The following is a 144,179-nucleotide window of genomic DNA, read 5'->3' as shown; positions in this document are numbered from 1 at the left end:
ATTCGGCAGTTGGTTAGTACAAGAGATTCCTTGCTAGAGGAAGTTGTGAAATCTGAAATGTGATGTGGAAGGGAAGATTAGGTATATAGAGGGAAGAGTTAGGGAAATTAGGTAGTTCACTCTAAGTAATAGAGTGGATGTCATGGAGAACAGCCATTGGATTCGTTTTCTCAAGCTTCTTATGGCCACTGTTGAAGACAGTATTATCAAATGGGGAAGGAGAAGATAACTCCATGGCAAAGGGAGGACCTAGCAATAGGTATTGAGTATGGAACAAACTATCTTCACCCGTAACCCTGGCTTTCCCTATAAGATCAGACTACAAAATAAAAGCTGAGCCAATACTATGAGCCCCATGTGGGACATGGACTGCATCCAACCTTATAACTGGGGTAGCTTATATCTACCCCAGTGTTTAGTACAATGCCTGTAAAATAGTAAGTACTTCATTCATTCATTCATTCAATCGTATTTATTGAGTGCTTACTTTGTGCAGAGCACTGTACTAAGCTCTTGGGAAGTAGAAGTTGGCAACATGTAGAGACGGTCCCTACCCAACAGTGGGCTCACAATCTAGAAGGGGGAGACAGAGAACAAAACAAAACATATTAACAAATTAAAATAAGTAGAATAAATATGTACAAGGAAAATACGTAAATAAATACAGTAATAAATACGTACAAACATATATACATATATACAGGCGCTGTGGGGAAGGGAAGGAGGTAAGGTGGGGGGATGGAGAGGGAGAGGAGGGGAGAGGAAGGAGGGGGCTCAGTCTGGGAAGGCCTCCTGGAGGAGGTGAGCTCTCAGTAGGGCCTTGAAGGGAGGAATAGAGCTAGCTTGGCGGATGGGGGGAGGGAGGGCATTCCAGGCCAGGGGGATAACGTGGGGCGGGGGGTCGACGGGGACAGGCGAGAACGAGGCACGGTGAGGAGGTTAGCGGCAGAGGAGCCAAGGGTGCGGGCTGAGCTGTAGAAGGGGAGAAGGGAGGTGAGGTGGGAGGGGGCGAGGTGATGGAGAGCCTTGAAGCCGAAAGTGAGGAGTTTCTGCCTGATGCGTAGGTTGATTGGTAGCCACTGGAGATTTTTGAGGAGGGGAGTAACATGCCCAGAGCATTTCTGGACAAAGACAATCCGGGCAGCCATGTGAAGTATGGATTGAAGTGGGGAGAGACACGAGGATGGGAGATCGGAGAGGAGGCTGATACAGTAATCCAGATGGGATAGGATGAGAGCTTGAACAAGCAGGGTAGCGGTTTGGATGGAGAGGAAAGGGCGGATCTTGGCAATGTTGTGGAGGTGAGACCGGCAGGTTTTGGTGACGGCTTGGATGTGAGGGGTGAACGAGAGAACGGAGTCGAGGATGACACCAAGATTGCAGGCTTGTGAGATGGGAAGGATGGTAGTGCCATCAACAGATATGGGAAAGTCAGGGAGAGGGCAGGGTTTGGGAGGGAAGACAAGGAGTTCAGTCTTGGACAGGTTGAGTTTTAGGTGCCTGGCAGACATCCAGATGGAGATGTCCTGAAGGTAGGAGGAGAAGCGAGCCTGGAGGGAGGGGGAGAGTGCAGGGGCAGAGTGTAGATTTGGGTGTCATCAGCGTAGAGATGATAGTTGAAGCCGTGGGAGCGAATGAAGTCACCAAGGGAGTGAGTGTAAATCGAGAACAGAAGGGGACCAAGAACTGAACCTTGAGGAACCCCTACAGTAAGGGGGAGGGGGAGGGGGAGGGGGAGGAGGAGCCTGCAGTAGAGACTGAGAATGAACGACCGGAGAGATAGGAGGAGAACCAGGAGAGGACGGAGTCTGTGAAGTCAAGGTTGGATAGCATGTTGAGGAGAAGGGGGTGGTCCACAGTGTCGAAGGCAGCTGAGAGGTCGAGGAGGATTAGGATAGAGTATGAGCCGTTGGATTTGGCAAGTAGGAGGTCTTTGGTGACCTTTGAGAGGGCGGTTTCCGTGGAATGTAGGGATGTGTGGAATTTGTGGAATGTACTTAATAAATGCCATTTAAAAAAAAACAAGCAAAGCAACATGATCTAGTGGATACAGCACCAGCCTGGGAGTCAGAGGGACCTATGTTGTAATCCCAGCTCTGCCACCTGTCTGCTGTGTGACCTTGGATAAATCACTTCACTTCTCTGTGGCTCAGTTACCTCATCTGTAAAATTAGGACTGAGACTATGAGCCTCAAATGGGACAGGGACCGTGTCCAACCCAATTTGCTCATATCTACCCCAGCACTTAGTATAGTGCTTGGCACATGGTAAGTGCAGAAGAAATACCACAATTATTAGCAACAACAGTGAGGAGATTCAGATGTTCATTTTGTCCCTGTTTTGGAGTTTTTTCCCCACCAAAGTAGTCACTAATATGCATGATATCATCTAGATAAACCTCATACTCTATTAACACTGACTTCTAATATTGGAGGACTTTTGCTGCAATAACCTGAATAGAGCAGATTTAAGACCGCTTCTCTACCCAGAGCATACAGAACTCCTCACTCTTGGCTTCAAGGCTGTCCATCACCTCTCCCCCTCCTACCTCACCTCCCTTTTCTCCCTTTACAGCCCAGCCCACACCCTCCACTCCTCTGCCACTAACCTCCTCACTGGGCCTCGTTCTCGCCTGTCCTGCCATCGACCCCTGGCCCACGTCCTTCCCCTGGCCTGGAATACCCTCTCTCCACACATCCGCCAAACTAGCTCTCTTCCTCCCTTCAAAGCCCTACTGAGAGCTCATCTCCAGGAGGCCTTCCTAGACTGAACCCCCTTTTTCCTCTCCTGGTCCCCATCCCCCCGACCTACCACCTTCCCCTTCCCACAACACTTGTATATATTTGTACAGATTTATTACTCTATTTATTTTACTTGTACATATTTACTACTCTATTTATTTTGTTAATGATGTGCATATAGTTGTAATTCTATTTTTTCTGATGGTTTTGACACCTGTCTACGTATTTTTCTTTGTTGTCTGCCTCCCTCTTCTAGACTGTGAGCCCGTCTTTGGGTAGGGACCATCTCTATATGTTGCCAACTTGTAGTCCCAAAGTGCTTAGTACAGTGCTCTGCACACAGAAAGCGCTCAATAAATATGATTGAATGAATGAATGAATAATGGAGAAAAGAAGTCTGGCCAGGATCCAAATGGGAGCTCTACAGAAAACTTGGAGAACGGGACTGAAAGTGAAACCCTTGATCAGGGAAGTAGTGAAAGAGAAGAGAGGAAGGTTGTCTGTATCCTGAGAACGTGCTAAATTTTCCCTTTGAATATTGAATGCCAACAGTCACCATTCTCCCAAGTAGCAGAATGCAGAACCATGCATTACTGGACTAAACGGAGGGTGTGCAAGTTTGAGGAAACTCATGCTGCCTAGGACCTTAACAAGAAGTAGACTGAATGGAAAGGGTAATAGAGAGAGGAAGAAGAATTGAGGGAAAGGACAGAAAGAATTGGGCTGAAAATCATGCTGGTCTCCTTCTCCGCTGAATAGCCAGCTTGGCCTAGTTGAAAGAGCATGGACCTGGGAGTCAGAGGACCTGGGTTCTAATCACAGCTCTACCACAGGTCTGCTGTATAGCACTGAACAACCTCATCCAGAATATGGGAATTAAGACTTTTAGCCCTATTTGGGACACAGGCTCTGTCCAACACAATTACCTTGTACATGCTCCAGCACTTAGCCCAGTCCCTGGAAAATAGTAAGTGCTTAACAAATGCCACTAAAAAAAGGAAAATGGCAAAGAAGGCCCAGGAGAAAAATCACACAGCCACGATAATTACTATAACTTATTTTTTTATACCGCAAATGGAGGCACAAAGAATTTCAGTGACTTTCCCTGGGTCACATAGAAGGCGAGCACCAGAGCCACTTCAATACCTTCAATATTAACTTTAGCTTTATTCATTGTCAGCCTGTCTTTGAAGGTAGTCCAAGACGACAGATAAAATGATGGGAAGCTTTTTTTTAGCGCTTGAAGTCACGGCTTTGAGTCATTTCAGTAAGATTTTAGGTAGATCCAGGACTCTGGGAAAGAATGTAAAATATGAACACGCTACTGTGAGTGAGGTGCAGTAAATCCTAATGCTAATCATGCAATCTGTGGTATAGCTTCAAATCAGTGTCCAAAACTGAATTTGGCCAAACGCCACAAAAGAGCAGGCTTGTTGTGCTCTGGGGTGTCCCACTGTGATCAATAATGTTGGTTATTTCCAGGATCCAGTCTTCAGGGCCCCAAAATGAAACATGAAAGCACCTGCATTTTCCAGAAGAGCAGTATTCCGAATCAGAGAACTGAATGAATGCTTTCCATTCAGATTTTTGTGTTTCAAGCATTGGGAATGAATGTGTCTTTTCCAGGATAAGGCGACCCTTTAATTCTTGTCTCCAGGTAGATGGAGTGGAATCTTTGAACTTGGGACCACTGGGTTTCTCCTTCTTCTTGTGCTTGAACTCACGCTGGCTCCTTCTTCCTTCTGGTAGTGAGGCAATAAAGTGGGGTGTGTACGTAGTTGGCATTGTCTCCGTGGAGAGGCCATGAGGTCTGGTGGATAGAGCAAGGGCCTAGGAGTCAGAAGAACCTGGGTTCTAATCGGTATCTACAATGTGTCTACTTGTGACCTTGGACAAGTCACTTAACTTCTCTGTGCCTCAGTTACCTCATCTATAAAATGGTGGTTTATACTGTGAACCCCACTTGGGACAAGGACTGTGTAAAACCTGATTTGCTTCTAGTTGTTCAATCATATTAATTGAGGGCTTAATGTGTGTACAGCACTGTATTAATCTCTTGGATAGTACTATACAGCAATAAAGAGAGACAATCCTTGCCCACAACAGGCTTACAGTCTGGGTTTGGAGGGGTGGGGAGGGAGAGAAAGACATCAAAGTAAGTAAACAGGCAACAATATAAATAGATTATAAAATATAAATTAATAGAATATTTATAGAATATATATATATTATTATATTATATTTATATTATATATATATACCTAAGTGCTGTGGAAGAGGGTGAAGACCAAAGGGAGTGAGTCAAGGTGGAATGGAAGGGAGGGGAAGCTGAGGAAAAGCGGGCTTGGTCTGGGAAGACCTCTTGGAGGAGGTATACCTTTATTAGGGTTTAGGAGGGAGGAAGAATTATTGTTTGGTGGATTTGAGGATGGAGGGCACAGAGGTATGACGTGGGCCAGGGGCTGGCAGCAACACAGGCGAGATCAAGGAATAGCGAAAAGGTTAGCACCAGAGGAGTAGAGTGTGGGGGCTGAGATGTAGATGGAGAGAAGGGAGGTGAGGTAAGAAGGGACAAAGTGATGGAGAACTTTGAAGCCAATAGTGAGGAGTTTTGTTTAATATGGAGGTTGATAGGCAACCACTGGAGAGCTTTGATTAGGTGGGGTGACATGCCCTGAACTTTTCTGTAGAAAGTTAAGCCGGGCAGCGGAGTGGGTAGAGGTAGGAGGTTGGGAGGTCAGAAAGGAGGCTGATGCAGTAATCCAGTTGAGGTAGGATGAGTGATTGTACTACCATGGTAATGTTACTTACCCCAGTACCCAGTACTCCTAAGCCGGGCACAAAATCTGATGACAGTAAAGAAAGCCTCAATATTGACAAAGGAGTCAGGTATAATTTTTTCTTCTGAAATGTTTTATTCAGAGTACACTGTTAAACTACAGTGCCTCAAAGACAAATGTTAAAGAGAATTAATGACTGACCAAAAGTAGGTACCAAATTGCAGTGTCACCTCACCAAGCATTTCCAGTAGGCCTGAATGCTTTTTTATGGCATTTGTTAAATGCTTATTATGTGTCAGGCACTGTTATAAGTGCCGGGGTAAATACAAGTTTAGTATGTTGGAAAGAGACACTGAGCCCACGGGGCTCACAGGCTATGTTAGACGGATGAGTATTTAATCCCCATTTTCCAGTTGAGGTAAGAGAGCCATACAGCAGTTAAGTGACTTGCCCAGGGTTGCATATTGTGCTCTTCATTTTAAGTGGGTCTCTGAAAAGCACCTTGTATCTGCCTAATCGTTCTACCGGTGAAGTTGAAAGTAGAAGGGGCTTTCAAAAATTTTAGTCATTAGAGTAATCCTTAAGAGATTTTTCCCTCTGGGATCAAGCCCTTGGGAAAATACTCAGGATTGAGGAAAGCGTACATCTGATAAGATTTCTCAGAAGGCAGGTTTCCGGGAATACTTACTTCTTATCTCCGTTTCAGTTTGGTTGACACATCCTGAAATCTTCTGTATTGTTGGGTTTAATTTCCCCATCTGTTCAGGGAACAAATATCTATTTAATGGGAAAGGATGGGAGAAGTTTCTTCCTTGAAACTTCACCTCCTCTAGTTTTCTTTTCTATTAGTTTCAGGTGCCTTCAAAACCATGGGTTTCTTGCTTCTACTCAGTGCAACAAAACCCCTGGTAATCATATTCTGATGATAAGAAGCAACATGGCGTAGTGGATAGAACAGGGGCCTGGAAGACAGAAGGTCTTTATCTATTTTGTTAATGATGTGCATTTAGCTTTAATTCTATTTTTTTCTGACGACCTGACACCTGTCCACATGCTTTGTTTTGTTGTCTGTCTCCTCTTTCTAGACTGTGAGCCCGTTTCTGGGTAGGAATCGTCACTATATGTTGCCAACTTGTACTTCTCAAGCGCTTAGTACAGTGCTCTGCGCACAGTAAACGCTCAGTAAATATGATTGAATGAATGAACGAATGGGTTGTAATCCTGGCTCAGCCACTTGTCTGCTATGTGACCTTAGGCAACTCACTTCACTTCTCTGTGCCTTATTTCCTTATCATCATCATCATCATCAATCGTATTTATTGAGCGCTTACTATGTGCAGAGCACTGTACTAAGCGCTTGGGAAGTACAAATTGGCAACATATAGAGACAGTCCCTACCCAACAATGGGCTCACAGTCTAAAAGGGGGAGACAGAGAACAAAACCAAACATAGTAACAAAATAAAATAAATAGAATAGATATGTACAAGTACAATAAATAAATAAATAAATAAATAAATAAATAAATAAATAGAGTAATAAATATGTACAAACATATATACATATATACAGGTGCTGTGGGGAAGGGAAGGAGGTAAGATGGGGGGATGGAGAGGGGGACGAGGGGGAGAGGAAGGAAGGGGATCAGCCTGGGAAGGCCTCCTGGAGGAGGTGAGCTCTCAGCAGGGCCTTGAAGGGAGGAAGAGAGCTAGCTTGGCGGGTAGGCAGAGGGAGGGCATTCCAGCCCCGGGGGAGGACGTGGGCCGGGGGTCGATGGCGGGACAGGCGAGAACGAGGTACGGTGAGGAGATTGACGGCAGAGGATTGGTGGGTGTGGGGTGGGCTGTAGAAGGAGAGAAGGGAGGTGAGGTAGGAGGGGGCAAGGTGATGGAGAGCCTTGAAGCCCAGGGTGAAGAGTTTTTGCCTGATGCATAGGTTGATTGGTAGCCACTGGAGATTTTTGAGGAGTTGAGTAACATGCCCAGAGTGTTTCTGGACAAAGACGATCCGGGCAGTGGCGTCAAAAAATACTTTTTGATTGATTGATTGACTGTATTGCTATTACCTCTTCAGTCTGTCTGATTTAAAAAGTTAGGTAGCAGTAAGATCATCAAGCACATGCATCTGACCAGAAGCAAGAAAACACTGAAACTTTTAAATGAATTCTAGTTCGTTTTTTGTGTGTGTCTTCTTCAGCAATAAATAAATGGGATTCAAACTCAAAAACTGAGAACTGTTATTAACGTTAAGGTATTTAAATAGTAAAATCATTTTGAAAGTAAGAGATGTGTGAATACCATCCTTCTATCAAATTTTCTTTAGAGTCAACACTGGAATCTGCATTGGTTCTCATATCAATCAATAGTATTTACTGAGTGTTTACTGTCCTAAGCACTTGGGAGAGTGCCAGGTTGGTAAACATGTTCCCTGCCCACAGTGAGCTAACGTGCTACTAGAAATCTATAATTAGAACTACCCAGTGAAGAAGGCTATGCATAAAATCTGCTTACCTGTCCACCCTGGCATTGCATCATTTCCTAACCATTTGATAGGCTAGGAAACCTAGGTTTTCTAGGTTAGGAAACCATAGCTAAGAATTTATTGTTTCAAAAAACCCCACCAAATACCTCCTGGTGCTGAATTGCTACCCTGGAGAATTATCCACAGAATCCCTTTAACATCTCTAGTGAAAAGGACCGCAAAATTTACTTACTCCTATTAATCCTTCTGGATTCTTTGGTCTCAGCCCCATCACCTTGCCTGACAAATCCATTCTTACACCTGGACTTTCAGTTATTTCTCTCCCCACTTTAGTGTAGGAGTAATAATGGGAATCCATGTACCTACCACAGCATCTCAATCTAATCTGAGTTTCTAATTATATGAAAAGCATATAACATAGAAGCAGCGTTGCCTAGTGGGTAGAGAACAGGCCTGGAAGTCAGAAGGATCTGGCTGCTAATCTCAGCTTCACTACCTGTCTGCTGAATGACCTGGGGCAATCACTTAACTTCTCTGTGGCTCAGTTACCTCATCTGTAAAATGGGGATTAAGGCTGTGAGCCTCATGAGGGATGGGGACGGTGTTCTACTTGATTAACCTGTATCTAATCAAGTTCTTAGTACAGTGCCTGGCACATACTGAAAGCTTAACAAATACTATAAAAAGCCCCATGGCTCAGTGGAAAAAGCCCAGACGTGGGAGTCAGAGGTCATGGGTTCTAATCCCAACTCTGCCACTTCTCAGCTGTGTGACTTTGGGCAAGTCACTTCACTTCTATGGACCTCAGTTACCCCACCTGTAAAATGGGGATGAAGCCTGTCAGCCCTACTTGGGACACCCTGATTACCTTGTAACCTCCTCAGTGCTTAGAACAGTGATTTGCACATAGTAATCGCTTAATAAATACCATCATTATTATTATTAATAATAATTTGAGGCAATTGGGACAAAATGTCAGTCCATTTTAATCTAAAAGTATCAGCTTTTCAAATTTCCTCGACTTGGTCAGCTGTGATCAATTGACCTATTAATCCATAAATATCGCAAATGCACTGTAACAAGGAAAATGTTAAATAAAATAGCAGTTACAAAAATGCAAAGACATTTTCACCTCATATTTTTTCCTCAACTGTCATATTTCCCATACAAAGGATTGTACTCTCCCAAGCTCTTAGTACAGTGTCCTGCACACAGAAGCACTCAGTAAATACCCTTGATAGGTAAGGTAATTATTTTCATCCCTTTCCATTAAACCTCAGTCTGGCAAAAAGTAGAGAAGAGTAGGACGTTTCTTGTTACTTGTTTTTGCTCAATATAAGTCCACAATGATAGGGCATGCCACATTGTCATTTCCATGATATATTTGCATCAGGCAAAGGAGTCCAAGCTGTAGAGCAGGAAGTAATATTGTTTCATCTCAGGATAATCTGTTCCCTAATTAATAACGAGATCACATGGATCTAGGCAGGGAGGAATTCTGGGTAGAGGTGGTAGAGATTTTGTGGATCGCAGTTTCCCTAGGGCATTTTTCCAACCACCTTGCCATACTTACCTGGAAATGGGATGACACATTTTTGTATTAGCCAAAAGTTGGAGGCCGCATTTGGGGACCACATAGAATCTTCTAGAACACCCTCCTCCAAAGGACTTACTCCATCTCAAATCTCACTGTGGCAAACCTATTGAGAGAATGAAATATTTTCACAATATCTGGGCACATCCATATAGTGTCATTTGTATATTCATTTGAACATTCAGAGAATTATCATGGCCTAATGGATTGAGCACAGGCCTGGGAGTCAGAAGGACCTGGATTCGATTCCTAGCTCTGCCATTTGTCAAAGCCGGATGACTTTGGGCAAATCACTTCACTTTCTCTGTTCCTCAGTTACCACATCTGTGAAAGAGGGATTAAGATTGTGAGCCCTATCCAACCAGAACTTAGTACCGTACCTGGCACGTAGTGAGTGCTTAACAAATGCCATAAAAACAACCCAAAAAACACAAAATTCAATATATTTACATTCAATTTATTTCTTTTGAACCTCCATCTCCTCCATCAGAGTGTTAGCTCCTCGTGGACAGTAACTTTGCCTTGTGCTTCTGGTATGCTTTCCCAAGGGCTTAGTACAGTGCATTGTCCTCAGTAGATTCTTAATAAATACCATTATTACTCCTTCTAAGAATAATTATAACAACAATAATAATAATAGTAATAATTGTGACATTCATCAAGCACTTACTACATATCAGGCACAGTATTAAGTGTTGGAGTAACTATAAGATACTGTAAATATCTTATATGTAAATATAAGATAATCAGGTCGGACACAGTCCCTGTCCTACATGGGGATCACAGCCTAAGTAGGAGGGAGTACAGGCACTGAATCCCCATTTTACAGGTGAAGATACTGAGGCACAGAGACATTAAGTGATTTGACCTGGCTCATAGAGCAGGCAAGTGGCACAGCCAGGATTAGAACCCATGTTCTCTGATTTCCAGGCCCATATTCTTCCCACTAGATCATGCTGCATTTCCAAGTGAGACTGAGAGCAGTCAACTTTCATCCTAATCTAAATATCTATAGTAACTATAGATACAAAACCATATACTTAGACTAGTATAGTATACTATAGTATGCTAGTATTGAATACTATAGTATACAATATAGCATACTAGTGAAGTATAGTAAATCCATAGTAACTGACCAACTCTTTATGTAGTTATAAGACACGATCCTACTAAAGGAGGCCCACACAGCTTCTGGAGCAGTTTTGAGAGCATTATATGAGCCATAGTTAAATGGAAAAAGGTAGTCCTGAACACAGAGATCCTGAAACACAATCAGCAACAGAGCTCATCATCAGGAAAATCATTTATTGAGTGAATATTCTGCAGATAGTGCTGACGTAGACACATGGGGATGTGGCAAAAGTGACTAAGCACTGGCCCAACCTTAAGGAGTTCACAATCTGGCAGAGAAAGCCAGAATAAAAATAACAGTGCCATATTATAAATTCAACTGTAATCAATGCAAGACACACGTTTCACCTAGTGAAGCCCTTCAGTGGAACACTTTGAGACTATCCCCTTTTCTCAACAAGCATTTCTATTATTGCAGTCCAGTGCATGGTAGAGAATCCCAATTTAAAAAACTTTATGAGCTTTCTGCCCCGGCAGGGAGTTAGGGTTTGAGTAAGAGAACTAACATTCAAGAAGACAGTAGGTTAAGGCAGGTATCTGCACCAGTTCTATTGTGAAACATATTGCTTTATCAATGAGTAAGCCTTTTGAAATGGGGTTTGCTGGGGAAGATAATTTTCTCAGCAGTAAATCATTTCTGAACGTGAAGACAATTAATTTAGGTAACATTCTTCCTCCTGAGCAGAAAATTCAGTCATTCAGTCGTGTTTACTGAGCATTACCTGTGTGCAGAGCACTGTACTAAGTGCTTGGGAGAGTACAACATAACAATATGGTCCAATCATACCACTTTAGCACCAAAGTAGAATTTCCCCAAGTGAATGAGAATCACAGAGAATATAACACACACCAATCAATCAATCAATCAATCGTATTTATTGAGTGCTTACTGTGTGCAGAGCACTGTACTAAGCGCTTGGGAAGTACAAGTTGGCAACATATAGAGAAAGTCCCTACCCAACAGTGGGCTCACAGTCTAAAAGGGGGAGACAGAGAACAATACCAAACATACTAACAAAATAAAATAAATAGAATAGATATGTACAAGAAAAATAAATAAATAAATAGAGTAATAAATATGTACAAACATATATACATATAGACAGGTGCCGTGGGGAAGGGAAGGAGGTAAGATGAGGGGGATGGAGAGGGGAACGAGGGGGAGAGGAAGGAAGGTGCTCAGTCTGGGAAGGCCTCCTGGAGGAGGTGAGCTCTCATTAGGGCCTTGAAGGGAGGAAGGGAGCTAGCTTGGTGGATGGGCAGAGGGAGGGCATTCCAGGCCCGGGGGATGACGTGGGCCGGGGGTCGACGGCGGGACAGGCAAGAACGAGACACGGTGAGGAGATTAGCGGCAGAGGAGTGGAGGGTGCGGGCTGGGATGTAGAAGGAGAGAAGGGAGGTGAGGTAGGAGGGGGCGAGGTGATGGAGAGCCTTGAAGCCCAGGGTGAGGAGTTTCTGTCTGATGCGTGGATTGATTGATAGCCACTGGAGATTTTTGAGGAGGGGAGTAACATGCCCAGAGCGTTTCTGGACAAAGACAATCCGGGCAGCAGCATGAAGTATGGATTGAAGAGGGGAGAGACACGAGGATGGGAGATCAGAGAGAAGGCTGATGCAGTAGTCCAGACGGGATAGGATGAGAGCTTGAACGAGCATAGTAGCGGTTTGGATGGAGAGGAAAGGGTGGATCTTGGCATTGTTGTGGAGCTTAGACCAGCAGGTTTTGGTGACAGCTTGGATGTGAGGGGTGAATGAGAGAGCAGAGTCGAGGATGACACCAAGGTTGTGGGCCTGTGAGACAGGAAGAATGGTAGTGCCGTCAACAGAGATAGGAAAGTCAGGGAGAGGGCGGGGTTTGGGAGGGAAGACATGGAGTTCAGTCTTGGACATGTTGAGTTTTAGGTGGTGGGCAGACATCGAGATGGAGATGTCCTGAAGGCAGGAGGAGATGCGAGCCTGGGGAGAGGGGGAGAGAGCAGGGGCAGAGATGTAGATCTGGGTGTCATTAGTGTAGAGATAATAGTTGAAGCCGTGGGAGGTCACCAAGGGAGTGAGTTTAGATCGAAGACAGAAGGGGACCAAGCACTGAACCTTGGGGAACCCCCACAGTTAGGGGATAATAGTCCAAGAGATTAATCACATTCCCCAAGTCAATCAATAGATGGTATTTATTCATTCATTCAATCGTATTTATTGAGTGCTTACTGTGTGCAGTGCACTGTATTAAGCCCTTGAGAGAGTACAATAAAGTTGATAGACATGTTCACCACCCACAAAGAGCCTACGGTCTAAAGAGGGAGGCAAATCCACTTTCACTTCCCATTAAGGATGCATAAAAAGCAAATCAGTCATATATGGAATACACGGAGTCTTGGGACCTTGTTTCCACTGAGTATTGTCAATTCAGCATGCTGGACATTGAAGGGATGGTTCATCTTGTTAATTAGGTTCAATCAGAATTCGCTTTCTCTTCCTCGGAGTGGACTCCCAGTGAAGGAATGTCGCTAATTAAGTTTCCCTTCTGAAGACACCTTTCTACACCATATCTTTCTCATGGCATTTTTCATCTCTGTGTTTCTCAGTGAGTAAATTAAAGGATTGAACATGGGCGGGATGATTGTGTAAAAGAGGGAAAACACTTTTTCCTCAGAGTAGCTGGAGGGGGGCCGCAGGTAGGTGAATGAAACGCATGAAGAATAAGATGACCACTGCGATGTGAGAACCGCAGGTGGAGAGGGCTTTGCTGTACCCTTCCGCTGAAAGGGTTTTTGGGGAAAACAACGTGATCAGATAGGAAACCAACAAGATGATGAAAGTGACCAAGGGCACCATCCCCGAATTTGCCACGAGCAGGGTGCCCACAAGGTAGGTATCCACGCAGGCGACTTTCAGCAAGGGAGAAATTTCACAGAAGTAGTGGTCACCCTCGTTAAGACCACAGAAGGGCAACTGGAAAACAAAGAACAATCAGGGAAATGTGTGGAAGGAACCACCCACCCAGGAAACCAAGATCAGGAGTTTGCATTTTTTCCTACTCATGATGACCACATAGTGTAGAGGTCTGCAGTTGGCCACATCTCAGTCAAAGGCCACTGCCGTAAGAATGAAGACCTCGATGCACGTAAAGACGGGCGTGCTTAAGAGTTGCAACGTGCCATTGCCGAAAGTAATGACTTTTGTTTGAGCGAGTAAGTCCTGGATCAGTATGGGGGTAACGGTAGAAGTATAGCACACGTTTATAGAAGACAAGTGTGCCAGGAAATAATACATATGTTCTAATTCCAGCTCTGCCACTTGTCAGCTGTGTGATTTTGGACAAGTCACTTAACTTCTCTGTGCCTTATTTACCTCATGGCTAAAATAGGGATTAAGATTGTGAGTCTCACCCAGACAACCTGATCCACCTTGTATCCCCCGAGCGCTTAGAGCAGTGCTTTGCACATAGGAAGCGCTTAGCAAATACCATCATGATGATGATGGTATGTTGGTTGATAAGATGGCTGCATCTAATGGTGATGAGAATGAGAAGATTGCCCATTAAGAGTATAATGTAACAGAATTAAAAAGCACAAAGCAAAATATCTGAACGTTATGATCTTGCGAAAGTCCCAAGGGAATGAATTCTGTGATGTTTTTCTTATTTCCCATTCAGTTTTTTCAGGTGGTGAAAACATGCCAAGAGCTCTGTGCCTGAAATGATTAAAAAAAAGTTTATTGAGATTTAACTATATTGATCCAAGAGCCCAGCCTCTCCAAACATTAATTTGGCTGATCAGTAAAAAGAGTTGAAGGGCTCTGAAATACAAACTCCAGATTCTGTTTCCCTCGGGAGTTGCCTCTACCCTTCCCAAAATCCATATTCATTAGGGTTGTTGGAGGAAACCTGAAAAAAAAGTGATGAAACTGAAGAACTGTGGGTCCAGAGTTGCCTTGAGAAAAGGTTTAATTTATTTTGAACATCTCCATCCAGGTAAATATTCACAATTGTGCCTCCCCTTTCCCAGGTAGTGGATCTGGAAAGATTATCTCTCTGACAGAGGTGATCAGTGTAGTCGATCTGAATTGTAAAAGCTCTGTTTTCAACCAAAGTCTTATTAAACCTTGATTATTATGGTATTTTCCATTGGGGCCATCTTGCAATTAAGAAATTTAGATACATAGAATTAATATGAAGAGAGAGGGGCAGAAAGACGGAGAGGGGTGCACATCTTTCGACTTGTCTAAGTTTTTACAACTGACAGAAGATAGTAGATGCTTCCTAATTTTGATTCGGCTGAATGCCCTTGATTTCTTCCATTGCTATTTCAATTCAGGTTTCTTCCATCTTCTCCAAGAAAAGCACTGTGCTAACTACCACCTACGCTCCCTCCCCCGTGCGTCCCTGCTCCCAGTCTGATCTGTGCACCAGGATACAAGTGACTCTTGCATTCTCTCAGATCCCTCCATCACTCCTCGGAAAAACACATGGCAACCGCCACCTTCCCTACCTCCACCGAGCATCCTTACTCTCAGCATTATCTCCTCGCACCAGGATGGGGATAAAAGCTACCCCTGCTCGCATCCGATTCCTCCATTGCCACAGAGAAAATCTTCCAGGGTATCTGTGCCTTTCCCTTCCACCATCCAGGATCCCAACTCCCGGCATATTCCATACACACCAGGCCATGGATAAAAGTTGCTCCCTCCATCGTCTCCGAGACTTGGACATTATTTTGTTTATCCTTTTATGTTTTGTTTTAATGTATCTTAACTCCTGGTGTTTCTGTCTCCAATCCATTCTCCCCATTTAAACTGTTAACAATAATAATAATTATAATAATGTTGGTATTTGTTAAACACTTACTGTGTGCCAAACAATCTTTTAAGCACTGGGGTAGATACAAGGTAATCAGGTTGTCCCACGTGGAGCTCACAGTCTTCATCCCCATTTTACAGATGAAGTAACTGAGGTACAGATAAATTAAGTGACTTGCCCAAGGTCACACAGCTGACAAGTGGCAGAGCAAGGATTAGAACCCACAACCTCTGACTTCCAAGCCTGGGATCTGTGAGGCCCACAAGGGACAGGCAGTATGTCCAATTTCCACCTATGTATTCTTTCCCTGCCCTCAGTTCAGTGCTTTGCACACAATAAGCACTTAATAAATATTTTAATCTACTAGAATTCTTTAGAGTGTTTCTCAGGGGTTGGATGTCGCAGTTTCCACATTGGATGATGTTATTGGGAGGAATCAAACTCAGGTGCTATACAGGGAAATTATAAAATATTTTTTCACATACAACACCCACCTACAAAAACTAGATATAGAAAAAGATAGCCAGCCAGTGCTAAGCTTATCCCCCTAGTTACAACCCAGAAATGATTGGAGGGGAGCACAGAACAACCTACTTCAAATTGCAACCTCCCCGGATCACCTCAAGGAACAGGGGGGAGGTCACCACTGTGAAAAAATTGAGAACACAATGCACCTCAACTGAGAAAAAAATGCCTTCTAATGTGGCGCAGCTTGGTCTAGTGGATAAAGCACAGTCCTGGAACTCAGTTGACCCTAGTTCAAATTCTGGCTCTATCACTTGTCTATTCTATGGCCTTGGGCAAGTCACTTAACTGCTCTGTGCCTCAGTTTCTTCATCTTTAAAATGGGAATTCAATGCCTGTTCACCCTCCTACCAAAACTGGAGTCTTATGGGATAGAGTGACTATGTTTGACATGATGATTTAGTATCTACCCCATCATATAGAATAGTGCTTGACACATGGAAGCTCACTATGGGATGAGAATGTATTTATTTATTGTTATATCGAACTCTCCCAAATATCTACAATTCTATTTATCTACTTTGATGCTATTGATGCCTGTCTACTTGTTTTGTATTGTTGTCTGTCTCCCCCACCGTTGTGGGAAAGGGATTGTTGCAAAATTGTACTTTCCAAACGCTTAGTACAGAGCTCTGCACACATTATGTGCTATTCAATAATATTTATCTATTTTGATGTTATTGATGTTATTCTTTTGTTGTCTGTCTCCCCCTTCTAGACTGTGAGCCCATGGTAGGGTAGGGATTGTCACTGTTGCCAACTTGTACTTTCCAAGCGCTTAGTATAGTACTCTGCACACAGTAAACGCTCAATACATATGATTGAATGAATAAATGTGAATGAATTAATTAATGAATGAATATAGTACAGTGCTTCGTATACAGTAAGCACTCAATAAATATGATTGAATGAATGAATAGCAAGCAGTTCCAGGGCTTAGAACAGTGCTTGGCACATAGTCAGTGCTTAACAAATACCATCATTATTATTAACAAATACCATAATAACAATCAAGAGTGGGGAGGGAAATACCTGATACTGGAAGACTACTATTGAATCCAGACAAATCGAGGTGAAGTATCAGAACTGAGGAAAGAGGGAAAGAGGTAAAAGGCAAGAATGAGTGCTAAGAGTAAGGGAATGGATGAAAGTGGAGAATTTGAGAAATGAATAAACATCAAGAAAAGGAGAGTAACTGACAGTATCCAAAGTGCTGGGAAGCAGAGTGACTTAGTGGAAGAAGCTCAGGCCTGCCACGTGACCTTGGGCAAGTCACTTAATTTCTGTTACCTCAACTGTAAAATGGGGGTTAAATCCTACTCCCTCCTACTTAGACTGTGAGTCCCATCTGGGACAGGGACTGTGCCCAACTTGATTACTTAGCCCAGCACTTAGTACAATGCTTGGCACATAATAAATACTTAACAAGTACTATTTTTAAAAAGGGTGCTTTTTTTTCAATTCATCTGCCCACTCAGCTGCTGGTGTTGGAAAGGAATCAGAGTAAGATCCCAGGAGACCAGGTGTCTGGAAAGAGAGCAACTAGAAAAATGGATAACTAGAAGGTCTAGGGTTATAACAGCAAACACTAGAGCGAAAGCAGAAGGAGGGAAATATATGGAGGAGAAAGATGGGTATGTGAAAAAGCAGGAAAGACAAGTGAAAGTACTAAATACTGCAAAAACATGGGAGAAATAAGTTGAGAAGAAAGGAAAATGACTTGAAAAAAGAGAGAAGCAGAGGAAAAACTTTATTCAGATATACCTGAAAACAATGAAAGAATACTTGCAAAAAGTCCCCTTGACTTTGTGGAAGAACTTTGGAAGAAGCCGGTTGTGGGCAGAGATTGTCTCTATTGCTGTATTGTACTTTCCAAGTGCTTAGTACAGTGCTCTGCACACAGTAAGCATTCAGTAAATATGATTGAATGAATGAATGAATGAGTTTCCCAAGTATTTGGGAAGAATGAAAAAATGTTGGAATCAAACGAGACACACATTAAAAGCAGTTGAATAACAATGACCAAAGAATAAACTTCTGCCCAGAAATCAGAATGTGTTTTTAAAGGTAGGAAAATGTAAAAAGTAAAAGATAAAAAGAGGGGAAAGGCCACTAGGAGAAAAACATGAAGAAGAACACGGAGAACAAACAGGGTGAGAAAAGAGTATCATTTGTGTAACCCAACCATAGAATGACAGTGTGTGTGTGTGTGCCATAGAATGACTCTGTGTGTGTGTGTGTGTGTGTGTGTGTGTGTGTGTGTGTACACTCACATTTAGGTTCATATTCCATTTTAGAATACCATCAATATTCCCATCCCTAAATGTTTAGAAGAGTACACAAGAGTACACTCAAGCGTTGGCTGTGTAGAGACAAATAATAGTGGAAACTGAGGTAGTGGAGAAGCAATAACATACTCATTCATTCATTCATTCAATCGTATTTATTGAGCGCTTAGTGTGTGCAGAGCACTGTACTAAGCGCTTGGGAAGTACGAGTTGGCAACATAAAGAGACGGTCCCTACCCAACAGTGGGCTCATAGTCTAGAAGGGGGAGACAGAGAACAAAAGAAATCCAAACATATTAAGAAAATAAAATAAATAGAATAAACATATACAAATAAAATAAATAGAGTAATAAATACGTACAAACATATATACATATATACAGGTGCTGTGGGGAGGGGAAGGAGGAATGGCAGGTGGGATGGGGAGAGGGAGGAAAGAGGAAGGGGAGGAAAGAGGAAAAGGGGGAGGGAGAGGAAGGAGGGGCTCAGTCTGGGAAGGCCTCCTGGAGGAGGTGAGCTCTCAGTAGGGCCTTGAAGGGAGGAAGAGAGCTAGCTTGGCGGATGTGGACAGGGAGGGCATTCCAGGCCAGGGGGATGATGTGGGCTGGGGGTCGATGGCGGGATAGGTGAGAATGAGGCGCAGTGAGGAGATTAGCTGCAGAGGAGTGGAGGGTGTGGGCTGGGCTGTAGAAGGAGAGAAGGGAGTTGAGATAGGAGGGGGAGAGGTGATGGAGAGCCTTGAGAGCAATGAGAATCAGTGTGGCCTAGTGGACCGAGCACGAGTCTGGGAGTCAGAAGAACTTGGGTACTAAACCCGGTTCTGCCACTTGTTGCTGTGCGACCTTGGGAGAGTCACGTCACTTCTCTGTACCTTTGTGACATGATCTGTAAAATGGGAATTAAGACTTGTGAGCCCCATGTGGAACGGGGACGATGTTCAACCTGATTACCTAGTATTACCTAGTATTTACCCCGGTTCATAGCACAGTGACTGGCACACGGTAAGGGCTTAAAAAATACCATAAAAAAGAAGAATGAAGAAGAGAAAATATTTGGAAGAGGAGGAAGAGAAAGAGGAAGAGGAAGAAGAAGAGGTCCCCTACAAGAATTTCCAAGGCTAGAAAAGCCTGTAAATTGAAAATTCTTTTTGAACTAAACTAGAATGACATAGAAAAGGAGAGAGATAACATATTTCCAAAATTCACTTTAGATGAAAAAATTCCAGTGATGTAGAGTACACAGACTTTTTAATTTTTTTCCTAGGGACAAATATTCTAGAAAGCTTGATTTCCGCGCCCCAGGCTGGGTAGTAAGGCTGGTGTGGGAAAGGGGATAAGGTTCTCCTACAGTGATGATTCTAAATTCTGCACCTGTCAGCTCTGAACAGGTATTTAGGGACGGTCGTGGTAGGACAATTCTTTAAGCATCCACTTCCTCCTTCCTTGTCATCATCCACATGACCAGCAATACCTGAACATTGGGTCTGAGCAGCTGTGCTGGAAAGTTCATTACAGGACCCTGTCAGTTGTGGCTGTTCATAAAGAGAGGCCATGGGGCACATAAAAATATTGCAACATCTGAACACACCCTGGTGTGTTTGGGGGGTGAATGAATATAATACCTTTGTCCCACGGGCCAAAGTCTTGAAAGTCCTGTTCTGTCCTTGTAAAATTCCTTTAATGAATGGTCCCCCACTAGTCAAATATTAATATTCTTTTCCTTGAAATGCAGCCACTGAGGGCAGGAAAGGTGTCTGCTCATTGTTGTATTGAACTCTCCCAAGCGCTTGGTTCAATGCTCTGAACACAGTAAGCACTCAATAAATACAATAGACTGACTGACTGACAGATCCATCTTACTCTAGAGCCAGCCAAGGTGCCCGTCGCTTCTAAAGTGCAGCAATAAACTCTTAGAAGCCAAAATTTCCTGAGTCTTCTGAGTCAATCTTCCTAATCCTCCTGAGCTCAGGAAGAAAAGAAAAGCTGTTAAGTGGCACCAATATCTCTGCTGAACCAGTCCAAAAAATCCTACGGAAAATACTTAAAGGCATCTGAAGACTCAAGGGAACCAGCCTCCAAGGGACGTCATACCTGTCCAGCTATGAACTCTAGCGGATGTTCAAATGAACAAGTTCTAATGAACTTGGTATCTGTTTCATCATCTGATGAAGAAAGCTTACTTATTTTTCTTTACAGTTGTTTCCTTCTTAATTCAGATAACCAAATCTCAACTACTTTACATACTAAGAAATGCAGAAAAGCCAATTGAAATAATAATGGTATTTGTTAATCACGTACTATGTGCAAAACACTGTCCTAAGCTCTGGGGGGATACAAGGTGATCAAGTTGTCCCACGTGGAGCACACAGTCTGAATCCCCATTTTACAGATGAGGGAACTGAGGCACAGAGAAGTTAAGTGATTTGCCCAAAGTCACACAGCTGACAAGTGGTGGAGCCGGGATTAGAACCCAAAATCTCTGACTTCCGAGCCCGTGCTCTTTCCACTGAGCCACGCTGCTTCAGCATGATGAGTTCTATTCCTCATCTCCTCCGACTCACCCTCCCACTCTCTTTCTCTTTTTCTTAATGGTATGAGTTAATTGCTCACTATGTGCCAGACACTGTACAAAACACTGGGGTAGGTAAAATATCATCAAGTAGGACACTGTCCATGTCCTACATGGGGCTCACAGTCTTAATCCCCATTTTATAGGTGAGGTAATTGAGGCACAGATAAATGAAATGACTTGCCTAAGATCACACAGCAGACAATTGGAGGAGTCAGGATTAGAACACAGGCCTGTGTTCTTTCAACTAGGCACACTTCTTCTCTTCTTTCTTCTCTGTTCTAGCTCCCTTCTTTTTTACACTACCTATATTGTTGCTGCTTCCTACTAATCATTTCCTTCCTCTTGTCTCATCTCAGCCTCCCCTCAAGTCCTCTTGATCTAGTGCTCCCGTAAACTCTTTGAAGAGGTTCGGGTTTGTCCTGAGGGAGCCAAACATCTCATTCACTGAACTAAAATCAGGTGCTCGGTGGCCAGGTTAACTTGAGAGATCTGATGGGTTTGAATTGTGAAACCCCTGAATTCAGGGTCCAATTCCCATCCGTGGATTTTCTCCCAGACTTTAATACAGTGGCCCACACAGTGAGTGCTTAATAAATGCTGTTACTGCTACTGTAAAAAATTCTTTTGATTTCAAATGTTAGGGAGAGTCAGTATCTTCTTGCAAAAGTATCTGTTAGGGTCTTAGTTCCTTGATAATGTTGTGTTGTTGATGACCGTGGCAGGATTCCATCATAGAACGCCCAATAAAGGCAGAGGACATGCTTTCACATTGGTTAATCTCTATATACAAGTCCCCATATGCATGTGGCTAGTTAATTAGTGAAGCTTGAAACTTTTCTGGCCGTTTGTGGACAGCCATGGGCCTAGATTGTAATCGGTTTGGAGTTTAAAGCAAAAAAGAACCATCCTTTCAACCTTAACCTAAACATTAGTTATAATCTAAACCTGGGACTGGTCACACAGTGTATAGAGATAGAGAAAAAGAGAGAGGGAGGAAAAGGGGAAGGGAGAGAGAGAAAAAAAGAGAGGGAAAAAGGGAGAGAGAGAGAAAGAGAAAATGTATTGGTTCAAAGGCAGCACTCTCACCTATTATATTGCTACACTGTACTTTCCGAAGCTTTTATTACAGTGCTCTGCACATAATAAAGGGCTCAATAAGTGTGATGAATTGATTGCTGGGGTCAGAAAATATTTACATACATATATTTATTTTAGGGAAATAGTAAAGAATAAATTATCTGCTTCCAATTCTGCTCTATCACCCTGAGAGATTAATATAGTCCCCTTTTCTTAGCAATAGGAAGTTGGATAATAACAATAATGTTAATGATAATAATATTCATTCAGTGATTAGTAGGTGTCCAGTACTTTGTTAAGTGCGGGGGTAAAGACAAAATAATCAGATGGACATAGTCCCTGTTCTAGGCAGGGATCACAGCCTAGAGGGTTGGGAAATAGGTTTCTGATTCAGCTTTTCGGATGAGGAAACTGAGGCAAAGAACAGTTAAGCAACTTGTGGACAGTCACACCTGGGCCTCCTAACTCTGAATCCTGTGCTTCTTTCCATTTGGCTACACAATTAGATTAATGGGTTCCAGTCATGATACCTTCCACGTAATGACTACTTCCTTTCATCCAGTGAGGGGGGAAAAATCATTCAGTCTTATGAATATTAACGGCAAAACAGACACAGAAAGCAAGAATTAGTCCTCTAACAATTTCCTTCAATATTAGTTTCCATAATGAATTCACGCTGGGTTTTGCAAGCTTAAGCATATTAAAAATAATAATTAATTACAGTATTTGTTAAGCACATACTCTGTGCAAGGCACTGTACCAAGCTCTGGATACTAGTCTCTTAACTTTATGGAGCCAGTGTCAGAAGTGTGAGGGTGGAATTATGGTAAATGCAGGCAGGGCTGATGCAACAAATGCAGAGCAAATGAATTTTTCAGGTCTGAATATTTTTGAAAGTAATTTGCAAAGGTAACTTACTGTCCCACTGAGAGGAACCATTATGCCACAAGCACGTTGAAATGAATCACACAAAACACCTGGTTTTATATTTTAATTACTAAATGATGACTGTTCTAGGAGCCATTACACATGCAAATGACTATCATGGAAAATTGTTCTCAAGAAAGACATGAAGAGCTCCATGATCTTGAAGATTTCAGAAGAGGGGAAGCCTTGGCAGAAGTACACCATAGAAATGTTCATAGCCATCTGATGTTACCTCTGCCACAAACAGAGCAGGCATGCTGATGATCATTTGATCTACACGATATCAAGGATCATGTCTACCAACTCTGTGGTATTTTACTATCCCAGGCACTTAGTACAGTGCTCTGCACACTGAAGGCACTCAATAAATACCACTGATTGATTGGTACAAGAAGGGGGTCTGGAAGTACAACCTGTGGGTATGCTAATGTGGAATAATGTGTGCGGAAAACACATGCTAATGCTAATTCATTCATTCAAGAGTATTTATTGAGCGATTACTGTATGCAGAGCACTGTACTAAATGCTTGGGAAGTACAAATGGACAACATATAGAGATGGTCCCTACCCAACAACGGGCTCACAGTCTAGAAGGGGGAGACAGACAACAAAACAAAACAAGCAGATAGGTGTCAATACCATCAGAATAAATGGAATTATAGCTATATACACATCATTAATAAAATAAATACGGTTAATATGTACAAATGAAATAGAGTAATAAATGTGTACAAATATATACAAGTGCTGTGGGGAGGGGAAGGGAGTAGGGCAAAGGTGGGTGGTGACGGGGAGGAGAGAAGGAGGAGGAGAGGAGAGCTAATTCAAAATGCTATGCTAAAGTGTACAGAAAACAAGAAATGGAAGTCAATTTTATGCACTTATTTTCTTTCTGTTAACACTTTCGTACACCACACCTTTCTCATGGCATTTTTCATGTCGGTGTATCTCACTGTGTAGATGAAGGGGTTGAACATGGGGGCGACGATGGTGTAAAAGAGGCAAACACTTTATCTTCGCTGACGGAATCGCCCAAGGGAATATGTCAAGATGAGGGGCAAGAAAAACATGAGTACCACAGTGATGTGTGAACCACAGGTAGAGAGAGCTTTGTGCTGACCCTCTGTGGAGTGTTTTCTCAGAAAAGATAAAATAAGATAGGAAATGATCAAGGCAAAAAAAGTTAGTAGGGACAGAACACCCGTGCTGGCAATGATTGAGACGTTGACAAAATAGGTCTCGGTACAGACGAGCTTCAGCAGAGGAAGCACATCACAGAAATAGTGATCAATCTGATTGGGGCTACAGAAAGGTAGCTGCACCAAGATGAAAATCTGCACAATCGAATGCACAAATGACCCTACAAAAGAGGCCAAGACCAACGTTTGGCAAGTCTGCCGGCTCATAACCATTAGGTAGTGGAGAGGATTGCAGATGGTGACGTAGCGATCGTAAGCCATGGCCACTAGGATGAATATCTTTTCATCGCTGAAGAAGTGAGCACCAAAGAGTTGGACCATGCAGGAGTTGTAGGAGATGGTTTTTCTTTCCACCAATAGACCCGCGATCATTTTAGGAGCAACTGTGGAGGTGAGGCAGAGGTCCATGGTGGACAAGGAACTGAGGAAAACACATAGGCTGCTGACTAAGATGGCTGTTTCTGATGGTGGTGAGGATAAGAAGGTTGCCCAGTAAGATGGCTAAATAACAGAGTAAGAACAGCACGAAACAAGTTACCTTCCCCTTTTGGTTTGGGAGCAGACCCCCGAAGACAAACTCTGTGATGTTGTTTGAATTCTCCATCAGGTCGGCCAATGTGATGAATGTACAGCAGATGGATATTTACCTGAATCAGCCAAATTGAGAAATATCAAGCATTACTAATTTCGAAGCACTAGCTCAGAACACAGGTCCTCATTCTGAATAGGAATGGAGGGACTGTTGTACTATTAAGAATACATTAAAATATAATAATAATGATGATTATGATGATTATGAAGGGAGTGAGAAAGGCACTAGGAAGTTTCCAGTGCTATACTAAACATTAGGTAGACACAAGGTAATCAAATCAGACACAGCCTAGATTTGAGCAAGTTCCTTAGCTTCTCGGTGCCTCAATTTCTTCATCTGCACAATGGGGATAAAATATCTGTACCCCCTTCCTGTTAGACTGTAGGCCTCCAGGGGATGTTTTATCCTATTGTACAGATGAAGAAACAGAGACACTGAGAAATTAAGGAACTCACCCACAACAGTCAAATAGCACAACTAGGACTAAAAGCCAGAGTCCTGGGCTCTTTCTACTAATTAATACCTCATCCCTTAATATTTTCTGAGATCACTGTTCTAAGTGAAAGCATACTGGAAAGGTCATTGGATCCCCCACAATTCACTATTTAGAAATTTACTGTAAGCAGTTTAAGATATAAATGGAGTCTATGACGTTTCTCAACCCCACTATCATTAAGTATTTTCAGGATGCATTTTTTCACCAGTTTTTACAAGTTCAACATTACTTGGTAGTTATACAGAGTTTCTCCTAGTATTTTCAAATACGAGGAGATCTGAGGTGCAGGTTGGATGCCAGGACCGAAAAGAAAGAGAGTTAAAGAGAGATGCATAAGCAGTCATAAAGACAGAAAAATAGGGACAGAGATAAAGGAGGCAGGGCAGGAGAGAGCTGTCTGATAAACTTAGATTCATCTTCAGAAGAGTCCTATTAGCAAGACTTTTCAGGTAGAGCCTTACATTAATATATTAAAAAACAACATCTTTAACAAGTGAAGAGCTGCGGGTAGAACATTCCGGAGAAGTGATCTGGGAAACGGAGTGAAGTAATGGACTGGAGGAAAGAGAGAAAGGCAGCTGGGAGATGAGTGAGGAGGGCTGGTATAGTTGTTATGTCAGGATAGGAAAAGTGCCTAGACCAGTGTGGTGGCCATTTGGGTGAAGGGGAAGGTGCCGGTTCTGGGAATGTTGTAGTAGTAAGACCAAAAGCAACTGGCAACAGCCTGAATATTGGGGTTGAAAGAGAGGGAGGAGTTGAAGATATTGCTTATGTGGCATTATTCTCACGAAGAGAATTCATCCAAAAAATGATTTCAGCTACTCCCTGATCGCCCCAAGCTATCTCTGTAGCCCTGACCTCCCACACCCTATCCAACCCCCATCTCTTCCTGCCTCCACATCATGTACATTTGTCAAAGTCTAAAATTGAATTTCTCAGCTTCCCTTCTAATCCTCTTCTCTTCCATTCTGTCCATCTACAATCAATCAAATAATCAGATGTATTTACTGAACACTCACTATGGGTGAAAAAAACTGTACTAAATGTTTAGGAGAAAACAATAGATTTGGTGAACAGGGAAACAGTCAGGGAAACACATTAAAATAAAGTACAGGTAGAGGATGCAAGGGTATATGCATCAGCCCATCACACCCCACCTCGTCTTCCTATCCTCTCTACCCAATCTTGATGACCAGATTACTGCTCTCAACTCCCACCCTCTCCACTCAACTCAACTCACTGGCTCCCCTTTCCCTTTGCCACTCTCGTACCACTAACCCACAGCTTTGGATCCCTCCCACTGTCCACCTCCTTTGCTCTTATGCTCGAGCTGCTGAACGCTGCTGGCGAGAGTATAAACACCAAGCCAACCTCATTCACTTCAAGTTAATACTTTCCTGCCTTAACTCTTCCCTCTCTTCTGCCAAGCAAAACTATTTCTTCTCCCTTATTAACACCCATGCCCATCATCCCCGTCAGATCTTCCGTAAATTTAACTGCCTTCTCAGACACTTGTTCCTCCCCCTCGCCCATCCTTCACCCCCAACGATATGGCCTCCTACTTCATTAGTATAATTATCTCCATCAGGTCTAAGCTCCCCAAAGTCACCCCTCCTCCTTCTCCATCCCCCCCAGCTCTCAACCCTCTCTGCTACTCTCCCATCCTTCCCAGCAGTATTTTCAGATGAGATCTCCTCCCTCCTCTCAAGTGCTACTCCATCCACGTGTGCTTCAGACCCCATTCCCTCTCATCTTATCAAATCTCTCGCCCCTTCCCTCCTCCCCTCCTTAACTTCCATCTTCAACTGCTAACACTCCACTGGTTCCTTTGCCTCTGCCTTCAAACAGGCTCACGTCTCCCCCCCCCTAAAAAAACCCTCTCTTGACCCCACCTCCCCTTCTCGTTGTCGCCCTATCTCCCTCCTACCCTTCCTTTCCAAAATCCTAGAATGAGTCGTCTACACCCACTGGCTCGATTTTCTCAATGCCAACTCTCTCCTTGACCCCCTCTAATCTGGTTTCCGTTCCCTACACTCCACCGAAACAGCCCTCTCAAAGGACAGCAACGACCTCCGTCTTGACAAATCCAATGGCTCCTACTCCATCAATCGTATTTATTGAGCGCTTACTATGTGCAGAGCACTGTATTAAGCGCTTGGGAAGTACAAATTGGCAACATATAGAGACAGTCCCTACCCAACAGTGGGCTCACAGTCTAAAAGGAGGAGACAGAGAGCAAAACCAAATATACTAACAAAATAAAATAAATAGAATAGATATGTACAAGTAAAATAAATAAATAAATAAATAAATAGAGTAATAAATATATACGAACATATATACATATATACAGGTGCTGTGGGGAAGGGAAGGAGGTAAGATGGGGGGATGGAGAGGGGGACGAGGGAGAGAGGAAGGTAGGGGCTCAGTCTGGGAAGGCCTCCTGTAGGAGGTGAGCTCTCAGTAGGGCCTGCTCTCAGTAGGGCCTGTCCAATCCTCCTCGACCACTCAGCTGCCTTCGACACTGTGGACCAACCCCTGCTCCTTAACACACTATCCAACCTTGGCTTCACAGACTCTGTCATCTCCTGGTTACCCTCTTATCTCTCCGGCCATTCATTCTCAGTCTCCTTTGCGGCTCCTCCTCCCCCTCCCATCCCCTGCTTGTAGGGGTTCCTCAAAGGCCAGTTCTTGATCCCCTTCTGTTTTCTATATGCAGTCACTCCCTTGGTGAACTCATTTGCTCCCAAGGCTTCATCTATCACCTCTACGCTGATGGCACCCAAATCTACATCTCTGCCCCTGCTCTCTCTCCCTCCCTCCAGGCTCGTATCTCCTCCTGCCTTCGGGACATCTCCATCTGGATGTCTGCCCTCCATCTAAAACTCAATATATCCAAGACTGAACTCCTTATCTTCCCTTCCAAACCCTGCCCTCTCCCTGACTTTCCCATCACTGTAGATGGCGCTACCATCCTTCCCGTCTCACAAGCCCGCAACCTTGGTGTCATCCTCAACACCGCTCTCTCATTCACCCCACACATACAATCCATCACGATAATCTGCCGGTCTCACCTCTTCAACATCGGCAAGGTCTGCCCTTTCCTCTCCATCCAAACCGCTACCTTGCTGGTTCAATCTCTCATCCTATCCCATCTGGATAGGCTTCCTCTCTGATCTCCCGTCCTCCTGTCTCTCCATTCTTCAGTCTATACTTCACTCTGCTGTCTGGATTATTTTTGTGCAGAAACGCTCTGGGCATGTCACTACCCATTTCAAAAATCTCCAGTGGCTGCCTGTCAACCTAGGAATCAAGCAAAAACTCCTCACTCTCGGCTTCAAGGCTCTCCATCACCTTGCCCCCTCCTACCTCACCTCCCTTCTCTCCTTCAACAGCCCAACAAGCACCCTCCGCTCCTCTGCCACTAACCTCCTCATGGTACCGCATTCTCGCCTGCCCCGCTGTCGACTCCCGGCCCACGTTCTTCTCCTGGCATGGAATGCCCTCCCTCCACACATCCGCCAAGCTAGCTCTCTTCCTCCCGTCAAAGCCCTACTGAGTGCTCACCTCCTCCAGGAGGCCTTCCCAAACTGAGTCCCCTTTTTCCTCTACTCCTCCCCATCCCCCCCCGACGTACCTCCTTCCCCTCCCCACAGCTCTTGTATATATTTGTACAGATTTATTACGCTATTCATTTTACTTGTACATATTTACTATTCTATTTATTTTGTTAATGATGTGCATATAGCTTTAATTCTATTTGTTTTGACGATATTAACACCTGTCTACATGTTTTGTTTTGTTGTCTGTCTCCCCCTTCTAACATGTGAACCCGTTGTTGTGTAGGGACCGTCTCTACATTTTGCCGACTTGTACTTCCCAAGCGCTTAGTACAGTGCTCTGCACACAGTAAGCGCTCAATAAATACAATTGAATGAATATGAGGATATGTGCAATAAGTGTGGGGGTGAGTGTCGGGTGAGGATCAAAGTGCTTAAATCTCCATTGTCAGCATTACCCTCATCCCAGTATCTGAAAGTAACATCCTTGGTGCCTTCTTGAGTTTCAGTCCATATGCCACGTTGTTTCCTAGGTCGTCTTCCTCTTTACTGTAAGCTCAGTGAAGACGGGGAACATGTCTACCAACTTGCTTTCATTGTATGCTCGCCAACACCTAGTATAGTGCTCTGCACACAGTAAGTGCTCAATAAATATCATTGATTGAGTGATTGATCTTCGTGAAACTAAGTACCTTTCCCCTCTCCTCAAAACCCTCCAATGTTTGCCCACTTTTCCCTGCATCAGACAATAAACTGCTACCATTGGTGTTCTCCATTTTACATATTGGCCCTTCTTACTTGCTGAACTCCAGGTTTTTTTTTTTTGTTTCGTTTTGTTTTTTATGGTATTTGTTAAGTACTTACTATATGCCATGTATTGCACTAAGTATGGGAGAGATAAAAGCTACTCAGGTTGGACACAGTCCATGTCCCACATAGGACTCACAGTCTTAATCCCCATTTTACAGAAGAGGTTACTGAAACACAGGGAAGTGAAGTCACGTTCCCAAGGTCATAAAGCAGACAAGTGGTGGAGCTAGGATTTTAAGCCAGTTTTTTACACTCCCAGGTCCGCACTCTATCCACACAGCTACGTTGCTTATCAGTTCATACTATTCCTTGCCTAGAATCCTCTCCCTTTTCCAGTCTATCAATCAATCGCAATTATTGAAAACTCCTATATCTCGCTCTCCCTTCCCACAGCTTGAAACTTCTTTCCTCCACAAACTCATCAGAACTCAACAATCTACATGTTAGTAGCCTGCCTAAAATCCCACCTTCTCCAAAAAGCCTTCCCCAAATTTTTTACCAACTCCCTGAGTGGCATAAACCTCACAGCCAACTCCAACACTAGTGTATTAATTTCTAAACCAACCTCAGTATGTTATAAATCTTCTAACCCATCTTTAGCATTTTAATGCGATATTCAAATATTTTGTTTTGATTCCCCACTTTGTAAATATTATTATGCCTGTTTCCCTTATAGAGGTGGGAGTTCCTGTAGACAAGGAATGTGTCTGCTGCTCCTGTCATACGTAAAGTGCTTAGCACTGTACATTATTCTCAGCAGGATATCCATAAAAAGCATTACTACTACCACTACTACTGCTACTACTACTACTCCTAAATGAGACACAGATATTTCAGAAAACTTACGGTTTTTGAATCCACCAACTCCAAGACATTTAATTGGTTTCTCCAACTCTTTCCTGAAGGCAGGTTAAATCTTCTATTTCAGCATGAAAAACAACACCAGAAACGTAGTCTGGACTTGACAGCCATACTCACCACAGACAAACATTTACATAATTTGATCTCAACAACTGTCCCTTTAATTTGTTCAGTCAATCAGTATGTATTTATTGGGCACTTACCGTGTGCACAGCACTATACTGATCTCTTGGTATAGTACAATAATTGGCTCTCAGATTTGATTTCCAGGCATTCCTGGTTGAGAGGAAGATTTAAGAGGAGAGCAAAGGTTTGAGCCTTTTGAGCTGATGTTTGTCTGCACTTTTCTCTTCACTCCTGAAACAGCAATGGCTGTTCGTAACAGCAGTCAGTAGGAGCAGAGCCCACAAACTTTGGAGTTTCTGTGAAAGCCTGTGCTTAATGGATAGAGAGGGATATTTAGAGAGGAATATTTAAATTCCCTTAAGGGATCTTGAGAGTTATGCCTGAGGGTATTTCACACCTATTTCTTCAGAAAAGTTGGATAAAGCATTCTTTATAGAATGCTTTATCCAACCATGAATCTCCATTCCCCACCCCCCCCACACACGTGCCCTACCTCCTTCCCCTCCCCACAGCACTTGTACATAGTTGTACAGATTTATTACTCTATTTATTTTACTTGTACATATTTACTACTCTATTTCATTAATGATGTACATATAGCTATAATTCTATTTATTCTGATGGTTTTGACACCTGTCTACATGTTTTGTTTTGTCTGTCTTCCCCTTCTAGACTGTGAGCCCGCTGTAGGGTAGGACCCATCTTTATACGTTGCCCCCTTGTACTTCCCCAGCGCTTATTCCAGTGCTCTGCATGCAGAAAGCGATCAATATACATTGCTGAATGAATGAATGAATCATTTAGATGCTGTATAGAACTAATCTTTGATTCACTGGGGATTTTAACACAGCTTTTCAGCCTTCCTTACTCATGCTTACAGTCCACTTCACATGCACAGTAGTGGCAACAGTATTAAAATTCTTACCGTGTACTCTACTACTGTTCAGTACTGTACTAGGCCTTGGGAAAGGTGGGAATTAGACAAGGTTCCTGTCCCTTCCAGGGCTTATAAAGCACCAATTGTATACATCATGCTATTTCATTAAATTTTCAAAGACATTCCTTGATTAAAACAATTTTATAACAATAATAATAGTAACTGTGAGATTTGTTTAAACACTTACTATGTGCCAAACACTGTGGTAGGCACTTGGGTAGATTCAAGGTAATCATTCTCCTGAGGTGTTTTCAACTTCAATACAAATCTCGGTAAGGATAGTTTAGAATGCAATGAGATATATTAGTGATTATTAATTTTAAAATTAATAAGGGAAACGTTCTCTTAGAAAGAGTCTTTCTGGGCAATAATACCATTTCAAAGATGAGAAAATGGAATTACAGAGAGGTTGAACGTCTTACTCAAGGTGAAACAACGGAGGACTGTTCAATTTGGAATTAGTATGCAGGTTTCTGGCCCCAGAGGTCTTGTGGTCACTATGCTCAGTATTTGTTCTATAAAAGAATGGCTTGTTAATCTCGAACCTCACGTCAGTGGGTGCTCCCTCATTCTAGTACTCTATCACTGGTATTTTGTGAGTGCTTCCTCTGTGAAAAATACTGTCCTAAGTGCTTGGAAGAATACAATAGAGAAGCAGTGTGGCTTAGTGGAAAGAGCACAGCCTTGGGAGTCAGAGGTTGTTGGTTCTAATACCGCCTCTGCCAACTGTCAGCTGTGTGACTTTGGGCAAGTCACTTAACTTCTTTGTACCTCAGTTACCTTATCTGTAAAATGGGGTTTGAGACTGTGAGCCCCACATGCGACAACCTTATTACCTTGTATCTACTCTAGCACTTAGAACAGAGCTTGGCACATAGTAAGCGCTTAACAAATGCCATTATTATTATTATTAATATTATTACTACTGGGCATGATCCCTGCCCTTACGTTGCTGACAATTTAGTGGAGGAGACTAAAATAAATCATGGTAGGGGGAAGCAATGTAGTGTGTTGGGTTTTTTACTGTTCAAAATTATCATGATTTGAGTGGAGCACCGAGTGGGTTTTAATAACCTGTTGAGTGCCCCATACAGGGAATTAAATGCAATAAGAAAGTTGCCATGTCAATTTAATTCAACCTCTCCTTCCATTGGAGGTCAAACTTCTCTGACATTCCAGCTCAGATAGGAAGGGGTCGGGGTTTGAGTGGTAGTAGCAGCTGCACTCTCACCTACCTTGCATAATCATCTATATACATGGATCAATAATGTCATATTTATTGAGCATTTACTGGGTGAAGGGCACTGTACTAAGCACTGGGGAAGAAAAAATATAACAGATTTATAAACACATTCCAGGCCCACTGTGAGGTTACAATCTCGGTCAGCAATGAATCCTTCTTCCCTCCTCCACCCTGTACCCTCAGCTCTATGCTCAAAGAAGTGCCAGCCTGACCCCTCTCATCACCACCATCATCATGATCACCACTTAGCGTCTTCTGTACCAATTGTTTTAGAGCATACAATAAAAGTAAGAGGCAAGGCCCCTCTCCTCAAGGAAATTACATACTATAGAGGTAGAGGAGAAAATACAAAGTAATCAATTAATCAGTCAACCAGTGAGCAGAGCAATACAGAGCACTGTTCCAGGGAACTGGGAGAGTATGGTGAAGTTTTTGTTTCGTTTAATTTAGTTTTAGTACTACTTGTTATGCACTTGCTATGTGTCATGCACCATTCTAAGCACTGGGGTTGATACAAGTGAATCAGGTGAAGTACAGTCCCTGATCCACATGGGATTCACAGTCTAGTAAGAGGGAGAACAGGTATTGAATCGCCATTTTGCAGTTGATGATACTGAGGCACAGAGAAGTTAAGTAACTGAGCCAAGGACACACAGCAGGAAAGTGGTGGAGCCAGGATTAGAATTTGGGCCCTCTGGCTCCCAGACCTGTGACATTGCCAAGCTGCTTCCTACCATGAGAGGCATGATCCCCTTTCTCAGTGATCTTTTGAACTAAAAGTTAAGACTGATATAAACTCACTTACAGATATGAGGAAGACAAAAATGGAAAGATAGATATGAAGATGAGTAACTGCTTCAAAGCTAAAGGACATAATTCAGCATTTATAGAGGCAGTTACTGCTTGTGTGTGCATATGTGTGGATGCAAATGTTGGAAGTATAGAACTTAAGGTGAGGAAATTTAACTGAGGAAATTGCCCAGTATAAAATAGCTAGAAGAGAACATGACTTCAGAAGGACATAAATATCTTACTTTGCTTAGGGGTCAAACTCTGGCCTGGAGGACAAGCCCATATATTTGAGGAGGGAGAACATGGAAAGGAAGTATAGAGCAATGAACTGCAGAGCTAAGCCTGTGCTATGCCCTTTATTAAGCCTCTCCAGTGATGATTCAATGATAGCATTTCATGCTAACATTCAGTGGGTTGGGCATGGTTTTTTAAAAAATCAAAAACATCAGCCCTTGACTGTTGTTGCTGCTTGCTTTCTCTATAGTTACTTTAAACTGATCCAGACCTCTCTGACTGCTACATATCAAAATAATTGACTGATAGATTCTCAGATATGCCCCCACTGCATCACACTGGTCAATCAATAGCAAGTATTGAGCACCTGTGTGAAGAGCACTGCACCAAATGCCTGGGAGAATGCAACAGAGATAGAATACATGATGCACTTTGGGTAGGACAAATCTCCTACAGTTCTACCACAAGAATGCTGTCAGAAGCCTGGGAACCCAGGAATTTCCAAAACCTGTTCGGGGAAAAACTCTATTTTGCTTCAGAAATAACACATGAAGTCTGGACATTTTTTAAAATTCGTATTCTGAGACGGTAAGGAATAATATCAAATATTGTCAGGAGCGAGAATCAGATGGAGCAAGTGAGAAGAAGGATAGGCAAAAAAAGAAGGCTGCTGATGAGGGAGAGGAAAAATTAAGTGACCTGTGCTTCCTATTGTTTCTTCTTTCTCCCAGCTTTCCATTCTAATAAATTGGAAACCTTAGGAAGATTACGTGACAAAGCTAGCCACCAGAGAGTCCGTTGGACCACTGCTGTCAACTGAGGGCTAGTTCTCTTGGCATGACCCTGGGTTACCGTTCTGGCAACTCCAGATATGATTCAGTCTCTAGACAGGAGAGCAGGTCCCCTAAGAGGCCCATTGTTTATTTGAGTGGCTACAAGCTGCGATGGGAAGATCTCCTTTTGGTACGGTGCCTTACCAGTTTAGGGAACCCGGCAATGGCCCTCGCTGGGACAATAAAGCAATGGTTAAAACCATTAAAATTCCTTTGAAAACATAAAACTTGTGACCTGCAGATTGTAGGGCATGGATAGGATTTCTTCTTTGGTGCTTACTCTCTGTCAGGGACTGTATTATGCTCTGGGGTAGATACAAACTAATCTGGTTGGACACAGTCCATGTCCTTCATGGGGCTCACATCTTAATCCCCATTTTACAGAAGAGGTAACTGAGGCCCAGAGAATAATAATAATACAATAATAATAATAATAATAATAATAATAATAATAATTGCATTTGTTAAGCATTTACTATGTGTGAAGCACTGTTTAAAGCGCTGGGGGGAATACAAGGTGATCAGGTTGTCCCCTTTGGGGTCACAGTCTTAATCCCCATTTTACAGATGAGGTAACTGAGGGTGCAGAGAAGTTAAGTGACTTGACCAACGTCACACAGCTGACAAATGGCAGAGCCAAGATTAGAACTCATGACCTCTGACTCCCAAGCCTGGGCTCTTTCTACTGGGCAATGCTGCTTCTCAAAGAAGCAAAGAAGTTAAGTGACTTGCCCAAGATCCCACAGCATACAAGTGACAGATTCAGAATTCGAAGGGCATGTCCTCCTAATTTACAACCTGGTGCTGTAGACATTAGACCATGCTGCTTTGGTGTGACCAAAGAGATTAGGGGAGGCTGAAGGACATTCTTGACTGTGAGCCCGTTGTGGGTAGGGATTGTCTCTCTTTGTTGCTTAATTGTACTTCCCAAGAGCTTAGGGCAGTGCTCTGCACACAGTAAGTGCTCAATAAATATGATGGATTGAATCAATGGGAACATGCGATGGGAGTCACAAGCAAGAAAACCTTTATTTCCCCCCAGGATATACCCTCCTGCACCACACCTTTCTGATGGCACTTTTCATCTCTGTGTTTCTCAGTGTGTAAATGAGAGGGTTGAACATGGGAACATTTATGGTGTAAAACACAGCTAGTACTTTGTCCACCATGAAGGTGGTGGCTGGACATATTCATTCATTCATTCAATCACATTTATTGAGCGTTTACTGTGTGCAGAGCACTGTACTAAGCGCTTGGGAAGTACAGGTTAGCAACATATAGAGACGGTCCCTACCTAACAGCGGGCTCACAGTTTAGAAGGGGAAGACAGACAGCAAAACAAAGCATATTAACAAAATAAAATAAATAGAATAAATATGTATGTCAAATAAATAAATAGAGCTATAAATATGTATAAACATTTATACATATATACAGGTTGTGTATATATATATACATATATATATATATATATATATATGTTGCCAACTTGTACTTCCCAAGTGCTTAGTACAGTGCTCTGCACACAGTAAGCGCTCAATAAATACGATTGATGATGATGATGATGATGATACAGGTGCTGTGGGGAAGGGAAGGAGGTAAGACAGGGGGATGGGAGGGGGAGGAGGGGGAGAGGAAGGAGGGCCTGGGAAGGCCTCCTGGAGGAGGTGAGCTCTCAGTAGGGCTTTGAAGGGAGGAAGAGAGCTAGCTTGGTGGATGTGCGGAGGGAGGGCATTCCAGGCCAGGGGGAGGACTTGGGCCACGGGTCAACGGCAGGACAGGCAAGAACGAGGCACAGTGAGGAGGTTAGTGGCAGAGGAGCGGAGGGTGCAGGCTGGGCTGTAGAAGGAAAGAATGGAGGTGAGGTAGGAGGGGCGAGATGATGGAGAGCCTTGAAGCCGAGGGTGAGGAGTTTTTGTCTGCTGTAGATGTAGACATATGTAGATGAAGATGCAGGGCCCAGAGAATAAGACCACCACAGTGATATGGGAACCGCTGGTGGACAGGGCTTTGAGCTGACTGTGAGGGGAGCATATTCTTAGGGAAATTAATATGGCTATGTAAGAAATAAGCAACACCACAAAGGTGAACATGGCGATCATTCCTGTGTTGGCCAACTCCAACAGGTTTACAACAGAGGGGTCGGTGCAGGCGAGTTTCAGCAGAGGTTCACATCACAAAAATAGTGATCGATCTGATTGGGCCCACAGAAAGGCAAATGGAGGGTGAGGATTGACTGAGCCATCGAATGCACAAATGTCACAACAAAGGGGAGAAGCAGCATGCTGCTACACTCCCGCTGGTTCATGACAACCGTACATTGCAGTGGCTTGCAGATGGCCACGAAACAATCATAAGCCATCCACACCAGGATGAAGATCTCAACATCGCCAAAGAAGTGAGAAGCAAAAATACTGGGTTATACAACTGGGGAAGGAAATGGTCCTCCTCTCCATCATTAAGTCAGCGACGAGTTTAGGTGAGATGGTGGACGTATAGCAGAGATCCTCAAGGGACATGTAACTGAGGAAGAAATACATCGGCTGATTGATTAGGTGGCTGAACTAGCTAGTGAGGAGAATGAGCAGATTTCCCATCACGATGCCAATGAAAAGGAGCAGAAATAGCTTGAAACAGACAACCCGCACCATAGGATTTGGGGAAAGTCCCAAGAGAATATATTCTGAACTATTGTTCTGATTTACCGTGAAGTCAGGAAAGGCTCTTCCTGGAATTTGTGACTTTGCCTGAAATGATAAAATATTGAAACATAGCCGATAAGACAAAACATCCATATCTTCACTTTAGCTCTCTAGAGTTCTCTCACATGAACCAGGCCTGATCATACATTTTTACTCTTGAAGTCTGCCCTTTTATTTGTGATTTTTAGTCGGTATCGAAGACATTGATATGCATGATTTTCTTCAGTCAGACAAGCAGCTTTTGAAGGAGTTTGAAGTAGAAATCAAGGAGCAGAATTTCAGAGATAAGCAGGATTGCTTCATCAGTTCATTGAAGACACTGATAAGAAGAAAGAACTGATGTCTCTAGGCTCAAGACCCCAGGTTTCAGTTCTATACTATTAGTGCTGAATACAGTGCCTAGCACTCTGTAAGTGCTCAGTAAAAGCCGTTGAATGAAACAGAAGAATCCAGACAGGTATTCAGCCACAGATGGGGAAATGGACTGCTCAAACACTACATTTTGTCAGGCTATCTAGACTAAATGAAACAGGTTCCCTAAATTCTAAGCCAAATGCTCAGTTATTTCATCATAACCAGGACTCCATAAAATGAAATTCAAGGGGAACAGTTAAACATTCAGGGACTTTCTACCTTTTCTTACTGTGTGAACACTGGGCAGATAGAAAAACAATTAGCCTTGGGAAAGTATATTGTACGCTGTTACCGAAGACATATTAGCCAAACTCAGGTCCTTTTGACATGGTATTAGTCTCTTTGCATATGTAGCATTAGGTGGAGTTTCAGGACTTTATTAGCCAGAGGCTGTAGAATCTAGACTGTAAGCCCTGTACAAAGAGCTTGGGAGAGTACAGTACAACAGAAAACAAGGAAGGCCTGTATTCTACTTTTTTTTCCTGGCTTTAGGGTGGAATTTAAAAGTGCCTAAATCTAGATGTCAAAGAGAAAATGCGATTTTAAAATCCATGAAGAATATTTATTGACTGCCTACCTCATGCAGAACACTGTACTATGCACTTGATAGAGTATGATAAAGTTCATTCACATGACCCTGCCCTCAAGGAGTTTATAATCTAATAAATAATTATGGTACATGTTAAGGGCTAACTCTGTACAAAGCCTGTTCTAAGCACCTCTGTACCAAGCCTGTTTTAAGCACTGGGGTAGATACAAGTTAACCAGGTTGGACACAGTCCCTGTCCCAGCATTGGGATCATACTCTTAATCCTCATTTTTTACAGATAGGGTAGAGGAGGCACAGAGAAATTAAGTAACTTGCCCAAGGTCACACAGCATACTTGTGGTAGAACTGGGATTAGAAACCAGGTCCTTCTGACTCCCAAGCCCATGCTCTATCCACTAAGCCACACTACTTCTTCATCTAGAAGGGTTAGACAGACACTAAAATAATTTACAAATAAAGTATAGGCAGTAGGAAGGAGGAAAAGGAGATTTGTGCATGAGTTCACAATTAATTAAATGATGTTTATAAACTATGAATATAAGGCGAGAAGCAGTGTTACCTTGAAAAAGGAACACTGGCCTGGGAGTCAGAGGACCTCGGTTCTAATCCTCCTTGGCCACTTTTCTGCTGTCTGGCCTTGGGCAAGTCTTTTTACTCCTCTGTGCCACAGTTCCCTCATCTTACTTCCTTCTCCTACTTTGACTGTGACACCCAAGTTGTACTTGATGATCTTGTATCTACTCCAGCATTTTGTCCAATGCTTGGCTCATAGTAAGTGCTTAACAAATACCACAATTATTATTTAATCATTATTATATGCTTCAGGCAATGTTTAGGCAATGCAGAATTTTAAGTTATTTATTCATTTTACTATCTGTCTTCCCCTCTATATTGTAAGCTCGTTATGGACAGGGAATGTGTCTGTTAATTCTGTTGTATTATTCTCTCCCAAGCACTTAGTACAGTGCCCTGCATATAGTAAGTGTTCAGTAAATACCATTGATTTATTGATTGATTGTAGAAGTGTTGAAGTGGCAGTAGAGGAGGCTATAATATGGAGAGATTAAAAATAAATTGACAAAGCCTCTTGTAAAAGGTGTGATTTTGGAAGGGCTTTGGGGTTGGGGAGAGCTGCATTCTGTTGAATTTGAAGAAGGAGAGATTTCCAGGCAAAGGGAAGAGCATGGTCAAGACGTCAGAAGTGGGATAATAATGAGGTATAATGACCGGTTTAATTTGAGAGGAATGAAGAGTGTGAGCTGGAGTGTAGAGGGAGAAGAGAGTGGATCAGTTCATTCATTCATTCATTCAATCGTATTTATTGAGCACTTACTGTGTGTAGAGTACTGTAATAAGCGCTTGGGAAGTACAAGTTGGCAACATATAGAGACGGTCCCTACCCAACAAGAATAAATAGAAGTAAAGCTAGATGCACATCAGTAACAAAATAAATAGAATAGTAAATATGTACAAGTAAAATAGAATAATAAATCTGTACAAACAAATACAGGTGCAGAGGGGAGGGGAAGGAGGTAGGGCAGGAGCGATGGGGAGGAGGAGAGGAAAGAGGGGACTCAGTCTAGGAAGGTCTCCTGGAGGAGGTGAGTTCTCAGTAGGGCTTTGAAGGGAGGAAGAGAGCGAGCTTGGCGGATGTGTGGAGGTCAGAAGCACAGATGGCTGGAGTAGCTCACTCCTCCCCCTTCTCCATCTCCCCACTGTCAACCTTCTCTGCTACTCTCCCATCCTTCCCAGCAGTATCTTCATTTGAGCTCTCCTCCCTCCTCTCAACTGCTACTACATCCACCTGTGCTTTAGACCCCATCCCCTCCCATCTTCTGAAATCTCTCACTCCGTCCCTCCTCCCCTCCTTAACTTCCATCTTCAACTGCTCACTCTCCACTGGCTCTCTCCCCTCTGCCTTCAAACATGCCCACGTCTCCCCCATCCTAAAAAAACCCCTCTCTTGACCCCACCTCCCCTTCTAGTTATCGACTTATCTCCCTCCCACCCTTCCTTTCCAAACTACTAGAACGAGTCGTCTACAACCGCTGGCTCGAATTTCTCAATGCCGACTCTCTCCTCGACCCCCTCCAATCTGGCTTCCGTCCCCTACAGTCCACCGAAACTGCCCTCTTAAAGGTCACCAATGACCTCCTGCTTGCAAAATCCAATGGCTCCTACTGTATCTTAATCCTCCTCGACTTCTCAGCTGCCTTCGACACTGTGGACCACCCCGTGCTCCTCAACACGCTGTCCAACCTTGGCTTCACAGACTCCGTACTCTCCTGGTTCTCCTCTAATCTCTCCGGCCCTTCATTCTCAGTCTCTTTTGCGGGCTCCTCCTCCCCGTCCCATGACTTTACTACAGGGGTTCCTCAAGGGTCAGTTCTTGGTACCCTTCTGTTCTCTATCTAGACTCACTCCCTTGGTGAACTCATTCACTCCAACGGCTTCAACTGTCATCTCTACACTGATGACACCCAAATCTACATCTCTGCCCCTGCTCTCTCTCCCTCCCTTCAGGTTCGTATCTCCTCCTGCCTTCAGGACATCTCCATCTGGATGTCTGCCCTCCATCTAAAACTCAATATGTCCAAGCCTGAACTTCTTATCTTCCCTCCCAAACCCTGCCCTCTCTTTGACTTTCCCATCACTGTAGACAGCACTACCATACTGCCCATCTCACGAGCCCGCAACCCTGGTGTCATCCTCTACACCCGCTTTCTCGGTCACCCCACACATCCAATACGTCACAAATACCTGCCGGTCTCACCTCCACAACATCGTCAAGAATTGCCCATTCATCTCCATCCAAACCGCTACCCTGCTGGTTCAATCTCTCATCTTATCCCGACTGGGTTACTGTGGCAGCCTCCTCTCTGATCTCCCATCCTCCTGTCTCTCCCCACTTTAGTCTATACTTCACGCTGCTGCCCAGATCATCTTTGTGCAGAAACGCTCTGGGCATGTTACTCCCCTCCTCAAAAATCTCCAGTGGTTGCCTGTCAACCTCCAGCCCGTTGTGGGTAGGGACCGTCTCTATATGTTGCCGACTTGTACTTCTCAAGCCCTTAGTACGGTGCTCTGTGCTCAATAAATATAAGCGCTCAATAAATACGATTGAATGAACGATTGAATGAATATTCTTCCCTTAAGAGGATTCCAATTACCACTAGCATGTACTGAAAACAGTCTTTTAATCGATGTGTATAATGAGAAGGAAGACTTATACACCTACAGGAATTGATATTCATTGTTCTGACAATTCAGAATACATGAAAACCTTCAAGTATGGTTCTTTGAGAAGAGATTAAGCCACAATGAGGTTTCTTAAAGCATCTGAAGAAGCCGCGGATTCCTTCTTTCTGTCACTGAAAAAATCAACAACATAATTCTCAGAAAGTGATTCACTTCTGTCCTGAAGTAATTATTTGTCCCCATAACATCTTCATGGCATTTTTCACCTCCACATTTCTCATGGTGTAGATCAAGGAGTTAAGCATGGGAGTAATGAAAACATAGAATACGGTCACTGCTTTATCCATGGAGAAGGTGAAGACAGGCCTTATGTAGGTGAAGATACAGGGAACGAAGAACCGCGTGAAGACCATGATGTGAGAGCCACAGGTGGAGAGGGCTTTGTGCCTTCCCTCTGAACTATTACTTTTTAGGGAATTCAAGATGACAACGTAGACGATTACCAACATGAGGAAACAGAGAGTGTAGATCAGGCCGCCGTTGGCAGCCACTGAGAGGTCCACTACATAGGTGTCTGTGCAGGTGAGTTCCAACACAGGGTACATGTGACAGAGAAAATAATAATTGACATTGGGACCCCAGAAGGGCAGCCGGATTAGGAAGAGAATCTGAATTATTGAATGAAAGAAGCCCACTACCCAGGCCACCCCCACCATTAGGATATACACCTGCTGGTTCATGATGATCAGATAGTGCAGAGGTTTGCAGATGGCCATGTAACGGTCATAGGCCATCACAATGAGAAGGATGGCCTCTGTCAATCAATCAATCGTATTTATTGAACACGTACTGTGTACAGAGCACTGTACTAAGCGCTTGGGAAGTACAAGTTGGCAACATATAGAGACAGTCCCTACCCAACAGTGGGCTCACAGTCCCTCCAAAGAAGTGTAATACAAAGAGCTGGACCATGCAGCCATCATAAGAGATGGCTTTCCTGGCAGACAGGCTGTCCACAATAATTTTGGGAGTACTGGAATAGGAGAATTTATTTATTTTATTATTTATTAGAATAACAATAGAATAATTCTAGACTGTGAGCCCGCTGTTGGGTTAGGGACCGTCTCTATATGTTGCCAACTTGTACTTACCAAGCGCTTAGTACAGTGCTCTGCACACAGTAAGCACTCAATCAATCAATCAATACGATTGAATGAATGAATGAATGAGTAGATGGCATCTATGAAAGATAAGTATGAGAGGAAATAATACACAGGGGAGCTGAGATTTTGGCTGGCCTTGATGGTTATGACCATAAGCACGTTTCCCAAAAGAGTTACCAGGTAGATGATTAGGAACAAAACAAAAGTTTCTGCAACTCTGTAATCCGGGTAAATCCCAGGAGAATGAATTTGGTCACATTGTTGCTTTTTCCATCGATTTAGTGTTGGTGATGAACATACCAGTGAGCTTGCATGACGGAGAACTGGTTTACCTGAAAAGATAAAGATAATTGAATTTCTTTAGTACTGTTTTTTTTACCGTGGAACCCAAGATACTTTATTTCTACTACCTAATATTTCACTCATTCTTAAAACACCTCGGTCGCATTCAACAAAAAGAAAATCAAGCCAAGTAACTTGTATTATACCCGACCATCAGCCAAGGGTTATAAATCAATCAATGGTATTCACTGAGTGCTTACTGTGTGCAGAGTGCTGTACTAAGTGCTTAGACATGCTGAATCCAGTATTCTATCCGCTTAGTTCAGAGCTTGTCAACCAGCATGGCTAGTACCATTGGTAGCATTTCACTTGGATTTTCACCCTTTATTCACCCCTCCCTTAGCCCCATAGAATTTATGTATCTACCTGCAATTTATTTATTTATAATTGAGCTCACTGTGAGCAGGGAACATGTCTACCAACTCTGTCGTATTGTATTTTTCTAAGCACTTAGTAGAGTGCTCGAGCAGCAGTGTGGCCTACTGGAAAGAGCACGGGCTTGGGAGTTAGAGGTCATGGGTTCTAATCCCAGCTCTGCCACTTGTCAGCTGTGTGACCCTGGGCAAGTCACTTATGTCCTCTGTGCCTCAGTTCCCCCATCTGGAAAATGGGGATGAAGACAGTGAGCCCCATGTGGGACATGTGGGACAACCTGATTACCTTGTACCTACCCCAGAGCTTAGAACAGTGCTTGGCGCAAATTAAGCACATAACAAATAGCATCATCATCAGTGCTCTGCACACAGTAAGTGCTCAATAAATGTGATCGATTGACTGATGGATTTTACAGCACGCTGGAGCTCCTGACAGCAGCCATTTTGCTTTACTGAGGAATGATCATAATGATAATAATAATAATAATGGCATTTGTAAAGCACTTACTATGTGCCAAGCACTGTTCTAAGCACTGCAGCAGATACAAGGTGATCAGGTTGTCCCAAGTTGGGTTCTCAGTCTTAATCCCCATTTTACAAATGAGGTACTGAGGCACAGAGAAGAGAAGTGCATTGCCCATAATCACGTGGCTGAGAAGTGGCAGGGCTGGGATTAGAACCCACGACTTCTGACTCCCAAGCCCGTGCTCTTTCCACTAAGCCACGAATAGGCTTGTCGAATTGTTTTCTTTAGAAAACTGTTGTCTCTTTTTAGTAGACAAAGCGTACTTACTCTTAGGTTAAATTTATTCCCTCCTCTCACTGTGAATGCATCTTGCGGCACATGTTAGGACAACTAAACGTTCCTCTTTCAGTCTACCCTGCTTCTGTGATTCCACTTGAGAGAGACTCCCTTATGGGTAATTGGTTCTATTGGTTAGAGGAAGCAAATAGCCACAAATATTCCTGAAAACGTTCATAATCCTTAAAACTACAATCCCTCTGCTTTTTTTATTCTCAAAATGAGGAGTTTAATAATTGAATTAACATATTGGATTCTCTTTCTTGTCCTATTATCAATCAACCATTCAATCAATGGTATTTATTGAATGCCTGGAGTGCTGTATTCAATGCCTGGGAGAATACAATACAATAGAGATTGTAAACTCATTGTGAGCAGGGAATGTGACTGTCATATTGCTATGTTCTACTCTCCCAAGCACTTAGTATAGTACTCTGCACATACTAAATAAATGTATGTGCTCAATAAATGTGATTAACTGACTAGAGTAGGTAGACCTGATCCCTGCCCACAAGTAGTTTACAAAATGGAGGGGGAGGTAGACATTAAAATAAAGGATAGATGATTATACCCATAAGTGCTGTGGGACAGGGATGAATGTCAAAGTGTTGAAAGGGTAGAGACCCAAGCGCAGGTAATGCAGAAGAGAGGAAAAATTGGAGAAGTGGGGGCATAGTTAGGAAAAGACTCATGGAGGAGACCTGATTTTAGAAGGGATTTGAAGATGGGGCGAGTAGTCCTCTCAGAAAAAAGGACAGTCTCAACAAGAAATATACCTGGGAGGTAACTCCTTTCCTTCCAGGCATAAGTTTCTACTCAATCCCGTCTTGGGCTTCTGCTTCCCAGACGAAAACTTGGAAATGTGTGGTACTCTTCTTTTAAAGCATTGCCCTTGCCCCTCTCCACTTCCTGTTCTCCCTCTTTAACAAATAATTCTCAACTTCTTAGATTCCTTGTATCCTATACCCTGCAACCTTTCTCTCAAACGTTCAATGCCTACCCACTCTTCACACCAATCAATCAGTTACTCATTCATTCAATCGTACTTATTGAGTGCTTACTGTGTGCAGAGCACTGTACTAAGCACTCACTCAATCAATCCATGTATTGAATGTCTATTGTCCTGGTACTCCTGGTTCTCCTCCTACCTCCCTGGCCGCTCAGTCTCAGTCCCTTTCACAGGCTCCTCCTCTGTCTCACATCCTTTAACTGTGGGGGTACCTCAGGGTTCAGTTCTGGGTCCCCTACTATTGTCCATCTACACCCACTCCCACTCATTTGCTTCCATGGCTCCAACTACCTACCATCTCTATGCGAAAGTTTCCCAGATCTACATCTCCAACCCAGATCTCTCTCCTCTGCAGTCTCATATTTATTTTTGCCTTCAAGACATCTCTACTTAGATGTACCACCGACACCTCAAATGTAACATGTCCTAAACAGCACTATCTTATTTTCCCACCCAAACTCTGTCCTCCCCATGATTTTCCCATCACTGTACACAACACTACCATCCTTCCTGCCTCTCAAGCTCATAACCTTGGTGTTATCCTCGACCCAACTCTCTCATTCAACTCACATATTCAATCTGTCACTAAATCCTGTCCGTCCAACCTTTACAACATCGCTAAAATCTGCCTTTTCCTCTCCATCCAAACTGTTACCACATTAATCCAAGTACTGTCCTATCCCATCTTGATCACTGTATTCACCTTCTTTCTAACCTCCCTGCCTCCCATTTCTCTCCACTCTAATCCATAATTCATTCTGTTGCCCAGACTACTTTTCTGCAAAAAAAATAACTCCATGATTCCCCACTGTTCAAGAACTTCCACATCAAATAAGAACTCCTTACCATCAGCTTTAAAGCACTTAATCACCTTGCCCCCTCCTACCTTACCTGGGGAAGCAGCATGGCTCAGTGGAAAGAGCCCGAGCTTTGGAGTCAGAGGTAATGGGTTCAAATCCCGGCTCCACCACCTGTCAGCTGTGTGACTTTGGGCAAGTCACTTAACTTCTCTGGACCTCAGTTACCTCATCTGTAAAATGAGGATTAAGACTGTGAGCCCAATGTGGGACAACCTGATCACCTTGTAACCTCCCCAGCGCTTAGAACAGTGCTTTGCATATAGTAAGCGCTTAATAAATGCCATTATTATTATTATTATTACCTCATTACTTCCTACTCTAACCCAGCCCAGATAATTCTCCCCTCTCGTGCCAACCTACTCACTGTACCTTGATCTCGTCTATCTTGTTGCCAACCTCTTGCCCATATTCTGCCTCTATCCTGGTTGCTCTTCCTCTTCATATTCAACAGACAATCACTATCCCCACCTTCAAAGCCTCGTTGAAGGCACATCTCCAAGAGGATTATCCTGAATAAGCCCTGATTTCCTCCTTTACCACTCCCTTCTGTGTCACCTTTGCATTTGGATTTGCATCACTCCCTCAGATTCACAGCATTTATGTTAATAACTGTAATTTATTTATTTGTATCTACCCCAGCGCTTAGAACAGAGCTTGGCACATAGTAAGCACTTAACAAATATCATCATTATTATTATTATATTGTCTGTCTCTCCCTCTAGCCTGTAAACTCATTGTGGGTAGGGAACATATCTATTAACTCTGCTATACTGCACTCTCCCAAGGGCTTAGTATAGTACTCTACACACCTCAAACACTTAATGAATGTGGTTGATTGGTTGATTTTACTGAGTGCTTGGGAAAGGAAAAATATGGGCAATATTTCTGAAAGGCCAAATATAAATACAGTGAAAAAGGCATTTTTGAGCACCTGTATCCATCTGAGATTTCCAATACAAACACATAACTATTCCCTGGAGTCCTTTCAAAAGTTGGATTTGGAACAAATAAGGTTAATTCCTAATTTTATTCACAGTTTTATGGGGCTTATTGGTGCCCTAAATAAGTGGTTTTCCAATTGGCTGCCTTGATATAAGCACATGAAGGAGAAACAGACATTCATATGGACTTTACAGTCTCCAGACACCATCGTCATTATAGGAAAATGCTGGTCAATAAGAGTTAGAATAAAATTCCTTTCAATGAGATGAAAAAAAGTAATTGAAGTCATGATGAGCCAGAATGGAAGAGATATATTTGTTAAACGTGTAATATCAAAGTGGATAATTTCCTATGATGTTTGTAGTATTGTCCCCCAACCTCAATAGCTCATTTGCTAAACAACTTTAGCTAGTAGCAGGCAAGATATTCCCTCTCAGAGACATACTCATGGATTGACATCTGCATCAGTCACTCTCCACTCCTATCCATATTTCATTCTGAGCCCAGCATTTATTTTTTTATTATATTTGTTATGTGCTTACTATGTGCCAGGCACTATACTAAGTGCTGGGATAGGTACATGCTAATGAGGTTGGACACAATTCATGTCCCAAAGAGGGCTCACAGTCTTAATCCCCTTTTTACAGATGAGGTAATTGAGGCACAAAGAAGTGAAGTGACTTGCCCAAGGTCACATAGCAAGCTAAAGGCAGGGCAGGAATTAGAACTCAGGTCCATCTGACTCCCAGACCCGTGCTCTATCCATTAGGCCACACTGGTTCTCTAAAATGTTGATCTTTTTAATGTGTTGTTCTGCCACATCTCTCCACTCCTCAAAAACCTCCAATGGTTTTTCAGTCCTCTCCACATTAAGTAGGGACTCCTAATCACTGGCTTTAAAACACTCAATAAACTCTGTCCTTCCTACTTATCCACTCTCTTTCCTCACTGCACCCAACGAGCACTCTTCGCTCCTCCCAGACGGTGCTGCATTCTTTTGTCTTCTGCTAAGGATCACTTTCTCATGTTTTTTTCTTTCTGCCTGGAACTCCCTTCCACTGCAAATCCTACAGAACCTCCTCCCTCACATCCTCCAACTCCTCAATTTCAAAGTGTTACTGAAATAATATCTCTGATAAGGAGATCTACTCTGATTAATTATTTCCTCTCTTCAGGCTATGTTTCTTTCAATTGCCATCTCAGCACTTCGGTGCCATCGGAGTATCTACAAACCAAGCTTCCATAACACTTATGTCCATATCTTATATAATAAATTCTTCAAGAATTAATTCATGTAGACCTCCCCTGTTGCTCTTTCCTCCTCTCTCTACATTGTTTTAGTATCTATTTTCCTTGCTAAAACGCAAGCTCCTTAAGGGCAAAGACCATGTCTGTTAATTACACTGTACTCTCCCAAGTGCTTAGTACAGTGCTCTGCTCACAGTATGTGTTTAGTAAATTGATCAATTTATATAATCCTGATTGCTCCAAGATAAAAGCAAAGTGTGACTTCTTTTGCTTGGGAGGAGTGATTAAAGACCCATCCAAATGCTCACTTTCTGTGCCTTTGTAGATGTGGATTTCTTCCTCTGTTCCCTGTTCACGCAACTCCAGCAACGTCTTGCTCCAGTTACAATCTCCTTGAGGTAGAACAGACACAAGCCTAACACGGTTAACAAGGAACTGGTGGCTACTCCAGTCCAGCCACAACCATGTTTCTCAGCTTCGTTTTCTTACCCCTAACAACGATACAAAATCCTAGAATCAATCAATCAATCAATCGTATTTATTGAGCGCTTACTATGTGCAGAGCACTGTACTAAGCGCTTGGGAAGTACAAATTGGCAACACATAGAGACAGTCCCTACCCAACAGTGGGCTCACAGTCTAAAAGGGGGAGACAGAGAACAGAACCAAACATACCAACAAAATAAAATAAATAGGATAGAAATGTACAAGTAAAATAAATAAATAAATAAATAAATAGAGTAATAAATATGTACAACCATATATACATATATACAGGTGCTGTGGGGAAGGGAAGGAGGTAAGATGGGGGGATGGAGAGGGGGGCGAGGGGGAGAGGAAGGAAGGGGCTCAGTCTGGGAAGGCCTCCAGAAACTAGAAAAGCACCAGGTCTGAGATTTCATAACATCCCAGGTGGCTTCTGGATAACCCCAAACTTAATCTGAGATCTGTTTTCTTCGAGTAAAGTGTGGATTTAGAGCAGCAATGAGTTTTAGTCCAATTTCCTTTGATTGCCAATCTTTCTCTGCAATATTAGCTCAAGATCCTCCTCTCAGAACATCTGGATCCTTTATGAAGGAGGACTTCTAAGTGCACTAAAAACTTGGTGACTTCTCCAGGTCAGTCAGAAAGAATATAGTTTGCCCAGACTGTGACAAACGTCTCTACCTGACTCAATTTGTCCATCCTCGCTTTAGGTCTGCCCTGAAGCAGAGTCATTAGGTTCACTGTTTCTCTTCTCACATTTAAACTGGATTCTGCAGATATTCAGGAACCTCATGTCATTCTGTCTAATCAGCCTCATGGGAGTATGACCAGTCTCCCCTAGCGGAAGGTTTGCCCAAGATTATGCCAAACTGAATTTTGCTTTAGAAAAATGAATATAGATGCAAGGAAGGAAAAACACATTTTCGGTGGATTTTGATCCCCAAAGAGAAATCATTTCTGTTCCCCTTATGATCAACATCAAATTGCCAGTCATCAAAATCTTGCAATCAAATATCCACTGGTGATTTAGAGGAGATAGCTGAGAAAAAGTTTCAGATAATTTTGGAGGGAAATTTTCCAGCTCATTTGTCTGTGTATTTCAAGCAACAGAGATTTTTCACTTGCTTGCCTGCCTTGCACCTCTGATTTCACACATTTGTCAAGTGAAGACAGCATCAGTGGGCACTTCAGGTTGATAACATTGTTAATAGACAAAATTAATCAATGCTATTTATTGAGCACTTCCTCTGAGCAGAGCACTGTACTAAGTGCTCGGTAGAGTAAAATATAACAGAGTTGGTAGACACATTCACTGCCTACAACAAGCTTACAATCTAGAGGACAAAAGAATTGAATCTGACAAATAGAATGCTCCCCTAGGAAAATAGCCAGTATTACATCTTGGCAACAGGAAGCAAAATTATCAGTTCAGAAAATAAAAACAAAGATGAAGAGAGCACATCCTCTATTAAAACTAATCCATCCCAGGTTGATTTAACATTTGGTCTTATTATGCATGGTAAATCCACTTGGCTTTACTGAATGTTCTATTTTGTTCTCTAACAGATTTCTCTTTAAATTCAGGCAAAAGTTGGGTTTGCACTCCAACCTTGCCTTCCTGCTTGCCTGATTGGCAAACCTTTCTGTTGGACAGCTTAGTCCAGATTCACCAGTCCTATTCATGGATGCTCCCTGTTCTATTCCCAAACCTACCCAACCCTTGGCTTGCAGTGACCACATTTTGTGGGGAACGAATATTTTACACCCACAGAGAACCTTTCCTCAAGGGCATTACATGGATTTAGCCAAAAATAATGCATTAATTCTGACAGAATGCATTGATGAAAATATTGTTCACAAATGCCAGCTCATCTACACTGAAGGTCTATGTAGATAACATCCACTTAAGAATGGGAAGCAGTCAGCAGTAGAGATGGTGTCCCATTAAAATGGTCTTTCAAAACACACAAGACCCCAGGTCACTTGAGATCTTCCTGAAGTCTTCATTCTCCTATTACTAATGTCAACTTTCTCACTGTACCTCTATCTCATCTATCTCGCAATCGACCTCTCACCCACATCTCGCCTCTGGCTTGGAATGCCCTTCCTCTTCATGTCCAAAAGGCAATTACTCTTCCCCTCTTTGAAGTCTTATTGAAATTACATTTCTTCCAAAAGGCCTTCTCTGACTATTCCCTCCTTTCCTCATCCACTCCATTTTGCATTACCTTGACTTGCTCCCTTTATTCTTTCTCCCTCCCAGCCCCACAAAACTTACATACACATCTATAATTTTATTTATATTAATGTCTGTCTCCCCCTGTAGACTTTAAGCTTATTGTGCGCAGGGAATGTGTCTGTTGTAATGTTATATTTTACTCTCCCAAGCGCTAAGTTAAGAGCTCTGCACACAGTAGGCAATCGATAAATATGATTTCCTGACTGGCTGAAACCACGTCCCATATGCTCTACTATGTCTTGGTGAAAAGTGGTAAGAAGCTGTAGAGTTTGTTTTTTTCTTTTGTTTTGTAATGTTTTATTTTTTCAATGGTATTTTTTAGTGCTTACTGTATGGCAGGCATTCATTAATTCATTCAATTATATTTATTGAGTGCTTACTGTGTCTAAAGCACTATACTAGACTAAGCACGCGGGAGAGTATAGTAAAACAACAAGCAGAGACATTCCTTACCCACAAAGAGCTCATAGTCCAGATGGGGAGACAGACATTAATAGAAATAAATAAATAGGTATATAAATAAATAAATGAATAACAGTATATAGAGGCACTGTAATAAGTGCTGGGGTAAGTACAAGCTAATCAGGTTGGATACAGTCCACGTCCCACATGGGGCTCACAGACATGATCCACATTTTATAAATGAGTTAACTGAGACACAGAAAAGTGACTTACCCAAGGATCCAAAGCAGACAAGTGGCAAAGCCAGGTTTAGAACCCAAGCCCTCCCAGCTTGCTTCAGATTGCATTCTAGAACTGAGAAATCTTCCAAAGGATTCGTCAACTCGTTAGCAAGTTGTAAATCACCCCCTTTAACAAGATGGAGGTCAATTAGATAGGGGAACCCAGGTACATCCATAATCCAATCAAATACCTCTTAGGCAAATAGCACCACCCCTCACCCCCTTCTCTGTCTGTCACATACTTGCTGCTGGTCAAAGAGTTAATATCATTTCAACATATTCCACCACTTGTCTGCTGCTTTGGGACAGTCACTTCACTTCTCTGAGCCTCAGTTACCTCATCTGTAAAATGGGGATTGAGACTGTGAACCATACATGGGAAAGGGATAGCATCCAACCTGATTTGCATATGTACTTAGTACAGTGCCTGGCCACATAGTAAGCCCTTAACAAATATCACCATTATCATTATCATTACTATTTCGTATGTATCCTGCTGAGGATGCCATGGAGGCCATACCTTCTTGGGGACTCGGTAGTGAGTACAAGGAACTGACAAGTATGACCTGGCACCAGGATCAGCAGGAAGGGAGAATTGCTCTTCTGAGATATTAATCATAATAATGGCATTTATGAAGCACTTCCTACGTGAAAAGCACTGTTCTAAGTGCAGGGGAGGTTACAAGGTGATCAGGTTATCCCACGGGGGGCTCACAGTCTTAATCCCCATTTTACAGATGAGGTAACTGAGGCAAAGAGAAGTGAAGAGACTTGCTCAGTTAAACAGTAGACAATTGGCAGTGCCGGGATTTGAACCCATGACCTCTGACTCCAAAGCCCGGGTTCTTTCCAGAAAGTCACGGGATATGCTACAAATAACTAGAGGGAGCATGTACAGCAGGATCTAAAATTTGGAGACCCATTTGTAAGCAAATTTTGAAATCGAAGTTTACAAGTAAAGTTTGATTCGTCCTCTCTTGCTTGAAAGAACATCTCAACTCTTCCTTCTATCCCTCTCCATCTCTATAGGAGGTTTGCATTTCGTTACTTCAGAGAATTGATTGGCCACTCACAACCAGCAGGTCCTGGCTGCTTGCTGGCCAAAGTAAGGCCTCTCGAAGCATTGAAAAATCAATGAGGTAAAAGGCTAAGTCTGGGGCATTTTGGGGGCGCTAAGGACAGCTGGAGCATATCACCACAGCCCTAACCCTGCGTATATATTTCCCAGCCCAAACCATTCCCCCATGAGAATTTAAGCATCTCAGCATCTCTGAATCCAGGTTTAGGGGCAGGGAAGGTGTTCTCCACTACTCCCTTGTGACAGCTACCGAACATGGAGAAGACTTGACTTCGTTGACTTGACTCTTGGATCACCCATTCTCTCTGCCAACAATCAATCAATCAAACAATCGTATTTATTGAGTGGTTACTGTGTGCAGGGCACTGTTCTAAGCACTTGGGAGAGTGTAATACAAGAGAATTAGCAGGCACATTCCGTGCCCATAATGAGCTTAGAGTCTAGATGGGGAGACTGACATTAATATGAACATGAAACTTGGGAGAGAAGGGTGACTGTGCTTGTCTGCATGTATGATCTAGTTATTTCAGTGTCCAGCATCCTCTTGATCAATAGTGGGGAAATTTCTCCTCAAAAAATCAATAGAAAATCTATTTTAATACATTTCTCCAAATACCAATAAATTAATTTGGTACTGAGACATTTATGGACGATAACAGTCACTTTCCTGAACCATACCTCTTCCATGAAACTTTTCACTTCTGAATTTCTCAGAATATATGTTTAGGGGTTTAGCATGGGGCTTATAATCGAATAAAATACTGCTGTCACTCATTGATGGGCAGGGTGGATGTAGGTTACAAAGACACACAAAGATAAAATGTACAAAAAATAAGATAACAGTGGTGTGGGTAGTACAAGTGAAAGAGCTTTGCATCTCCCCTCAGACCCGAGAGATTTCAAGGAAGCTAAAATGACAGAATGAGAGACAAGAAGTAGTGCAAAGATTAAGATTCACTGTAGTGACAACTAAAAGACCAAATATGTGGGTGAGCCCCAAGTTGGACAAGGACTGTGCCCAATCTGTTTTGCTTCTACCCACCCCAGCATGTAATACAGTGTCTGGCACAAAGTAAGAGCTTAATAAATACCATAATTATTACTATTATCTATCTAGGTGGTCTGTTCGTTGCCTCCCTTTTCTGGTCCAGCCTGCAGATAGAGGCTCCTCATTGCTGGGAATTTCTAGACTGAGTAGGAAGACTTGGGGGACTTCCCAGCAGCAGCTGTCAATCACCTGGGGTGGCCCTGCCATTCCGAATGCCAGAGATTGGAAGGATCTCTATTCTATCAAAAGCTCTCAAGGGAAGTGCACCATTCAATGAACACCTTTTGTGAACTTCAGTGAGGACGGGGCCGTCTCGAGTTTGGTCCGAGAGGTCAGAATGACCCACCTGACCCAGTTACGATTAATCCCTGACCCACAGCCTTGGGAGACGTGGCTGTTCCTCCACAAAACCCATGCAAGGCACACTTCCCAGGAAGGATCCTCTCCTCAGAGCGCACCGCCATAGACTCCCGGGACTCCGTTCCCGAGAGGCTCGCCCACCCGCCATCACACTGCGTGGCCCCCGCTACTCCCGGAAGGATCCTCTCCTCAGAGCGTCCCCATAGACGCCCGGGACTCCGTTCCCGAGAGGCCCGCCAGCCCGCCATCACACCGCGTGGCCCCCGCTACTTCCGGAAGGATCCTCTTCTCAGGGCGTCTCCATAGACGCCCGGGACTCCGTTCCCGAGAGGCCCACCCGCCATCACACCGTGTGGGCCCCGCTGCTGCCGGAAGGATCCTCTCCTCAGAGCGCCGCCACAGACGCCCGGGACTCCGTTCCCGAGAGGCCAGCCCGCCATCACACCACGCGGCCTTGCTGCTCCTAGAAGGATCCTCTCCTCAGAGCGCGCCGCCATAGAAGCCTGGGGCTCCGTTCCCGAGAGGCCCGCCCGCCCGCCATCACACCGCGAGGCCCCCACTGCTCCCGGAAGGATCCTCTCCTCAGAGCGCCAGAGAGGCCCTCCATAGACGCCCAGGACTCCGTTCCCGAGAGGCCCACCCGCCATCACACCGTGTGGGCCCCGCTGCTGCCGGAAGGATCCTCTCCTCAGAGCGCCGCCACAGACGCTCGGGACTCCGTTCCCGAGAGGCCAGCCCGCCATCACACCACGCGGCCTTGCTGCTCCTAGAAGGATCCTCTCCTCAGAGCGCGCCGCCATAGAAGCCTGGGGCTCCGTTCCCGAGAGGCCCGCCCGCCCGCCATCACACCGCGAGGCCCCCACTGCTCCCGGAAGGATCCTCTCCTCAGAGCGCCAGAGAGGCCCTCCATAGACGCCCAGGACTCCGTTCCCGGGAGGCCCGCCCGCCAACACAGCGCGTGGCCCCCGCTGCTCCCGGAATGATCCTCTCCTCAGAGCGCCACCACAGACGCCCGGGATTCCATTCCCTAGAGGCCCGCCCTCCATCACACCGCGTGGCCCCCACTGCACCAGGAATGATCCTCTCCTCAGAGCGCCGCCATAGACGCCCCCTGCTTCCACCCCCACCCACTTAAGCGACCTTCCTTATAGTGCCCCCCAACCCCTTTTCCCGGTCCCGTCCTGACTGACTCCCCCCACACCACCCCGGGAAAAAGGCCCTTGTTATCACCAAGTTACATTAACGACAACCTCATTCGCACCTACTCAGCCTTCCTGTCCCGCCATCGACCACCGGCCCACGTCCTCCCCCGGGCCTGGAATGCCCTCCTTCTGCCCATCCGCCAAGCTAGCTCTCTTCCTCCCTTCAAGGCCTTACTGAGAGCTCATCTCCTCCAGGAGGCCTTCCCAGACTGAGCCCCTTCCTTCCTCTCCCCTTCATCCCCCCTCCAACCCCCGCATCTTACCTCCTTCCCTTCCCCACAGCACCTGTATATATGTATATATGTTTGTACGTATTTATTACTCTATTTATTTTACTTGTACCTATCTATTCTATTTATTTTATTTTGTTAGTATGTTTGGTTTTGTTCTCTGTCTCCCCCTTCTAGACTGTGATCCCACTGTTGGGTGGGGACTGTCTCTATATGTTGCCAGCTTGGACTTCCCAAGCGCTTAGTACAGTACTCTGCACACAGTAAGCACTCAATGAATACGATTGATTGATTGATTGATTGATTGATGAACCGCTGGCAGATGTTTTGTCCACAGTAGGACTTCACCTTACTGATGTTTTCATCCCCAAGAGTCTCTTCAGAATCTGAACCCCAGTTAGGCTCACATGGAAGATGATAAATTCATTGGGGGACTGCAGCAATCCTCTCTGAATTCACAGAATAGACATAGCATCAGGGACAGTCCAGTCAAATGATGCAACCTTTTAGGTTGTTATTGTTCAAAACACATCCACAGCATGCTGAGCCTCTAATTCCCTTCCCCCATGATGGGAGTTAATGTCAGAGTCTACATAATAACCAGTGCCACTTTCAAGAAAGTAACTAAGAACCTGTTATAAGACAAGGCTTGTAATGAAAAGAACCAATTAGTCAAGGACACAGGTATTTTCCCAAAGAGCTAGCCAAATTCACGTAAGGCTTAAGCCTCAAGCCTACTGTTTTTGGCATAAAGACCCTACCAGAAAGGGGGGGTAGGAAATTCTACAGAGACTCAGATCCCTAAGTATTACAATAGGTCTCCACACTCCTGTAGAGGCAACTTTAAATGTCATTCTGTAACCCAAAGAATAATCTGAGTAAGAGCAATCTGAGAGTGGGGCTGGAGGGAGAGCTATTAACTCCAATTTTTTCCTCTTTTGTGGTTATAGATTTGAAAAGGGAATGTTCAAAATGTACTCCCTAGTCTATTCATTGTCCTGTCTCCTTAATGAGCAAAGAGGTCTGGTGAACAGGATGTGAATTTCTACCACCAAATGCATTTCCCCGAGAAGATTTATGAAAATGAATTGCTGACTGCTGACTTTGTGGCTAGACAATCTGAATTTTCTGCTTTAAAGCCCTATTTTGTCTTTTATCTGTAAAGGACTTTACCATGTGAAGAGGTAAGCGGGCAGATAGGATAAAGCCTCACTCCTTCAGACCTTTTCAGCATCAACAAATCTGACTGGTGTAAGTTTTCCAGCCTTCCTGATTGTTACTTTGCATTCACATTAAAAAAGCACATTTTCATCATTACTCTTTAATATTTTTGGTGGTGTCTACAAATAGATTCTCTTCGTATAGCTCAGAAAGTATTCGAGTATATTTCTAGGTCTTATTTACATCCACTTGATACTGTCTTGAAATGATTCTTTTAAAAACATATTGCAACTGGGAGCAGTGTCGCCTAATGGAAAGAGTATGGGATTGAGAGTCATAGGACCTGAGTTTTAACCTAACTCTGCCACTTGTCTTCTGGGTGAACTTGAGCAAGTCACTTCACTTCTGTGTCCCTCAGAGTCCTCATCTGTAAAATGGCAATTCCCTCCTTGTTCTGCCTTGCCCTTAGACTGTGGCATTCAGCATGTACCTGATCTCTTCCACTCTGATATTCCACCATTGTTTATCTTCCTAACCTAGCCTAAACTATAAATCCTTTGGCAGGATTTTGTAGACAAATATTTTGTTTTGATTATCAGGAGCTCGGAGGTGTTGATGCATTTCCTATTTTGTGGTCGGTAGTCGTTAAACCGCTGCCATTTTTATCAACCAAGATCATGGGTTCTAATCCTGGCTCTGCCACTTGTCTTCTGTGTGATCTTGGGCAAGTCACTTCACTTCTCTGGGCCTTAGTTAGCTCATCTGTAAAATGAGTATTGAGACTGTGAGCCTCAGCTTGGACAGGGGCTGTCCAACGCGATTCGCTTGCATCCACCCCAGCATTAGTGTAGCGCCTAGCACAGAGTAATGCTTAACAAATACCACTATTGTTATTATTGTTGTTATTATTAGTAGTAGTATTAATCTTGGTGATGTCACTTTGCTGAGCCCACCAGCTTGATAGCTTCCTAAATCCATTCCCATGTACTCACTGTCCACATCGAGACCTATCCGAGTTTCCTTGTTCCAGGAGGGCTACTGTGCATTTGCCACCAAGGACCTAGGAAGCAGTGTGGCCTAGTGGATAGAGCGTGGGCTGGGAATCAGAAGGACTGGGATTCTAATCCTAGCTGTGCCACCTGTCTGCTGTGGGACCTTGGGCAAGGCATTTAACGTCTCTGTGCCTCAGTTACCTCACCTGTAAAATGGGAAGTAAGACTGTGAGCCCCATGTGGGAGAGGGCCTGAGTCCAGCCTGATCAGCTTGTATCTACCCCGGCACTTAGTACGGTGCTGGCACATGGTAAGTATTTAAAAATACCTTACACAAAGGACTACCAATCAATCAATCATAGTTATTGAGCACTTACTGTGTGCAAGGCACTGTACTAACCACTTGGGAGTGTGTAGTATAACAATAAGCAGACACAATTCCTGCCTACAGCCACTATTCAAGTCGTTTCCCAGAGCTTGATTGTTTTTGAAAGTTTGGATACCACCTTCCAATATTTTGTTTGTACCAATATCCATGCAGTAAAAATTATAGCAAAGACTTTAAGCTTGGCCCTACCACCAGTAGAAGTTGGAGAGGTAGCAATTACCACTCCTATCAATGGGAAGAGACTCTCCTATTGTTTTATATTACATTTTTGGTTTATTGAGTATTTCATGTTTCTACGTGAGTTCCTGGGTTACCTACAATCTGTTTCCTTGGCAGAACTGTCATTTCTTCTTTTTCTGGAAAATATATGTGCACTGATCCCATAAGGAAGAGGAAGAAACCTAGGGCTGCCATAAGAGGAGAAATAATCGCAGAACAGCATCAGGAGAATAGAAAAGGCTGTAGGTCTCTTGTCTGATAAGCATTTGGTTTATCATCCTCTGCCCAGTAGGATTTTAGAAAGTTCTGAACCATCAGCCTAATGCACTTCCCTTCTTAAGGGGAATGTGAATGTGATTATCAGTTGGCATTTTTGAGACTAGAATAGTCATAATTACTGAGCTACTTGTCTATTGAAAAGTGCTTGAAAATCAAACAGAGTGTACTCCAGGGATGACTACATCAAAAAGGCTCTGAAGATATTGACTGTGTTGCCAACTCCATCACTGACCATTTAGGTCACCTCTGGGTAAGTTCATTCATTCATTCAATCATTATTTATTGAGTGCATACTGTGCTTACTGTGTACCGAGCACTGTACTAAGCACTTGGGAGAGTACAATAAGTAGACACTCCCTGCCCACATTGAGTTTACAGTCTATATGGAGAGACAGATATTAATATAAATAAATGAATTACAGAAATGTATATAAGTGCAATGGGGATGGGTGGGGTGGATGGTTAAAGGGATCAAGTCAGGGTGATGCAGAAGAGAGAGGGAGAATAGAAAAGGGGGGCTTCGTCAGGGAAGGCCCCTTAGAGGAGACTTCAATAAGTCTTTGAAGCGAGGAGAGTAATTGTCCATCGGCTTTGAGGAGTTAAGTTACGTTAACCTGATCTGCTTCACTTTCCCACTGTATGAACTGAGTACAGTAAATACTTTCACATCTTGCCCTGGGGTTCGGAGAAAATTGACAAGATGCTAGACATGTCATCATCATCATCATCACAAATTGTATATATTGAGCGCTTGCTATGTGCAGAGCACTGTACTAAGCACTTGGGAAGTACAAATTGGCAACATATAGAGACAGTCCCTACCCAACAGTGGGCTCACAGTCTAAAAGGGGGAGACAGAGAACAAAACCAAACATACTAACAAAATAAAATAAATAGAATAGATATGTACAAGTAAAATAAATAAATAAATAAATAGAGTAATAAATATGTACAAACATATATACATATATACAGGTGCTGCGGGGAAGGGAAGGAGGTAAGATGGGGGGATGGAGAGGGGGACGAGGAGGAGAGGAAAGAAGGGGCTCAGTCTGGGAAGGCCTCCTGGAGGAGGTGAGCTCTCAGCAGGGCCTTGAAGGGAGGAAGAGAGCTAGCTTGGCGGATGGGAAGAGGGAGGGCATTCCAGGCCCGGGGGATGACGTGGGCCGGGGGGTCGATGGCGGGACAGGCGAGAACGAGGTATGGTGAGGAGATTAGCGGCGGAGGAGTGGAGGGTGTGGGCTGGGCTATAGAAGGAGAGAAGGGAGGCGAGGTAGGAGGGGGCGAGTTGAAGGAGAGCCTCGAAGCTCAGGGTGAGGAGTTTCTGCCTGATGCGCAGATTGATTGGTAGCCACTGGAGATTTTTGAGGAGGGGAGTAATATGCCCAGAGTGTTTCTGGACAAAGATAATCCGGGCAGCAGCATGAAGTATGGACTGAAGTGGAGAGAGACACGAGGATGGGAGATCAGAGAGAAGGCTGGTGCAGTAGTCCAGACGGGATAGGATGAGAGCTTGAATGAGCAGGGTAGCAGTTTGGATGCAGAGGAAAGGGAGGATCTTGGCAATGTTGCGGAGCTGAGACCGGCAGGTTTTGGTGACGGCTTGGATGTGAGGGGTGAATGAGAGACCGGAGTCAAGGATGACACCAAGGTTGCGGGCTTGTGAGATGGGAAGGGTGGTAGTGCCGTCAACAGAGATGGGAAAGTCAGGGAGAGGGCAGGGTTTGGGAGGTAAGACATGGAGTTCAGTCTTGGACACGTTGAGTTTTAGGTGGAGGGCAGACATCCAGATGGAGATGTCCTGAAGGCAGGAGGAGATGCGAGCCTGGAGAGAGGGGGAGAGAGCAGGGGCGGATATGTAGATCTGGGTGTCATCAGCGTATAGATGATAGTTGAAGCCGTGGGAGCGAATGAGGTCACCAAGGGAGTGAGTGTAGATTGAGAACAGAAGGGGACCAAGCACTGAACCTTGGGGAACCCCCACAGTAAGAGGATGGGAGGGGGAGGAGGAGCCTGCAAAAGAGACTGAGAATGAACGACCGGAGAGATAAGAGGAGAACCAGGAGAGGACAGAGTCTGTGAAGCCAAGGTCGGATAGCGTGTTGAGGAGAAGGGGGTGGTCCACAGTTTCTAAGGCAGCAGAGAGGTCGAGGAGGATTAGGATAGAGTAGGAGCCGTTGGATTTGCAAGCAGGAGGTCATTGGTGACCTTTGAGTGGGCAGTTTCCGTGGAATGTAGGGGACGGAAGCCAGACTGGAGGGGGTCGATGAGAGAGTTGGTGTTGAGGAATTCGAGGCAGCGCGTTTAGACAACTCGTTCAAGGAGTTTGGAAAGGAATGGTAGGAGGGACATGCGGCGATAACTAGAAGGTGAGGTGGGGTCAAGAGAGGGTTCTTTTAGGATTGGGGAGACATGGGCATGTTTGAAGGCAGAGGGGAAGGAACCAGTGGAGAGTGAGTGGTTGAAGATGGAAGTTAAGGAGGGGAGAAGAGATGGAGAGAGAGATTTCATGAGATGAGAGGGAATGGGATCAGAAGCACAGGTGGCCGGAGTAGCACTTGAGAGGAGGGTGGAGAGCTCCTCTGAGGATACAGCTGGGAAGGATGGGAGAGTAGCAGAAAGTGTTCAGTGCCGGGGGGTTGGAGAAGCGCGGGGAGTGACTTTGCGGAGGTCGGACCTGATGGATTTCATTTTGTTAATGGAGTAGGAGGCCAGATCGTTGGGAGTGAGGGAAGGAGGAGGGGGAGGAACCGGGGGCCTGAGAAGGGAGCTGAATATACGGAAGAGCTGGCTGGGATGATGGGCATGAGTGTCAATAAGGGAGGAGAAATAGTTTTGTCTGGCAGAGGAGAGGGCTGAGTTAAGGCAGGAAAGGATAAACTTGAAGTGAACGAGGTTGGAATGGTGTTTAGACTTTCGCGAGCAGCGTTCAGCAGCTCGAGCATAAGAGCGAAGGAGGCAGACAGTGGCAGTGATCCAGGGCTGTGGATTAGTGGTACGAGAGCGTCGAAGGGAAAGGGGAGCGAGTGAGTATAGCTGAGTAGAAAGGGTAGAGTTGATCATCAAGACTTGGTAGAGAGGAGAGGTAGGCGAGGTGGGGTGTGAGGCACTCAGAAAGATGGATGGGGTCAGGAGAGTGGGGATCTCTGTGAAGGAGTAATAGGGATTTACAAGGGAAAGGAGTGTGAGTGAGGAGGCAGGTGAGAAGATTATGATCACAGAGAGGGATTTCAGAGTTGGTGAGGGTGGACACAGTGCAGCGATAGGAGATGATGAAGTCAAGAGTATGACCAAGTTGGTGAGTGGGTGAGGTGGGGTGGAGCAAGAGGTTGGCAGGGTCGAGGAGAGATAGAATGTCGGGCGACAGAGGAGTCATCAGGGATATCCATGTGGATGTTGAAGTCTCCGAGGATCTGAGTGGGCATGTAAAAGGAGAGAAGGAAGGTGAGGAAGGGGTCAAAATATTTTAAGAAGTTGGAGGTGGGGTCGGGGGGCAGTAGATGATGGCTACAAGAATCAGGAGGGGGGTGGTAGAGGCGAATAATGTGGGCTTCAAAGGAAGGGAAGGAAAGGGAAGGGGGAGGAGGGATAGTGTGAAAGTGACATTGGGGGGCGAGAAAGAAACTGACACCTCCTCCTTTTCCGGTGAGTCTGGGGGAGTGGGAGAAGAAGAAGCCTCCACTGGAGAGAGCACCAGAAGAGACCGTGTCGTCCGGAGACAAGCATGTTTCAATTGGGGCGAGGAGGAGTAGACAGCTGGAAAGGAATAGGTCCAGGATGAAAGGGATCTTACTTAAAACGGAGCGGGGGTTCCAGAAGCCACACTTGGCAGCAGCTGTTGAGGAAGGGGAGGGAGCGACTAGGGGGGAGGGTTTGGATTGGGATGAGTTGGCGGGGGCCTAGGCGGGGAGAGTGGGAAGAGGGGTGGCGATGGGAAAGGAGAACTGGAATGGGCTGGGGGCGGGGAGAAGGGGAGGGAGGGGGCTGGGAGGGAGGAGTGGCAGACTGGCGCTGGTACAGAGGGATCCTTAGTAGGGGGTGAGGGGGAGTGGTCTTGGTTGGGGAGAGGGAGGGAAAAAGCTGGGTGGGAGAGGGGAAGGGGCAGATGAGGAATGGGAATGGCAGGTGAGAGTCACTTTTCCTTCCAAGAAAACATAAAGATAATGAACATACTCACTATTGACATCTCAAATTTATATCAGCTACTTGTCCATTGAGCATTATATTAGTCTGTCCTGCTGTATTCTAGCTCAAATGCTCCATTGATGCCTAATTGAGGGAGTCAAAATTGCCTCTGACCCCCGGTGGGCACTCCTTTCATCAAAAAGCAATAACGATAATTGTTTAATATGTGTCAAGAACTGTTCTAAGCACTAGAGATGATACAAGATAGTCAGGACAGACAAAGTCCTTTATCCTACACAGCATTCTCAATCTAAGTCGGACAGAGAACAGGTATTTAATCTCCATTTTACAAATGAGATAACTGAGGCACAGAAAAATTAAATGACTTGCCCAAGGTCACACAGCAGGCACGTGGCAGGGCTGAAATTAGAGCCCAGGTCCTCTGACTCCCATGCCGGTGCTCTTCCAGTGATTAGAATCGGGTCTGGCACATAGTAAGCACCTAACAAATACCATAATTTTTATAATTATTATTTCCACAAGGCCAAGCTGCCCCTCAGTGTATGCTAATCTTGCTTGATGAGCCCCATGGGGGACAAGGACTGTGTCCAACGCTATTACCTTGTATCTACCCCAGCTCTTAGAACAGTGCTTGGCACAAAGTAGGCATTTTACAAATACTATTATTATTATTATCAATATTATTATTATCCTTGCACAAAATGCATGAAAGAAGACTACAGTTTATCAAGGCTGAACCAAAATCTCTTCAACTGAAGGTAAGGTCCTCGTGGTCTGGGAACATTTCTACCAACTCTGTTATTGAAAAGCAGTGTGGCTCAGGGGAAAGAGCCCAGGCCTGGGGGTCAGAGGTCATGGGTTCTAATCCCAGCTCTGCCACTTGTCTGCTGCGTGACCTTGGGCAAGTCACTTAACCTCTCTGTGCCTTACTTCCCTCATCTGTAAAATGGGGGTTAAGGCTGTGAGCCCCATGTGGGACGACCTGATTACCTTGTATCTACCCAAGCACTTAGTCCAGTGCTTTGCACTCAGTAAGTGCTCAATGAATATGATTGAAGGGCACGGAGCAGCTGTTGCTCAGATCCGGTGCTCGCTGCTAAGGTTGTAGAGCAAGTAGAACAGTGAGATAGGGCAGACTCCAAATCCTTATCCTCTCTAGCCTCCAGCCTTACATTTAACAATGCCCAGTCTGGAGGATAATAATAGCAATTGTGGTATTTGTTTATTCATTCATTCATGCAATCATATTTATTAAGCTGTCACTGTGTGCAAAGAACTGTACTAAGCACTTGGGAAGTACACAGTCCCTGTCCCTCATGAGGCTCCGAATCTTAATTCCCATTTTACAGCTGAGGCAAAAGAGGCAAAAAGAAGTGAAATGACTTGCCCAGAGTCACACAGCAGACATGGGTCAGAGCTGGCATTAGAACCCAGGTCCTTCTGATGCCCCAGTACCTGGTGGTACCCTATGCTTTTTACTCTTTCCCAAGAAATCTCATCATTAAGCTCTCCAAATATCAGATTGCATCCCAGGGATTTGTGAGGTGGAGGTTGTCCAACCCTGATCATGGGGTCACTCTTTACTGGAGAGTCAATGTTGAGGGGGGCCAGGTTCTCCTAGGCCAAATGATGGGGAAGATGGAGGAATTGAAAAACAGCATGGCCTAAAGGATACAGCACAGGCCTGGGAATCAGAAGGAACTGGGTTCTAATCCTTCCCCACCACGTGTCTTCTGTATGACCTTGAGTAAGACACTTCACTTCTCTGGGCCTCAACAGTAAAATGGGGATTAAGATTGTGAGTCCCATGTGGGACAGGGACTGTGTCTAACCTGATTAGCTTGTATCTACCCCAATGCTTTAGTACAGTGCCTGATACATAGTAAATGCTTAACAAACACCATAAAAATTACCTGCTTGACCTGACCAGATTAACTTGTATCTACCCCAGCGTTTAGAACAGTGCTTGACACATAGTAAGCGCTTAACATCATAATTATTATTAATTATTGATTCACTTCCCAAAGCTTGCACAGCCAGAGGAATTCAAGGCCTGCATTTCCGGCTTGGATATGATAGATCCAGGAAAGATCCATCCATGCATGGAACCACTCAATCGATGCTATTTATTGAGAACTTACCATGTACAGAGCACCATACTAAGCACTTGAGAGAGTACAATACAAACGAATTAGCAGACAAGTTCCTGGTCCATAACAAACTTACAGTCAAGAATGAAATCAACAGTCTAACTCTCACGTGTATTTTTCCCCAGTGCTTAGTACAGAGCTCTACACACAGTAGTCGTTTCATAAATACTATTGCTATTACTACTACTATTACTCCTCCTACTACTATGTTGCCGACTTGCACTTCCCAAGTGCTTAGTACAGTGCTCTGCACACAGTAAGCACTCAATAAATATGATTGAATGCATGAATGAATGAACAGTGAAATTGCTCACTCTTCCACTTTACTGAGGCAGTGCATACACTCTTGGGCCCTTTTCTCTCAGCAGCTGTCTCCCCAGCATGCCTCCTGTTCCATGTATACAATAATAATAATAACAATACTATTAATAATAGTGATATGCTTAACCCCTTACTACATGTCAAGCACTGTACAAGATATACAATAAATCAATCAGTCAATCGCATTTATTGAGCACTTACTGTGTGCAGAGTACCGTACTAAGCGCTTGGGAAGTACAAGTGGGCAACATATAGAGACAGTTCCTACCCAACAGTGGGCTCACAGTCTAGAAGGGAGAGACAGAGAACAAAATCAAACATACTAACAAAATAAAATAAATAGAATAGATATGTACAAGTAAAACAAATAAATAAATAAGGCATATATACATATATACAGGTGCTGTGGGGAAGGGAAGGAGGTAATATGGGGGGATGGAAAGGGGGACGAGGGGGAGAGGAAGGAAGGGGCTCAGTCTGGGAAGGCCTCCTGGAAGAGGTGAGCTCTCAGCAGGGCCTTGAAGGGAGGAAGAGAGCTAGTTTGGCGGATGGGCAGAGGGAGGGCATTCCAGGCCCAGGGAATGACGTGGGCCGGGGGTCGATGGCGGGACAGGCGAGAACGAGGTACGGTGAGGAGATTAGCGGCAGAGGAGTGGAGGGTGCGGGGTGGGCTGGAGAAGGAGAGAAGGGAGGTGAGGTAGGAGGTGGCGAGGTGATGGAGAGCCTTGAAGCCCAGGGTGAGGAGTTTCTGCCTGATGCGCAGATTGATTGGTAGCCACTGGAGATTTTTGAGAAGGGGAGTAACATGCCCAGAGCGTTTCTGGACAAAGACAATCCGGGCAGCAGCATGAAGTATGGATTGAAGTGGGGAGAGACACGAGGATGGGAGATCAGAGAGAAGGCTGGTGCAGTAGTCCAGACGGGATTGGATGAGAGCTTGGACGAGCAGGGTAGCGGTATGGATGGAGAGGAAAGGGCGGATCTTGGCAATGTTGCGGAGCTGAGACCGGCAGGTTTTGGTGACGGCTTGGATGTGGGGGTGAATGAGAGAGCGGAGTCGAGGATGACACCAAGGTTGCGGGCTTGTGAGATGGGAAGGATGGTGGTGCCGTCAACAGTGATGGGAAAGTCAGGGAGAGGGCAGGGTTTGGGAGGGAAGACAAGGAGATCAATCAGTCTGTGGTATTTATTGAGCACTTACATTTGCAGAACACTTATGGGGATAACAAAGAAGTTAAATGACTTGCCCGAAGTCACACAGCAGGCAAATCGGGGAGCTGGTATTAGAATCCAGCTCTCAACTCACAGGCCCATGCTTCTCCCATTAGGTCACATTGCTGTCTACCAGACACTGAGCTCTTCCCAAGTGCTAACAAACAGGGTGCACCTCTTGGGCCCCTCGGTAATCACTTTCGGGGAAATAACTCTGAAGCAGGGTGAGTCAGTGGCTGGCCTTCCTTCTCCCTTGTGCCCTCTGCAAATACAGCCTAACCTGTTTCTTCTCCCTCTGAGATCTACACTGGCCCACACCAGTAAGACACCCAGGTGAGTGGGCTAGTGTAGATTTTAGAGGGACAAGCATCTGTCAGCCAATTAGCCACGCTAACACACACGTTCCCTCAGGCAAATATGCATTTTCCAACTCATGTCATGCAGCCCCCCCACACACAAACACTAACAAAGACATAGAAATTCAGAAACTGATTTTTGTCAAGTGATGGCCGGGAGTAGTTATCCTTACCTGTACCATGGTGATTGCCATTGACTAGGAATTCCTACCCCAGAGCCTTTTCATGGGGATGGAAGAGAAAATCTGGACAAACAGATAATTCTTCACAGTCACACCACACCATCAGTGATTCTGAATCCATCTGCTCATTTATTCACTTATGTCTTTGATTTAGACCTATTATCTTGCTCTTGGTGGTGGAAAATCCATTAATTCATATCTAATCTCTCTTCCATTTTGCACTAAACTCTTTAAGAATGGGGACGACGACTTTTACATCTTTGGTAGGGTCCCCAAACATCTAGTAAATACACAGGTCTGCATTCAGTAATTAAGTTGCGACTGCATCCATGAGAGAGAATCTCTTGAACATTTTGTCCCAGGAGTGAACCTTTTCTGGCCCCTTTCTATTCATTTGAACATTGCTCAAGCACCAATGGCCAAGGGTGAAGAGGTGGATCTGAACTGCCAACTGATCATGGGTGTGAGATTTTTACCATAGTGGCGGTGGTTTGTACTGAGTCATCTACAGTCTCTCCCCTCTGACAAGCATTGTGAAATGACTGGTAGGCAGGACAGGTGCAGTATGTACACCCTAAATGGAACGACTCAGTTAAAACTTTTGACACCAATTAATTAATTCATTCAGTCATATTTATTGAGAGTTTACTGTGTGCAGAGCACTGTACTAAGTGCTTGGTTAGTACAAGTTGTCAACATATAGAGACGGTCCCTACCCAACAATGGGCTCACAGTCTAGAAGGGGGAGACAGACAACAAAACATGTAGACAGGTGTCAAAATCGTCAGAACAAATAAAATTATAGCTATATGCACATCATTAACAAAACAAATAGAATAGTAAGTATGTACTAGTAAAATAAATAGAGTAACAAATCTGTTCAAATATATACAAGTGCTGTGGGGAGGGGAATGAGGTAGGTTGGGGGGATGGGGAAGAGGAGAGGGAAAAGGGGGCTCAGTCTGGGAAGGCCTCCTGGAGGAGGTGAGCTCTCAGCAGGGCTTTGAAGGGAGGAAGAGAGCTAGTTTGACAGATGTGTGGAGGGAGGGCATTCCAGGTCGGGGAAGGATGTGGGCCGGAGGTCGATGGTGGGATAAGCGAGAACGAGGCACAATGAGGAGGTTAGCGGCAGAGGAGTGGAGGGTGTGGGTTAGTGTTTCAGTTAACTTCTCCTGCCATTATTGCTCTACTCGAATCAATTTTAATGATGTTGGTTTTAATAAGTAGTTAATCCTCCGTGATTTTGTGTGTGTGTGTGTGTGTGTGTGTGTGTGTGTGTGTGTGTGTGTGTGTGTGTAGATATAGAGGTAAAAATATTCATTGACTTCCACTGGATGCAGTGTACTGTACTTGAGAAGTACCCAATAACAAGTGATCAATCAATCAATCAATCAATCAATCGTATTTATTGAGCGCATACTATGTGCAGAGCACTGTACTAAGCGCTTGGGAAGTACAAATTGGCAACACATAGAGACAGTCCCTACCCAACAGTGGGCTCACAGTCTAAAAGGGGGAGACAGAGAACAGAACCAAACATACCAACAAAATAAAATAAATAGGATATAAATGTACAAGTAAAATAAATAAATAAATAAATAAATAGAGTAATAAATATGTACAACCATATATACATATATACAGGTGCTGTGGGGAAGGGAAGGAGGTAAGATGGGGGGATGGAGAGGGGGGCGAGGGGGAGAGGAAGGAAGGGGCTCAGTCTGGGAAGTGATATGTATTTCCCAACTACAAGAAGCTTACACTCCAATGAAAGAGAAAAACATGAAAATATTTACTACTAGAGAGAAGGGAAAATGCAGAAATGATAAGCTCCTTATCTATTACTCCTACTGTACTTATCCAAGTGCTATGTTTAGTGTATGGTAGGTATTCAGTACATACTCTTAACTGAGAGGTGTGATGAGGATGTGTGTCTGAGTCAAGGGGCATAGGTTTGGGGCTCCAGAACGATGGAGTCAGTGAGAAGCAGCATGGCCTAGTGGATACAGCAAGAATCTGGAAGTCAGAAGGGCCTGGGTCCTAACTCCAACTCCATCACTTGTCTGCTGTGAGACCTTGGGCAAGTCACTTAATATCTCTGTGCCTCAGTTACCTAATCAATAAAATGAGGGTTTAGACTGTAAGTCCTGTGTGGGACATGGACTTTGTCCTCTCTGATTAACAATAACAATCATGATGGCATTTGTTAAGCACTAGCTATGTTACAAGCACTGTTCTAAGCACTGGCGAAGATATAAGATAATCAGGTTGTACCACATTGGGCTCACAGTGTTAATGCCCATTTTACAGATTTGTTAACTGAGGCACAGAGAGGTTAAGTGATTTGCCCAAAGTCAAACAGCTGACAAGCGGTGAAGACAGGATTAGAACCCATGAGCTCTGACTGCCAGGCCCGTGCTCTTTCAATTAACCCATGCTGCTTCTCTGATTAGCTTGCTCAGCACTTAGAACAGTGCTCGGGAACATAGTAAGTGCTTAACAAATACCATCATTATTATTCTACCTCAGCACTTAGCATAGTGCCTGGGCTAGTAAGTCCTTAACAAACACCATTAAATAAACCAGAAAAATTGTAGAGTCTGTGTCACCTACCTATGTAAATTGTTACTTCTTTCTGTCATAAAATTACTGAAGATGACTCAAAGTGAAATTACAGCAAGGGTGGGGAGTGAAGGGAGGTGGGGACAGGATGACCAGAGGGAGAGGCAGCCTTCCATACGCAGGTCTGGCCCACTTAGGGACAATGTCTGGGCAGCGGCTAGTCTGGAGACCAGACCACATGCATATCTCTGGCCCTGGGACAGACCTTCAGGTGCCTGATTGCTGCTGCTATTGCTGCTACTGCTGCTACTGGAGCCACTGGGGTTAATGGGATTCCTGCTGCTAACAAACACAAGGTGGGCCGTGGTGGCAGGAGTCAGGGCAGCCCAGGAGCCCAGAAAATTGTGGAAAGGCCCTGGTGATGGCAATCCCGATGTTGCCACCCAGTTATCTGACCCCAGGAGCTTTGGCCCAGCTGTGGGAGATGGGCTGAGGAATCAAAGTTCAAACCCTCCCTCTGCCCCATCTGCTTATGCAGTGGAAGTTCATCGTGGACAGGGAATGTACTCTCCCAAGGGCATAGCACAGGGCTTGCAGTAAGCTATCAATGAATACAATTGATTGCTTGATTGAAGGTGATCTGGTCCCGAAAGGTGGGTTAAAAAGATGGGCAGGGAAGCTGTTGGTACTAGGGTCACTTTCTCCTCTGCACACAAGCCAAGAGCCCCATTGGTCCCCTCACCTAGCTTTACTCTGCTCCCGCCCAAAAATTGCCGGGCAAGAAACTGCAGAAATGGAAAGTGTTTGTGCCATCTCGGGATATAGATGATACAACAGGACAAACATCATTATGTTTGTCATCACTCATAAGGACAATTTACATGGTTTTGAGAAACGATGGAAATATCCACAAACTACTTTAAGGGCTTCAGCAATTCAGGAGATAGATGGGGTGAGGGGGACGATTTGTGGTGGCAGGGACAGCAACACACCGGATGGTGGGAGAGGAGGCCAGAGAGAGTCAGGGGAAGAAAGGCAGAGAATCAGTGAAAGACTGAACCAATAGGATTTCTCATTCTTCCAGCTTCCCCAATCTAACCCCACCTCCCAGCTTCTAGGTTTCTCCCTGGCTCTTCCACCCTACCTCGTGCTGTTTACTCTGGACACAGTAGCAATCAGTTAATACAATTAATTGATTGACCGATTGATTGACCTCAGTGGGTTGGCAGGATGGTCATTCATAAAGCAGTAATTCCTACCTCAGGCCCTCAGCGTGGCTCAGTGGAAAGAGCACGGCCTTGGGAGTCAGAGGTCATGGATTCTAATCCCGGCTCCACTGCTTGTCAGTCATGTGACTTTGGGCAAGTCACTTAATTTCTCTGTGCCTTAGTTACTTCATCTGTAAAATGGGGATCAAGACTGTGAGCCCCATGTGGGACAACCTGATCACCTTCTATCCTCCCCAGCGCTTAGAACAGTTTACACATAGTAAACACTTAACAAATGAAATCATTATTATTATCAATTATATTTCTTGAGCACTTACTGAGTGCCGAACACTGCTCTAAGTGCTTGGGAGTGTACAATATAACAGAGTTGGTAGCCACATACCTTGCCCACAACAAGCTTGTTTTCCCCCACCGGCGATACAAACTCTGCCATTTCACAAGAAAACATTGAATTCGGTTTCATATAGTCTTTACATTGGTCCTCACAGTCAACATTAAGTCCCAGTTTTTGTTACTGTCACTAAAATGCCTACAGAGTAAAGTCCTCTAAGATCCTACCAACATAATCTACCAATTACATCCAAACTCATCTCTAAACTGTCGTTGTGGGCAGGGAACATGTCTACCAACTCTGTTGTACTGTACTCTCCCAAGCACTTAGTAATAATGATGATGATGATGACAGTATTTGTTAAGTGATTACTGTGTGTCAAGCACTGTTTTAAGGGTTGGGGTAGATACAATCTAATCAGGTTGAGCACAGGCCCTATCTCGAGCCCCATTTTACAAATGAGGCAACTGAAACACAGAGAAGTGAAGTGACTTGCCCCAGGTCAAACAGCAGTCAAATGGCAGGGTCAGGATTAGAACCCAGGTCTTTCTGACTCCACTAGGCCACTCTGTTACAGTACTCTGCTCACAGTAAGCACTTGGCAAATAGCACTGATGATGCAGAAACCTTACGCTGACCACAGTGTTAATTTTCCTCCCGAGGACAGCCTTCAACTCCACAATTCCCTCATGGAGCTATTCACCTCAGCGTCATTCCTCAGGGTATAGATGAGAGGATTCAGCATCGATGGTATAACGGTGTTAAATAACGGTGATAACCATCTTATCTACCGCTAGGGTGTGAGACAGACGAATGTACATGAAGAGACAGGGGCCAAAGAATAGGAAGTCGGCGGCAAGTGAGCCCCACAGGTCGAGAGCACTTTCTGCCTCTGGAAGTTTCTGGAAGAGACTTTCAGTCTCTTTTGCAGGCTCCTCCTCCCCCTCCCATCCTCTTACTGTGGGGGTTCCCCAAGGGTCAGTGCTTGGTCCCCTTCTGTTCTCAATCTACACTCACTCCCTTGGTGACCTCATTCGCTCCCACGGCTTCAACTATCATCTCTACGCTGATGACACCCAGATCTACATCTCTGCCCCTGCTCTCTCCCCCTCCTTCCAGGCTCGCATCTCCTCCTGCCTTCAGGACATCTCCATCTGGATGTCCGCCCGCCACCTAAAGCTCAACATGTCGAAGACTGAGCTCCTTGTCTTCCCTCCCAAACCTTGTCCTCTCCCTGACTTTCCCATCTCTGTTGACGGCACTACCACCCTTCCCATCTCACAAGCCCGCAACCTTGGTGTCATCCTCGACTCCGCTCTCTCATTCACCCCTCACATCCAAGCCGTCACCAAAACCTGCCGGTCTCAGCTCCGCAACATTGCCAAGATCCGCCCTTTCCTCTCCATCCAAACTGCTACCCTGCTCATTCAAGCTCTCATCCTATCCCGTCCGGACTACTGCAGCAGCCTTCTCTCTGATCTCCCATCCTCGTGTCTCTCTCCACTTCAATCCATACTTCATGCTGCTGCCCGGATTATCTTTGTCCAGAAACGCTCTGGGCATATTACTCCCCTCCTCAAAAATCTCCAGTGGCTACCAATCAATCTGCGCATCAGGCAGAAACTCCTCACCCTGGGCTTCAAGGCTCTCCATCACCTCGCCCCCTCCTACCTCACCTCCCTTCTCTCCTTCTACTGCCCAGCCCGCAACCTCCGCTCCTCCACCGCTAATCTCCTCACTGTACCTCGTTCTCGCCTCTCCCGCCGTCGACCCCCGGCCCACGTCATCCCCCTGGCCTGGAATGCCCTCCCTCTGCCCCTCCGCCAAGCTAGCTCTCTTCCTCCCTTCAAGGCCCTGCTGAGAGCTCACCTCCTCCAGGAGGCCTTCCCAGACTGAGCCCCTTCTTTCCTCTCCCCCTCGTCCCCCTCTCCATCCCCCCATCTTACCTCCTTCCCTTCCCCACAGCACCTGTATATATGTATATATGGTTGTACATATTTATTACTCTATTTATTTATTTATTTATTTATTTATTTATTTTACTTGTACATTTCTATCCTACTTATTTTATTTTGTTGGTATGTTTGGTTCTGTTCTCTGTCTCCCCCTTTTAGACTGTGAGCCCACTGTTGGGTAGGGACTGTCTCTATGTGATGCCAATTTGTACTTCCCAAGTGCTTAGTACAGTGCTCTGCACATAGTAAGCCCTCAATAAATACGATTGATTGATTGATTGATTGCAAAATTGCACCGATCATTTATGTGTCTGATTGAAGGAAATCCTGAGAACATATGTAAGGACATGCTGAGGAAATCTGAGCTGTGCTACAGTTTTAATTATCAGATTTTTAATGGGCATCTCTTAGAAGAAATAATTAGCATGAATTATAGGCCTGGAACAGTGTGCCTCGGGATCTAAAAAATTTAGCCATTGTAAATGCTCCAAGATGGTTTGGGAGTTTCAGTGGGTTTTACATCTACCTGGTACCAAAGTCCGGATGCATTGGAGCCTGGAGACTTTATTAAAATATAATATACCAGGCAGACACATGACTAAGAGAAGAGGAAATATCCATGTTATTTTCTATTGTTGTGATCATATTTTTATTGGTATATTTTCTTTTGTATATTGTATTTGAAGAGCTTCATTTTAGTTGGTTTGCAGGTTCGGTGGGCTTGCATCTTATATGCAGACCTGGAAAGGGCAGGTAAACCATCGACTTATTTTCATGCATCTAAATTAAGACCCAAACTGTCCAACTACTTCTTTTCGGTAAAATGGACGTTCCTATGCCTTTGTCGCTTATTTTAGTTATGGTGGAATTTCTTTGGTCTTAACTTATTCATTTCCAGTGTTTTACATGCTTTGAAGTATCCAGGTACACCAAAGCCCCAGACATTCCTCAGTGTTTATATTTCCTTTTGGGTCAGTGTTATATCCCAATAAAATCATTTAGGGACAAGGGAGTTTGTAACTCAGCTTTACCGACAGAATAAGCCACGATATTCAGTATTTCAGTAAGGAAACATTTATTAGTGAACAGAAAACATTTATAGTAAAGGATCCTGCTTCTATTAAGCTCTCAATCTGGGGACAGTGAGATCTCTGACCCTATTTAGCCCGCAGCCCAGGGAATTTGAAAATTTCCTACCATGGATGATCAGCCCCAAAGTCATTCATTCATTCATTCATTCATTCATTCATTCATTCATTCAATCAATCATATTTATTGAGCACTTACTGTGTGCAGAGCACTGAACTATGCGCTTGGGAAGTAAAAGTTGGCAACATGTAGAGACGGTCCCTACCCAACTGCGGGCTCACAGTCTAGGAGGGGTAGACAGAGAACAAAACAAAACATATTAACAAAATAAAAGAAAAAGAATAAATATGTACAAATGAAATAAATAAATAAGTAAAGTAATGAATACGTACAAACATATATACAGCTATACAGGGGCTGTGGGGAGGGAAAGGAGGTAAGGCGGGGGGGATGGGGAGGGGGAGGAGGGGAAGAGGAAGGAGGTGGCTCAGTCTGGGAAAGCCTCCTGGAGGAGGTGAGCTCTCAGTAGGGCTTTGAAGGGAGGAAGAGAGCTAGCTTGGTGGATGTGCAGAGGGAGGGCATTCCAGGCAAGGGGGATGATGTGGGCTGGGGGTCGACGACGGGGCAGGCGAGAACGAGGCATGGTGAGGAGATTAGCGGCAGAGAAGAGGAGGGTGCGGGCTGAGCTGTAGAAGAAGAGAAGGGAGGTGAGGTACGAGGGGGCGAGGTGATGGAGTGCCTTGAAGCCGAGAGTGAGGAGTTTTTGCCTGATGCGTAGGTTGATTGGTAGCCACTGGAGATTTTTGAGGAGGGGAGTAAAATGCAAAGAGAGTTTCTGCACAGAGATGATCCGCGCAGCAGCGTTAAGTATAGATTGAAGTGGGGAGAGACAGGAGGATGGGATTACTGCATCAGCCTCCTCTCCGATCTCCCATCCTCCTGTCTCTCCCCACATCAATCCATACTTCATGGCGCTGCCCGGATCGTCTTTGTGCAAAAATGCTCCACGCATGTTACTCCCTTCCTCAAAAATCTCCAGTGGCAACCAATCAACCTACGCATCAGGCAAAAACTCCTCACCCTCAGCTTCAAGGCTCTCCATCACCTCGTACCCTCCTACCTCACCTCCCTTCTCTCCTTCTACAGCCCAGCCCCTACCCTCCACTCCTCTGCCGCTAATCTCCTCCCTGTGCCTCGTTCTTGCCTGTCCCACCGTCGGCCCCCGGCCCACGTCCTCCGCCTGGTCTGGAATGCCCTCCCTCTGCACACCCGCCAAACTAGCTCTCTTCCTCCCTTCAAAACGTTACTGAGAGCTCACCTCCTCCAGGAGGTTTTCCCAGACTGATCCCTCTCCTCCCCCTCCCCATCCCCCCCACCTTACCTCCTTCCCCTCCCCACAGCACCTGTATATATGTATATATGTATATATGTTTGTACATATTTATTACTCTATTTATTTATTTATTTATTTTACTTGTACATATTTATTCTATTTATTTTATTTGGTTTATTTTTTTTGTTTTGTTGTCTGTCTCCCCCTTCTTGACTGTGAGCCTGCTGTTTAGGTAGGGACCATCTCTATATGTTGCCAACTTGTGCTTCCCAAGCGCATAGTACAGTGCTCTGCACAAAGTAAGCACTCAATAAATACGATTGAATGAATGAATGAATGAGATCAGACAGGAGGCTGATTCATTCATTCATTCAATCGTATTTATTGAGCGCTTACTGCGTGAAGAGCACTGTACTAAGTGCTCTGTACACTGCACTGTACAATACTACAGTGCTACAGAGCACTGTACACTACACTACATTACTGATGCAGTAATCCAGTCGGGATAGGATGAGAGATTGAAACAGCAAGATAGCAGTTTGGATGGAGAGGAAAGGGCGGATCTTGGTGATGTTGCGGAGGTGAGACCGGCAGGTTTTGGTGAGGGATTGGATGTGAGGGGTGAATGAGAGAGCAGAGTCGAGGATGACAGCAAGGTTGCGGGCTTGTGAGACGAGAAGGATTGTACTGTCATCGACAGTGATGGGAAAGTCAGGGAGAGGGCAGGATTTTTGAGGGAAGATAAGGAGTTCAGTATTGGACATACTGGGTTTTAGTTGGCGGGCTGATATCCAGATGGAGATGTCTTGAAGGCAGGAGGAGAGACGAGCCTGAAGTGAGGGAGAGCGAGCAGGGGCAGAGATGTAGATTTGGGTGTCATCAGCATAGAGATGATAGTTGAAGCCGTGGGAGCGAATGAGTTCACCAAAGGAGTGAGTGTAGATAGAGAACAGAAGGGGACCAAGAACTGACCCTTGAGGAACCACTACAGTATGGGGATGGCAGGGGGAGGAGGAGCCCGCAAAAGAGACAGAGAATGAATGGCCAGAGAGATGAGAAGAACCAGGAGAGGATAGAGTCTGTGAAGCCAAGTTTGGATAGCGTGTTGAGGAGAAGGGGGCAGTCCACAGTGTCGAAGGCAGCTGAGAAGTCGAGGAGGATTAGGATAGAGTAGGAGCCGTTGGATTTGGCAAGCAGGAGGTCATTGGTGACCTTTGAGAGGGCAGTGTCGGTGGACTTTAGGGGATGGAAGCCAGATTGTAGGGGGTTGAGGAGAGAGTTGGCGTTGAGGAATTCGAGGCAGCGGGTGTAGATGACTCTTTCAAGGAGTTTGGAAAAGGAAGGTAGGAGGGAGGTAGGGCGATAACTAGAAGGTGAGGTGGGGTCAAGAGATAGTTTTTTTAGGATGGGGGAGACGTGTGCACGTTTGAAGGCAGAGGGGAAGGAACCAGTAGAGAGTGAGCAGTTGAAGATGGAAGTTAAGGAGGGGAGGAGGGACAGGGCGAGAGACTTCATAAGATGAGAGGGAATGGCGTCAGAAGCACAGGTGGCCAGAGTAGCACTTGAGACTAGGGAGGAGATTTTATCTGAGGATACTACATCCATTCTATCTATAGGAAACAGCATGGTCTAATGGATAGAACAAGGACCTGGGAGGCAGAAGGTCATGTGTTCTTTCCACTGAGCTTACCATGTCTGAATTCTCATTTTGGGGGCTTTGTTAATGGTATTTGCTACACGCTTACTATGTTCTGGGTATTGGAGTAGATACAGTGGAGTAGATACATGCTAACCAGTTTGGATCACAGTCCTCGTCCCTCATGGAGCTCACAGTCTTTATCCCCATTTTACCGATGATGTAATTGAGACCATATAAATTAAATAACTTGTCCAAGGTCACACAGCAGACAAGTGGTGGAGCCCAGACTAGAACCCAAGTCCAGACCCTTGTTCTATCCAGTAGGCAACACCGTTTCTCAGTGCAATTCTGGGACTGCAGAATCACCAAGGTCTGACCATTCGTTCATAAGATGGCTCCCTTACCTGCCTTGCCTGTAATTTGAATGGAACCATCTGCTTGCTGATCTCCTTCCAAGAGGGAGCTGATAATGATTCGACCACAACATTCTCTGATGTCCATTTGGTCTCACTGAATCTTTTCTTTCTGCAATCTAAGTGTAATATCTTAATATTCAGCTTTAACATAATACTGGACTAGATGAGGATCTAATTTAAAGAAATGTCTCTTCGCAGTCCAATCCCATAGACTACAGCAAGCTCTGTCTTAACAATGAAATATACAGATTACTGAAGAAGAATGGCAAATGCCCATTTTGAAAGTCTGAAAGGGTCATTTGATTAGGTATGGACTAAGATAAGTCATCATCTTTTAAATGCACAGGGATGGGGAGGGGATTTACATCTACATACGCTTACATAAATGTCTCAAATTGAGATGCCTCTATTCCTTCAGCTGTAAAATGGGGATCAAATATTTGTTCTCTCTCAGAATGTGAGTCCCATGTGGGACAGGGACTAGTGCCTGACCTGATTTTCTTCAATCTACCTCAGTGCTTAGTATAGTACTTGGCACATTATTATGATCATTATTAGTATTATGTGACAGATCCAATTACTAATGGAGAGTCATGTAAATTTCTGTCTCCCTTTCTAGACTGTCACTTCATTATAAGAAGGGAACGAGTCCCCTAATTCTATTGTATTGTAGTCTTCCAATTTCCTAGTACAGTGCTCTGCAAACAGTAAGTGCTCAACAAATTCCACTGATTGATTGACTGATTGGTAACCTAATGGAATGTGTCATGTTTTGGGTAGAGTTAGGTGTCCTATCAAGCATCAGAAGAGATGATACTCTTACACATACACAATTAGCTAGGAAAGAAAATAATGAAAGAAAGGGTCTTGTGAGCAGGCAGAAAAAGAAACAGATAAATTAAACTCCTCTAAATGTTCTCAGGTATAGGCCCTTATAAAAGGCCATGTTGGCAGTATATTGCTCTTATCAACTGTTGGCATAAGGACAAAGGACCAATGTGGCTGCAATCTGACATACAGCCCCAGAACGTTCAACACTCATATCCCCATGTGAGCTGTCTTCAGACATTAGGATTGCATTAAATGCCATTTTCAAGAGTTATTTATAAGGTAATGATGATGTTTATTATGTGCCAAGTGCCAAACACTAGGGAAGATTTAGGATGATTAAAAAGCCACAGTCCCTGTCCAACATAAGGCTTCCAACTGAGAAGCAGTGTGTTCTAGTGGAAATATCAAAGGCCTGGGAGACAGAGGACCTGGGTTCTAATCCAGGCTCTGCCTCTTGTCGGCTGCGTGACCTTAGACAAGTTACATAATTTATCTGCACCTCAGATACTACATCTGTAAAATCGGGATTATGACTGTGAGCCCCATGCTGGACATGGACTGTGGCCAACCTGATAAAACTGTACTCTATGCCAGTAGTTAGTACAGTGTCTGATGCATAGTAAACACATAACAAATACCATAAGAAAAGGCAAGGAGAACAATAACAATTATTCATTCATTCATTCGTTCATTCAAATGTATTTATTGAGCGCTTACTGTGTGCAGAGCACTGTGCCAAGCGCTTGGGAAGTACAAGTTGGCAACATACAGAGATGGTCCCTATCCAACAGTGTGCCCACAGTCTAGAAGGGGGAGAGAGACCATAAAACACAACATGTGGACAGGTGTCAAGTCACCAGAATAAATAGAAGTAAAGCTAGATGCATCTCATTAACAAAATAAATAGAATAGTAAATACGTACAGGTAAAATACATTGAGTAATAAATCTGTACAAACATATGTACAGGTGCAGTGGGGAGGGGAAAGAGGTAGGGCGGGGGAATAGGGAGGAGGGGAAGAAAAGCGCACTCAGGCTGGGAAGGACTCCTGGAGAAGGTGAGCTCTCAGTAGGGCTTTGAAGGGAGGAAGAGAGCTAGCTTGGCGGATGTGGGGAGGTAGAGCATTCCAGGCCAGGGGGAGGATGTGGGCTGGGGGTCGATGGCGGGACAGCTGAGAACGAGGTACAGTGAGGAGGTTAGTGGCAGAGGAGCGGAGGGTGTGGGCTGGTCTGTAGAAGGAAATAAGGGAGGTGAGGTAGGAAGGGGTGAGGTGATGGAGAGCCTTGAAGCCGAGAGTAAAGAGTTTTTGCCTGATGTGTAGGCTGACTGGTAGCCACTGGAGATTTTTGAGGAGGGGAGTAACATGCCCAGTGCATTTCTGCACAAAGATGATCAGGGCAGCAGCGTGAAGTATAGACTGAAGTGGGGAGAGACAGGAGGATGGGAGATCAGAGAGGAGGCTGATGCACTAATCCAGTCGGGATAGGATGAGAGATTGAACCAGCAGGGTAGCAGTTTGGATGGAGAGGAAAGGGCAGATCTTGGCGATGTTGTGGAGGTGAGACCGGCAGGCTTTGGTGAGGGATTGGATGTGAGGGGTGAACGAGAGAGCAGAGTCTAGGATGACATCAAGGTTGCGGGCTTTTGAGATGGGAAGAATGGTAGTGCCATCGACAGTGATGGGAAAGTCATGGAGAGGGCAGGGTTTGGAAGGGAAAATAAGGAGTTCAGTATTGGACATACTGGGGTTTAGATGGCGGGCTGATATCCAGATGGAGATGTCTTGAAGGCAGGAGGAGACACGAGCCTGAAGGGAGGGAGAGAGAGCAGGGGCAGAGATGTAGATTTGGGTGTCATCAGCGTAGAGATGATAGTTGAAGCCGTGGGAGCGAATGAGTTCACCAAAGGAGTGAGTGTAGATAGAGAACAGAAGGGGACCAAGGACTGACCCTTGAGGAACCCCTACAGTATGGGGATGGGAGGGGGAGGAGGAGCCCGCAAAAGAGACAGAGAATGAATGGCCGGAGAAATAAGAGGAGAACCATGAGAGGACAGAGTCTGTGAAGCCAAGTTTGGATAGCGTGTTGAGGAGAAGGGGGCAGTCCACAATGTCGAAGGCAGCTGAGAAGTCGAGGAGGATTATGATAGAGTAGGAGCCTTTGGATTTCGCAAGCAGGAAGTCATTCGTGACCTTTGAGAGGGCAGTTCCGGTGGACTGTAGGGGATGGAAGCCAGATTGTAGGCAGTCGAGGAGAGAGTTGGCGTTGAGGAATTTGTGGCAACGGGTGTAAATGACTCTTTCAAGGAGTTTGGAAAGGATAGGTAGGAGGGACATAGGGCGATAACTAGAAGGTGATGTGGGGTCAAGAGAGAGTTTTTTTAGGATGGGGGAGATGTGGGCATGTTTGAAGACTGAGAGGAAGGAACAAGTAGAGAGTGAGCAGTTGAAGATGGAAGTTAAAATCATTAACAAAAGAAATGGAATAGTAAATATGTACGAGTAAAATAAATAGAGTAATAAATCTGTACAATATATGCAAGTGCTGTGGGGAGGGGAAGGAGGTAGAGTGGGGGGATGGGGAGGAGGAGAGGAAGAAGGGGGCTCAGTCTGGGGTTTTTGTTCTGTTCTTCGTGACATTCCAACAACCAAATTTTTAGCTGGTCAGATTCTATGTCTGGAATGTTCAAAGATTACAGATTTCTAAAGGTTTGATTTAGTGTTCATTTATTCAATTGTATTTATTGAGCGCTAACTGTGCAGAGAACTGTACAAAGTGCTTGGGAAGTACAAGTCAGCAACTAGACCACTAACAGTCAAGCCATGAGTAATGTAGGTAGTCACTCAACAAGGTTCCCTGGGAAACCTACAAAGCTGGTCAACCCTAGTTCGCTGGCAGTCTCTAACACTGTTTTGTCTTATGTTGCCACAGAGCCAATTCTTTTCAGATTGCAGAATGTCATGCTGGAGTATCAGCAGAATTCAGAAAACCTCATCATCAACACAAGCAGTCCAGACTAGTGGATAGAGCAGGGACCAGAAGGACCTGGGTTCTAATCCTGGCTTCACTACTTCTCTGCTGCGTGACCTTGCACAAGTCACTTCTCTGAGCCTCAGTTACCTCATCTGAAAAATGGGGATTAAGGCTGTGAGGCCCATGCGGGATATGGACTGCGTCCAACCTGATCAGCTTCTGTATACCCCAGCACTTAGAACAGTGTCAGACGGGGAGGGTGACATGCTCAGTTGTAACACCAATGGGCCAAGTCTACAAAACACAAATTGTTATATAATCAGCCTGATCATTTGGATAGAATCACCTAGATATTCTAATACAAGAGCGGTGAAGATATTTTTAATCAATTTGCCTTACATCACTCTGAGCTAGCCAAATTATGCTGGATATCAACCTGCCCAGGCCTTGGGTTTTTCACATTCCATTTCCTTTTTTTTATTCCTCTTGTAAATCGCTTACTTTGTGTCAAGCACTGTATGAAGCACAGGGCTGGGTAGAAGATAATCAGGTTGGATACAGTCCCTGCTGTCTAACGTTGGGTTCACATTCTAAGGAGGAGAGTGTAGGATTGACTCCCCATTTAACAGATGAGGAAACAGAAATACAGAGAAGTTAACTTACTTGCCCAACAACACACGGCAGACAAGCAGCAGAGCCAGAATTAAAACCCAGGTCCTCTGACTTTCAGTCCAGTCCTCTTTTCACTAGGCCATAATGCTTCCGATTTAATTCTTATAATTCACAAAGAAGGGAATGGGGATTGTCGTATTCATTAGCCAGAGGAGGACTAGACAGTTTAAAGGTATTGCCAGAATACAAAAGGTAGGTTAGTAGCAGGGGTTGGAATTAGAACATAGGTCTCCTCACTCTCAGGCCTATTTTCTTTCCATTAGAGCCTACTTCATTTTTATTCTGCATTATCCCGAGAAGAATCAACTGGCCTTTAAACATTTTGATTGGCATTCATAGAATTATTAGCAATGTTGAAAATGACAGCAGGCAGTGTTTATGTGACTGTATCTTCAATGCAGCTGGCTTAGCAACCTCCATAGGTGAAACTGTCACTGCACCTCCAACACCCCCCTTCAGTATCCACTGGCCAAAAAAGTCACAAAAAGAGATTAGAGACCTGCAGATGACCTATCTTCTCAATGTTGTTAGTAAGGTACCTATTGCTGCATTTTATTTCATCATAGCAGATGTTCAGTTCTTGGTCCCCTTCTGTTCTCGATCTACACTCACTCCCTTGGTGACCTCATTCGCTCCCACGGCTTCAACTATCATCTCTACGCTGATGACACCCAAATCTAAATCTCTGCCCCTGCTCTCTCCCCCTCCCTCCAGACTCGCATCTCCTCCTGCCTTCAGGACATCTCCATCTGAATGTCTGCCCGCCACCTAAAACTCAACATGTCCAAGACTGAACTCCATGTCTTACCTCCCAAACCCTGCCCTCTCCCTGACTTTTCCATCACTGTTGAAGGCACTACCAACCTTCCCGTCTCACAAGCCCGCAACCTTGGTGTCATCCTCGACTCCGCTCTCTCATTCACCCCTCACATCCAAGCCATCACCAAAACCCGTCGGTCTCAGCTCTGCAACATTGCCAAGATCCGCCCTTTCCTCTCCATCCAAACTGCTACCCTGCTCGTTCAAGCTCTTATCCTTTCCTGTCTGGACTACTGCATCATCCTTCTTTCTGATCGCCCATCCTCGTGTCTCTTTCCCACTTCAATCCATACTTCATGCTGCTGCCCGGATTGTCTTTGTCCAGAAACGCTCTGGGCATGTTACTCCTCTCCTCACAAATCTCCAGTGGCTACCAATCAATCTGCTCATTAGGCAGAAACTCCTCACCCTGGGCTTCAAGGCTGTCCATCACCTCGCCCCCTCCTACCTCACCTCCCTTTTCTTCTTCTACAGCCCAGCCCTCACCCGCTGCTACTCTGCCACTAATCTCTGCACCGTGCCTCGTTCTCGCCTGTCCCACCATCGACCCCCGGCCCACGTCATCCCCCTGGCCTGGAATGCCCTTCCTCAGCCCATCTGCCAAACTAGCTCTCTTCCTCCCTTCAAGGCCCTACTGAGAGCTCACCTCCTCCAGGAGGCCTTCCCAGACTGAGCCCCCTCTTTCCTCTCCCCCGTCTTACCTCCTTCCCTTCCCCACAGCACCTGTATATATGTATATATGTTTCTACATATTTATTACTCTATTTATTTATTTATTTATTTATTTATTTTAATTGTACATATCTATTCTATTTATTTTATTTTGTTAATATGTTTGGTTTTGTTCTCTGTCTCCCCCTTCTAGACTGTGAGCCCACTGTTGGGTAGGGACTGTCTCTATATGTTGCCAACTTGTACTTCCCAAGCGCTTAGTACATTGCTCTGCACACAGTAAGTGCGCAATAACTACGATTGATTGATTGATTGATGTGCTTTTAGGCATTCCGTTCTGGGAACTGCATTACAGATTTATCCCCAGGCCTTTCTTTATTCCGAAGATTAGGCATAAATTTGAATAGAGATTCATGGATGGGGAAATTGTGTCTGATATTGAAACAATTGCTCTCTCGGTATTTCAAAAACAATCTGAACTGCAAGTCATCCTCCCTAGAATGCTTCTATTTCTCCATCTATTTAAAATTTGGGAGAGTCATGGAGGGATCATCCTAACCAGAACTGATTCACGTCTTCACAAATTCATGAACATTTTCCTCAGTAGTGGTAGGACATGAAGAGGAGGAGGAAGAGAAGCAGGAGAGAAAAATCAGGATGAAGAGGAGGAGGAAAGGAGGAAAAGCAGGATGAGTAGGAGGAGAAGAAGAAGGAGAAGAAGGAGGAGGTGGATGAGGAGAAGGAGAAGGAGGAAAAGGAGCAGGAGGAGGAGGAGGACTGGTAGTAATAATAAATCTTGTATTTGTTAATCACTCACTTTGTGTCAAGCAGTGTTCTAAGTGCTGGGGTAGATACAAGGTAATAAGGTAGTCCCATTTTAGGCTCACAGCCTTAATTCCCATTTTACAGATGAGGTAACTAAGGCACAGAGAAGTTAAGTGACTTGCCCAAAGCCACTCAGCTGACAACTCGCGGAACTGGGATTAGAACACACGACCTCTGACTCCCAAGCCCGTGCTCTTCCCACTAAGCCACACTTCTTCTATACTAGCATTTATTGAGGGCCCACATGGTGAGGTGCACTGTATGAGTCTCTTGGGAAATACAGAATAAACAAGTGACACCTTTTCTGGTTACAATGTGCCTACGCTCAGCGACTTGGCATTCATCGATATCCTTTATTCCTCTACCATTGTTCAGACCCTAATCAATTTCTTATTCAAATAGAAAACCATTCTCTACACTGAGTTTTTTGGCCATACGTACTTAACTCTTGGCTTAGTTTGTGCTGTGAGTGCTTCCTCCTGGACTTGATCTGTTCTGCTATTGTGTAGCCATCTATTGTTGTCTTATGCTGTCAAGTCATGTCCGACTCATAATGACGCCATGGACACATCCATCACAGAATGCCCCACCTCTATCTGCAACCATTCTGGTAGTGTATCCATAGAGTTTTCTTGGTGAAAATATGGAAATGGTTTGCCACTGCCTCTTTCCACGCAGTAAACCTGAGTCTCCACTCTCAACTCTCTCCCATGCCGCTCCTGCCCAGCACAGGTGAGTTTTGACTTGTAGCAGATTGCCATCCACTCACTAGCCACTGCCCAAGCAAGGAATGGAATCGAAATGCCTCCGCTTGACTCTCCCTCCCATAGTCGAGACTGGTGGAGTCCTGGAAACTCTCCAGGTGTGACCCTGAGAGGCGAGCCATCTGTAGTCCACTGCTTTTTCCAGGCTTTGTGTCCCAAATGGTCTGCAAATAACTGAAACCCATCTCACTGAATCGGATTTGCCAACTCCTTAATCTCAGTAGACTAATGTTCTCTCACTTTGCTACTTATCATTTTTGATATGAAATCATCACACTCTTGACACAACCCTACTTCAGAGTCTACAAAGAGCCTAAAATCCTCCCAGACTAAGCCCCTCTTTTCTTCTGCTCCTCCTCCCCTCCACATCACCCTGACTCACACCCTCTGCTCTACCCACCCTCCCGGCCCCAGAGAACTTGTGTAAATAGGTACATATATATTATTCTATTCATTGTATTAATGATACATATATATCTATAATTCTATTTATTTATATTGATGCTATTGATGCCTGTTTACTTGTTTTGATGTCAGTCTTCCACCTTCTAGACTGTGAGCCCGTTGTTGGGAAAGCATTGTCACTGTTGCCAAATTTACTTTCCAAGCACTTTGCACAGTACTCTGCACGCAGTAAGCACTCAATAAATACAATTGAATGAATGAATGAATACAAAGGAAAAATAGGGCTTAACTGGCGCTTCACCATCTCTTATAGCTCAACTCTCTCTGCCTTCCCAACAATCTCTTCCACTGATGCCCAACATAAAGCCTTTTCACTTTCACCTCTCACTCATGGGGGTGACACTAATGTAAAGGACCCTGTTTCTTCATTTACCTACAACAAGATGCTATTGCTTCCCCACCAGAATAATTGAGGTGCTTCTGTGTTTTATATTGAAGTAATTCCCATCCTGAATCCTTTGCTCTACAGCCTGAAGAAGAAAGACAATAAAAATCCTCTTCTGAGAGCCATGAAGAGAAAACTATTTTCCAAAAGGACACTTGTCTCAGAATGCTAAACAAATATTGAATTGAACCACCCTCCTGTGATTATTAAATTCCTCCACTTGAAAAATCTCTCCTGCTTTGGAGAGCTCTCTACTTATCTATCTATTGTTTGTTTTAAATGTGGTGGACTATTTGGCCACTTATGATTCCACTACAGTGTAGGACCTTGGTGTGTGGGATGTGTTCTTGTCAGTCTCTGTTGGTAATTTGCCTCATTCAGTGCAAATGTAATTGATGAAGTTGCTGTATATACTGTCCGTGTAGTGTCCCCTCTTCGTGGTCATATTGATTCAATCATTCAATTGTATTTATTGAGCACTTACTGTGTGCAGAGCACTGTACTAAATGCTTGGGAGGGCGCAATATAACAATAAACAGACACATTCCCTGCCCACAGTGAGCTTACAGTCTAGAGGAGCTTACAGTCTAACAATATTGTGTTGATAATATCACCTCAGATATCACATTTTTGCCAACAGGCTGGCATCCCTTTCTTTCCAGAGACAATATTCCAATCAATCAATCAGTAGTATTTACTGATCACTTACTTTATGCAGAGCACTATACTAAATGCTTGGGTGACAGTGATATAACAGAGTTAGTAGATATAGATATGTTACCTGCTCACAACGAGCTATTCTAGAGGAAGAGACAGATATTAGCATAAATAAACAAATTACAGATATCCGTATAAGTGCTGTGGGGCTGAGGATGGGTGAATTAAGTTTGCAAATCCAAGGGCAACTCTCCAAATGCTGAACAGGTCTTAATACAGTCCTTGTCCCAATGTAAGTGCTTAACAAATACACAACTATCATTATTGATAGTCAAGTCAAGAACTGAATTAAGCACCGGGGTAGCAATAATAATAATGATGGAATTTGTTAAGCGCTTACTCTGTGCCAAGATGGTAATGATAGTAATAATAACTATTATTATTATTATTATTATTATTATTATTATTATTATTATTATTAAGTACTGTACTAAGTGCTGGGGTTGATACAAGGTATTTAGGTCAAACACAGTCCCAGTTCCTTGTGGAACTTCCATTTTAAGGGAGAATATTTATTGAATCCCAGTTTTACAAATGAGGAAACAGACATAGAGAAGTTAATCAATGATATTTATTAAGTGCTTATTGCGTGTACAGCACTCTACTAAGTGCTTGGAAGAGTACAGTTCAATCTAGTTGTCAGACAAGATCCTCTCCCTCAAGGAGTTTACAATATAAGGTAATAATGATAACAATTGCAGTATGTGTTTGTCTTGTCTTATGCTGTCGACTCATCTCTGACCCATAGCAACGCCACGAACACCTTTCTCCCAGAATGCTCCACCTCTATCTGTAGTCGTTCTGGTAGTGTATCCACAGAGGTTTCTTTCTAAAAATCCGGAAGTGGTTTACCACTGCCTCCATCCGTGCGGTAACCTCGAGTCTCGGCCCTCGACTCTCTCCCATGCCACTGCTGCCCAGTACAGTGAGATAAGACTTGTGGCAGATTTCCTTCCACTCGCTAGCCACTGTCCAAGCTAGGAATGGAATGAATATGCCTCTGCTTGACTCTCCCTCCCATAGTTGAGACTGGTAGAGCATTGGAAACTCCAGGTGCGATCTTGAGAGGCAGTGGTATGTGCTAAGCTCTTATTATGTTCCAGGTACAGTACTAAGCACTGAGGTGGATGCAAGCAAGTCAGGATCTCTGTCCCACGTGGGACTCAGAGTCTCATTTCCCATTTTACAGACGAGGTAATGGAGGCCAGAGAAGTGAACTGACTTGCCCAAGGTCGCACTGCAGACATGTCACACAGCAGACAAGTGGAGAAACTGCGATTAGAACTCTGTCTGATTCTCAGCCTCTTAATGGTCTTTTCACCTGGCCACTCTGAACATCATTTGGTGAAACCTTCCACCTCAGGGAGCAGAATTAAGCTGCCGACCATCAGTGGATAACATTTCGAGCAGAAGTTAGGAATTTGGACCTTAATTGAAGTACAATGTCAGTCTTTTTCAGGCTGTCAGCCCAAAGCATTCAGGGGCTCATCAATGAGTGTCTTTGAAACCACTTTCTTGGCATAAAGCCCCTGCAAATTCAAGAATCTAGGAGATTCTGTATGTAGCTGCCAAATTCCACACTTAGTATGTGTCAGTCAGAAACACTGAACGTTATGGTGAAAAGCATCGGTGCAATGATTAACACCATTTGTGACAGAAAATGGTGCCCTTAAACGCCTTTTATCCAGAACTCTGACTGCTGTTCCAACAGAGCATGACGTTTTGATAACAAATTCGGGAAAGCCAAACTTGAGGAGGATGACTCCCAGGTCTTCGTGATTTACAAAATATATTCGTGGTCAATGAAGACCACGTACAGGGCCTATTTTGAAAGAGAAAAATCAAGGTCAATCATGCAAGCCATGAGAAGCAACATAGCCTAGTAGATAGAGCACAGGCCTGGGAGTCAGAAGGTTGTGGGTCCTAATCCCGGCTCTGCCACTTGTCTGCTATGTGTCCTTGGGCAGGTCATTTTACTTTTCTGTGCTTCAGTTACCTCATCTGTAAAATGGTGATGAAAACTGTGAGCCCCAAATGGGACAGGGACTGTGTCCAACCTAATTAGCTTGAAGCTTATATCCACCTCTTCACTCAGTACAGTGCCTGGAAGAGATTAAATTAATAACAAATATCATGAAAAATATTAAAAACTCACATTTCTACTGTAATGCAGAGATTACAAGCTTATTGAACTTTTCAACAAAGAACACTCACATGATAGTTTATGTCTCCATTCTGTTGCCGCACCTGGGGTTTATCTATTTCATCCAACACACCACATTTTCTCTAAATTGATGAATGTATCTGAAGAACATCCCCAAATTTCCCAATAGTGTCCTATCCAAAACACTTAGGGAAATCACACATTATGGAGAACCAGAATGCACTTGGGTTTATCCCGTTCTGAACATTTGTCTTTAAAAAACTTTCTCATAATCTTACTTTGAAAATGACCCATGTGACCAATTTAATCCCTGCCTCCCTACGGAGAAACAAGGCTTGTTTAGTTATTAACTCTCTGGTGGAGAGATGCTTTGAGGCCATCAGCGCTGTGTTGAACAAATCAGATCCTGACATTGCCCAGAATCCCTATAAATAATGCCGGCATGATCTTTTTCTTGGAAATGGCTACTGCTGTTCTAGATTTGATCTGAATATTTTATTTGCCCAGGGATATAGGATAGGAAAGCACATGAAAAATTTATGACCGAAATTAAATCAAATGAGAAAAGATTTAAATCACAAGGCTCTGATATTTCTTGGGAACTAAGTCCATTTTATAACCAAGGACAACCTGAAATGGCAAACTAGTAGAGAGAAGTTTCTTCGGCAAAGTTACCAACTTCCTCTGAATAACCTGATTCTTGGAGGGATGCATTTTCTTTAGCCACACAATAATCATTCAATGCGCTCAAATGGGTGACAATTTGATATTATATCATGTTAGTAGACAAAAAAATCTTCTGATGACATCCTTCTCTTTTTAAAGAACATCAACATTTCTCCTAATGTATCGCAATTTTCTACTCATTCTCCTTTTAGAATGATCCCATTGAGTAAGGAGAGTTTGGATTTCAATTAGACCCTTTCCTTAACTCTGTCATATCGCCTAATTAGAATCGGCAACTACTATAAAGGGTAAGTATTTATTTCTATGGTCAGTTACAATTTTGTAGTAAATGCTGTATGATTGTATATTGGTGCCCTGGAAAGTTTCCATAATAACTAGGTTCTTGGAGCTTTGTAAAAAGTCTTGAAATGGCAGCCAAAATCTAAAGTGAAACGCCTCAGAGTTTCTTTGTGATGTGTTCTCTGATTCATTTAAACACAAAAACAAATTTGACTTCAGTAAATTGAAAATTTCAGGAGGGAGGATAAACAAACCAGCTTCACTGAAGAGGTTTTTGCAAGTTAAAGCCATGCGTGTGATTTCTCAATGAAGTCATTCTTTTTTAAAGGCTCAAACTGAAATTTCCAGTGAGCTTCAGAGTTTACAATAATACAACTTGTATCATCATCATCATTATCAGTTGTATTTCTTGAGAGCTTACTATGTACAGAGCACTATACTAAACACTTGGGTTAGTACAATTCAACAGCGTTGGTGGACACATTCCCTGCCCACGATGAGCCTACAGTCTAGATGGGGAGACAAATATTAGTATAAATAAATGATTCGATATATATAATTTAAAGATACTTATATATCTACAGGAGGTTGATCCCTTCGGCTCTGCTGTCACAATGGAAGTTATTCTGAGACTTGAGAAGGGAGAATAGGGACACGATTTCGCCACCAGCCTGCATTCATCCAAGATGGGGATTGCATTCAGCACTTTGTGGAACTCCTGTAACTGGGCCTCAAAATAGCAAGGAATCAGTAACAAGATGGGGTCAGGGATATATAAATGGCCTTCCCAGGATTCTCTGGGGCATACTCTCCACCCTCCTAATTTCATGCTTGAGGTGTTTCCTAGGAACCTGAGGCTAGCCGTCTAGAGATAACAGCACTGGACCGTATGTCAGAGGTTCCTTTCCCTGCTTCAACACTTGTCTCATTGTGAACTTGGGAGACTTAATTAACTTCTCTGTGCCTGAGTTTTCCCATCTGTAAAATGGGGATAAGATACCTGTCTTCCCTCCAGTTTGGACTGTGATCCTCATGTAGGACATAGACTGGGTCCCATCCAATTTTCTTGCATCTACTCCAGCACCTGGAACATAGCAAATGCTTAATAAATAATTATCAGGTTTTTTAACCTAGGCCGAAACCTGTTGAAAGATGAGAAACCAGAAAAGGTAAGTCAGAAGAGGAAATAGAGGGAAGAATCATATTCTAATATTCTAATTCCTTTTGTAAGAGTAGGAGTTCACAGGGTGGGTAATAATAATATTTTATTATTATTATTATTAATAATGACGATATTGGTTAAGTGCTTCCTTCGGCTGCCATTCCCCTGGACCCAGTAGCCTGAGTGGTCGATCTGTCTGTCTGTCGCTCTCTTTCATTCATTCATTCATTCAATTGTATTTACTGAGTGATTACTTTTTGTAGAACCCTGTACTAAGCACACTTACTATGTGTCAAACACTGTTCTAAGTGCTGGAGTAGATACAAGCTAATCAGGTTGGACACAGTTCCTGTCCCGCATGGGGCTCACAGTCTTAATCCCCATTTGATAGATGAGGTAAATGAAGTACAGAGAAGTTAAGTGACTTACCCAAGGTCACACAGCAGACAAGTGGTGGAGCCAAGATTAGAACTCAGGTCCTTCTGACTCCCAGGTCTTGGCTCAATCCACTAGGCCATGCTTGCTTCCATGGCCATCTTCTGTTCCCCATACAAACACACACACACACACACACACACACACACACACACACACACACGCATGCACGCACGCACGCACGCATGCACTCACGCGTGCACGCACACACACACACACACACATACACACACACACACATCCAGAACCCCTTCGTAGGTGCTGAACTCCTTTATATTATCAGAACCGTGGGAATGGGTGAGAGAAAATTGAATTATTGCAACATTGTTTTAATTCTGTGTAGTTGCTCAATATCTCTGCAGTGTCGAAAACTTTCTCCAATTGAAAGTGAACATAAACTTCTCGCTGTTGCCTGAGAAGGGAAAACTTGGGCTTCTGTGACTTCCCTCTATCAAAGCACCGATATCGAACCAAATGTGATCAAATAGCAGTTTCTATCCCTACGTATGTTTCTCTATTAATTCTCCTAATATCCCTTAAACTGTAGGAACATTTTTCCCCTGAATTTCAATATTCATTTCTCCCTAGAGGAGAGATACTGAAGCCACTGGCTGCAGGAAATGACACCGGAATGGCCGACGTCATCCTCATGGGCCTGACAGATTCTCCAAGAGCCCAACTGGTCCTTTTCATATTATTTATCTTGATCTATATGATTTCTGTGGTCGGGAACCTAGGGCTGATCCTGATAATCCAGAAAGACTCTCAGCCTCACAGCCCCATGTATTTTTTCCTGTGTGGTTTGTCATTTGTTGATCTGAGCTACTCCACAGCCATAACTCCCAAAACCTTGGAGAATTTATTAACATCCAGAAAGAAAATCTCACTCATTGGCTGCTTTGCCCAAATGTATTTTTTCATTTCTTTGGCAGGAACAGAATGCTTTCTGCTCTCTGCATTGCTCTCTGCAATGGCATGCGATCATTATGTAGCTATCCGTAACCCACTGCTTTATTCCTCTGTTATGTCCTCAAGATTATGCATGTGGCTTATGATTGGGTCATACAATCATATGCTTTTAAAAACTCCCTGCTAATTCTTCTGTTCATAGCTAGATTGCCATTTTGCAACTCAAATCTAATTCACCATTTTTTCTGTGATATCTCACCAATCTTGGTTTGGTCCTGCACTGACACACACAACACGGAAATCATGATCTTTATGTTAGCTGGTTCCACCTTTGCAATGTCTCTGATAATGATTACAGTCTCTTACATGGCTATTATCTCTGCCATTTTGAAGATCGACTCTCCTGTGGGAAGAAAGAAATTTTCTCCACCTGTGCTTCGCACCTCATGGGAGTTACTATCTTCTATGTGCCTCTAATCTTTACACACCTAAAGCCAAGTAAGTCTTCCTCCCTGGGTAAGGACCAGGTGACTTCTGTTTTCTACCCCACCGTGGTCCCCATGTTGAACCCTCTTATCTAAAGCCTGAGAAATAAAGAGGTGAAAAATGGCTTGAGCATGGTGATCCGTCTGTGCCCTATAATGATGTGGCTGGAAGTAGGACAACAGGCAGAAGTCACCTGCTGGAAAAGTAAGGGGAAGTCATCAGGGCAGAGACTCGGGAAGAGGGCTCTGGTCCAGGACTTGGGGCCCAGACTCTGTGTGACCCCTTCCCTCCCTCTGGTACTCTCTGCGGGCCTTCTCCCTGTCAGTTTCTTCTGGAGCTCTTTTCCATGCGGCTTGAGTTCCGCTACCATCACCACCTCCTTTTGCTACGCCTGGTCCCTCCAGGGTGGTACCAAGTAAGGTTCAAACGACTTAAGGACCAGCTTCCACCTTGCTGACCTCCCCTGGCACAAAGCAGCTGGGAGCTGGGGCAGCCTCATCACTTCACCCAGTCCTAGAAAGGAGAACACCAGCAAGGACCCTCAGGTCAGAGCCCTCATCTCCTCAGCCTTGTGTCCTGGGCTGTTCAGAAGAACCCAGCATTCTCCAAACCTCCGATAGGAAGATCCAAGAATGAGGGGAACAGGAGGTCCAGCTCATTCACCACTGCCCCCTTCTCATGGCATCCTTCTTCCCAGGAACTTCAAGAAGCAAAACCTTGTCCTTGAATGCCTTCATGTGAAATACATTCAGTGTGGCCACAAGCAGACAATATGCTATGCGACTAAATGGCAGGGAAAATCTTATTGAATGAAGGCAACAGAGGTGTGTTGTATCAGACTTTTCTTGTAAAATTCAATGTCTTCTAGATTAGCCACCCCACAAGATGACTTCTCTCAGCTGCCTTCGACACTGTGGGACCACCCCCTTCTCCTCAACACGCTATCCAACCTTGGCTTCACAGACTCCATCCTCTCCTGGTTCTCCTTTTACCTCCCCGGTCGTTCATTCTCAGTCTCTTTTGCAGGCTCCTCCTCCCCCTCCCATCCCCTTACTGTGGGGGCTCCTCAAGGTTCAGTTCTTGGTCCCCTTCTGTTCTCGATCTACACTCACTCCCTTGGTGGCCTCATTCGCTCCCACGGCTTCAACTATCATCTCTATGCTGATGACACCCAAATCTACATCTCTGCCCCTGCTCTCTCCCCCTCTCTCCAGGCTCACATCTGCTCCTGCCTTCAGGACATCTCCATCTGGATGTCTGCCCAACACCTAAAACTCAACATGTCCAAGACTGAGCTCCTAGTCTTCCCTCCCAAACCCTGCCCTCTCCCTGACTTTCCCATCGCTGTTAACGGCACTACCATCCTTCCCGTCTCACAAGCCCGCAACCTTGATGTCATCCTCGACACCGCTCTCTCGTTCACCCTTCACATCCAAGCCGTCACTAAAACCTGCCGGTCTCAGCTCCGCAACATTGTCAAGATCCGCCCTTTCCCCTCCATCCAAACCGCTACCCTGCTCGTTCAAGTTCTCATCCTATCCCGTCTGGAATACTTTATCAGCCTCCTCTCCGATCTCCCATCCTTTTGTCTCTCCCCACTTCAATCCATACTTCACGCCGCTGCCCGGATCGTCTTTGTGCAGAAACGTTCTGGGAATGTTACGCCCCTCCTCAAAAATCTCCAGTGTCTACCAATCAACCTACGCATCAGGCAGAAACTCCTCACCCTCGGATTCAAGGCTCTCCATCACCTCGCCCCCTCCTACCTCACCTCCCTTCTCTCTTTCTACAGCCCAACCCGCACCCTCTGCTCCTCTGCCGCTAATCTCCTCACCGTGCCTCGTTCTCGCCTGTCCCGCTGCCGACCCCCAGCCCACGTCATCCCCCTGGCCTGGAATGCCCTCCCTCCCCACATCTGCCAAGGAGGCTCTCTTCCTCCCTTCAAGACCCTTCTGAGAGCTCACCTCCGCCAAGAGGCCTTCCCAGACTAAGCCCCCTCCTTCCTCTCCCCCGCGTACCCCTCTCCATCACCTCGCTTTACCTTCTTCCCTTCCCCACAGCTCCTGTATATATGTATATTTGTGTGTACATATTTATTACTCTAATTATTTTACTTGTACATATCTATTCTATTTATTTTATTTTGTTAATATGTTTGGTTTTGTTCTCTGTCTTCCCCTTCTAGACTGTGAGCTCACTGTTGGGTAGGGACCGTCTCTATATGTTGCCAACTTGTACTTCCTAAGCGCTTAGGACAGTGCTTTGCACACAGTAAGTGCTCAATAAATACGATTGATTGATTTCCTTCAACCGCTATGCTCCTCATTAGTTCCCTGACCTTATTCTGCATGTTCTATATGATGATGATGATTGATGATGATCACAACTCGCGGCCTTGCCGCTCCCGGAAGGATCCTCTCCTCAGAGCGCCGCCATTGATGCCCGGGACTCCGTTCCCGAGAGGCCCGCCTGCCCGCCATCGCAGCGCCCCCACGGACGCCCCCCCTGCTTCCCCCCCCCCCAACTTAGGCGACCTTCCTTAAAGTGCCCCTCATCCCCCCCTTCCCGGTCCGGTCCTGACTGACTCTCCCCCAGCCCCCAGGTAAAAAGCTTTCGTTAGCACCATGTTACATGAACGACAACCTCATTCGCACCTCCTCAGCCCTCCCATGCTAGTTGACTGTCCGCTCCTCTCCCCAGGTATCTCTGCTCCCTGACCCCCCTTAACAGGCCCACCCTACTCCAGCACTTAATATTTTGTATCTGCTCTCTGTGACATCATTATCTGTCAATTTTATTATTGCCATAGCATATTGATTGTTTAACTACACCCTGTGATGCCATCGCCTACTTATATCATTGCTACTGTTTTATTGCTTCTGCATCTCAATTGTTAACCTCCCACCGTATTGTCACTCGCCCTGCTGACCTCACCATGAACTTTCAATTCCCTAGCTCCCAACTGCCATTCCCATTCCTCACCTTCCCCTTCCCCTCTCCCACCCAGCTTTTTCCCTCCCTCTCCCCCACCAAGACCACTCCCCCTCACCCCCTACCAAGGATTCCTCTGTACCAGCACCAGCCCTCCGCTCCTCCCTCCCGGCCCCCTCCCTCCCCTTCTCCCCGCCCCCACCCCATCCCAGTTCTCCTCTCCCATCACCACCACCCTTCCCACTCTCCCCGCGCAGGCCCCCGCCAACTCATCCCAAACCAAACTGTTCCCATCCCTCGCACCCTTCCCCCCCCCCCTCGACAGCTGCTGCCAAGTGTGGCCTCTGGAACCCCCGCTCCGTTTTAAGTAAGATCCCTTTCATCCTGCACCTATTCCTTTCCAGCTCTCTACTCCTCCTCGCCCTAACTGAAACTTGGCTGTCTGCAGACGACACGGTCTCTTCTGCTGCTCTCTGCAGTGCAGGCCTCTTCTTCTCCCATTCCGCCAGACTCACCGGAAAAGGAGGAGGTGTCGGTTTCCTTCTCGCCCCCCAATGTCGCTTTCGCACTATCCATCCTCCCCCTTCCCTTTCCTTCCCTTCCTTTAAAGCCCACATTATTCGCCTCTAACACCCCCTCCAGATTCTTGTAGCGGTCATCTACCGCCCTCCCGGCCCCACTTCCAACTTCTTTAATGACTTTGACCCATTCCTCACCTTCCTTCTCTCCTTCTCCATGTCCACTCTGATCCTCGGAGACTTCAATATCCACATGGATATCCCTAACGACTCCTCTGCCGCCTGCCTTCTATCTCTCCTTGACACTGCCAACCTCTTCCTCCACCCCACCTCACCCACTCACCAACCTGGTCATACCCTCGACCTCATCATCGTCTACCACTGCACTGTGTCCACCCTCACCAACTCTGTAATCCCTCTCTCTGATCATAATCTTCTCACCTGCCTCCTCACTCACACTCCTTTCCCCTGTAAATCCGTATTACTCCCTCACAGAGATCTCCGCTCTCTGGACCCCACCCATCTTTCGGAGCGCCTCACACCCCACCTCGCCGCCCTCTCCTCTCTACCCAGTCTTGATGATCAGATTACTGCTCTCAACTCTACCCTTTCTACTCAACTAGACTCACTCGCTCCCCTTTCCCTTCGCCGCTCTCACACCACTAACCCACAGCCCTGGATCACTGCCACTGTCCGCCTCCTTCGCTTTTATGCTCGAGCTGCCGAACGCTGCTGGCGAAAGTCTAAACACCATGCCAACCTCGTTCACTTCAAGTTTATCCTTTCCTGCCTTAAATCAGCCCTCTCCTCTGCCAGACAAAACTATTTCTCCTCCCTTATTGAAACCCATGCCCATCACCCCCGCCAGCTCTTCCGTACACTCAACTCCCTTCTCAGGCCCCCGGTTCCTCCCCCTCTCCCTTCCCTCACCCCCAACGATCTGGCCTCCTACTTCATTAACAAAATTAAATCCATCAGGTCCGACCTCCCCAAAGTCTCTTCCCCCCTTTCTCCATCCCCTCGGCTCTCAACACTCTCTGCTACTCTCCAATCCTTCCCAGCAGTATCCTCAGAGGAGCTCTCCTCCCTTCTCTCAAGTGCTACTCTGGACACCTGTGCTTCTGACCCCACTCCCTCTCATCTCATGAAATCTCTCGTTCCATCCCTTCTCCCCTCCTTAACTTCCATCTTCAACCGCTCACTCTCCACTGGTTCCTTCCCCTTTGCCTTCAAACATGCTCATGTCTCTCCCATCCTAAAAAAACCCTCTCTTGACCCCACCTCACCTTCCAGCTATCGTCCCATATCCCTCCTACCATTCCTTTCCAAACTCCTTGAACGAGTTGTCTACACTCGCTGCCTAGAATTCTTCAACAACAACTCTCTCCTCAACCCCCTCCAGTCTGGCTTCCGTCCCCTACATTCCACGGAAACTGCCCTCTCAAAGGTCACAAATGACCTCCTGCTTGCCAAATCCAACGGCTCCTACTCTGTCCTAATCCTCCTCGACCTCTCAGCTGCCTTTGACACTGTGGACCACCCCCTTCTTCTCAACACGCTATCTGACCTTGGCTTCACAGACTCCGTCCTCTCCTGGTTCTCCTCTTACCTCTCCGGTCGTTCTTTCTCAGTCTCTTTTGCAGGCTCCTCCTCCCCCTCCCATTCTCTCACTGTGGGGGTTCCCCAAGGTTCAGTGCTTGGTCCCCTTCTGTTCTCGATCTGCACGCACTCCCTTGGTGACCTTATTCGCTCCCACGGCTTCAACTATCATCTCTACGCTGATGACACCCAGATCTACATCTCTGCCCCTGCACTCTCCCCCTCTCTCCAGGCTCGCATCTCCTCCTTCCTTCAGGACATCTCCATCTGAAAGTCTGCCCGCCACCTAAAGCTCAACATGTCGACGATTGAACTCCTTGTCTTTCCTCCCAAACCTTGCCCTCTCCCTGACTTTCCCATCTCTGTTGAAGGCACTACCATCCTTCCCGTCTCACAAGACCGCAACCTTGGTGTCATCCTCGACTCCGCTCTGTCATTCACCCCTCACATCCAAGCCGTCACCAAAACCTGTCGGTCTCAGCTCCACAACATTGCCAAGATCCGCCCTTTCCTCTCCATCCCAACCGCTACCCTGCTCATTCAAGCTCTCATCCTATCCCGTCTGGACTACTGCAGCAGCCTTCTCTCTGATCTCCCATCCTCGTGTCTCTCTCCACTTCAATCCATACTTCATGCTGCTGCCCGGATTATCTTTGCCCGGAAACGCTCTGGGCATATCACTCCCCTCCTCAAAAATCTCTGGTGGCTACCAATCAATCTGCGCATCAGGCAGAAACTTCTCACCCTGGGCTTCAAGGCTCTCCATCACCTCGTCCCCTCTTACCTCACCTCCCTTCTCTCCTTCTACAGCCCAGTCTGCACCCTCCGCTCCTCCACCACTGATCTCCTCACCGTACCTCGCTCTCGCCTGTCCCGCCATCGACCCCCGGCCCACGTCATCTCCCGGGCCTGGAATGCCCTCCCTCTGCCCATCCGCCAAGCTAGCTCTCTTCCTCCCTTCAAGGCCCTGCTGAGAGCTCACCTCCTCCAGGAGGCCTTCCCAGACTGAGCCCCTTCCTTCCTCTCCCCCTCGTCCCCCCTCTCCATCCCCCCCATCTTACCTCCTTCCCTTCCCCACAGCACCTGTATATATGTATATATGTTTGTACAAATTTTTTACTCTATTTATTTATTTATTTATTTATTTTATTTGTACATATCTATCCTATTTATTTTATTTTGTTGGTATGTTTGGTTTTGTTCTCTGTCTCCCCCTTTTAGACTGTGAGCCCACTGTTGGGTAGGGACTGTATATGTTGCCAATTTGTACTTCCCAAGCGCTTAGTACAGTGCTCTGCACATAGTAAGCGCTCAATAAATACGACTGATTGATTGATTGATTGATAACAATGGAATTTTTTTAGTGGTTACTATGTGCTAAGCAAAGTTCTAAGTGTTGGGATGGACACAGGGTTAACAGTTTGGATGCAGTCCCTGTCCCTCTTGGAGTTCACAGTTTTATTCCGCATTTTACAGATGAGTAAACTGAGGCACAGAGAAGTTAAGTGACTTGCCCATGGTCACACAACAGACAAGTGGTGGAAGTGGAATTAGAACGCAGGTCCTTTTGAATCCCATGCCCAAAAGGGGTCTTCTGCCTCTGCCTCCAATATTTATGGGTGACTTCTGTTCCTAAACAGTGGCATCTAGGGCCCGTCCTTCTTGGCTCTTAGGGTGTGAGTCCCGTGTGGACAGGTTAGCTTGCTTATCTTGTGTCAGCCCCAGGGTTTAGAGTATTCTTATTATAGGAACATAATCTCACAACAAGAACACATAATTCTATAAAGATGAATGCCGAGAAGCGAGCATGCTTGAAATCGATAAAAAATTGTCAAGGGTGAGGATGGAGTCTGTCTTCTGTGTGTTCTTGGGCAAGTCATTTATCTTCTCTATTCCTCAGTTTCCTCATCTGTAAAATGGGGATTAAGACTTTGAGCCCCAGTTGGGATATGAAGAAGTAGCATGGCTCAGTGAAAAGAGCCTGGACTTGGAAGTCAGAAGTAATGAGTTCTAATCCCGGCTCTGCCACGTGTCAGATGTGTGACTTTGGGCAAGTCACTTAACTTCTCTGTACCTCATTTACCTCATCTGTAAAATGGGGATTAAGACTGTGAGCACCATGTGGGACAACCTGATTACCTTGTATCCCCACAGCGCTTGGAACAGAGCTTGGCACATAGTAAGTGCTTAACAAATGCCATTATTATTATATGAACTGTGTCCAAACTGATTAGCTTGTATCTACCCCAGTGCATACTTCAGTGTCCGGAACATAGTAAGTGCTTAACGAATAGTCCTCTGTACACAGTAAGCACTCAATAAATATGATTGAATTAATGAAATAGATTAAAAATACTGAAACATTAAAAATGAAGGATATTCAGTGAAGTTGCAGTTGGTAATTCCTAGACAAGTGAAAATCAGTGATATCAAGGGAAAAATTTAGAGGTGATTGAGGGCTCAACAAGGATTTCTACAGATTCACAGGCTTGATCAAGAGGAATTATTAGGAGAGATGTTAGATGTTGAAAGGACAATCCATATGGGTAAATAACAAAGAAGCAATCATCGTTCTGTTCTAATCAATCAGTCAATCAAACAAATTTATCGTGTTAACTGTGTGCAGAGCACTGTACTAGGAACTTGGGAGAAGACAATATAAGTGAGTTGGGAGACACATTTCCTGACCACACTGAGTTTATGATCCAGAATGTATTCCTCCAATTACCATTTAGAGCCACCGTGTGGGAGAGAATACCAAGTTCCAAGGACCACCGGCATAATTCAAGGTGGCATTTTTGTCTAATTAATATAATAATTGTAAGGAAGTAAAACAAATAGCCACTCATAAATGCAATCATCACCCATTTCTTTGTCAAATGATATTTTTGTTCCTGAATAAGTATTATAGGTTGTAAATGTTTGCCGTGTCAACATTTAACTGGCCAAATATATTTCTATACTTTTCCAACAGAAATAAATCCACACACACATTTGGCTAAATAATCCTGTGGTCTGCTCTCACTCAGTGGTGCAAACCTAAACCTACTACAGCACACAACCCCTTCATAGGCTACCTGAATTTCTCCAATAACCTTTGGACACCTTCTGGACCCTGTTACATATATGCTATTAGAAAGAAACTTTTATATCAGATTACTCTCTAGATGAATATGTTCATATTAAGCCTTAGTAATTTCCCCATCTTTGCTTAATAAAGGTGAAAAATATTCAATCTAAACTGGTTGAAACAGATGTCCCCTTATCTGAGTCCACCAGATTTGGCTTTATATTTGAAGAGCACAGGTGCTAAAGAATCGTCCCAATTACCATAAATATTTATTAAACTTGGTAGCACTGAATTAAGCACTGGGGAGATTTTTATATGGAAGTGAATAATAATAATAACAACTGTGGTATTTGTTGAGTGCTTACTATGTGTCAGGCACTGTACTAAGCACTGCAGTGGATGCAAACAAATCAGGTTGACCACAGTCACCGTCTCACATGGTGCTCACAGTCTTTAACCTCATTGTGCATATGAGGTAACTGAGGCACATGAAAGTGAAGTGACTTGTCGGAGGTCATGAAGCAGACAAGTCGTGGAACAAGGATTAGAAACCGTGTTCTTCTGATTTCCAGGCCTGGACTCTCCACTAAACCACACTATCAAGTGATCATATGGTTGATTAACATGGTCCCTGGCCCTAGGTTGCAGGAGGTAATAATTACGGAACATCTCAGGGTCTATTTGGAGAGTTTCCAGTACTCTGCCAGTTACAACTACGGGAGGGATTTTAAAGCAGACACATACTCATTCCATTCCTAACTTGGACAGTGGCTAGTGAGTGGAAGGCTATCTGCTATAAGTTCAAAACTCGCCTGTGCTGGGCAGCAGCGGCATGGGAGAGAGTTGAGGGCAGAGAATCTTTTACTGCGCAAAAGGAGGCAATGGTAAACTGCTTCTGTTTTTTTTACCAAGTAAACTCTCTGGATACACTACCAGAATGATTACAGATGGAAGTGGGGTGTTCTGGGAGAGATGTGTCTTTGGTGTCTCTATGCATTGCACACGACTCGACAGCATAAGTCAGACAGAGAATAATCATGGAGAAATATATCAGTGCCTCAGAAATACAGGCTAAAGTCAAATAGTATAGCATTGGATGGGAAGAGGGAAAACTAACTGTCCAGGGGCCAACAGCCTTTAGCATGAAATTTCCTAATGGGAGGAGGACTGAAGTGCATTTTCAGGAGTCTCTTTAGCCACAGCAAGAGCTATATTGCCTCATCTGCTTTGTGGGTGGGTGTTGATTGGAGTACCTATCTTCAGTGTCAAAATCTTTGGAGTCTTCACTTCAAAACCCGGGGCTTGGATTTTATTTGAGGTGAGAAGAATTGGGGAAATGTATTAGTACATTTTTGTCAGGAAATAGGCAGGGCCAAGGGAGTCCTAGGCTGTTGTCATGTGGATCTCAAACACTTTCCCCCTCCCCATCCCATCAGTCAGTCAATCACATTTATTGAACACTTACTTTGTGCAGAACACTGTACTAAGGACTTGAGCGGGTCCAATATAACAAGCACATTCCCTGCACACAAAAACTTACAGTCTAGAAGGGGAGATAGACATTACTATAAATAAATAAATTACAGATATGTACCTAAGTACTGTGGGGTTGGGAGGAGGGAAAGAATAAAGGGAACAAGTCAGGGTGATGCAGAAGGGAGTCTAGGAAAAGGAAAAGAGGATTTAGGGAAGAGAGGTACCTTCAGTAAGGCTTTGAAATGGGGGAGAGAAATTGTCTATCAGATAAGAGGGAGGATTTTCCAGGCCAGAGGCAGGATGTGAGCAAGAGGTCGGCGACGAGATAGATGAGATTGAGATATAGAGAATAGGTTAGCATTAGAGGAGTGAAGTGTAGCTGGGAGACCTCTAATACCACTACCTCCATCTCCGGTGGTCGTGGGGAGAGGGGAGGAAATAGGAGGAGGAAAGTGCTTAACTTTCTCAGAGGCAAATACCACAGTGAATGGAAAATTGGAGCCTTATGATTCAGAATTAAACATTCAAAAACCCACGTTTACCATCAGCCTAATGATACAACATCTACAGCATGTTAGAGCATATTGTACTGAGAAAGAATTTCAAAATAAAATACTCATTCTATTAATCAAATTTACTGAACACTTACTGTGTGCAGAGCACTGTACTAAGGGCTTGGGGAGTGCAATAAAACAGAGTTGGTATTCTCATTCCCTCTCCACAATGAACTCACAGTCTAAAATGATGAAATAAAATAGCACTAATACCCCAAGAGTCCATTGCACTTATCACTTAAGGCAGCCTCAACCTTCAATGGGAAAGATATTTTCAAGCATATTAAAGTGTAATACAGAACCCTGAAATGTCTTGGAAAGTTCTTTGTAAACAATCCATACAAATCCTATTTGCTCTTTAGCTCTGCAGTTAAAAGATCTACCTCTAAATCCTAAAGACTTGACCTCTTCTGAGTTTCCTTATCTCCCTCAACTCATGATTTGAGTGAGTGCTTGATGGATTAAAGAGAGGGGGAGTTGGGCTTGGGGGAAATATTTAATTAACATTGCTTGAAAGGATAGTGAGGAGCTGGAGATGGGGCCAGGGTGAAAAACATCTCATCTTCTGAGAGAAGGAAGAGGAGGACAGAGCAATTATGTGTGACCTACAAATCAAAAAGAAAATGTTTCTCCCTGTGTCAATTGTATTTAGAATGTTGACTCCACACAGTTCATTTGAAAAGGAGTCATTACATTTTAAATGTGCATTGCTCTCTCTGAAATTACTTATAAAGCATCGACTTAAAATAATAAGACCTGAGTTATTTTTCAGTCATGATGCCCACAACGATGGTTAATTTATTAATAGCCCAGAAGACCATCTCTTTCTTCGGGTGCTTTACCCAGATGTACTTTTTTGTTGCTTTAGCTGGTGCCAAATGTTTTCTGTTAGCTGTGATGGCTTATGACCGTTATGTAGCCATCCATAGCCCACTGCTTTACATGGTTGTGGTATCCTGGAGAGTCTTTGCCATGCTTCTGGCTGGGACATATTTATTCACCATCATCAACTCTCTGGTCATTAAAGTTTTTATATCTGGATTACCGTTCTGCAAGTCTAATCTCATCCATCATTTCTTCAGTGATACTGTTCCTATCTTATCTCTGTCCTGCAAGAGTACACTTGAGACAGAAATTTTTATATATGCTTTAGGGGTTTTGACATTTGTTCCATCTCTGATCATCATTTTCATCTCCTATGTTGCCATCCTCTCTGCCATCTTGAAGACACAATAGAAAGAGGTAGGAAAAAAGATTTCTCTACCTGCGGTTCCCATTTGATGGGGCTTATGTTATTCTATGGGACAATGATCTTTACTTATTTAAAGCCAAGGAAATCCTACTCTTTGGATAGGGACCAAGTGGCGTCTGGGTTCTATACCTATGTGGTCCCCATGTTGAACTGCCTTATGTACAGTTTGAGAAACAAAGAAGCAAAAAATGCCTTCAAACAAGTGATATATAGGAAAATAGTTCAACAGGAAAGGTAATATTTAAACCAACATTAAGCAACTACTAGCGCTGCCAGTCAAACTATTCACTGTGAGTTGTCAGCAAACTCTCTTTCTCTATTCTAGATTTTTTTATGCCCAGCTTATTCATGGTTGTGTAGGATTCCCTATCTTTTCACTAGGGTGACATTCTGTTTCTTTCCTATGCTCATTCCTTTAACTTGGAAGCTAGGAACCTGAAAAACCTGAAATTCAAACTTTAATCAATCGTGTGACCTCTTAAGATGGACAGCATATTGTTCTAGGCAATGGGGAAGTTAAAAGGAAGATGTAAGATATGGTCTGTAGGTTTAGGCAACAAAGAATTTCAGTTTTTCTTAATAGCAACTAAATTTCACGCCTCAACCCAGAGACCACTTCAACAGGTAAAGTCACAGGGACCCAGAAGGGTTCTGTGTCTTCTTTCCCTATTAGGATGTAGGGAAACATAGCTTAATTCCTGGAAGAAGTGACAGCTCTCAACTTCTTCAGTGGACTAAATTCCAGATGGCTTTATACTTGTAGGCAAGGAGCACATCTACCAACTCTGCGGCATTGTACATTGTCAAGTATTTAATATTGTGCTCTGCACAAAATAAACACTCAATAAAAACACTGATTGATATTAAAACCTGTGCTCAGAATATGAATGATGTTTTAAAATGCTAAATCATGGGATTAATGTTCTGAGTAAACAATCCGTGGCATTTATTCAGCACTTACTATGTGCAGAACATAGTATTAAGTGTTTGGAACAGTACAATACAATGGAGTTGGTGGACGCATTCTGTTCCCACAAAGAGCTTACAGTCTAGAGGGATAAAGGGAGAGAAGGCATCAGAAAATTCAGGGGGGATTAAAGATTCAGAAGTTAAACGATTCAGATGGTTACAAATTGTTTGCAGTTCAAAAGAGAAGCAACATGGTGTTGTGGATAGAGTATAAGCCTGGAACTCAAAAGGCACTTCTCTCTGCCTCAGTCAAATCATGCGCAAAATGGGGATTGAGTTTGTGGGCCCCAAACGGGACAAGGGACTGTGTCCAATCTGATTTGCTTATATCCACCCCAGTGCTTAGTACAGTGCCTGGCACATAGTAAGTACTTAGCAAATATCATAATAATAATAATAATTATCTCTTTAATATTATTTCATGACAATTTCTTGAGTAAAGGACTGTTGACTATATTATTCAAGGGAAAAAATAATTGGCTATTTTGAAGCAGAATTGAGACTTTATTACTCTCCAACAACGTTGGTCACAGCGTTGCCTTCCCCAAAGGGATGTACTGCTGGTCTCCTTCCCACCAGCTGCAGACTCTGGCCATGATGTGGTAGGCAGATCCTGCATTCCAGAAGCCAAAAGACCTTTTGAAAGACAGCATGGCCTAGTAGATAGAACACAGACTTGCAAGTCAGGGGGATCTGGGTTCTATTTCCTACTCCGGCACTTGTCTGCTGTGTGACCTTGGACAAATCAATGAACTTCTCTATGCCTCAGTTGCCTCATTTATGAATTGGGATTAGGACTGTGAGCCCCATATGGGACAGGGACTATGTCCAATCTCATTAACTTGTACTTACCCCAGTGCTTAGAACAGTGCTTGGCACATAGTATGTACTTAGAAGTATCATTATTATTGTTATTATTATTATTAGTTGTAGCAGTAATAGTATTAGTATTAAAAGACCTGGTGGCCAACCAGAAGTTTCAGAAAGGCTGCTGGACATTTCTTTGACCTGCTTTGAAATTCAGGTCAAGCTTAGAGGACTGTTCTAGACAGTTATTCAATCTTATTTATTGAGTGCTGTGTGAAGAGCACTGTACTAAATGCTTGGGAGCGTACATTACAACAATAAGCAAATTGCCTGCCCAGAGTGAGTTTAGTCTATCCCTTCTAGACTGTAAGCTTGTTGTGGGTGGATAATTTGTCTACCTACTCTGCTACATTGTACACTTCCAAGCACTTAAAACAGTGCTCTCAGTACACTAAACACCAGTAAATATGATTGACCGATTAATTGATTGATTGTTCTGGTCCATCTGCCCTAACAGTCACCTCCAGCCCCAGTGAATCCCACCAGACCAGAGGCCCCCCGACAGACTATTGTGATTAGGGGAATTCTGAGATGGGACATTCTGATTGCTTTAGTAGAATGCCTGAGGAAACAGGTCACACAGGGGACAAGGAGTGGAGCCAGGATTGGAACCCAGGTCCTGACTCCCAGGGCCGTGTTCTATCCATTAGGCTAGACAGCTTCTCAGTACAGTTCTGAGTAATGATTTTCAAATCACCCCCGGCTGTTTATTGTCTTTCTGCTGCTCCTTCAATAGTACCACTTTTTGCTTATTCTGCAGCTGGTGTACTCTGTGAGTTGTTTGACTGCTGTTCACTCTTCAAAGAGTTCCTTTTTTACTTCTTTTGCAGCTGGTCCACCGTGTACCCATGGGCCATGGGTAACCCTTCTCTTCCCATCGACCCCCCTCCCTCTGCCCTACCTCCTTCCCCTCCCCATAGCACTTGTATATATTTGTATATATTTGTACATATTTATTACTCTGTTTTAATTGTATATATTTACTACACTATTTTATTAACGATGTGCATATAGCTATTATTCTATTTATTCTGATGGTTTTGACACCTGTCTACATGTTTTGTTTTGTTGTCTGTTTCCCCCTTCTAGACTGTGAGCCTGTTGCTGGGTAGGGACCATCTCTATATGTTGCCGACTTGTACTTCCCAAGCGCTTAGTACAGTGCTCTGCACACAGTAAGTGCTCAATAAATACCAATGAATGAATGAATGACAAAAGTTCCCCACTGAAGCCAACACCCACCAAGCAGTGTTGCTTCATGGAAAGAGCCCAGACCTGGGAGTCAGAGGACCTGGGTTCTAATCCTGGCTCTGTCAATTGCTTTCAGTGTGACCTTGGTCATGTCATTAACCTCTCTGTTCCTCAGTTTCCTCAACTTTAAAATGGGGTTTAAATTCCTGTTCTACCTACTACTTAAACTGTGAGCCCCATGCAGGACAGGGGCCATGTCCAACCTAATTAACTTGTACCTACCCCAGTGTTTAGAACAATGTGTGACATATAGGAAGTGTTTAACAAATACATTAAAAATACCTCCTTCTAGTCCCACCCCACTAGTAGCAGTAATTATTATAAGCACTGGCTGTGTGCAGATCACTGTACTCAGCCCCACTAGCTGACAAAATCTTAGAATTTAATAATTTGCTGATCCTCATCAGTGGATCAAAAAAGAGTGTTGATCTAACTTGACCCCACCGCCTGCCTGTTGTGTGACATGGGCAAGTCACTTAACTATTTTGTGCCTCAGTTACCTAATCTGTAAAATGGGGATTAAATTCCCCTCCCTCCCACTTAGACTGTGAGTTCCGTGTGGGACAAGGACTACATCCAACCTTATTATAATAATTATGGTATTTGTTAAGCACTTACTATGTGCCAGGCCCAGTACAGTGTTTGACCATCTAAAGAAGACTACAAGAGCCATTTTTAAAAATCATGATTTAGCACTAAGAAAGCCTGTCAGTGTCTGCTGGGTCTGGAACATACAGGGCTGATATTTGAATGAAAAAGTATTAAAACATGGCAACCCACCGATCTCTCCAAATCTAAGCTTACTCTAGACTCTAAGCTCCTTGGGGGCAGGGAATGTGACTGTTTATTTTTGTATTATATTCTCCCATGTGCTTAGTACAGTGCTCTGCACAGAGGAAGTGTTCAATAAATATGATTGAATGCAGATGGAGCCATGCCTCTGAGTGTGAACTATCTTGGATGCCAAACTGACGTCAGTGTGAAGGGAATTAAGGAATCTTTCTGTCACCAGCAGATTCTTGAAAGCTGTTTACAAGACTGAATTGAATGTTGTGTATTTAAGGTGACTGCAGTGGACAGAGAATTCAGGTCATTCATAGAACAGTGAGGGCTGTATACACAGTACAGTCTGGGCTAGGGCATTCAGAAGAGTTTGCTCATCCTGAGGAGAAACTTTGGGAATATCAGACCAAGAAGCGTTACAAGTGAGCACATCAATACTGTGAAAGAACAGACTTGTACACACAATATGGAATGGATTTTCATTCATACATCAGCCTTGTAAACAATACCCATTTGGTTAACCGGATGTCATCTTTAAATGAGAAGACATGATTCTCTCAGCCTCTTTCCCTCTCCCAGATTTGTGAATGTATGTGTTCCATTAAAAATTCAGTTCTATTTATTCTGGTTCTATGACTCACGGATGTATCTGTGCTTGTCTCTCCCACCAGAGTGTAAGCTCCTTGTGAGAAGGAAACAGGGTTTTGCCCTTTTGCCTATCCAAACCCTTAGTACAGTAGGTTGAATTCAGCATACACCATTACTCTTGGACATTTTACTATTTATCTGGCAACATTCAGTGAGGCCTGAAGCAATTGAACATATAATAGTTGTGGTATTAGATAAATGCTTACTATGTGCCAAGCACTGTACTAAGAGTTGGGGTGGATACAAGCAAATTGGGTTGGAGACTGTCCCTATCCCATGTGGGGCTCATGGTCTCAATTCCCATTTTACAGGTGAGGTAACTGAGGCACAGAGAAGTAAAGTGATTTGCCCAAGGTCACACAGTAGACATGTGGTGGAGCTGGGATTAGAACCTATGACCTTCTGACTCCCAGGCCCAAACTTTATTGTTAATATAGGCACAAACATAATATGCTGAATATTTGCTGGCCTACTTGAGAACCCTCACAGAAGACAGTAATGCTGAATAAAAATGATATTAAATGTTCCACTCCACATTTTAGGATATGATATGAACCCTCTTACAATGTAATTCAAAGTTCCCATATTAAATTAGGAATTACATTTACCTGGAGGATTCAAGGAAAAGAGATATCATTTTGACTTTTGAGTCCTTGTACCTTTCTTTCCCTCTTTCTATACTCTACTCAGGAACACTGCCTTCCAAAGTGGAGTATAGAGGCCCTATCTCCCCTACCTCTGCCCAGAATATGTCCCAACTCTGCTGCAACAGAAGCTAGGTAGAACAGGATCTTCCTAAAATGTAATAATTATTATTGTTCTATCTTTTAAGTGCTTACTCTGTGCCAAGCATTGAAATAAGCGTTGGGGTAGATACAAGGCAATCAGGTTGAACATAGTACTTATCCTTCATTGAGTTCACAATCTAAGTAGGAGAGAAAATATTCACTCAATTGTATTTATTGAGCACTTACTGTGTGCAGAGCACTGTACTAAGCGCTTGGGAAGTACAAGTCAGCAACATATAGAGACAGTCCCTACCTAGACAGCAATGGGCTCACAGTCTAGAAGAGGGAGACAGACAACAAAACAAAACATGTAGACAGGTGACAAAATCGTCAGAACAAATATTCATTCATTCATTCATTCATTCAATCGTATTTATTTAGTGCTTACTGTGGGCAGAGCACTGTGCTAAACGCTTGGGAAGTACAAGTCGGCAACATGTAGAAATGGTCCCTACCCACAAATGGGCTCACAGTCTAGAAATAGGCATTTGCGTCTCCATTTTATAGATGAGAAAAGAGAGAGGTTTGCAGAAGTTTACAAAGAAGTTAATGATTTACCCATGGTAATCCAGCAGGCAATCGGCAGAGCCAGGATTAGAACGCAGGTCCTCTGACCACCAGGCCTGTGCTATTTCCATTAGGCCAGACTGGCATGTGAGGAGAGAGAAGGATTCAGGGCATTAAAAACCTTCTTTGAAAACTTTACAAAGTGGCATGGCCTAATGGCCTAGTGGCACAGGCCTGGACGTCAAAGGAGCTGGGTTATAATCCTGACTCAGCAACTTGTTTGCTGTTTGACCTTGGGCTAGTTACTTTACATCTCAGCACCTCAGGTCCCTCGCCTGTTAAGTTGAAATTAAGACTGTGAGCCCCTTGTGGGACATGGGTCGGGTCCAACCTGATTATCTTTTTTTTTCTTTTAATGGTATTTGTTAGTCGCTTTCTATTTGTCAAACACTGTTCTAACTGGTAGGGTAGGTACAAATGAATTAGGTCACACACAGTCCCTGTCCCACATGAGACTCACAGTCTTGGTACAAGGGAGAACAGGTAGCTCTATTTTATAGTTGAGGAACTTTAGGGACAGAGAAGTTAAGTTACTTGCCCAAAGCCACACAGCAAGTAATCGACAAGTCCAGGATTAGGACCCAAGTCCTTCTGACTCCCAGGCCCATGCTCTAGAATTAGGTCTTTCTGAATGTTATATTTGCCGGGATTGTCAGAGTGATAATTGAGAAGCAGTAGTGATAAGAGAAAGAAATACATGGAATTTGTTAAATGAGAGTCATTTCAGATTAGAGAAGAAGCGTGGCTCTATGGAAAGAGCACAGGCTTGGGAGTCAGAGGTCATGGGTTCAAATCCTGGCTCCACCACATGTCTGCTGTGTGACCTTGAGCAAGTCACTTAACTTCTCTGAGCTTCCATTACCTCACCTGTAAAATGGGGATTAAGACCGCGAGCCCCACATGGGACAACCTAATCACCTGTATGCCCCAAGCACTTAGAACAGTGCTTTGCCCATAGTAAGCGCTTAACAAATACCATCATTATTATCATTATTGTTAATCTCATCATTCCAAATTTCCTAGCGGGGATGACAATAAAAAGTATAAAAATGCCACATATGAGAACAGCTCCAGCACATTTGTCAACCTTTTAAGAACGAAATAGTCATAAATGTGCCATTTTCTGTCACCTGCTCTGCGATAAATGTAGAATGTAAACTGATGTTGAAGTGAACATTTTAAAGGGAGCTTAATCCCCATTTTACAGGCGAGATAACTCAGGCAGAGAGAAGTTAAGTGTCTTGCCCAAGGTCACACAGCAGAAGAGTGGCAGAGGTGGGATTCGAACCCGTGTCTTATGATTCCCAAGCCCGTGCTCGTTCCACTAAGCCACACTGTTTCCCTATCCTCCCTCCTCTCTGCATCTAGTGTGTACTTGGCTGTGTAAACACACAGTATTTATGTAAATATTCTTCTTCTCAACTCTTTCCCCTATCCCTAATGCTGATACTATCCCTACCCCTAATCTGCCAGAAGCAGCATGGCGTAGTGAATAAAGCCTGGACCTAGGAGTCAGAAGGTCATGAGTTCTAATCCCGGCTCTGCCACTGTCTGCTGTGTGATCTCGGACACATCACTTCACTTCTCTGGTCCTTGGTTTCCTCATCTGTAAAATGGGATTGAGATTGTGAGCTCCACGTGGGACAGAGACTGTGTCCAACCTGATTTGCTTATACCCACCCCAGCTCTTAGTAAAGTGCCTGGCTCATAGTAAGAGCTTAATAAATGTCATTATTATTATTATTATTATTATCATTACTACTATTCATTTTATTAATTTTGTTAATGATGTGCATATAGCTTTAATCCTCTTTGTTCTGATGATTTTCACACCTGTCTACATGTTTTGTTTTGTTGTCTGTCTCCCCTTCTAGACTGTGAGCCCATTGTTGGGTAGGGGCCTTCTCAATATGCTGCCGACTTGGACTTCCCAAGTGCTTAATATAGTGCTTTGCACACAGTAAGTGCTCAATAAATACAATTGAATTAATTAATTAATTAATGTCTAGCTCCCCCTATATACTGTAAGCTTTCATTCATTAATTCAATCGTATTTATTGAGCGTTTACTGTGTGCGGAGCACTATACTAAATGCTTGGGAAGTACAAGTTGGCAAAATATAGAGACGGTCTCTACCCAACAATGGGCTCACAGTCTAAAAGGGGGAGGCAGACAATAAAACAAAATATGTGTTCAGGTGTCAAGTCATCAGAATAAATAGAAGTAAAGTTAGATGCACATCACTGACAAAATAATAGAATAGTAAATATGAACAAGTAAAATAGAGTAGTAAATCTGTACAAACATATATGCAGGTGCTGTAGAGATGGGAAGCAGGTAGGGCGGGGGGGATGAGGAGTGGGAGAGGAAAAAGAGGGCTCAGTCTGGGAAGGCCTCTTGGAAGAGGTGAGCTCTCAGTAGGACTTTGAAGGGACGAAGAGAGCTAGCTTGTCAGATGTGGGGAGGGAGGACATTCCAGGCCAGGGGGAGGACGTGGACCGGGGGTCGACGGCGGAACAGGTGAGAACGAGGCACAGTGAGGAGGTTAGTGGCAGACGAGCCGAGGGTGCGGGCTGGGCTGTAGAAGGAGAGAAGGGAGGTGAGGTAGGAGGGGGCGAGGTGATGGAGAGCCTTGAAGCCGAGAGTGAGGAGTTTTTGCTTGATGCGTAGGTTGACTGGTAGCCACTGGAGATTTTTGAGGAGGGGAGTAACATGCACAGAGCGTTTCTGCACAGAAATGATCCGGGCAGCAGGGTGAAGAATAGACTGAAGTGTGGAGAGACAGGAGGATGAGAGATCGGAGAGGAGGCTGATGCAGTAATCCAGTCAGAATAGGATAAGAGATTGAACCAGCACAGTAGCAGTTTGGATGGAGAGGAAAGGGCAGATCTTGGCGATGTTGTGGAGGTGAGACCGGCAGGTTTTTGTGACGGATTGGATGTGAGGGGTGAATGAGAGAGCAGAGTCGAGGATATCACCAAATTTGCGGGCTTGTGAGACGGAAAGGTTGGTAGTGCCTTCAACAGTGATGGGAAAATCAGGGAGAAGGCAGGGTTTGGGAGGGAAGATAAGGAGTTCAAAAATCTCCAGTGGCTACCAATCAACCTACGCATCAGGCAAAAACTCAACAGTGATGGGAAAGTCAGGGAGAGGGCAGGGTTTGGGAGGGAAGATAAGGAGTTAGAAAATCTCCAGTGGCTCCCAATCAACCTACGCATCAGGCAAAAACTCCTCACCCTCGGCTTCAAGGCTCTCCATCACCTCGCCCACTCCTACCTCACCTCCCTTTTCTCCTTCTACAGCCCAGCCCGCACCCTCTGCTACTCTACCACTAATCTCCTCCCTGTGCCTCATTCTTGTCTGTCCCTCCGTCGACCCCCGGCCCACGTCATCCCCCTGGCCTGGAATGCCCTCCCTCCACAAATCCACTGAGCTAGCTCTCTTCCTCCCTTCAAAGCCCTACTGAGAGCTCACCTCCTGCAGGAGGCCTTCCCAGACTGAGCCTCCTCCTTCCGCTCCCCCTCCTCCCCTCCCCATCCCCCCGCCTTACCTCCTTCCCCTCCCCCCAGCACCTGTATATATGAACATATGTTTGCATGTATTTATTACTCTATTTATTTATTTTATTTGTACATATTTATTCTATTTATTGTATTTTATTGATATGTTTTGTTTTGTTGTCTGTCTCCCCCTTTGAGACTGTGAGCCCGCTGTTGGTTAGGGACCATCTCTATATGTTGCCAACTTGTACTTCCCAAGCGCTTAGTACTGTGCTCTGCACACAATACGCTCTCAATAAATACGATTGAATGAATGGATGAGTTCAGTCTTGGATATCTTGAGTTTTAGATGGCGGGCAGACATCCAGATGGAGATGTCTTGAAGGCAGGAGGAGATACGAGCCTGAAGGAAGGGAGAGAGACCAGGGGCAGAGATGTAGATTTGGGTGTCATCAGCATAGAGATGATAGTTGAAGCCGTGGGAGCAAATGAGTTCACCAAGGGAGTGAGTGTAGCTAGAGAAGAGAAGGGGACCAAGAACTGACCTTTGAGGAACCCCTACAGTAAGGGGATGGGAGGGGAAGGAGGAGTCTGCAAAGGAGACTGAGAATGAACGGACAGAGAGATAAGAGGGGAACCATGAGAGGACGGAGTCTGTGAACCCAAGGTTGGATAGCGTGTTGAGAAGAAGGGGGTGGTCCACAGTGTCGATGGCAGCTGAGAGGTCGAGGAGTATTAGGGTAGTGTGTGAGCCGTTGGATTTGGCAAGCAGCAGGTCATTTGAGAGGGTAGTTTTGGTGGAATGTAGGGGACGGAAGCCAGATTGGAGGGTGTCGAGGAGAGATTTGGCATTGAGGAATTGGAAGCAGAGGGTGCAGACAACTCGTTCAAGGAGTTTGGAAAGGAACAGTAGGAGGGAGATGAGGCGATAACTAGAAGGATAGGTGGGGTAAAGAGAACATTTTTTAGGATGGGGAAGACGTGGGAATGTTTGCAGGCAGAAGGGAAGGAACCAGTGGAGAGTGAGCGGTTGAAGGTGGAAGTTAAGGAAGGGAGGACGGAAGGGGCAAGAGATTTCATAAACTTTGGAGCAGGAATTGTTTCCACTGAGTCTGGAAAACTGTACTTTCCCAAGGGCTTAGTACACTGCTCTGCACACAATGAGGGCTCCAAAAATACCATTAAGAAGGATTGGATCTGACATGCAAATATTAAAGAAATAAACAGCCTCATTGTTTCTTGAAAACATTTCTTCTCTCCTTCTTGTTCCAACTCTTCTTCGGGCATACATCTACTTACACTATCTCTATGTGCAATAATTTTCTTCTTAATCTTTCATCATTAAATAATTACAAAATAGTTTCTATGTGATACTCATGATCAATGATCCTTGGTTATTTGTCTCAGAGTCTTTCCCTCTACGGCATACATGGTTTAAATACACTTCGTTGAAGATTCTTCACCATATTATATAAATTGAAACTGATTCATGGACTTAGAGTTTCTTTTTTATTTCTTTTATGGTATTTGTTTAGTGCTAATTCTATGCCAGGGACTATACTAAGCAGTGAGGAAGAACAATCTATTCAGTTTGGACACAGTTTGTGTCCCACATGGGATTGACAGTATTAACCCCCATTTTACAGACAAGGTAACTGAAGCGCATAGAACTGAAGTGACTTTCCCAAGGTCACACAGCAGACAAGTGGTGGAGTCAGGATTAGGATCCTGGAATTTCTGACTCCAAATCTGAGTTCTATCCACTAGGTCACGCTGCTTCTCGAAGCAGCTGGAGTTGAGTAAGCACAAAATATGGAGATATTATTATCAACAACCTGCCCCAGTGATATTTTATAATTTCTTAGTTTTCTACTCGACAAGAGCTCTGTAGGGTTGTCACCTCTGGGTAATCAGATCCCAGGGGTCCTTTAGCTAAACATATACAGTGTCCCACCTGCACAGAAGAAGTATTGTGAAATCTGTAAGAAAATGTTTCTATTCAGCAGTCCAGATCTTGGTTCCACTACATTTTCCTGAGTTCCAGGACTTGTTTGGAACTGGCAGCTAAGTAGTGAAAAAGATGTTGGGAATGTGATGAAGTATTTGAAGAAGTCTTTAGAAAAAGTAGAGGATATTCCCTCTACAAGGAAAGTCTTGGTTACATTTGAAGAGATCACAGGATATGAATTCTGCTATTATATGCATATGTAAGAATATTTGTGTATTCTTTCTATATATTTACCTGTCTTTGAGTTCCAAGATGAGGCTATTGAAGGTAAGAGGTTTAATCATTTACATGGGTGGAGCTGATAAAACTGAGGACTTGTTTAATGCACACTACAATCAGTTACTTTTGTGGGACAGATGGGGTAACATAATCTATGAAGTTACTTCCTTAGCATTTTAATGTAAATGAAGTGTTTGCAATGCTATATTCAAAGCCATCCTCTGGAGTTATTGTCCTCCTACACTTCTCTATCTCAATGTAGAACGATTTATGGTACTTGAATTATTTTAAGAGGTTTGCCTTTTTGCCTTTGGAGAGTTTTTTTTTTTATAGAATATGATTCTCTTTCATTTCAGTCTTTCCAAATTTCAGTGTATCCATCAGTCCTTCATCTTTTGCGGTTCATTTTGTGCTCCCTGTTTCTGATATCCTACGACCTGAGATAACAGTCCCTTTGAATTCAATTTGATGATGCACAGAACCCAGTAAGCATCTCACCTGTTGTTTCCAAGAAATAAATCCCCAGAGAGCAACACAGAATGAAGCTTGAAACCTGGTAGAACATTCCCTTCCTTTCAAATGACCATGAAAAGTTCTAGAGGTCGGGATAGGCTTCAAGAGGAATGGCAGCTTTTGTTTGATTTTCTGGTTCCTTCTCTCCAGACATTGGAGAAATAGTAAAATAGGGAACATGTGCCCCACCTAAGCTGCTAGAGTTTTGTATGATACAAAGGGTTTGCAGACAGATTTTTTTGAAAACATGTTTAGGCAAGGAAATTCATGCAAATGGCCCCATAAGATCAATTACAAAAAAAAATCAGGTGGAAAAGTAGTGTTTCCAAAAAGATCAGGCTCTTTAGAATTTTTAATCTCAAATTTATTGGACTTAAATTTGATTTGGACACTGCTTAAAATGCAACATACTGAAAGAGACATCACCTTCGAAAGGCAATGTGGTCTAGTGGATAGAGTACTGGCCTGGGAGTCAGAAGGAACTAGGTTCTAATCCCAGCTCCACCTGTTTGCTGTATGACCTCGGCAAGTCATTTAATTTCTTTGTACCTCAGTCACCCCATCTTTAAAATGGGGACTAAGAATGATAGCCCCATGTGGGCTGTGGACAGAGTCCAACCTGATTAGCTTGTATCTACCTCAGTGCTTAGTACAGTGTCTGGCAAATAGTAAGCACTTAACAAATACTATTTTTTTGCTTACTTTAACAAATATATATATATATGATTTTGTTATATTTACAATAACCCCAACCCAATTCACATGCAATAACAAAAACAGTTTGGGAAATTTCAGTTAAAAAGTGGACTCTAGGACCAAATCCTCTTGAACAATAAGAGCCTATAATTTATATTTTGAAATGCAAGAGTCAACATCATGTTATCACAGAGGGAAGAGCATTACAGCAAGTAAAAATCTCCTCTTACCTAGTCATTCCTGGTAGTGTGTGAGGTACAGAGAAGCAGCATGGCTCAGAGGAAAGAGCACAGGCTTTGGAGTCAGAGGTCATGGGTTCAAATCTCAGCTCTGTCAAGTTTCAACTGTGTGACTTTGGGCAAGTCACTTAACTTCTCTGGCCCTCAGTTACCTCATCTGTAAAATGGGGATTAAGACTGTGAGCCCCCCGTGGGACAACCTGATCATCTTCTATCCTCCCCAGCGCTTTGAACAGTAGCACATAGTAAGTGCTTAATAAATGCCATCATTATTATAATTATTACTATGAAAGGTGCATTCACACACTGAGTTTACTAGGGGCCGTTTAGTAGTTATGCAGTACTAGAAAATGTCAGTAATTGGTATTTGTTGCGCTCTTACTGCGTGCAGAGGGATATATTAAGTGGTAGGCAAGGTGGCCCCCGAGTGGTTGGATTCATTTATTGCACAGTGACTGAGTGGTTAATGTCAAGTCACTGAGCACCTACTCTGTGCAAAGCTTTGCACTAAAACTGAGGAAACACCAGAAGCAGAGACTCGGGATCTGAACTCAGGTGGCTTTCATACTTAGATATAGAATTAGGCCTGAAAGCCAGGTGAGTCCTGTGAGGACGACAGAAAGCATGAAAGCAGCCCTCTCTCTGGAACCAAAGGAATCATGCTTGGGTCTGAACTAATGGAATCAAATGTGATTTTGTCATCATTCTCTCTAATGCTACTTTTTTTCAATTTACCTTCAGATTAACCACACATATTAGCGTGATGGACCAGGGCAATATCACTGTAGTCACTGAATTCATTCTTACGGGACTCACTTATCTCTCAGAATTCCAGCTCCTTCTCTTTTTGGTGATTCTGGCAATCTATCTGATCAGCCTTTTGGGAAATTTGGGATTGACAGTGCTAATCACAATCGATTCTCTACTTCACACTCCAGTGTACTTCTTTCTTGGCAACTTGTCTGCCTTGGATCTTTCATATTCTTCAGCCACTGCTCCCAAGATGCTTGCAGACTTCTTTCTGGAGGTGAGAACTATTTCCTTGATAGAATGTGCCATCCAGATGTACTGGCCTGTATAACCACAGAGGGTTACCTCCTGGCGGGCATGACATAAGATTGCTTCATGACAATCTGCAACCCTCTACTCTATGTGGTTGTTATGTCCCCTAGAGTTTGCACTCAGCTCATACTTGGTTCATATCTCATTGGTTTGCTCCAGGGACTCATTCAGGTGCTGCTGATATTCCGTCTGCCATTTTGCAAGTCAAATATCATCAATCATTTCTTCTGTGATCTCCCCCCAGTATTAAAATGATCGTGCAGTAACACCTTCCCCAATGAGGTCTTGCTTTTCAGCCTGGGGTTTTTCAGTGGAACTGTCACCTCTCTGGAAATTGCAGTGTCATCTGCTCTGCAGCAGGGAGACGCAAGGCCTTCTGCACCTGTGTCTCCCACATAATGGTGGTTGGCCTATTATATGGTACCGCCATCTTCGTATACATTCAGCCCAGTTCACATAACGTGCCAGAGAATGACGAAGTGGTTTCTGTGTTTTATACTCTTGTGATACCAATGCTCAATCCTCTGATCTGCAGCTTGAGAAACAAAGATGTGAAAGATGCCCCGTGGAAAATAACACATGGAAAAGCATAGTCTTGGAGGATATAATGCATTTCTCATGTAAAATGATGAATTTTTGTCAAGATGCATGTTCTTATCAAGGTAGTTCTGTAAATTGTGCATTGCATCTTTGAATCAGATACTGAGATATTTATATTCAACAGCAGTTGTTAAACTGTCATAGGTAGGGTTTGTTATAGCTGTACAAACAAGCCAGGTGTGAAAGACCATAGCTAAGGCAAAAATTTAGGCCATTATCTGGATAATTCTAAGGTAGAATGGTTTCAGACTGAACTGTCTTTCACATATCCATACGTAGTCCTTTTATTGGAAGGTTTTGCCCTCAGGAGTGCAATTCCTACTGTATTCAAATGTTGCTGAAACCATCAATCGTTGGCAATTAGGGCCATGAGGAACAGGAATTCTTTGCATCAGTGTTCCACATGCCATTTTGCTGGAGGAGATACCATGTGAAAAGGAACACTCATGATTAGGGTTTCTATTGCCAACATTGTAAAAGAATTTACCTTTGGCCTTTTGAACTGAATCTAAATATAATTAATCTTTGAATTATTTCCTCATTATTGTAACTCAGGTGGGTTTTTGTCCCTTCACTAAGGAATGAGGGATCAGCAGTTTGTAATGAAGAGGGAAAGCAAAGTGCAACGAACTCTGTTTTACAAGCTTTTCAAGAAGGAGGTTGAGAGAAATTTCAGTAGTTCTTGTATGTGCCCAAGAGTTTACCTTCTCCCATTTTGGTCTCAGGACAAAAATCTGAAAAGAGGCAGGAGAAAAGAGATTGCAGCAAATCCTCAATCAATAACTCCATCAACAGTATTTACTGAGCTTCTATTCTGTGTTGAGCATTGTCAAGTACGACCTAGAGGAAAGAGCATGGGCCTGGGAGTCAGAGCACGAGGATTCTAATCCCAACTCTGGCACTTGCCTGTGGAGGGTGCTAGGGCGAGTCACTTTACTTCTCTCTGCCTCCGATTCCTCATTTGTAAAAGGGGGATTCGGGGACTGTTGGGGATTCAGTGACTGTTCTCCCTCTTGCTTAGACTGTGAAGCTGATGTAGCACATGGACTGTAGCCAGCCTTTGTCTTTTCCCTAGTGCTTAATACCGTTTTCTGCCCATAGTAATCACTTAACAAATGCCATAATAATAATAATAATAATTATTCTTAAAATAGAGTTAATAGATTTGATCCCTGATCTTGAAGAGCAAATACCTGCAGGTAGAGACAGAGAACTCTCGGGTCTGCTCACAGACAGCAAAGGGGGGAATTCAGTTTCTGCTTTCAAGCTCTGTGCTGTTGAATTAAGTCCTTAGCTGTGAAAAATTTTAGTAATAATAATTGTGGTATTTGTTAAGTGCTTACTATGTGACAGGCACTGTAATAAGCGCTGGGGTGATTGGGCTCATTCATTCATTCAATCGTATTTATTGAGCGCTTACTGTGTGCAGAGCACTGTACTAAACGCTTGGGAAGTACAAGTCGGCAACATATACGGTCCCTACCCAACAACGGGCTCACAGTCTAGAGGGGGAGACAGACAACAAAACAAAACGTAGACAGGTGTCAAAATCGTCAGAACAAATAGAATTAAAGCTATCGACCCACATCAGCTCACAGTATTGATCCCCATTTTACAGATGAGGTAAATGAAGCACAGAAAGTGTAGCGACTTTCTCAAGGTTGCACAGCAGACAAGCGGAAGAGTCAGGATAAGAACTCAGGTCCTTCTGACTCCCAGGCCTGGGCTCTCTTCACCAGGCCACACTGCTTCTCCAAGCAGTTTTCTGCTATATTTTCCTTCAGGTTGTCATTGGTCTGTGCAAAGTGGACTAGACTGCCCGGCACATCTCCATACATGTGTCCTCCTAGAGCAGCCACCAGACTAGAGCAATGCTTGCTCAACTCTTGATCAACACATTTCCACCAAGAGGCCTTCCTTGACTAAGCCCTCATTTCCTTTTCTCCCACTTCCTTCTATAACTTCCTGATTTGCTCCTTTTATTCACCCCTCACCTCAGCCCCACAGCACTTAGGTACATATCCCTAATTTATTTATCCAGCTCAATGCCTGTCTTCCTTTCTAGTCTGTAAACTCACTGTGGGCAGGGAATATAACTATTATATTGCTATATTGTATTCTCCCAAATGTTTAATTCAGTGCTCTGCACATGGTCGTGCTCAGTATGATTGATTGATTGATTGAACCTGGATAACTGTCTCAAGGACCTTTCAAAGGAAAGGAAAGCTTACAAGAAACCTTGACGCATAACAAGACTAATACTATAGTGTGGCACAGTGGTAAAGGCAGAGGCCTGGAAGTCACAGGACCTGTATTCTAATCGCAGCTCTGCCACATGCTTCCTGAGTGATTTTGGATGCCTCTCTGTGCCTCACTTTCTCATCAGTAAAATGAGGAACAAATACCTGTTCTCCTTCCTATATAGACTGCTCAGTTCCACTCCATGTGAGCTTGTTGTGGGCAGGGAACTGTCTACCAAATCTGTTGTACTCTCCCAAGTGCTTAGTATAGTGCTCAGCACACATTAAGTACTCACTAAATACCATCGAGGTTGATAGGAAACAGATCACCCAGCCCCCCTAATCCAGCCAAGACCCAGTTTTAGCCAATATTTCCAGCCAATATTTCCACATATTGGGCAGAGACCTGCAGACATGCCTGAGAAGCAGTATAGCCTAGGGGAAACAGCACACAGCAAGAAACAAGTAGATCTGAATTCTAATCCCAACTCCTGCTACCTGTCTGTTGTGTGACCCTGGGCAAATATTTCCTTGTGCCTAAATTTCCTCATCTGTGAAATGAGGTTCAGTACCTGTTTTCAATCCCTCTTAGACTATGGGTCCCAGGTGGGACAGGTTCTGTGTCTGAACTGATTATCTTGTATCTACCACAGAGCCTAGTACGATGCTTGGCATGGAGTAAGTACAGAACAAATGACCCAGTCATTATTAGGGTTACTGAATTCGAAAGTAACTTTAAATATGCTTTACTAGTAGTGTTCAATTTTCATAATTTTTCCTCTCCTCCTCCCCATCACCCCCACGCTACCTCCTTCCCCTCCCCACAGCATTTGTATATATTTGTACAGATTAATTACTCTATTTATTTTACTTGTAAATATTTACTATTCTATTTCTTTTGTTAATAATGTGCGTATAGCTTTAATTCTATTTGTTCTGATGATTTTGACACCTGTCTACATGCTTTGTTTTTGTTGTTTGTCTCCCCCTTATAGACTGTGAGCCCATTGTTGGGTTGTCTCTATATGTTGCAGACTTGTACTTTCCAAGTGGTTAACAGAGTGCTCTGCACACAGTAAGCGCTCAATAAATGCGATTGAATGGATGAATAAATCAGGCTAGAAAATATTTCCCAACATTCCCTGCCTCTCCCATCTCCTTCTAGACTGCACACTCTTTGTGGACAAGGAACGTGTCTACCCACTTTATTGTACTGTACTCTCCCTAGCACTTAGTACAGTGCTCTGGGCACAATAAGCACTCAATGAATTTGATTGATTGATTGACTGATCTCCCAATACATCTCTATTTCCTTTTCCTCTCTGGGTTGAAAGAACATGAGTACATACTTGTTCTCAGGCCACAGTTCACCCTATCCTTGCAAGGAAACAGCATGGCTTAGTGGATAGAGCAGGAGCCTGGGATTCAGAAGGATCAGTGCTCTAAGCCTGGCTCTGCAATTTATCTCCTGTGTGACCTTGGGCAAATCACTTGACTTCTTTGTACCTCAGCTACCTCATATGTAAAATGGGGGCTAAGACTATGAGTCCCAAGTGGGAAGGGACCATGCCCAACCCAATTTGCTTGTAACCACTCCAGCACTTAGAACAATGCCTGGCACGTAGTAATCACTTAACAAATGCCACAATTATTATTATTATTTGAATCCAGAGGGAGGCTTACAACAGGTTGCCTTTTATTGTCTGTGGCTGGGTTAAGTGGGACAAAAGGTTTTGGTGGGGCAGACTGCTTCTCTTGGGTTATATTTAAAGGACCTTGATTCCCTGACTATAAGTTCATATTCTCTGGACTGAGCATTGACAATTAAGCCCTACCACCCATTTGCCTAATAGCTACTGGCGACTGTCAGATATGCTGTCAAAATCTCAAAGGATTGGGTCCCTATGTTCCTCAGAGCCAATATAATCATTCCTACATCTTCAGAACAAGAATCTGGGAGCCACGGAGCTTTCTTTCTATTTTCATCTCCAGAGAACCAATTGTTTAGGATAGAAAAATAATCTCTGTCTAGAGCCAGGAGCTAGGATAACAATGATACTAGGTGTTAAATATTTACTCCGTGCCAAGGACTGTATTAAGCCCTGGAGTAGATACCAGATAATCAGATCAGATACAATCCCTGTCCCTCATCCGGCTCACAGTCTAAATTGAAGGGAGAGCTGTAGTTAATCCCCATTTTACAGAGGAGGCAAATGAGGCCCAGAGAAATGAAGTGACTTGCCTAAGGTCACATAGCAGATTAGTGGCTGATCTGGGATTAGAGCCCAGGGTCTCTGACTCCCAGGCTCACAGTGATAGAAGCGTCAGTGGGTTTTGGCAATGCTGTGGAGGTGAGACTGGCAGGTTTTGGTGATGGATTGGATTTGTGGGGTGAATGAGAGAGCAAAGTCAAGGATAACACCAAGGTTGCCAGCTTGTGAGATGGGAGGATGGCATTGCCGTCTACAGTGATGGGAAAGTCAGGGAGAGGACAGGGTTTGAGAGGGAAGATAAGGATCTCAGTCCTGGACATGCTCAGTTTTAGATGGTGGGCAGACATCCAGATGGAGATGTCCTGAAGGTAGGAGGGAATATGAGCCTGGAGAGAGGGAGAGGGAACAGGGGTGGAGAACTCAACAATCTAACAGACACATTCCCTGTAAACACTGAACTTGCAGTCTAGAGGGGGAGACAGACATTAATATAAATAAATAAATTATGGACGTGTGCATAAGTTCTGTGGGCCTGGGTCGGAGATGAATGAGGGGAGCAAGTCAAGAGGGAAATGAGAGTTTCATCAGGGAAGGCCTCTTGGAGGAGATGTACCATGAATAAGGCTTTGACGGGGGGGAGAGTAAATGTCTGTTGGATAGGAAGAGGGAGGGCATTCCTGGCCAGAGTTAGGATATGATGATGATAATGATGGTATTTGTTAAGTGCTTCCTATGTGCCAAGTACCGTCCTAAGTGCTGGGGTAGATACAAGGTAATCAGATTGTCCCACGTGGGGCTCACAATCTTAATCCCCATTTTGCAGATGAGGTACCTGAGACACAGAGAAGTTAAGTGGCTTGCCATGGCAAGGACATGGGTGAGGGGTTGGTGGTGAGATAGATGAGATCTAGGGGGAAAGAGAAGGTTGACATTAGAGAAGTGAAGTGTGTGGGCTGGGTTGTAGTAATAATAATAATAATAATGTTGGTATTTGTTAAGCGGTTACTATGTGTAAAGCACTGTTCTACACACTGTATCAGATAAAAGGTGATCAGGATGTCCCACATTGGACTCTCAGTCTTAATCCCCATTTTACAAATGAGGTACTAAGGCACAGAGAAGTTAAGTGCATTGCCTAAAATAACATGGCTGAGAAGTGGAGGGGCTGGAATTAGAACCCATGACTTCTGACTCCTAAGCCCATGCTCTTTCCACTAAACCATGAATAAGCTTGTCTTTTCCTCTCCATCCAAACCACGTTAATCCAAGCATTGTCCTAACCCATCTTGATCACTATAATCACCTCCTTTCTAACCTCCCTGCCTCCCATTTCTCTCCACACTAATCCATACTTCAGGAAAATCCTCTTGCAGATATGCCTTCAACGAGGTTTTGATGGTGGAGAGAGTGATCATCTGTTGGATATGAAGAGGAAGGGCAACCGGGACAGAGGCAGAATATAGGCAAGAGGTGGGCAACGAGATAGACAAGATCAAGGTACAGTGAGTAGGTTGGCACGAGAGAAGTGAAGTGTCTGGGCTGGGTTATAGTAGGGAGTAGTGAGGAAAGGTAGGAGGGGCAAGGTGATTAAGTGCTTTAAAGCTGATGGTAAGGAGTTTCCTCCCCATCCCATCCCCTAACTGTTCTCTATCTACACTCACTCCCTTGGTGAACTCATTCGCTCCCACGGCTTCAACTATCATCTCTATGCTGATGACACCCAAATCTACATCTCTGCCCCGATCTCTCTCCCTCCCTTCAGGCTCGTGTCTTCTCCTGCCTTCAAGACATCTCCATCTGGATGTCTGTCCGCCACCTAAAACTCAATATGTCCAAGACTGAACTCCTTATCTTCCCTCCCAAACCCTGCCCTCTCCCTGACATTCCCGTCTCTGTTGACGGCACTACCATCCTTCCCATCTCACAAGACCACAACCTTGGTGTCATCCTCGACTCCACTCTCTCGTTCAACCCTCACATCCAATCCATCACCAAAACCTGCCGGTCTCACGTCTGCAACATCGCCAAGATCCGCCCTGTCCTCTCCACCCAAGCCACTACCCTGCTCGTTCAGTCTCTCATCCTATCCCAACTGGATTACTGCATCAGCCTCCTCTCTGATCTCCCATCCTCCTGTCTCTCCCCACTTAAATCTATACTTCACGCTGTTTCCCGGATCACATTTGTGCAGAAAGGCTTTGCGCATGTTACTTCCCTCCTCAAAAATTTCCAGTGGCTACCAAACAACCTATGCACCAGGCAAAAACTCCTCACTCTCGGCTTCAAGGCTCTCCATCACCTCGCCCCCTCCTACCTCACCTCCTTTCTTTCCTTCTACAGCGCAGTCCACAACCTCCACTTCTCTGCCACTAACCTCCTCACTGTGCCTCATTCTCACCTGTCCCACCATCGACCCTCTAGCCCACGTCCTCCCCCTGGCCTGGAATTCCCTCCCTCCGCACAACTGCCAAGTTAGCTTCTTCCTCCCTTCAAAGCCCTACCTAGAGCTCACCTCCTCCAGGAGGCCTTCCCAGACTGAGGCTCCTCCTTTCTCTCCCCGTCCTCCCTCTTCCCCATCCCTCGTCTTACCTCCTTCCCCTCCCCATAGAACCTGTATATATGTTTGTACATATTCATTACTCTATTTATTTTACTTGTACATATTTACTATTCTATTTATTTTGTTAATATGTTCCTTTTGTTGTCTTCTAGACTGTGAGCCCGCTGTTGGGTAGGGACCGTCTCTATATGTTGCCAGCTTGTACTTCCCAAGCGCTTAGTACAGTGCTCTGCACACAGTATTTGCTCAATAAATACGATTGAATGAATGAAAGAATGAATGAATGAATTCAAAGTTTTATGGGGCTTATTGGTGCCCTAAATAAGTAATTTTCCAATTGGCTGCCTTGATATAAGCACATGAAGGAGAAACAGACATTCATATGGACTTTACAGTCTCCAGACATGATCATCATTAGAGAAAAATGCTGGCCAATAAGTGTTAGAATAAAATTCCTTTTAATGAGAGGAAAAAAGTAATTGAAGTCATGATCAGCCAGAATGGAAGAGATATATTTGTTAAATGTTTAATATTAAAGTGGATAATTTCCTATGATGTTTGTAGTATTGTCCCCCAACCTCAGTAGCTCATTTCATAAACTAGCAAGTAGCAGGCAAGATATTCCCTCTCAGAGACATACTCCTGTATTGACATCCAGGTCAGTTACTCCACTCTCTTATCCATATTTCATTCTGAGCCCAGAATTTATTTTTATTGTATTTGTTAAATGCTTATTATGTGCCAGGCACTATAGTAAGTGCTGGGGTAGGTACATGTTAATCAGGTTGGACACAGTTCATGTCCCAAAGTGGGCTCACAGTCTTTATCCCCGTTTTACAGATGAAGTAATTGAGGCACAAAGAAGTGAAGTGACTTTCCCAAGGTCACAAAGCAAGCTAAGGACAGTGCAGGGATTATAACTTAGGTCCTTCTGACACCCAAACCCGTGCTCTATCCTTTGGTCACACTGGTTCTCTAAAATGTTGATCTTTCTAATATGTTGTTCTGCCACATCTCTCTACTCCTTGAAAACCTCCAATGGTTTTCCAGACCTCTCCACATTAAGTAGGAACTCCTAATCACTGGCTTTAAAACACTCAATAAACTCTGTCCTTCCTACTTATCCACTCTCTTTTCTCACTGCACCCTACTAGCACTCTTTGCTCCGCCCAGACCGTGCTTCATTCTTGTCTCTTCAGCTAGGGATTGCTTTCTCATGTATTTTTTCTCTCTGCCTGGAACTCCCTCCCTCTGCAAATCCTACAGAACCCCTTCCCCAACTTCCTCAAACTCCCAAATTTCAAAGTGTTACTGAAATCATATTTCTGACAAAGCGATCTACTCTGATTAATTATTTCCTCTCCTCAGGCTATGTTTCCTTCAATTGCCATCTCAGCACTTCGGTGCCACCGGATTACCTACAAACTCAAGCTTCCATAACACTTATGTCCACATCTTATATAATAAATTCTTCAAGTATTAATTCATGTAGGCGTCCTCTTTTGCTCTTTCCTTGTCTCTCTACACTATTTCAGTATCTATTTCCCCTGCTAAAATGCAAGCTCCTTAAGGGCAAGGACCATGTCTGTTAATTCGATTGTACTCTCCCAAGTGCTTAGTGCAGTGCTTTGCACACAGTAGGTGCTCAGTAAACTGATCAATTTATAGTATCCTGATTTCTCTAAGATAAAAACAAAGTGTGACTTCTTTAGCTTGGGAGGAGTGATTAAAGACCCATCCAAATATTCACTTTCTGTGCCTTTGTAGATGTGGATTTATTCCTCTTTTCCTTGTTCACCCAACTCCAGCAATGGCTTGCTCCAGTTACAGTCTCCTTGAGGTAAAACAGACACAAGCCTAACACGGTTAACATGGAACTGGTGGCTACTCCATTCCAGCCACAACCATGTTTCTCAGCTTAATTTTCTTACCCCTGCCAAAGACACAAAATCCTAAAAACTAGAAAAGCACCAGGTCTGAGATTCCATAAGATCCCAGGTGGCTTCTGGATAAACCCAAACTAAATCTGAGATCTATTTTCTTGGAGGAAAGTCTGGATTTAAAGCAGCAATGAATTTTAGTCCAATTTCCTTTGATTGCCAATCTTTCTCTGCAATATTAGCTCAAGATCCTCCTCTCAGAACATCTTGATCCTTTATGAAGGAGGACCTTTAAGTGCACTAAAAACTTGGTGACTTCTCCAGGTCAGTCAGAAAGAATATAGTTTGCCCAGACTGTGGCAAACGTCTCTACATGACTCGATTTGTCCATCCTTGCTCTAGGTCTGCCCTGAAGCAGAGTCATTAGGTTCACTATTTCTCCTCTCACATTTAAACTGGATTCTACAGATATTCAGAAACCTCATAACATTCTGTTCAATCAGCCTCATGGCAGTATGACCAGTCTCCCTTTACGGAAGGTTTGCCCAAGATGATGCCAAACTGAATTTTGCTTTAGAAAAATAAGTAGAAATGTAGGAAAGGAAAAATACATTTTCACTGGATTTTGAGCGCAAAAGAGAAATCATTTCTGTTCCCCTTATGATCATTGTCAAATTGCCAGTCACCAGAACCTTGCAACCAAATATCCACTGGTGATTCAGAGAAGATAGCTGAGAAAAATTTTCAGATAGTTTTGGAGGGAAATTTTGCAGCTCATTTGTCTGTGTATTTCAAGCAAAAGAGATGGCTCACTTGCTTGTATGACTTGCATCTCTGATTTCACACATTTGTCAAGTGGAGACGGCATCAGTGGGCACTTTAGGTTGATAACGTTGTTAATAGACAAAATCAATCAATGGTATTTATTGAACACTTCCTCTGAGCAGAGCATTCTACTAAGTGCTCTGTAGAGTAAAATATAACATAGTTGGTAGACACATTCACCGCCCACAACACTCTTACAGTCTAGAGGACAAAAGAGTTGAATCTGACAAATAGAATGCTCCCTTAGGAAAATAGCCAGTGTTACATCTTGGCAACAGGAAGCAAAATTATCAGTTCAGAAAACAAAACAAAAAAAAAGATGAAGAGAGCACAGTCCTACTAAAATTAATCCATTCCATGTTTATTTAATATTTGGTTTTATTATGTACGGCAAGTCCCCTTGGTTTTACTGAATGTTCTATTTTGTTCTCTAACAGATTTCTCTTTAAATTCAAGCAAAAGTTGGGCTTACACTCCAACCTTGCCTTTCTTCTAGCCCGATTGGCAGGGGTCTTTCTGATGGACAGTTTAGTCCAGATTCACCAGTCCTATTCCTGGATGTTCCCTGTTCCATTCCCAAACCTAACCAACCCTTGGCCCCCAGTGACCACATTTGGTGGAGAAGGAATATTTCACACCCAAAGAGAATCTTTCTTCAAGAGTATTTCATGGATTTAGCCAGAAGTAATGCATTAATTCAGACAGAGTGCATGGATGAAAATATTGTCCACAAATGCCAACTCATCTACATTGAAGGTCTCTGTAGATAACATCCACTTAAGAATGGGAATCAGTCAGAAGTAGAGATGGTGTCCATTAAAGTGGCCTTTCAAAACACACAAGGCTCCAGCACACTTGGAATCTTCCTGAAGACTTCATTTTCCTAATACTAATGCCAATTTTCTCACTGGACCTCAATTTCATCTATCTCACCATCAACCGCTCACCCACATCTCGCCTCAGGACTGGAATTCCCTTCCTCTTCATAACCAACAGGCAATTACTCTCTCCCTCTTTGAAGTCTCATTGAAATTACATCTCTTCCAAAAGACCTTCCCTGACTAAGACCTCCTTTCCTCTTTTACTCCATTTTGCATCGCCTTGACTTGCTCCCTTTATTCCTCCTCCCTCCCAGCCCCGCCGAACTTACATGCACATCTATAATTTTATTTATATTAATGTATGTCTCCACCTCTAGACATCAAACGTATTGTGGGCAAGGAATGTGACTGTTATAATGTTGTAGTGTACTCTTCCAAGGACTAAGTATAGAGCTCTGCAAACAGCAAGCACTCGATAAATACGATTTATGACTGGCTGTTACCACTATGTCTTCGTCAAAAGGGGTAAGAAGCTGTAGAGTTAGTTTTTTTCTTTTGTTTTGTAATGCTTTATTTTTTTAATGGTATTTGTTAGGTGCTTACTGTATGCCAGGCATTAATTCATTCATTCAATTGTATTTATTGAGTGCTTACTATGTCTAAAGCACTATGGTAAACTAAGCACATGGGAGAGTATAGTATAACAACAAGCAGACACATTCCATACCCACAATGAGCTCACAGTCCAGAGGGGGAGACAGACATTAATATAAATGAATGAATAGATATATAAATAAATAAATCACAGTATATAAAGGCACTGTAATAAGTGCTTGGGTAAGGACAAGCTAATCAGGTTGGATACAGTCCATGTCCCACATGGGGCTCACAGACTTAATCCCCATTTTATAATGAGGTAACTGAGACACAGAGAAGTGACTTCATTCATTTATTCAATCATATTTATTGAGCACTTACAGTGTGCAGAGCACTGTACTAAGCAGTTGACTCAAGGACCAAAGCAGACAAGTGGCAGGGCCAGGTTTAGAACCCAACCCCTCCCATATTGCTTCAGATTGCATTCTAGAACTAGGAAATCTTCCAAAGGAATCGTCAACTCATTAGCAAGTTGTACATCACTCCCTTTAACAAGATGGAGGTCAATGAGATAGGGGAGCCCAGGCACATCCATAATCCAATCAAATACCTCTTAGGCAAATAACACCACCCCTCAGCCCCTCCTCTGTTTGTCACGTGCCTGCTGCTGGTCAAAGAGTTAATGTAATTTCAACATATTCCACCACTTTTCTGCTGCTTTCGGCAAGTCACTTCACTTCTCTGAGCCTCAGTGACCTCATCTGTGAAATGGGGATTGAGACTGTGAACCCCACATGGGAAAGGGACAGTATCCAACCCGATTTGCATATATCCACCCAAGCACTTAGTAAAGTGCCTGGCACATAGTAAACACTTAACAAATTTCACAATTATCATTATCATTACTATTTCATATGTAGTCTGCTGAGGATACCATGGAGGTCACACCCTTTAGGGGACTCGGTAGTGAGTGCAGGAACTGACAAATATGCCCTGGCAGCAGGATCAGCAGGAAGGGAGAATTGGGCTCTTGAGATATTAATAATGATAATGGCATTTATGAAGTGCTCATTATGTGCAAAGCACTGTTCTAAGCGCGGGGGAGATTCCAAGGTTATCAGGTTGACCCACGGGGGGCTCACAGTCTTAATCCCCATTTTACAGATGAGGTAACTGTGGCACAGAGAAGTTAGGTGACTTGCCCAAAATCACACAGTTGACAAATAGCGGAGTCGGGATTTGAACCCATGAACTCTGACTCCAAAGCCCGGGTTCTTTTCACTGAGCCACGGGATATGCTACAAATAACTAGAGGGAGCACGTCCAGCAGGATCTAAAATTTGGAAACCCATCTGTAAGCAGATTTTGAAATCGAAGTTTACAAGTAAAGCTTGATTCTTCCCCTCTTGCTTGAAGAAACATCTCAACTCTTCCTTCTATCCCTCTCCATCTGTATAGGAGATTTGCATTTAGTTAAGTCAGAGAACTGATTGGCCACAACCAGCAGTCCTGGCTGCTTGCTGGCCAAAGTAAGGCATCTAGAAACACTGAAAAATCGGTAAGGTGAAAGGCTAAGAAGGTGAATGGCAGAGATGGGAAGGTTCTCTGTTCTATCAAAAGCTCTCAAGGGAAGTGTACCAGTCAATGAACCCTTTTTGTGAACTTCACTGATGGATGAACTGCTGGCAGGTGTTTTGCAGTAGGAATTCACCTTGCTGGGGTTTTCATCCCCAAGAGTCTCTTCAGAGTCTGAACCCCAGTAAGGCTCACATGTAACATGCTAAATTCAATGGGGGATTGCAGCAATCCTCTCTGAATTCAAAGAATAGACATAGCATCAGGGACAGTCCATTCAAATGATGCAATCTTATATGTCATTATTGTTCAAAACATATCCACAGGGTGCGGAGCCCTCTCAACCCCCCCGCCCCACCCATGATGGGAGTTAATGTCAGAGTCTACATAATACCTGGTGCCACTTTCAAGAATGTAGCCAAGAACCTGTTGCAAGATGAGGCTCGTAATGAAAAGAACCAATTAGTCAAGGACACAGGTATTTTCCCAAAGAGCTAGCCAAATTCACGTAAGGCGTAACTGCTGCTTTTGGCATAAAGACATTACCAGAAAGGGAGGTAAGAAGTTCTACAGAGACTCAGAGCCTTAAGTATTACAATAGGTCCCCACACTCCTATAGAGACGACTTAAAATGCCATTCTGTAACCTAAAGAATAATCTGAGCAAGAGCAATTTGAGAGTGGGGCTGGAGGGAGAGCTATTAACTCCAATTTTTTCCTCTTTCGTGGTTATAGATTTGAAAAGGGGATGTTCAGAATGTCCTCCCTGGTCTATTCATTGTCCTGTCTCCTTAATGAGCAAAGAGGTCTGGTGAACAGAATGTGAATTACTACAACTAAATGCATTTCCCTGAGAAGATTTATTAAAATGAATTGCTGACTGCTGACCTTGTAGCTAGACAATCTGAATTTTCTGCTTTAAAGGCCTATTTTGTCTTTCATCTGTAAAGGACCTTACCATGTGAAGAGGTAAGCAGAGAGACAGGATAAAGCCTCACTCCTTCAGACCTTTTCAGCATCAACAAATCTGACTAGTGTAAGTTTTCCAGTCTTCCTGATTTTTATTTTGCATTCACATTCAAAAAAACACATTTTCATCATTACTCTTTAATATTTTTGGTGGTGTCTACAAATAGATTCTATTGTTATAGCGCACAAAAATAGTCAAGTATACATCTTATTTACATTCACTTGATACTGTCGTGAAATGATTCCTTTAAAAACATATTGCAACTGGGAGCAGTGTGGCCTAGTGGAAAGAGTATGGGATTTAGAGTCATAGGAACTGGGTTTTAACCTAACTCTGCCACTTGTATTCTGGATGAACTTGGGCACGTCACTTCATTTCCCTGTACCTCAGTTTCCTCATCTGTAAAATGGCAATTCCCTCCTTGTTCTCCCTTGCCCTTGGACTGTGACATTCAGCATTTACCAGATCTCTCCCACTCTGGTATCCCACCTCTGTTTATCTGCATAACCTAGCCCAAACTCTAAATCCCATGTCAGGATTTTGTAAACAATTGTTTCGATTTGGTCATCAGTAGCTCGGAGGTGTTGATGCATTTCCTATTTTGTGGTAGGTAGTCTTTAAACCGATGCCATTTTCATCAACCAAGGTCATGGGTTCTAATTCCGGCTCTGCCACCTGTCTTCTGTGTGACCTTGGGCAAGTCACTTCACTTCTCTGGGCCTCAGTTAGCTCATCTATAAAATGAGTATTGAGACTGTGAGCCTCACTTTGGACCGGGACAGTGTCAAACCCGATTTGCTTGTATCAACCCCAGCATTAGTGTAGTGCCTAGCACAGAGTAATGCTTAACAAATACCATTATTGTTATTATTGTTGTTATTATTATTATTAGCATTAATCTTGGTGGTACCTCTTTGCTGAACCCCCCAGCTTGATAGCTTCCTAAATCCATTCTCATCTACTCACTGTCCACATCGAGACCTATCTGAGGTTCCTTGTTCCAGCAGGGCTACTGTGCATTTGCCACCAAGGACTTAGGAAGGAGTGTGGCCTAGTGGATAGAGCACAGGCTGAGAATCAGAAAGACCAGGATTCTGATCCGAGCTGTGCCACCTGTCTGCTGTGGGACCATGGGCAAGGCATTAACGTCTCTGTGCCTCAGTTACCTCACCTGTAAAATGGAAATTAATGGGAGCCCCATGTAGGAGAGGGCCTGAGTCCAGCCTGATCAGCTTGTATCTACCCCAGCACTTACAGTACAGTACAGTGCTGGCACATTGTAAGTACTTACAAATACCTTACAAAAAAGGACTACCAATCAGTCATATTTATTGAGCACTTACTGTGTGCAAGGCACTGTACTAACCACTTGGAAGAATGTAGTATAACAATCGGCAGACACATTTCCTGCCCTCAGCCACTATTCAAGTCTTTTCCCAGAGCTTGATTGTTTTTGAAATGTTGGATATCACCTTCCAATATTTTCTTTGTATCCATGCATTAAAACTTATAACAGAGACTTCAGGCTTGGCCTTACCACCAGTAGAAGTTGGAGAGGTAGCAATTACCACTCCTATCAATGGGAAGGGAGTCTGCTATTGTTTTATATTAAGTTTTGAGTGAATTGTGTATTTCATGTTTCTATGTGAAATTCCTGGGTTACCTACAATCTATTTCCTTGGCAGAACTGTCTTTTCTTCTTTCTCTGGAAAATATATATGCACTGATCCCGTAAGAAGGAGGAAGAAACCTAGAGCTGCAGTAAGAGGAGAAATAATCACAGAAGAGCATCAGGTGAATACAAAAGGTTATAGGTTTCTTGTCTGCTAAGCATTTGGTTTATCATCCTCTGCCCAGTAGGATTTTCGAAGGTCCTGAACCATCAACCTAATACACTTTTCTCTTAGGGGGAATGTGAATGTGGTTATCAGTTGACATTTATGGGACTGGAATAAACAGAATTACTGAGCTTCTTGTCTACTGAAAAGGGTATGCAAATCAAACAGGGTGTACTCCAGGGATGACTGCATCAAAAAGACTCCGAAGATATTGACTGTGTTGCCAACTCCACTACTCAGGACCATTTAGGACACCTCTGGGTAAGTACATTCATTCATTCAGTCTTATTTATTGAATGCTTACTGTGTAAGCATCTCCTTTTAGGCTGTGAGCCCACTGTTGGGTAGGGACTGTCTCTATATGTTGCCAATTTGTACTTCCCAAGCGCTTAGTACAGTGCTCTGCACATAGTAAGCGCTCAATAAATGCGATTGATGATGATGATGATGATGTGTACCGAGCACTGTACTAAGCACTTGGGAGAGTACAATATAAGAAAAATAGACACTCCCTGCCCACAGTGAATGTACAGTCTACATGGGGAGACAGATATTAATATAAATAAATAAATTACAGAAATATACGTAAGTGTTGTGTTGCTGGGCCGGGGGTTGGGGGAATAAATAAAGGGATCAGGTCAGGACGATGCAGAAGGTAGGGAGAAGAGAAAAGGGGGGCTTAGTCAGGGAAGGCCCCTTAGAGGAGATGCACCTTCAATAAGCCTTTGAAGTGGAGGAGAGTAATTGTCCGTTGGATTTGAGGAGTTGTTAAGGTAACCTGACGTGCTTCGATTTCCCAATATATGAACTGAATACAGTAAATACTTTCCCAACTTGTTCTAGTGTTCAGAGAAAATTGACAAGATGCTAGACAAGTGGTACTTTGAGTTCTGTTACTTGATAGTTTCAAAGCAAAACTAACATCATTCTCTGTACAGAATCCGCAGCTCTCACCTGTACCTTCACTGCCTACCCTGAGTTGATGGGTAATGAAAACATGACAGAATTCGTTCTATTGGGACTTACACCGAATCCAAGGTTGCAGAAAGTAATCTTTGTTGACTTTTTAATCAGCTACATCAACACCATGGTGGGAAATCTGATCATTGCGGTAACCATATAACTGCCAGTCAGACTTTGGACTCCCCCATATATTTCTTTCTGGTCTATTTGTCATTTATTGATGCCTGCTATTCTTCTGTCAACACACCTAAACTGATCGTCTACTCTCTTTGTGAGAAGAAAATCACCTATTTCAAAGGCTGTATGACTCAGGTCTTTGGAGAGCATTTTCTTGGCGGGGTTGAGATAATTCTCCTCACGGTGGTGGCCTATGACCGTTGTGTGGCAATTTGTAAGCCGCTGCATTACACAACCATCATGAACCGGCGCGTGTGTGGTGTGCTGATAGGGGTTGTCTGGACAGGAGGCCTGGTGCACGCGACCATCCAGATTCTCTTCATGATCGATTTACCCTTCTGTGGCCCCAACGTCATTGATCACTTCATGTGTGATTTGAACCCTTTGCTGAACCTTGCCTGCATGGACACCCACACCCTTGGCCTCTATGTAGCCACCAACAGTGGGTTGCTCTGTCTATTAAACTTCATCATGTTGATGATTTCCTACGTTGTGATCCTGCGCTCCCTGAAAACACACAGTAAAGAGGGTAAGCGCAAAGTGCTCTCCACCTGCGCCTCCCACATCATCGTCGTCATCCTGTTCTTCATTCCATGTATAGTTATGTATGTGCGGCCCGCCTCCACCTTCCCCTTAGATAAAGCTATTGCAGTATTTTACACGATTATAGCCCCTATGCTAAACCCCCTCATCTACACCCCGAGAAATGCCCAGATGAAAAATGCCATCAGGAAGCTATGGAGCAGAAAACTGACTTCTGAAGATAAATAGGTATCACCCTGTGAAAATTTGTACAATATTTGTACAAATATTTGTACAAGGGAATAATATTAATTATTATTAATAATATTTGTAATATTTGTACAAGGGAAATGGCAAGCATGGATTTCAGGTACCTTTTTTAGGAAAAATGTAGAGGGAATTCAAATCTCAGTGAAGCACGTGTCTCATATGTCTGTTGTATTTTCCAAAACCTCATTACAGTGTATTGCATTCAGTAGGTGCTGAAGAAATACCACTAAACGATCTACTAAAGAGTTTCTTATCTGTAGAGGTATTCATCCTCACTTCAGCTTATTTAGCAACCTTTACATGTTCAGAGCTGGTTTTGTTCCTGTTACAGCTGTTTTCATTTTTTTTTAATTCTTCTCTCATCTCAAATGAGGAGAAATGAGAGGAGCCAGCTCAGTAGCATACTGTCAGACCTATTCTAGTTTAAGGAATAAAATCAATGTTTCTTTAGCCACAGAGTGTTGCCTTTTGCCTATTCTTTTTCCTATAGCTCCATCGAATATCACATTGTATCAGACATAACATAATCATTAGCAGTAGAATGGGATGTTTCCTAATTTGACTCCTTCAAAGCAGGTCAAAGAAAATGGGAATTCGTTGTGAATTTCAAAACAAACAAATGCTAACTCTTTTTCCAATCAACAATCAGAGAGGGACATTAGGAAGAATGATCCGTGATAGCATTCCACATGCATATCATGATGCTTAGCTATGAAGGCACTCAAAGTGTGCTTTCATTCATTGATTCTGCACTAGATTAAGCAAATCAGAAAACAATAACAACTTGGAGGAGCCCAAGATCAAATCAGAGGCATTGGGACTGCTTGGCAAACTATCCCAGCCCAAAGAAAGTGGCTTAAATAGGTCACCGTCCAATTTGAGGCATCAAACTTTGCATAAGTCTGCATCAGCTCCTGAAAATGAGAGCTGTTAGGGACCATTCTGGGTCCATTGTGAGAAGTAGCATCACTCTGGAAAGAAGGTAGGTCTGCAGGTCTAAACTCCTCACCGTACCGCGTTCTCGCCAGTCCCGCCATCGACCCCCGGCCCACGTCATCCCCCGGGCCTGGAATGCCCTCCCTCTGCCCATCCGCCAAGCTAGCTCTCTTCCTCCCTTCAAGGCCCTGCTGAGAGCTCACCTCCTCCAGGAGGCCTTCCCAGACTGAGCCCCTTCCTTCCTCTCCCCCTCACCCCCCTCTCCATCCCCCCATCTTACCTTCTTACCTTCCCCACAGCACCTGTACATATGTTTGTACATATTTATTACCCTATTTATTTATTTTACTTGTACATATCTATTCTATTTATTTTATTTTGTTAGTATGTTTGGTTTTGTTCCTGTGTCTCCCCCTTTTAGACTGTGAGCCCACTGTTGGGTAGGGACTGTCTCTATATGTTGCCAATTCGTACTTCCCAAGCGCTTAGTACAGTGCTCTGCACATAGTAAGCACTCAATAAATACGATTGATGATGATGGGAGTCAGAGGACCCAGTTTCTAATCCCGGCTACTCCACCTATTGGCTGTGTGACCTTTGGCAAGTCACTTCACTTCTCTGTACCTCAGTTCTCTCATCTGTCAAATGGAGATTAAGGCTTTGAACCCCATGAGGGATAGGGACTGTGTCCAACCTGATTATGTTGTTTCAACCTCAGCGCTTACCACAGTGCCTGGCACATAGTGAGCACTTACCAAGTACCATTTACAATGAAGAGAGAAAAGGAAAAGACAGAGGTGCTTGTGGTGGCAAGGGAAGAGCAGGGAAAGGGACGAATTTGTCAGTTGGTTTTTACCTTTTGCTCAGGGACACAAACTATTAACTGACAGAGAATGTATTGGTTGCAAGTGCCATCACAGAAGAAGGCCCAAGGAGTTATGAAGCATTTGATTCATCAAGCCTAGTAGCATTCATTCATTCATTCAATCGTATTTATTGAGCACTTACTGTGTGCAGAGCACTCTAGTAAATGCTTGGGAAGTAAAAGTCTGCAACATACAGAGGCGGTCCCTACCCAACAATGGGCTCACAGTCTAGAAGGGGGAGACAGACAAAAAAACAAAACATATAGGCAGGTGTCAAAATCATCAGAATAAATAGATTTATAGCTATATGCACATCTTTAACGAAAAAAATCGAATAGAAAATATGTACAATTAAAATAAATAGAGTAACAAATCTGTACAAATATATACAAGTGCCGTGGGAAGGGGAAGGAGGTAGGGTGGGGGGATGGGGTGGAGAGGAAAAAGGGATCTCAGTCTGGGAAGGTCTCCTGGAAGAGCTGAGCTCTCAGTAGGGCTTTGAAGGGAGGAAGAGAGCTAGTTTGGCAGATGTGTGGAGGGAGGGCATTCCAGGCCAGGGAAAGGATGTGGGCTGGGGGTCAATGGCGGGAATGAGAATGAGGCACAGTAAGGAGGCTAGTGTCAGAGGAGCAGAAGGTGTGGGCTGGGCTGTAGAAGGAGAAATGGGAGGTGAGGTGTGGGGGGGTGAGGTGATGGTGAGCCTTGAATCCAAGAGTGAGGAGTTTTTGCTTGGTTTGTAGGTTGACAGGCAACCACTGGAGATTTTTGAGGAGGGGAGTGACATGCCCAGAGCATTTCTGTAGAAAGATAATCCGGGCAGCAGAGTGAAGTATAGACCGAAGCAGGGAGAGACTGGAGGATGGGAGATCAGAGAGGAGGCTGAAGCAGTAATCTAGTCGGGAAAGGATGATAGACTGAACCAGCAAGGTAGTGGTTTGGATGGAGAGGAAAGGGCAGATCTTGGCGATGTTGTGGAGGTGAGACCGGCAGGTTTTGGTGACTGATTGGATGTGCGGGGTGAATGAGGGGACGAGGTCAAGAATGACACCAAGGTTGCAGGCTTGTGAGATGGGAAGGATGGTAATGCCATCTACAGTGAAGCACTTCAGAGGAAGGGCGTGGCTCTATCCAGAGGTGGTGAGCAAGGCATTGAGACTTCCCATCATGCTTCACAGCCTTGCTCAAAAATGGAGAATTCCTCTCCTGGTGCAAAGTCTCAGCCTAGATGACGGAGTAGTCTACATAATTGAGAGTTGGGTGAGAATTACTTACCCTAACCGACCCTGTGAAACTCTGAGGAGGTGACTAGGACTAGTGGCCCAAGCTGGTATCATCAGCCAAACTTTTTGCAAACTTGGAATAGCTGAGAAGCAGCATGGCCTAGTGGATTTAGCACAGGTATGGGCGTCAGAGGATCTGGGTCCTAATCCCTGCTCTACCACTTCTCTGTTGTGTGACCCTGAGCAAGTCATTATTCTGTGCCTTAGTTACCTCATTGATAAAATGAGGATTAAGACTGTGAGCCCCTTGTAGCACATAGATTGTGTCCAACCTGATTAGCTTGCATCTTCCCCAGCGCCAGTGCCTGGCACACAGTAAGCGCTTAGCAAATACCATTTAAAAAAAACAGGTTGGTGCAAGAGGCAGAATCACTGTCTCTAGTTCCAGGGGAAACCATTCCACTGGTAAGACAGTTCTGGGACACTTGCATAATAGAGGTGCAGTGGAACCCTGAATCCTGCTAGGTGATCCTGAGTGTGTGGAAGGGTTGCTTGGCTGCCATCAAAATGGCCCTCCTCTTTGGAGGAGTCGGCTACTGGAGAAGAGACTTCCAAACTGTAAGCTCATTGTGTGCAGTGAATGTGTCTGTTTACTGTTACATTGTATTCTCTCAAGCATTTAATATAGTGCTCTACACACAGTAAGTGCTCAATAAATTCCACTGATTGTGGAAGGTTTCTCCATAGGCAGAGAAGACTCTATCCTCTAATGTGTCTCTGTTGAATTCCTTATAGACATGGCAGGCCTGGGTCATGAGGCTCTCTATCCCTCTATCCAGGTCCTACCCAGTTTAGGAACTGACCATCCCCAGGGATTTCAAAATGATGGATAGTGGTTAGAATGACTCAGCCCAAACAACCCACATAATGCACTAATTGTTTCAATTGGGGCTGTGACAAGAACAGAAGCGCAACACTGGAACTAGGTTTGCAAGATCCGTCTTGGGGAATCTTTGGATAATCTGGGTGGCAGAGGCACCTATGTGAAAGTGTTGGTCAGCTCTATGTCTAGCCCCTCCTTCTGTTCTAACAGAATCAAGTCTTCCTTTTCTCCTGTTTTTTACACCTCTCATTCCCCCACAAACTAAAGACAGCCTCTTAAAATAAATGGAAAATGCTTGGTTTGAGTCAAAAGAGTCTCTTCTACTACCTGCTTTCTCACCCTTCCCACTTTTTCCACAGTTCACCTCTGAAGAAAAGCTCACGATGAGGTGCTGAAACTAGAACAGAGAAAGGAAGGGGAAGAAAGGGCAAGAGACCTGCTGTTTCAGACTATAAACTCACTGTGGGCAGGGAACGTGACTACCAACTCTGTTATATTGTACTCTCCCAGAAACTTAGTACAGTGCTCTCACACAGTAAGCACTCAATAAATACCTCTGATCGACTGGAGGAAAGGTGAGAGGGGAGGATGATTGGGGTCTTGGAGCTGGAGGGAAGGGAGGAAAGAGATGGAGGGGAGGGAAGAGAATTTAGGGATGACCAACCCAAGGAGTTAGAGATAGATGGGAGCAGCGGTGAAAGTGAAAAAATAGGTTTCTTACAACAACTACCTGGCATTTAATATTGTCCACCAGCCTGAGAGACATAAACAGAAAGTAGTCACCCAAGACCTCCATAATTTTTGCCTTTGGTGTCAGGAAAATCCTGCTGCCCTTTCAGATGTGGAGGGGGTCAGTGAAGGTAATTAGGCATATGCCCAGAAGTGGACTCTCAGATACTCAGGTACAAGGCATTGGACAAGGAAGATTAAGCCAAAAGACCATAAAGAGTTTAAGTTCAGACGACCTCAGAGACAGGGTTAACTGGAGGCTTGAGAGACTTCTCAGTGCTCCCTAACCCAGCCCAGAAGGATAATCCAGCCAGCTATAAAGTTGGGGGCTGGTCACAAGTGCCAGAAAAGGCTCTGGAATGAGTCACTGGAATGAGTCAGGGAAGGCAGCCACGTCAGGACATCCTGTTCTGGCAGGTTGGTGGTGACGGTGGGAATTCTAGTTCCATCTCTGTGACAAATGACTTTCAGTGTGGGGAACGAAAGGGAGAAGAAGAGATACACAAAAGAATCCTCTCCCCCCGGCCACCAGACCTAGAGCTAGAAACTCCATTCTCCAACAACTCATTTTTACAGTTTCCAAGACCCTCCCACAGTTTCCCCTGTGGTCTGTCTTGAGCGTGGACTATTGCCTCACTAACCATTTTAAACTTGTCTATTGTCCAGAGAGTTGATCAGGGGAAATAGGGAAGCTGTGTGCCCTAGCAGAAAGAGCACAGGCCTTGGAGTCCAAGGGCCCGGGTTCTAAACCTGACTCTGCCAATTGCTTGCTGTGTAATCTTGAGAAAAATCAGTTGACTTCTCGGTGCCTCCGTTTCCTCAACTGTAAAACGGGGATTCAATACCTGTTCTCCCTCCTACTTAGACTTTGAGCCCCATGTGAGACAGGGACTGCGTTAGACCTAATTGGCCTGTACCTACCCCAGCGATTAGAACACTATTTGGCACATAGTTAGCCCTTAACAAATGCCATAAAAAAGGTAGAGAGGCTGTCTACCAAAGTTGTCCTCTTGAGCTGAGCTTCCCCTAATTTGAACTGGTTATCTTCCAAGGACATGCTCCACTCCTGCTGGATGTGGGGCCCTGTCCAGGTCTAGAACAGCTTCACAGTGGCTGGTCCATTCCAAATCTTGTGGAGCTTTTTAAACATTAATTCATTCATTCAATCGTATTTATTAAGCACTTACTGTGTGCAGCAATGTTGCAAGGTCTTGGAAAGTACAAATCATCAGCATATAAAGATGATCCCTACCCAACAATGGGCTCACAGTCTAGAAGGGGGAGACAGACAAAAAAAAATCAAGATCCAAGGATATACGGTGCATCCATCCACCCTGATCAAAGCCTCTATGACCTCAATGACCAACAGAGGGCAGGTGTGGTTGAGGCTCCTAACTTTCACTTCTAAGGTGGGGGGCTTGTGCCTGGCTCCTAATAGGAGTCACGTGGAACATTGGTCTACGTTGTCATACAGGATGGGCGTGCTAGTTGAATGGAATGTGTGTAGAATGAGTGGTGGGCAGGGAGAGACGCTGACTTACTTTCTAGGTCCTCCTCCCTCAGGTATAGGATGAGGACATATTTCTGAGTGTGGGCTCTAGTTTGGCTGGACAGTGCATCAGACCCGGCAGGTGCTCACAAATACTACTACTGTTAATAATACTAATAAAGATGGCATTTGTTAAGCACTTACTGTGTGCGAGGCACTGTTCTAAGCGCTGGGGCAGGTATGGGATACAAGATGATCAGGTTGGCCCACGTGGGGCTCACAGTCTTAATCCCCATTTTACAGATGAGGTAACTAATGGGGTAGCAGAGAAGTTAAGTGACTTGTCCAAAGTCACACAGCTGACAAGTGGTGGAGCCTGTATTAGAACTCATGTCCTCTGACTCCTAAGCCCGGGCTCTTTCCACTGGGGCACGTTGCTTCTGTCCTTACTACTGCCTACAATTACTACTACTAATTATGGTATTTGTTAAAGGCTCAATATATGTAAAACACTATTTGACATATTTATCATTATCATTAAGTGCTGTTGAGTTATTTCCGAGTCAGGGTGACTCCATGGATATACTTTCTCCAGAACGACCTGTCCTCTGCTATAATCCACATCTTTTCTAATGGTTCTTCTACTTATTATTGTTATGGTCTTTATTCAGCTAGCTGCCGGTCTGCCTCTTCCACGTTTTCCCTGGACTTTTCCTAGCATTTACATCTTATCCAGAGAATTAGTCCTCCTGATTATGTGTCCAAAATATGCTACTCCAAGTCAAGCCATTAAGACTTCCAAAGACCACTTTGGTTTAATTCGCTCCAAAATCCATTTGTTTGATTTTTGGGCAGTCCAAGGCATTCGCAAAAGCCTTCTCCAACACCACATTTCAAAGAAATCAATGTTCTTTCTATCCCATTTTTCACTGTCCAGCTTTCAGATATATGCATTGTTACTGGAAACACCATAGAGTTGACAATTGGTATTTTTGTGGCAATTGTTACATTAGCACATTTCGTGACTTTTTCCAAGCTCTTCATAGATAGTAACTATGTAAAACAATATTTGACACAAAGTGCTGGAATAGATACAAGTTAATCAGATCAGACACAGTTCCTGCCCCAGGTGGAGCTAACAGTCTAACTACTACTACTATTACTACAAAGGCAGAAAGGGTCTGAGAATAGGTGACCAAAACAGGTAGAACAAAATTGTCTTCTTACATGACAGAGGGATAGTGGGACAGAAAACAGATAGAGGGTGAGGCAGCAAGGGGTTGGATCATAGTGGTGGCTTGAGACAGTTGGATCTACGAAGAGCTAGGTCTTAAAGACACAGGGAGAGCTTTATGAGAAGCCCAGTCCAGAGGATGAAGATTTTATAGGGGAGAGGAACTAATAATATTGGAGCTAACCAGATAGAAAATATGAAGGGGGCAGGGGGAGACCGATGACCTTTTACTTCACTTTGGAAGACTGTAAGCTCACTGTAGGTATGAGATAATTTCCATCAATGTTATTATATTGTGTTCTCATTCAATTGTAGGGCTTAACACACTGCTCTCTATACAGTAAGTGCTCAATAAATATGCACTTAGTACAGTGCTTTGCACACAGTAAGCGCTCAATAAATATGATTGAATGAATGAAAGGCAGGGAGAAGTGTAGCCATCAGCCCAATCCGTGCACTCAGAAATTCCCCCCTGCCCTCCGTATCGCTGTTTCACTCGGGGAAATAATAATAATAATAATAATAATAATAATAAT

At 44.1% G+C, this 144,179-nt stretch overlaps 1 protein-coding gene, 1 non-coding gene and 5 pseudogenes across 2 annotated transcripts; 3 read left to right on the top strand and 4 right to left on the bottom strand.

Moving 5' to 3' along the window:
• Window positions 1-13,230: 13,230 nt before the first annotated feature.
• On the bottom strand, window positions 13,231-14,374 carry LOC119928866 (annotated as a pseudogene).
• Window positions 14,375-23,790: 9,416 nt separating this feature from the next.
• Window positions 23,791-24,712, bottom strand: LOC119928865 (annotated as a pseudogene).
• A 10,908-nt stretch (window positions 24,713-35,620) lies between these two features.
• Window positions 35,621-42,250, bottom strand: LOC119928864 (annotated as a pseudogene).
• A 45,289-nt stretch (window positions 42,251-87,539) lies between these two features.
• Window positions 87,540-87,675, bottom strand: LOC119929401. Its single transcript, XR_005451527.1, has one exon. It is a non-coding gene; the product is annotated as a small nucleolar RNA SNORA7 (small nucleolar RNA).
• Window positions 87,676-90,886: 3,211 nt separating this feature from the next.
• Window positions 90,887-104,588, top strand: LOC119928863 (annotated as a pseudogene).
• Window positions 104,589-104,633: 45 nt separating this feature from the next.
• Window positions 104,634-118,829, top strand: LOC119928861 (olfactory receptor 493-like). The gene is made up of 5 exons (XM_038747369.1): window positions 104,634-104,750; window positions 115,564-115,706; window positions 117,916-118,239; window positions 118,347-118,407; window positions 118,533-118,829. The coding sequence occupies exons 1-5, from the start codon at window positions 104,634-104,636 to the stop codon at window positions 118,827-118,829; spliced, it is 942 nt and encodes a 313-aa protein (XP_038603297.1).
• Window positions 118,830-135,336: 16,507 nt separating this feature from the next.
• Window positions 135,337-136,265, top strand: LOC119928709 (annotated as a pseudogene).
• The last annotated feature ends 7,914 nt before the right edge of the window (window positions 136,266-144,179 follow it).

This window comes from Tachyglossus aculeatus, chromosome 5 (genome assembly GCF_015852505.1).
Source record: "Tachyglossus aculeatus isolate mTacAcu1 chromosome 5, mTacAcu1.pri, whole genome shotgun sequence".
NCBI lineage: Eukaryota > Metazoa > Chordata > Mammalia > Monotremata > Tachyglossidae > Tachyglossus > Tachyglossus aculeatus.
This window is presented reverse-complemented; position numbering and strand designations above follow the sequence as displayed.

Bases quoted from the DNA above. Each gene is read 5' to 3' on its own strand.
- LOC119928861 (XM_038747369.1), top strand. From the start codon at position 104,634: ATGGGGAAGTTAAAAGGAAGATGTAAGATATGGTCTGTAGGTTTAGGC. The intron at 104,751-115,563 runs GTAAAGTCACAG...TGGAACTGGCAG, and splicing joins CCCAGAGACCACTTCAACAG to CTAAGTAGTGAAAAAGATGT. The intron at 118,240-118,346 runs GTACTGGCCTGT...TATGTCCCCTAG, and splicing joins ATAGAATGTGCCATCCAGAT to AGTTTGCACTCAGCTCATAC.